Consider the following 144,179-nt stretch of genomic DNA (forward strand, 5'->3'; position numbering starts at 1 on the left):
AGCTAATCCTGAAAAGAATAGTTGTTAAATAAAGCAGAATCAATGGATATTTCTGTAACAACATTGATACAACTACTAGCAACAGAGGAAAAATCATAAGAATCACCTAAAAACTAAACAATTTCTACCTCAAATTTTTGGACACCTGAGATTCTTTAGTATTATTTACTCCGATTCAGTAAAGCTGGAAAATTATTGGAAAGTTCCTAGATTTCTTTTAAAAGGTCCTATGAACATATGAAACACAACAGCTTTTAGGACCTTTTTAAATGAAACTTTGGAAATCTAGTTTGTGTTCACTGAATATATTTTAAAAAAAATGGATCGGATTAGATACGATTTTCATGCATCATTTTTGTTTTAATTATTAGTTGATCAAACTATAAACAAGTAAAGCGGAGACACGTGTGGTACCTCTCCTGATAATAAGACTTTCTGGACAACTTTTCAACCCTTTTAACAGTTTTTTATGCTAAATTTAATCCACCCTTTAAGGTGTGCTTTGGCCACAAGTAATCAATATATGTTTAATAAAAGTTAAATTCGAAAAGATATCTTCCAAGCACGAATGGTCACAATGACACAGCGAAACGAAAATTACCCAAGTTTCAAAAATTGTAGCCCAAAATGTCTCCCACATGCGCTGTGCTTAGGGTGCGGCGGAACGGTCGGCAGAAGCGGCGCGGCGCCGCCGCCATTCGCCACTCCGCCATTACTAGGGTTAGTGAAATTTCACGATTTCGCGGACAGCGTGAAATCCGCGAAATTTGGCTTTTTCCGTGAAATCCCGTGAAATTTTATGTTTTGTGAAAATGTAAGGATTTTTCTCAAAATAATTTATCAAACTCAAAAAGGAATAAAAATAATCTTATGAACTACTGTAGATTTAAGGGAGTGAATAACCTGGTTGAATTACTAATATAGGATAAGTGATTTTTGACGATTTCGTGGACGGCGTGAAATTTGTGAAATTTATCAATTTTTGAAATATTTTTTTTTATATCAACACCAAGAATATTTCGTGCATAAAGACTATTTAAGTAAATTTTATTTTATTTAAAGACTATTTAAGTAAATTTTATTTTATTTAAAGACTATTTAAGTAAATTTTATTAGTTTTCAATCGAAAAGCTTGATATGAACCATTTGAAAAATAGTTAAGATTTTTCAGGTTTTATTAGGAACTAACTAAATTTAGTAATATTTTCATTCGCTGTTATATAAATTTTACTGCTATTTTATTTGAAAGGTATAGTTTCAAGAGAACTTAAAATAATCAAGCTTTGTTTTATTCAAAATAAAATGAAGAGTATTTTTTGTCTTTGAAATCACCTTCTAAAAACACTTAAATTTTTTTCTGAGTCCTGTTTAAACTTGATTATTTGTGTGAATGATTCCCGTGAAAATAAAAAAAAACTTTTTTTTGTTTTATGTTCACATTTTGAATACAAATTTCGATTTCACTACAAATTAGATTACTTTTGTCTATTGATTTTACATTTAGTTTTTGAAATTTGTGATGAAAACCTTGAAAATTATTTCAAATGGGCTTTTTTCGCAGAAAGTTCAAATTATTTTACTTATTTTGGCTTTACAAGATTGTTAAATTTTGTTCTGATATGAAATTCAATAAAGTGTAAAATGATGTAACAGAAGCAAATCAGCGAAAACTTTTAAGGTTTATTAGTCGAATATTAAAAAAGCAGTTCAGTAAATGAGGAAACGTATGCCCTACATTTTGTTTCAATATTTATATTTATATAGCCCATCCATAAAACAGGTGGAAACTTTTTTGAAAACTAGAAATCTAGTAAAGATTTTTTTAGTTTATTGAAGAATAATAGAAGATGAAGCATGAAAAGTAGTTTCTGTTATTTAAACACAAGATTTTCATAGTTATTTTAACAGTTTTCACGTTCCGCGAAATTTGCGTGAAATTTAGTGTTTTGAAATAGAGGTCCCCGTGAAATTTGCAATTTTCGAGCGTGAAAAATCACTAAGCCTAGCCATTACTATTTGTACTAACCTTGACCATCAGGCAATCATCACGCCTTGCTCCAGCAGCAGCAGCAATTTTAGTAATCCGATTTATTTCGCCACGAGTGTCCCCAAAATTCCAAAAGTTACACACACTCAGATTTGTTGGGCAGGCGATTTTCTGTTTCTATTTCTTTTGTTTTCCTTTCTTCACCTGTTCAGTTTTCGCAATGAATGGCACAGAACTTCACTTGTTTTGAATTTCGCAACTTACTTTTGAACAGTCCTTTTATTTGTTATTTTTTCTTCAATCTATTCTCTTTATTTCACGAATATTGCTTAACTTTTATTCTTTTATTTTATTACTACAACATATGGAGTACACTTTTATTGCAATCTTATTTTCCTCTTTTCAGAGGTGGCAGTAATATTCTTCACTTTTTCCCCTTTTCAGATTTTCCTTCACCGACGACACAGCTCAGCAGTAGGCTGTGCGGTCACCCCACCACGGTGGGGTTCCTTCACTCCAAATTCTTATCATGGTGCTGGCCGGAACCATCCAAGTTGGGGCCACCACAGGGATAAAACGGTTCTGGAACAATCCCGACTTCTCCTCGCGACTGCAGAAATACTTGAACACGGAACACGGCCGAAAAAAGAGCGAAAATTTACAGCAGGTGAGGCCCGAACAACTCCCCTTAGGGAACCGGTGACCGATGGCCGGGAACCGACGACGACGACGAGGCGCAACCCGCGGACCAGACGCGTATGACAGCACGGACAGAACCGACGACGACTTTTCCGGCGACGATAAACATTAGAAGTTAAAGTCGAGTGCTTGAGGGAAGTCGAGGACTATGAAAAAGTTGCGACCGTTTGATCAACTATGATGAGAGAAATGACTGTACGATATATGGAAGACCCCGCGGGGTGAACGACCGTTCGCGAGCGCGTGTGTTTTGAGCCCTGTGTATTACGACGAGCGCACCAATACCATCGCAGCAGGCGGCACGGGTTCTTTGCACGCACACTTCTTTCCCCTTCCGACGAGAGCGTCGCGACGTCGACCAACGAGTAGCGGTACTGGGAGTGTGTGTTGCATGGGTGTGTGTACGCGCTAGTCGTAGTAGCCATTGATTTCTCGACCGCACTCTCTCGCTCTCCTGTTCAATCATGTTTTAGTACAAACATCGTCGTTGTTTCATTGTGGTGGAAGCCGGCACTCTGGAATACAAACGCGAGCGGTCCAAATGTCAGTCAGGGCTAACGATGCACGCGCAGTGAACTTGAAGTGAGAATGCAACGCGCTCCGATTCAGTTTGTTGCGGCTCTCTCTCCCTCTCTCTCTCTTTATGTTGCACTTGCACAATCGCTGGTAAGAGAGGAAGAGAGCGAGATAGGTGATGTGAGTTTTGGGAGACGAAGAGTGTGTGAGAGAGAAAATGAAATAAATTTTGGCGCGTAGTTATGTTTAATTGAAATTTTGAAAAATCAAAAATCATTGTTTCCATAGACTTTAAAAAACTATCATTTGTGATTGTGACATTAAATTTCAAATTCAATTTTTATAACACTTTTCATAAATTCCAAAAAGTGCTGCGAGAAAACGAGCGAAAGAGACAGCGCGAGTTCTAAACCTAAGCCAATATTAAACATAATGCAACCTAGATGTGAAATTGGGAACCTACCTACGATGCACCCAAAATCAAAATGTGACTAACAAGCGAAATTTTTGTCATTTAATGCATTTTTTTTAAAATATTTTAATATATTGGGTTTTGCGGAAATCTGGGTTGAAGACGTCACCTTCTAGGGTAGCGTTTTGCCTTCCTCACCTTACTGAGGAAAGGCTATAAAATCACTCGGAAAATGAACTTTTTAATTAGACCTCCTAGAGCTACCTAAATTATTTTTTTTTTTTTGTACATATCGACTCAGAATCACCAGCTGAACAAATGTCTGTGTGTTTGGCTGTATGTAGAGTACCAAATCAATGTCACTGGAATATCTCGTCACAGGCTCAATTGGTTTGGCCGGAAAGGTTTTAATCGATCCGTCTTAACGTCCCCTAAGTTGCTATTTCAATTCATGCAGTTTTATCATGTATTTAAAAAGTTATGTTAAAAAAACTGTTTCATATTAAATTAAAATTATGGTAAAAAGGGTGGTTTTTTCATGAAACTCTAACATGTTATATATTTTTAGAAAGCATATGAGAAAACTTTTTAGGTGGAGTAAGAATTTTCAAGATCTGACTTACCTATCTTAAATTACAAGCGGTTTAAAAAATGGTCTGAATTCACATAACCTCAACTGGTCCGGTCTGATCGCCACGAAAAAGCCGTGTAGAGGGATGCCATTTTCCTCAAAGGCCGTGTCTGTAAAACCTTGACAAAAAGTCTGTAAGTAGTATGTTTTTTTTACTCATCACTTATTTTTATTAGGACTTCCTAGGTGCTGCGAACGTTAGAGGAGATCCATAAACATGTGGACACTTTAGGGGGATTGAAATCACTAAAATGAGAGGAAGGCACCAACCACCTAAAGGTGGATTAAGTAACGTTTTTTTATTACTTAACGCAGTTGGGGTGGGGGGTGCTGATGGCTGTGTTACGCTCCATACAGAATGTATGAAAATTTAGTACATAGGGAGGGCGGGGGTCAAAAATCCAAAATGCTCCTTCGTTGATGAGAAGGGCACAGTTCATTATTAGCTGTCATTAGATTTCAGGCTGTCTTGACAATCTTGTTATAACAGAGGATTTGACTATCCTTGTTTGGGTGTATGATTTGGTTGCAAGGTTTGAGTCTTAACTGTTTTTAGCACAAGCTAGACGAGCTAGGCGACATCTGTTAACTCTTTTTTGAAAAGTTTATTACGCATCATGCACGTGGCCATTTTGCGTATTGGCACTTATTGGACATTAACACCAAGGTGATTGAAAAACGAATTTTCATTTTATTTATAATTTATTCTCAAAACCACGGATGGTTTTACACTAATTGTTGACACCTATTTTACACGACGCTAAAGCCTATTCTACAACGCGAAACTGCTGCGATCCTGCGCTGCGCCGAATCTACAATAAGCTGCGTTGGTTGGTGTGATTTCTATTTGGAACTGGGGTCTGAGATTTCAAAAAAGTGTCCACGTGGCTTATGAATAGTATGTAAACCTATCACTTTTGCTCTAGTGACAGTTAACGATACGAACCATAATATTGCCGATCTTTTAATCAAAAAAGTATACGTAAACGTAATATGAGCCTAGAAAAACGTACTATCAACTGGGGTAAATCGGGACTACAGTCTAAATTGGGACAGCAGTTTTAAGTAGATTGTGTCTGTTCTATTCGAAACCAATCAAAAATATCAAAATTTTGTGCATTAACAAAGCTGAGACAGCTGACCCAATTTGACCCGATAGACGATACCTGAAATATATCTGTTTTAAACTGAATATTGTAGAATATTTTTCGAGTTTAAAATTCTATATTAAATTTACAATAAAGATATTAGTCAAGCAATTATTTCATTATTTTGCAAGCAAACGAGTTTTTGTCTTTAATCACAGACACAGTGTCTGTGCTTGAATTATAATTTTAAAATTGTTTTCCATGCAATTTTTTTGTGTGTTTGAAATGAAATTTATGAACATCAGCCTCGCACACCGTCATTCGTCTCATCGCAACTTTCGAGTTCGTCATAAATTGTCGTCTTGGAGAATATCAACCAACGGCCTTCTTATCATGGCGGCATTCCAGGAACCACCTTGTTTTGATTCGCGTGGACCACTTCAGGAGGCTTGCCAAAACAATCGTCGTTAGTAATCAATTTTTGTGCTTCCCGATGAAACGAAAATACGACTGATGCGATTGCCTACATCTTTACGTGTTGCTTTCCTCGATTTTTCTTAAAAAGACATCATACAATTATCTTGATTTCGTTTTCAAATGGTCTTGTTTGCGTTGGAGCACGAAATAGTACTCAAGATATTATGTTCTCATTTTTTTTTTTCAATTAAAAAATTTGAGTGCTGAACAAAACTCAATTTTCTAATAAAAGAATTTTGATTTGCACAAGCGATTTGTCTTCTTCAAACGAGGTCTCCTTGTAGAGTACTGACATGCTTAAAAGATTCATCATCGAATTGTGACTTCTGTTTACTCGGGTTTGCATCGGGTGTGTACTTGAAGTGAAGAAGAATCTGTATGCATAATCGTATTATTTTTTACTGCACTCGGAAAGCTATTTTAGAATTCAAATCAATCGTCAATCCATTCATAAGCTAAAAATACGCTGCTGGATGCTGGATTTACTTGACGAGGTTCCCACCATTCATCATTCACTCGCAAGTGACCAAGCGTCGGGTATAGTTGTGGCTCCAGCGAAATTTCCTTTACACCATTTGCTAGAAAGGCAAATTTTATGGGCCCCTGTAGCAATGATTAAGATTAAGCTTGATGTAAGTGTATTTTACAAACCAATTTTCGTTGTTATACTATATCTTATTTGTGTTTTTTAAATCAGTTAGTTCAAAGGGAACCTCGCTGCCGTTCTAGTTAAACTTGAATAGTTGCAGGTGAACAACTAAAATTTTCTCCACAACTGGACAACACATCTAAAACTCAATGACATATTAATGTGAGTATCCAATGACTAAAAATATTTTCATGTGATAGAAATAGTAGTTTATAAAAAATCAAACAAAAAGGAAATAAACAAAAACTCCTAAACAATTCCTTAGAAAGAAAGCTAAAAGACATATAAACCAGAACACAAATTAAGCCAAATCACAAATAAACCATAAAACCAATATACTAATAAACCAACTAACCAATAAAACAATAAACCAATTTACTAATATGGCCGTTGCAAGTATTTGTCAATGTTTATGTCGCCCTCCTTTACGGGCTAAATAGTCAGGGAGTAAGAAAATTTAAAAAATACTTCAAAATTTTAATGAAAATTAAAGTCAACTCAAATAAACTAAATACCAGTAAAATGCATTTTCCTTGGTTTATAATCATATTTAAACTCCATTGAAAACATTTTAAATTTGCATTAAATACCAATGTACAGTCCGGTGAAAAGTTTTTTTTTCGTGAAAAAAAATATTTCGTCAATATATCGATATGTTGAATATCCAAATGTTGCCTTGTTATTTCAATGTTTACCCCTGCCGACGGTGATAAACAAACATTGAGTAGGATTGAAACGAAAGATTTTTTCGGATTTTGTAATCGTTCAACTATTTCATTAGGTACAGCAGGAAACATTCGCAAATAAAGTTATGAATTCTCTCTTTTCAGCACGCTGGATTGTTTGTTTAACATTTGCTCGTTGGATTGGAAACTTTTCTTCCCGCTCAATGACCATGCGGCTCCACTGAATCATGAAGACTAAGCCAAATGGGGCCCAGCGCCCTTTTGGGAAACACTTATCTAACACTTTACAGCTTTGAAAGAAAACAACTTTTTTCGTTCTCCCTTAATTTATTTTTGAAGCTGTCAACCAGGCAGTTAAAATTAGGTTGACTTTCGGTATTGACATGTCACTCATGTTAACACCTGAACTTCCAAGCTTGAGGGGGAATTTATATAGAAATTTCGCCTATATCTCGAGCTTGTGAGTTTCGGTGTTAATCATCGTAAGTCAAAATATCACCCTGTCTTACTACTTACTTGCAAACTTTCTTGAATATTGTAATGGATACATAATCATCTTTGGTATTTATAGTGTGCAACCAATAGATCAGGATTGGATTTCAGTGTTAACACGCATCGGAGTCATCGTATCTAAACAGCTTTGGCAAGCTTCTGGAACGTTCCGTGTCAGTCTTGAACTGTAAAAGATAGCTATCTCTACGATACCAATCACTTTGAATTTCTATTAGATCACTCTATTACGTCGTAATAATGGACCCCGTTCCTACACAATACGTCTTAATCATCGTATTCTAACAGTTTTGGAATACTTCTCCAACAAAGAAATAAAAGTGATGAATAATAATAATACAAATAAACAATTGTAATTTTGACGATCAAAAATGTGAAAATTGAGCCGAAAAGGTTAGGCAGGCCTGGTTTAATGGTTCAGAAGCAGAATTTGTTTTCATCAAACTTGAGTTTTTCGTATGAAGCAACTAGATTTTTTTTTCTAATGTGGATATTTGTACGAGGATGTGAATTAAAAAATGGGTCTACGATTTAGTCTTTTTGAGTTAAATTTTGTATGTTGTCAATATAAACTAAATTTTTGAAAATATTTGCTTCATCATTTTAGTACAAATTGTTATAGTTTAATGGTCATGATCGTCTCAAACATCTTAAATAAGTGATTGTAGTTTTTTTTAAAATATACATAGTTATTAGGGTGTTTCATCCAAAACCAAAAGTTCTCAGAATCAGGTAAACCGAGGTTCCCCTAGTAGAGGATACCCATAGGGACTCTCATGCCAAATATCAGCCCATTTGGTTGAGAATTGGCCTGTCCCCAGCGGTTTAAAGTTTACATGGAAATTACTATGGGATTTTTGTGCTTTTCGTTCAATCGTTCCTACAGGTCTGGAGACAACATGGATTCACTCGGAATAAAGACAGGTGTGTAGGGGATGATCCAATGAACACATTCCAGAAGGAATTAGGCTTGTCCATTCTGTCCCCAAGGTGCGCATTGGATCGACGTCCGGTGTCTCCAAAACCAACGATTCATCCTTCAAAAGTATCGCATTTCCTTAGTATGCTACACACCTTTCTTTATTCCGAGTGAATCCATGTTGTCCCCAGACCTGTAGGAACGATTGAACGAAAAGCATAAAAATCCCATAGTAATTTACATGTGAACTTTGAACCGCTGGGGACAGGCCAATTCTCAACCAAATGGGCTGATATTTGGCATGAGAGTCCCTATGGGTATCCTCTACTAGGGGAACCTCGGTTTGTCTGATTCTGAGAACTTTTTTGTTTGGCTGAAACACTCTAATATTTATTTCCAGGTTTTATATCTGTTTCATTTTGTCTTCATAAGTCAAAAAGACATCGTTTGGAAACCAAATAAACAATTTCGTCAGTTATGGATTTCGCTAGGTTTTTTACCACCCTTTTCCTAGATTTGAAGATCTGAAACAAACAATTTCTATGCTACCAAGTCAGTATCTGAAACATTTATAGTTGTAAGGAAAATCCAAATCTCTATCATAGAATAGAAGTATAACTGAGAGCAAAAACAAGATGGCGACGTGTATCAGAAGTGCTGCATGGATTTTGCCACTTCTCACTATTCTGGCTTCACAGTGTACACCGAACCGGTATAACTGTCAAATCCAGCTGGTCTAATCCAATGTAAACAAACTGTAACAGTAGGACACTGCTAGTTCGGAAATATAATATCAAAACGGACGAAAATTGATTTATTTGTAGTATTCAGGATCAATACGAAAGACGGTGACTGAGCAGGCTCTAGATCAGTGGTCACCAAAGTGCGGGTCGCGGGCAGCACATAAGCGCCGTGTTCTGTGTGTGTTTTTTTATATACTAATATCTCAGTCCTTAAGAAAATTCCCGAATATCATGATATGAATTATAAACTTTTGGTGAAAGACCTGAAAGTGCCGTAAGGACTAAAGTTCTAGACTAGATGATGTTGTTTATTGAACTAACCGAAGTGTGGTAATTCGTCACCTCGTTCGTCACCGAGGTTTCATGCTAGTTTTTTTTCACAAAACTCGAAGTTTAAAACTGACCCACCAGTTATTTTTTAACACTGAAGGTTTTGTTACATTGGGACCTATTGCCTGAGAATTTGAAAAAATACAGCTGTCAAAAATCTTGTGCGTTTATTTCAAATGTTGCTTAAAATTTTTGGTGTTGTCCTTTGTAATGGCTACACCCAGAACTGGGCATCGGCATACGAGAGGATAAAGAGCACGATTCGGTAGTAAAATGGTACTGTGTGCGGGCGGAGAGGATAAATCCCGAAACTACCGAGAGTACTTTACTCATGGTTCATTTTCCAAAAAAGTTCATCTATCAAAAAAAAAAGTGCCGGTACCGAGACTCGAACCCAAGACCTTCGGCATATTAAACCGTGCCTTTGTCGTATGGGCCACCATGGTTCGGTGACTAAGTGGCGGTCGTTTGTCCATATAAGCCACTCAAAGGATGATCTGTTCCAGTGAACGGATGAACACGCGAGAGGACTATACACATATTGTTACACAGAAAAAAATCAATTCCCGTAATCGTGAATTAAGTTTACGAATGTGAGATCCACGAAGGAATTTATTCATGAGTATGGTGCATTTGCACCAAAAACGTGAATATATTCCTTCGTGGTTCTCATAATCGTGAACTGACTTCACGGTTTCGAGAATTGATTTTTTTTCTGTGTAGTCAGGAACTGGAAACTCTTTTGTTCGAGTCTCGATATCGGCACTTTTTTTTGGTTGATGAACTGTTTTGAAAATGAACCTATGAGAATAACGCTTTCGCTAATCTTGAGATTTATCCTCTGTGTCTGTTCACACCTTTATACTACTAGATCGTGTTCTTTATTTTCTGGGATGGCGCTGCCCAACTGTGGGTGTAGCAGTTGGCCACTATTGCTAGTAGCAAACAACTAAATCTTCTTTCAAGCGCAAAGATTTTGACGCCATGGAAACCTAAGTATTTGAAAATATTTCACAAAGTGAAGGCGCAGGATACTCGTATTCACACATAGAATTTCAAGCGCTTGCCTCATGAAGAGATTCGTTTTTTTTTAATATAATTTGATTTTCAACTGCAATGATGTCAATTTTTCGGCAATGTGATGCAAAAATTGTGGTAAAACAAATCATATATGCTGATTAAAAATTAATTTTCAAAACGAAGTTTAAAAGCGCTGTGAAAGTTTAGAACCATAGAAAAATACAGCAGCAGACTTTCCATACTGCCTCTTTGTCTGCGTGTTTCACTCCCGGTTTGTTGATGCTAAGAATAAAACAAATTTTAATTAAATTCTTCCGAATAAAAATCAATAATGGTGTTGTTGTCACCTTCAGCAACACTTTCTTGAAATTATGCCAGAGTAGTGGCATAATAAAGTATACCATCGCCGATACGCGGCGCTACTTGTTCTCGAGAAAAAAGTGATACAACTTGTTTTTGACAGTTGGACTTCTATTCTATGTCTCTATACAAGCACAAAAGAAACAAAATTGTAACATGCTATCTCGAAAAATAAAAAATTTAATTGAAAATTGAATTGAAAATTGAATAAACAATTTCTTATATAAAAAAAAAACAAAATAAAAATCATGTCCCCTCTTTTTCGAAGCTATAGTTCGTTAGTCTGATAACTCCCTTAATCAATGAATACTTTAAAAAATAAAAGGAAATCTCTTGATAAGTAGACTGTTGAACGTACAAAAAAACTAAAAGATTCATATGAGGAACATGATATTGGGAATTATAGGACAGATTCTGCCGTTACGTTACAATGGTTTGACATTTCTGTTTTTTTCAGTTTTTTTGCTGTAACTCAGAAATTTCACCAAAAAAAAACACCTCACACCTTTTTATAGATTCTGAAAGTACGTTAAATTTGGTGGACACAACGGTGGAGAGTTTTGTACCTTCAATATTTTTTTAGAAAAGGCTGTGATTCTGCTCTGATAATTAACATTAACTTAACTTTTTCTATGTTTTTTAACGTAAAATTGACTGTTGAATCGAATGCCATCATTGGTTTTTGAAAAAAAGTTAAGCTATTTTGCTGCAAATCAAAAATCAAATAAAATCAAATTATTCGTTCTACAGCATTGCCTTGGCGTTCTCGATTGCTGGCGAATATTGACGAGCACAGGGTGGGGCAACATGGGGCCCCACCATCCTCAGAAATTTGTTCTAAATTTGGTCCGGGGGTTCCACAAATAAAGTATTTTTAAAACGTCCATATTAGTGCCCCACTTTCCTCAAAGGGCTGGGCACGCTAGTGATGGTGATTGTTCACGATCCATACAAAAAGGTCACGGAAATTCGCAATGTTGGTATTTTTAAGGAAATGATAAACTTTGGATAATTGGTTTCTGAACACCGGTTTTGAGTAGGGTGTCCAATTTTCCCGGGTTTTGAATTTCCCGGGAAACGGGAAAAATATTTTTGGAATCCCGGGAATTCCCGGGATCCCGGGAAATTTTTGAAGCAGTCATAAAATCTATATTTTTATTATATTTGTTATGTTTTTCAAGCCTAAAATTACAGAATTAGCTCAATACTGTTAATTGGTGATAATCTACACTTCAATCTAAACAAAGACAGCAGTTTTCATGATAGTTTAAAATACATTAAAAGATTATTCTTTGATGTGCTCTGGATTTTGAATCTGATGTGATTCAAATTTAATAAGCTTCTTATTTAGATATATCTTTTATTTATTTATTTTTATGACATCATTAAAAAAAGCTTAAACTTTTTTTCTTTCTTTGAAACTGTCAAAAAAACACGAAATTATACCAGAAAATATAACATTTTGTATAAGTCTAGAATTTCTTGTAGTTAATTTAAAACATATTTGAAAAATTATCTTTAAATCACTACCGCCAACTGGAGATAATTTGGACTGCAGTCTGAATAGATACAGGAGATTTTGGAAATCAGTGTACTAATTGTTTTGTTCTATTCATGTTGTAACTAAAATCAATCAAAACAATCAGAACATTTTGCAAAAAAATTGGGAAATTTCTTACTTTTGTCCTGATTTGCTCCAGATGCCGGTTTTTGATGAAAAATAATTAAATATGATTTTTTAAAGTTTAATGTCATAAATATACGAAAATATAATACCAATTATTATTATTTTTTTGCGGATCTGAAAACTAAAATTTCAGCAATTTTCCTAACAAGCCATTTTAATGCTGATATAAGGCTTTCTAGGCCCAGTTATAGAGCTTTATGACGTTTCGCGTACGCACACTAGCGCACCATTTGGTTTTGCTGCCTGACAAAATTTAACCTCACTTTATTTTCGTGTACGTACACGCAATACATACGCACGTAGATTACTCTATAGAAATATAAATTAACCCAAAAATGACGAACTTCTCGTCACATGCAAACAATGATCGAGCTCGAACTGTCACAGCCCTGCGAAGTATGTTGGCTGACATATTGGGCGGTCAGTAAAAAAAAAACAGCTAGAAGTCGTCTGACAATAAACTTATGCTAGAAAGAGATAGGAAATCTGATGCAAACAAACGTCTAGCTGCCATGTAAATATACTTTTGTGTTGGAAAATTTCTGATTACCTTAAATGCCGAATACAAATTTTAATGCTTTTAACTTTTTGTCGAGTATTATGTATTCAAATATTCATCTATTTCCACAACCAAATCTAAATTTCCAAACAAAATTTGATTAGTTTTAAATTTTGGGAATTCCCGGGACAAAATAAAAACATATCCCGGGATTCGGGAATTCCCGGTTTTGGAAGAATTGCACTAGTTTTGAGGAGTTTTTTTGTAATTGAGGTGCCTGAGTACACGATATTCCGGTTTATTGCAGTTTATACTTCATATGCGTCAAAAGTCATGGTTTTAAATCTTTGAATGTTTGTAAAAGTTGGTTTCATAAGCCTTAAACTATACAGAATCCTCTCACAACATCTATTTCGCCATCATATCAAGTTTTAAAAAATCCCCTTATCAACACGACAATCATGCAATACAGCCAACATTGCGTGATCCCAAAACAAACATCCATTCGGCAAAAAGCTTTTGTTTTGAGAAGAAAATGTTTTTTTTTGTTTTTGTTGTTCCCTTTAGCCTAAAAATCTTTGTTTAGGATAGCAAATCTGTGTTTAGTTGCACACCTTTATCAATCTTTCCAGAAAAAAAATACTTTCCAAAATAAATCTTTTCAATTTGACCAGCTATTGTATGTTGTTTTTTTGTCCCATACATAAGGCTACATGTAAACAACAAAACATTGTATTAGGGCCGAAGCCGAAGTGTAAACAAAGGGTATATCCTGCTCGTTCCTAATGTAAACATCAACTGACGTGAGCAGGATAGACTCTTTGTTTACACTTCAGCTTCGGCCCTAATAAAATGTTTTGCTTGGAGTTTTCGCGAAAAAAAAGAATTTCTTCCGGTTTTGTTAAATAAAGTACTGGATATTTTTAGCTTTTCTGAAATAGCACATTATTTTGAACCAACCTGCATCATAACTTCAAAAGTGCTGAAAATATTTATGGGACATTTAAGCGAAGTGAAGGACTGGAGGTAGTAATTGCTATACTCTATTTTCTGGTACTGATTAAATAGATTTCCTAAATTGACTTTCTTTTTAATTTGATTAAAATCACATTCATTTTATCACATTTATTCCAATTTAACTTGGATCAAACATCATTTAAAAGTCTGTGGGTTCCTTCGCAACTGTTTCACCTTTCTCACTAAGCTGCTTCTTTTGTATCTTTTGGTGCTGAAAAAAAGGAACTTTTTTATTTTACACATATAGGATATATGGTGAGTGATTTCCATACCGTTTTTGGAGAAATACGCTCAAGCATCGGCTTTAGCAGCGTCATGCAGGGTACTTCAACGCAGAGGTGCAGCCAAAGTCCGGCAAAGACAGCTACGAATAGGACGGCCGATGTGAAGAGTACCTGTGGAGTAGAAAAAAACTCGATTGAAGGGCAGTTTCAAGGTTAGGTTGAGCTTTCCTACCGTGTTAAATCCACCGTTCATGAGTGGAGTGGTCACGTTCCGGTAGATTCCGTAGACCACGGTGTACTGAACCACGTACACGCAATAGCTGAGCTTGGACGCCACCAGCATGGACGGGTGCTGCAGGAACGATCCGAACAGGCAGCCCGGACTCAGGGCCAGATACAGCATCAAACAGGAGACCAGCAGACCCCAGGAACATTTGAGCAGCGAGCCGAAGACCGCCAACAGGAGAGATCGCTCTGGGAGTTGATCCCGAGGTAGCAGCGCCGTAAGTCCGTTCATGGCGAGGAAGAAGACGGTCGCGCTGAGGAACATAAGCTTGAAGCCTTTCAGATCTTGCATCTTTTTCGCCTTTTCACTCAAGCGATGGTACACGATGCCCACGATCATGCCGAAAAAGTAGTTTCCGGCGTTACTTTCGAACGTTACGTAAACCCGCAGGTAATACTCCAAGGTGCGGATTTCTTCGGTGACGAATCTGTATAGAGTGGTTTAATCAGAGGAAAGTTTGGAAACTTTTTAGTAAACCTACCTAACGATCATCATCACAGTTGCATCCAGATTGTAGATGTAAATAAAAGCAGCTGGTACGATCAACGCGAAAGCTACCATAACTGTAATCAGTTTGTTCAGGAGATGTGGGAATCTAATGTAAAATAAAATCAATTATTTAATATCACTTCAAGAAAACCTAGAATCTTACTTCCAAAGCACCATCATTATCGACGTTCCTACCAGAAACAGCTGAAAGTCAGCGCCTAGGTACCATGTGAATTGCGAGCACTACAAAAGAAACCAGATTAGATCGTTTAGAGCCCCATTGATTTTAATGAGCTTTGAAAAAAGAATAGAAAAATCTTTTTGCATTTTATTTTTTCACTCACCGGCTCACTAGTATTGATGTAGTTGTTCACGAACAACAGATTGGTCCACCAATTTTCCGTACAGTGATCCTTGTATCGATCCGCGATGGGTCCATCCTTCAAGCTTCGATACCAGGAAGCTTGGAAGAGTATCACGAAGGCGTAAACGGGGACAATGCTAAAAATGAGTTGAAAATTGAAGCAATTTCTTCGAAAACGAAACTGAAGGAACTCTCACCGTATCAACCGATTGACGATCCTGTCCAGCAGGTACGTCAGTTGAAACTGCGGATGGGTCTTGATGTGGTCGAGGAAATTAACTGCGAGCACGACTCCACCAATCACGAAGAACAGCTGCACGGTGTACGTGTTGCCGGCCATGGCGATCGGGAACCACCAGCTCTCGAACTGCTGCTCGAACTGTTCGGGATTCTTGAGCGGGATCCGGATCATCGGGATCGACGCATGGCAGAGCAGAATTGCGAGCATGGTCAGCACGCGAGCGCCGTCCAGGAAGAGCAGATCTTGGCGAGATCGGGTGTTGAGGGAGCCCAGCTTCTTAAGGTTTTGGGCCAACGAGAAAGACCGGATGATCAGGGTGTCTTTGAACGGCAGCTGTTTGGCGTCAAAAATCGTGCTCATGATCACCAGGGACACTATTCCGAGTGCGACCCAGCTGAAAACGTCATCAATTGAATCTGAAATGAATGAATCAATACATTTTCTGAGTTAATTTAGATAAATCAAGAATTACCTGATGGTCGATCTAATTTTTCCTCCGAAACACAGTTCAGGATTTGTGCGGTCGAGTTCAGCTGGTACAGGTTCCATATCCGACTCTTGGAACATCTCTTCATCCGCCCTGTACGATCTCCCCGATCTTCCGTGGCGATCGTGTCACATTGATCCAGACAGACGCCAAGCTCGAGGATGTCTCGTCGATAGTGGCGTGGGTCGCTGGAGTAGTGCTGTTCGCAAAGAAATAACACATAATCAGAAGTCAAAGTAAAAAAGTTAAAAGTTAAAAGTTATGTTTCCTTTTTGAGAAATAAGAAGTAAGATCATCATACACTTGAACAGTTCTGACGCAAACAATGATCTTCAGAACCTCTCCGAGTAAGTACTCATTTTGAGTTCAATTGTGCATTAGGATGCAACAAAAATGACTTTTTGGTGGGCATTCAGGGGCTTATTTCGGTGGGCATACTGAGACAAAATTCCAAATATGGGCATGATCGAACGTAACATGAGATTTACCCCGGCTTTTTTTCAAGAAAAATACGATTTTTGACGGTATACCAAAGGGACCATCCACAAACCACGTGAACACTTTTTTAAAGCGTGGACAATCACCAACCCCCCTCCCTCTCCCCCCCCCCCTGAGGTGTCTACGTGGTTTATTGATAGTCCCAAACCAACAACAACTGTCAATTGAAAAAATACAGTACTTGCTCGGTAATTGGGCTGAGAACGTAGCCTAGTCACCGAATGCTGCTCGCTAACTGGACTGAACGAAAAATAACGAGGGAACCTGCGGTGGATAATATTTTCCTTATGAAATATAAAAATAAAAGTTGATTAAATTTATTTACAATGCTTACTTTTCATATTTCTTTAATTGTGTCTTAAAATTAAATAAAAGTTTGGAATTTTTTTTTTATTTATTGAACATGATTATTGCATCCAGTAACCCCTCGGTCATTTCGGTTTGTTTTGGTTTATTGACGTTTGTCTGCTTTTTAACTGGACTACGGCCCAGTTAACGAGTGCCCAGTTAAAAAGCAGACCAGTTAAAAAGCAGCCTAGTTAAACAATGCCTAGTTACCGAACAACTACTGTAATGTTTTTTATTGGTTAATTCCATTCAAATTCAAGTGCTCATGTAACGTCAAATCAAGCATATAATTCGTCGTTGTCGTGCCATCGATTTCAATCCTGCGATATTCAATATGAGCATGATCATGAGCATGAGAGATCACCCATGGTTGTCCTTCTCCGTTGCTGAACAGGACCGTAATATCTTATCACTTCAACCGATCATATGCTTCAACGATCTAATGGTGTTTCCCTTACCAACAGCATGTATGAATGCTCTGAAAAGATAAAACATCAAGATCATCAAAACTAGATCTGAAGCAAATAGGTAACAGTCGATGGTCACCAACGGTGCCCGCCATGTCAGTTTGTAGATCTCGGGGGATTTGGACGGGAATGTTAGTTAGCACAGGTTGCTACCAAGGGTGGGTTCTATACGATATCCACACCCCACGTGTGCCGGAAAAACTACTTCTACTTGGGATTGTGTTAGTGGAAAAGGGTAATGGCCAGGATTCATCATAGAGGATGATGATGTGACCCAATAATCAATAAAGTTGGTTTAGTAGTGTGATGGATTATGAATTCTCAAGGCAAACAATCGGATGATGCGGATGAGACTATTCCCGGTTATTTGGTGTCGAGTGTTTCATAAATGATTCAATCTTAGACAGCGAAAGATGAAAACCAAAATAATATACGAAAACGCGAAACCGCCCGGATAGAAAAACACACACGATCGGAGGGCCAACAAAGACGGAAACAGCAACGAAAATTCTGTGTGATGACCGCGACGCGCACCGTTCAACTTCACGAACGCAACTTACAATAATGAGATATTCAATATAAACCGAAAAAAACTCCGTGCGATGCTGTCACTTTTGATATGAAAGAAGTTTGAATCCTGTCGTGCTATCTTGACACATACAGATAATATGTGCGAAAGAGATTTGAGGTCTGAACGCTTTTGACACACGTACACGCCCAACTACCGTAATTTTTTTTCCAAATTCTACCAAACTTCGGCACAATACACAGAACGTTCAACCAAACAAAATGTGTTTATTATTGTTTTCATTGCGGGCTTTAGTTTTTGTTAATTCATGGTTAAACATGCCCGCCAAAAAGTCGTTTTTGTTACACCCTACTATATATTCACGTGAGTTCGCTAGTTTTGGATGGTACTTGGCATGGCCACTTGGATTTGGTACGCACGATATCACACCTAAAGCACTGTGCCTAAAGGGTGAAACACGTTACAGCGTAGATCCTTTATCCTGGTTGGATCTTAATTTTTGTAACTTTCTATGATTTTTGAAAACAAAAATCCTCAAGGAATTTAAATGCCTTTTTGTGCTCGAAAGTTGCAAAATTCTAACACGTTGAAAATGTACAATTTCCCATGCAATTTATATCCAAGCCCCCGGAAGGCACGCAGAGTTGAAAATATCAACACTTGACGGCCAAGTGACCGGGGTTTTCCTCATGGTCAAAAGGCCATGCTCGCTCATGTGCGTCGATTGACGTCAGTGGCTCTAGAAGAAAGGTAACAATTATGGCTGTCCATACAGATGGTTGAGGAGTAGGTGGAGCAAGATCGCCGGATGGAGTCGTGTAAACCGAGAAGATCATTAGAGTCTTGGTACATCGTTGAATAGTTAACAAGAGTAGCGGAAGGACATTTCCAAACTGGATCATGCTTTTGAACACAAAGTTCAAGTGCTGATTCTTAACTGGGGCTTACTGTTTTGTTTAATTTTTTTTTATTTACGTTCTCAAATAAAAATTTGAAGGCATCTGTCAATGCCAAAATCGGTAGACCATGTCAATCTCGAGCAAACACCTTAACCCAGGGTAGGTTACAAAATGACAAACAGACCGACACAACAAAAGGCATCTCTTGACTAATGTCTTGCGCTCATGCCTATGCCGTGCCACCCGTACCATGCAGGTCAAGGGAAATGTCCACAAAGCTCCACCAAGCGCCCAATTCGGTTGGGTGTCTATGAAAGATCGTTCCATGCTCGTTAAGATTGAGATTATTCATGCAAGGGTTTACTTATTTGAACGCGAATTGTAACTTTTTGAGTGTTTTTGACTTTTTGGAGAAATGCTTAGCAATCATGTGACTTTAGAAACTCAGTAATAGCAGATATCTGGAGTTTTTTTAAATGGTCCAATAAACCAAATTTTAAGTTTTTGCTTTTTGGGTGTTTTTTAATACCCCTGACTCAAGGCGGTTTCAAAAACACCCAAAAGGCAAAAACTGGAAATTTGGTTTATTGGACCTTTTCAAAGAAAAATCCAGATATACAATAACTAAAATTTTAATTAAATAATTTGAAAATACAAAGAAAAATAAAACAATAATAAAAACATTACACAAGAAAGGTTGCTTTAAAAAAAATACTGGAAACGAACTGACAATGACCCGGCGCATTTACTCATGCCTGATAAAGCATTGATTCAGCGTTTGTAATTGGATGAAGGAGTGAAACCATGGCAATCTTTTTTTTTGTAAAAAGAAGAAAAAAATAACAGGTTATAAGCAAGTATGAATATCAAGTAATATGACTTTGCAAGTACAATTTAAACCTCGCTTAAGTTTCACTTAGAATATTCTAACCACGAGATTTTTTCTTGTCATTTATTGAATCGTTGAGCTTAGAGGAGAGTGGGGAGACTTGATCCTCGGGGACAGCCTGCATTTCTTCAGCATGTGGGTAAAAATAGCTTTATTCTAGAAAGTTATGCATAATTGACTCAAACTCAATGTAGAAAACATTTTTCATTTTTCTTTATTTTAATGTATTTATGTATAGAAAACACTTCAAAGTTATTTGAAAAAATATTTTTAATGCATGATTTGTTTGATAAACTTATCAACTACAAAACTTTTACGCATTTAACGTTGAATTTATCGTCATACTATTTTTACAATCAATTGGGTCCTAAAATGAAGCTTAGATGGCTGATATTATTGTTTACAGCGATAAAGCTTATTTTTCTGAGTACAATGACCGTACAAAGCCACTAGAGTGGGTACGGATTTTGAAAAGTTCTCAGATTAAGTTCTGGTGGGGTTCCCCTTGTAGGGCATACTCATAGGGACTCTCACGCCAAATTTCTGCTCATTTGGTTGAAAACTGGCTTGTCTCAAGCGAGTTCAAGTTTACATGGAAATTACTATGGGAAATTTTGAATTTTCGTTCATTCGCTCCTACAGGCCTGGGGTAAACATGTAGAAACTTCTAGGATGGCCAGAAATGAGCGGAATCGTCTGGAGAACAACTTTCCCTAAGAGACCAGGTTGATTCTTTCAACCCCCATCGAGCTCAACGGCAATACATCCGGGGTTTTCGGAACCAACGGTTTTCCCCAGAAAAGCAAAAAAATTTCCTTAGCATGCTATGAATGCTTGATAAACACCGCGACGCCACATGTCAAACAGCTACCACGTGATTGTAAAATTTGCACCATAACAGTTATTTTTCTTATTTGGAGGTTTATAATACAGCTAAATAGTATCAGGATCACCATAAATTTTAATTATATGGTTCAAAAAGTAATAAAAAGTAAATTTTTACAGGCGATGATAGTCCACGTGGTAGCTGTTTGACATGTGGCGTCGCGGTGTTCATCAAGCATTTCCAGACCAATTTCCAGGGGTTACAAAATTCCCGGGAAACGGAAAATTTTCAACGAATTTTCCGGGAAATTCCGGGAATTCCCGGGAAATTTTAAATTTATCGAAAATTGTTCTAATCATGGTTTTGATTAATATTATTAATATTTTGCAAAAAAATGTAAAGACAAGCAACTTAAATGGTAAAAATAAGCGTGAGGATCAATTAATGCCTTGACTGCTTGTTAAAAAACATACAACTTCAAGAGAATATATAATTTGCTTAGCTTTTATTGCTAAGCTGTCTTTCAACTCGTACAAAATATAAAAAAATGATGATTTTTTTTTTGTCAAGAAGTAGGTATTATTTTTTAATCACAGTATTTGGACAGTGAGTAAAATAAATCCATTTTCCAAAACCATAAAATTGCTTTCAAATTTGTCTCTGTGACCAGTTTGAGAGAATATGATAAAACATAATATTGAAAATTTAACTGAATGCAGAAAAAAAATTTCATCCCGGCATATATTTTTTTCCTGGACAAAACGTAGGTACTCCATCAATAAATAGATAAGCACCAGAATCTTCTTTTTCTCATTTTTATGTAATCACAATTCAAAGTTTTCAAATATCAGGAGCGAATTTTTGATGTTTGCATTTTTTGGGACCCTTGATATAATAAAAAGTAGGTTTTTAATGATTTTTTAATGATTCAGACTAATAAATGACTTCGTAATTTTTGTTGTCCAACAAATAACCAAACTCTATTCTCAGTTGTGGATGGTTCAGAAAATAATATCATCTGGAATAAACCTTGACATGCAATTTTTTGACGGTCTGACGAAGTTCAAAAAGAACAGTAAATTGGATTGAATAAAATAAAATTGAATTTCTACATTTTTTTGTAAATAAAAAAATAACTTAATCCACCTATGTGGTTGATGCCTTCCTCACTTTTTACCAAAAATGGGTAATATGAGTGGTTTGGACACACATTTCAGCATTTTTTTAGATCCAGAAAAAAAGAACACAGATATAACTTATGTGGTAATAACTCGAGACAGGGTTGCCAGATCTTCAATGTTTTTGACTCATTGGAAAGCCCTTTCAATTACCTAACCAACGATGGGTCGGATGATGGATCCGGACATAGTTTACATACATTTAAGTGAGATCCGGCTTCAAAAAAGTACATAAATATCACTTATGTGGTAATAACTCGAGGCAGGGTTGCCAGATCTTCAATGTTTTGTACTCATTGGAAAGCCCTTTCAATTGCCTAACCAACGATGGGTCGGATGATGGATCAGGACATCGTTTACATACATTTAAGTGCGATCCGGCTTCAAAAAAGTACATAAATATCACTTATGTGGTAATAACTCGAGCCAGGGTTGCCAGATCATCAATGTTTTGGACTCATTGGAAAGCCCTTTCAATTACCTAACCAACGATGGGTCGGATGATGGATCAGGACATCGTTTACACACATTTAAGTGAGATCCGGCTTCAAAAAAGTACATAAATATCACTTATGTGGTAATAACTCGAGACAGGGTTGCCAGATCTTCAATGTTTTGGACACATTGGAATGCTCTTTCAATTACCTAACCAACGATGGGTCGGATGATGGATCCGGACATCGTTTACATGCATAGAATTGAGATTCGGATATTTATGAAAACACATTTTTATACATAACTTTTGAACTACTTATCGAAACTTCAAACAATTCAATAGCGATGTATGGGACCCTAAACCAAGTCGAATGCAACTGGTTTGGTCAAAATCGGTTCAGCCAGTGCTGAGAAAACTCAGTGAGAATTTTGGTCACATACATACATACACACACATACACACACACATACACACACAGACATTTGTTCAGTTTTCGATTCTGAGTCGATATGTATACATGAAGGTGGGTCTAGGAGCTTTTAATCAAAAGTTCATTTTCAGAGCAGGATTATAGCCTTACCTCAGTGAGGAAGGCAAAAGAGTGTCTAAAAGTTAAGAAAATGTACTTCCGCTTGAATTTCGAAAATTCCCGGGAAACGGGAAATATTATTTTTCGGGAAATCCCGGGAATTCCCGGGATTTTTGTTCCCGGGACGGGAAATTGGACGCTCTAAAATGGATTTTTTAATCAATTTTGAAAAATTAACCTCACGGTCCTTTTGCCTTCCTCACTGAGGTAAGGCTATAATCCTGCTATAAAAATGAACTTTCTATTAAAAGCTCCTAGACCCACCTTCATGTATACAAATCTACTCAGAATCGAAAACTGAACAAATGTTTGTGTGTGTGTATATGTGTGTGTATGTGTGTGTGTATGTGTGTGTGTATGTGTGTGTGTATGTGTGTGTGTATGTATGTATGTGACCAAAATTCTCACTGAGTTTTCTCAGCACTGGCTGAACCGATTCTGATCGAACCAGTTGCATTCGACTTGGTTTAGGGTCCCATACATCGCTATTGAATTGTTTGAAGTTTCGATAAGTAGTTCAAAAGTTATGCATAAAAATGTGGTTTCACAAATACCCGGATCTCAATTATATGAATGTAAACGATGTCCGGATCCATCATCCGACCCATCGTTGATTAGGTAATGGAAAGGCCTTTCCAATGAGTCCAAGACATTGAAGATCTGGCAACCCTGTCTCGAGTTATGACCACTTAAGTGATATTTATGTACTTTTTTGAAACCGGATCTCACTTAAATGTATGTAAACTATGTCTGGATCCATCATCCGACCCATCGTTGGTTAGGTAATTGAAAGGCCTTTCCAATGAGTCCAAGACATTGAAGATCTGGCAACCCTGTCTCGAGTTATGACCACTTAAGTGATATTTATGTACTTTTTTGAAGCCGGATCTCACTTAAATGTATGTAAACTATGTCCGGATCCATCATCCGACCCATCATTGGTAAGGTAATTGAAAGGTCTTTCCAATGAGTCCAAACATTGAAGATCTGGCAACCCTGCCTCGAGTTATGACCACTTAAGTGATATTTATGTACTTTTTTGAAGCCGGATCTCACTTAAATGTATGTAAACTATGTCTGGATCCATCATCCGACCCATCGTTGGTTAGGCAATTGAAAGGCCTTTCCAAAGAGTTCAAAACATTGAAGATCTGGCAACCCTGTCTCGAGTTATGACCACTTAAGTGATATTTATGTACTTTTTTGAAGCCGGATCTCACTTAAATGTATGTAAACTATGTCCGGATCCATCATCCGACCCATCGTTGGTTAGGTAATTGAAAGGCCTTTCCAATGAGTCCAAAACATTGAAGATCTGGAAACCCTGTCTCGAGTTATGACCACTTAAGTGATATTTATGTACTTTTTTGAAGCCGGATCTCACTTAAATGTATGTAAACTATGTCCGGATCCATCATCCGACCCATCGTTGGTTAGGTAATTGAAAGGCCTTTCCAATGAGTCCAAAACATTGAAGATCTGGGAACCCTGTCTCGAGTTATGACCACTTAAGTGATATTTATGTACTTTTTTGAAGCCGGATCTCACTTAAATGTATGTTAACTATGTCCGGATCCATCATCCAACCCATCGTTGGTTAGGAAATTGAAAGGTCTTTCCAAAGAGTCCAAAACATTGAAGATCTGGCAACCCTGTCTCGAGTTATGACCACATAAGTTATACACTGTGTTCTTTTTTTCTGGATCTAAAAAAATTATGAAACCACTCATATACCCATTTTTGGTAAAAAGTGAGGAAGGCATCAACCACATAGGTGGATTAAGTTAGTTTTTGACAGAAAAGTTCCTACTTGACAGCTCGTTCCAAGGGGACCATAGTTAATCCATCGACAAAATGTTGTCTTGTAATTTTTTTTGCTTTAAAATGAAAAAAGTGATCGGAAATGGTTTTTGATGGTGTTTTTCACCGCTGTACATAAAAATTTACATAGGGCTTTAGTAACCAATTTTTTAAAAAAGTGCGTTTAGGGAGACTTGCATCTCTGCATTTTAACAATCACTTGAATCAGCCTTAAGCTTAAATAATTGGTTTGGTTTTTCGTACATGGTTTCATTTAGTATAGTTGTACATGACTTACTGCAGGTTGAACCATTTTTCAAATGTTTTGTAAACAAAAATTAACAGCTTTTGTAAACATGCTGTGTACAACATGAAGTGATCTGGTAATTTGCCTATTTTGAGGTCGCTGAGCTCGAAAAAACATATGCTAAAGGTTAGTTATAATTGCAAAATAGGTCCTAAACGCAATTTATTAAAAAAAAAACTAACTTGTTCAATTTGCGGATTATAACATTCAAAAATGTTTTAAATTGATCATCTTCACGTCCTTGAAATTAAATAAAAGTTAAATTATGATTTTCATAAGAGAAAAAAAAAAATAGAAAATGCCAGAGGTTGTGATGGCTGTTACGACGAATTGCAAACTAACCTGAGATATCAACCCGGAAAGCTGCTTTAAAAATTCTTGTGTTCGTGGGCCAAATTCTTGCAAGTGATGCTAATTACATTTTCGAAATTTATTTAAAAAGACTAGTTCTGGAGCAACATTTGAAAAGGGCGAATAAGCAAATCATGAACGATTTTCCCAATTCCGAGACAACAGGTAAATATTTAACAAAAAACGTTACTTAATCCACCTTTAGGTGGTTGGTGCCTTCCTCTCATTCATAAAGTGATTCCAACCCCCCTAAAGTGTTCACATGGTTTATGGGTCGCCCCTAACGTGATCGCAGCACCAAAGAGGTCCTAATATAAATAAGTGATGAGTTAAAAAAACAGACAACCTACAGACTTTTGTCAAGATTGTACATACCCCCCCCCCCCCCACCCCACCCCTTACCTGGTTTATAGATGGTCCCAAGTTATCAGATTTGACCCCCTACTGCAACATTAGGATGACCAGATCGAGTTGAGTCTTCTTAAGGACCTCGAACTTACCGATGTAGACACCGTGCAATGGGTACATGTCTATGTCCTTGGCCATAGAGTCAAGCAGATGCTGGTAGACAACCTCCGTTAGATTCGTCCGTGCTCGCCGGCAATTTGACCAGCTTGAGGTCGTTGTAGGTAAGCTTGGCGTTGATGGCGGCCGCAGCAGCAGCCTTGCCTGCTCCTCCGCCCACTTTCGTTTCTCGGCTTCCGCTTTTTGCGTTTGATTTCCGCTTCATCCTCCCGCGCCCTTGAGCTTTTCCGCTTCGGCCGCCTCGTTGAGCTTCAGCAGCAGGGCACTCAGTGAACGGTTTATGTTCAAGTTTTATCAGTTTGACGCCGTCGTAGATGTAGGGCTTGCTCTCAAACAGTTGCTTCAGGAAACGTTTGGCGGACCTCAAGTCTTGCAGGTGCTCGATAATCAGTCTGGAATTTTTCACGGTCATCGGGTAGACCGGCAGGTTGCGGATGAATCCTGTGGCACCATACAACTTATTCGAGGGGACCATTGTCATGGAGCCGTCGTCTAGATCGAGGACTTCGACGGCGTTCAGGGCAAAAACTTCCGTTAATCTTCTTGTCCGCCAGAGAAGTCTGTGTTCTGCAGCTCGTTCTTGCGCTCGTCCGTCAGTATCCACAGTACATTGGAAAGCCTTCTCTGGATCGACCTGCTCCTTGGCCGCCGATTTGCCCGACTCGGTGTCCTTCTCGTCAGAGCCTTCTTCTTCCGGCTCTCCGGCCTCCTCATCTTCTTCCTGGCTGACCTTATGCTTCCACTCCTTAACCGGATCAATCTTCTGGTTGTCGTCGTGCTAGTACTCCAGCAGTGGATCTCCCAACGAGTGGAAGATCAACCGGGTCAGCGCGGACATCATCGTGAACATCCGAAACGTTCAACCGTGTCACAGTAAACGTCAGTTCCATCGTGCGTGAGTTCAAGACGAACGTTAGAGGGAAGTTGTACGAGCTGGTCGTGTTGTCACAGAAACAACCCAACGGAATCTTAACGTCCTTGTACGGCACGTCATACAGTCGAAGCTCTTCAACTCGACCATCCGGATCCGCTTCCGACGGTGTACACTTTGCCCGTCCTGTATGACCATCAGACTCAGTCGTACACGTGGCAGAATCTCCGAAAGAAACGTTGAACAGATCGATGCGTACCTGTGTAAATCAACCATTAGTTCTAATCCGCCATCCAAGGTCCAAACACCTTACCCTCTCCCCAACGGATGCCTCAAACCGGTACAAACAAGTTATGTTACTCGCTCCACCCCGCCCATGCAGGAACACATTCCGTGGCGATTGAAACTCTCCCTTACGTTTCCGGAACACCCTTGAACAGAGCAGCGGAACATCCTCACTCTTCTGCCCAATGTACGGCTCACCGCCGAGCTCCGTATCGACAAACTCGTACTTGATGCCGAAGCTGGACGGAAACAGCGAAGTTCCCGTCATCGTGTGGAACTTGATTTTCTGCGAAGAATCCCCAATTAAGTCCGGATTCAAATCCCAACTTTGTAAGAACTTACCAAATCACTCCCAGTGCTGACGATACTTCGGGAAGATTTATCCCTTCGCCCGGAAGACTCTTTGATCATTTCGTTTGCCTTGCCGTGGCGCGATCCGTCCTTGCTTTTCCCAAAGCCACCGGACGAGTACTTGGGCATCTTTTCCTGCAGTCCTATCGATCCTCCAAACACCAGCCCCTTCTCCGAGCCCATGCCACCGGACATCTGATGGGGCTTGGGCGGCGGGTGTGGATGGTTGAAGATGCTGTTGAAGGTTCTTTCCGTGTTGGTTGATCGTGCCGTAGTACGTCCCGACTGTGCGATTCATCAGCGCGGCTGTCGTTATGATCGATGAAGGCGAGGTCGTCTTGATCGGAACGTACGTCCCCGTACTGTCCCATATTCGAAGTCGCGTTTTCCACGGATGGGCGGATTCGGACTATATTAAAAAAAAAAACATTTGTTAGCCAAACACGTACCAAACTGATCTCCCGGGTACAGCAGATTGATGTTGTTGCTGCTGCCAAAGTTGACGATGGTGGAGCAATGCGACTGCTCGCCGTGGTAGTACGTGGACATTTCCTTAATGGAACCAGCCAGCTGAGCGACCTTCACCTCCCGTTTGTCGTTACGCTCGAAACAGGTGAACATGACCCTTCGTTGACCCGGCTTCAAACCATCCAACACGCACGGAATCGAACGAAAGTTGTCCGAGTTGGAAATCAAAACAAACTTCAGGTTGATAAACTCCTCGGGTAGTCTTCGTGTGCAGGTACCGTTCCTGCAGACCAACCTGCTTGCAATGTTGGTTCTCCACCGAGTTCTTCGTACCGGCGTCGTTGGCATCCTGCATCTTGGGAACGCCCTGGATCTTGGACTTTTTCGAACCGGATCACCGGCCAAACGCGTACCAAATCAAAGCTTGTTTATTTTTTTTTGAAAAACACAGGGTAATACTAAAAAAAAATATGTTCAATGACACACGTTGATCGACCAATAGAGCTGTGCCCTGCTACGTCATTCTGTTTCATCCCAGTCGCGGCGTTCTGGTAGGATTCGGGCAAAGTTCTAACCAAGTGAATGATGAACCGTAATACCAGTACAGAGCGGTTTTGTTAATTATCGTTAATTTTGTTTTGTTAATCGAATTAGCGAATCGAAATTAGAACGACTGACAGCTGTCAAAAGCCAAAAACCACGTGCTCAGAAATCGTTGAAAACGGGGTTGAAATATCAACATCACTTTGACAAATGATTTTGACGTTTGAGTGCTTTTTAATAGAGTTATCTACGTGCGCATGTATTGCGTGTAACACGAAAAAAAGTGAGGTTAAATTTTGTACCGTCCAGCAAAACAAATGGCGTGCTAGTGTGCGTGAGAGCGGGCTTAGATAACTCTATTCGATTATGTTTGAATTAGCGAGCATTCGAAATAGCGTACACTCAAAGTGGTGACTTCACGCACACTAGCTTACCATTTGTTTTTGCTGGCGACCACAAATTTTAACCTAAAAATCCATCGTGTACGTACACGCAATACATGCGCACGTAGATAGCTTTATATGGCACTCTTATGGGAAATTGCCTTGAAGGAGATTTAGTGACAAACACTTAAGGCGTCATCCATAAAGTATATCACGCTCTAGGGGGGGAGGGGAGGTCTGGGCAAGTGTGACATTGCGTGTTATAGTATAGGAAAAGCGTGACAAAGGAGGGGAGGGGGGGTAAATTTTGACTGATTTTAGCGTGACGTACTTTATGGATGAAGCCTAAGGAAGCGTTCTTTTATTACGTAACGCAAAAATCGGATTTCTCCTAACAAAATTTCCATACAAATTTTAAAAATTTTGTATGGAGCGTAACATGGCCTCCGTCCCCCCCCCCCCTCTCCCACAACTACGTTACGTAATAATAGAACGCTCCCTAAACACTTAGGGCTAGTATGCAGATCGGAAGGAAAGGGGTCAAGAAACAGCTTTACGAACAGCAGAACAAAGGAGAGGGAGCGTTTTCTTGGGGCTTTTCTTCACCCTCTCTGACTTGCTTGCGCTGCCGCTGCTGCCCATTTTCGTTTTTTCTTGACCGGTTCCTTCCGAAGTGCGTATACCGCTTTAAACGCGTTTTTCTCGGAATACTTGATTTGGCATAATAGCCGAATTTTCAATCATGGGCAGTGTAGCGGGTAATAGATTTTGGCGATTACAGTGAGTCAAATATTTGTCCGTACCCCCCCGTACGGAAAATGTTTGTGATATAAAAGTACATAAAATTCGACTAAAGTGCCATGTTTTATACATCAATCGACGCGGCAGAATATCCTCTTTAAGACACTGTCATTGGATTTGCAAAAAACTTTTTCTTAAAAAATACAAAAATAGTTTACTGAAAAAAGTCAAAAAAAGAGGTCAAATAATTGTCCGTACCCCTAGTAAAAGTACAAAATCAGAACGATTCAAGTGAATTTATTTATGAAATGTTGTTTCTGTGTCAAATACTAGTACCTCTAGCCAGTTTGTGACAACTTTGAACTTCTGATAACTTTGTTTAGTTAGTTTATATTAAAAATTGGTTTAAATTTAGTATTTTTAAGTAAAACTTATCAAAACATAAGTTTATAAACAACTATTTTTATAAAATTGCTATTTTATGTTGTAAGAGTCTCTATTGAACAAGTTTCAACAATATTTGTTCAAAATATACATTGTTTTCATCTTTTTTATTGACATTTTTCGATCAAAAATACTGTTTCGGAACAATACCGTTAAACAATCCGGATTGTCCCGGAACCGGTATAACCCCTCGGGGGGAAATTTTGTGGTGGTCAGATAGAGGACAAAAAAAACCCACCTCTTGCAATTTGAAGCATCCAATTTCGTCCACTACAGCCCGATTACGAGTCCCTAGTCTGAAAATTTAAATTTTCACTTTCCGTGCTGAGAATTTCTGTACCGTCCTGGGTCAGAATGTTTTGCTTGAGGAATTTGAAAATTTCAAATTTCAGACTAGGGACTCGTAATCGGGCTGTAGTGGACGAAATTGGATGCTTCAAATTGCAAGAGGTGGGTTTTTTTTTGTCCTCTATCTGACCACCACAAAATTTCCCACCGAGGGGTTATACCGGTTCCGGGACAATCCGGATTGTTTAACGGTATTGTTCCGAAACAGTATTTTTGATCGAAAAATGTCAATAAAAAAGATGAAAACAATGTATATTTTGAACAAATATTGTTGAAACTTGTTCAATAGAGACTCTTACAACATAAAATAGCAATTTTATAAAAATAGTTGTTTATAAACTTATGTTTTGATAAGTTTTACTTAAAAAAACTAAATTTAAACCAATTTTTAATATAAACTAACTAAACAAAGTTATCAGAAGTTCAAAGTTGTCACAAACTGGCTAGAGGTACTAGTATTTGACACAGAAACAACATTTCATAAATAAATTCACTTGAATCGATCAGATTTTGTACTTTTACTAGGGGTACGGACAATTATTTGACCTCTTTTTTTGACTTTTTTCCAGCCCTCTGTCACGACGGCCATGTTTCTGAAACCTAAATGTTCGACGCGAACATGAAGACAACAAAGAAGATGAAGAACGCATTTGCTGTCAAAATTTGAAATAAACAAACCGCGTGTTAAAAAAAGCATAATTTCATAATGTTGAAATGATTTCCATGAAAAAATAACGACACGGGACGGATTTCCAAACACAAGCGAGTCGACAGCGGGAGTGGGCCAGTCCTCGGAGAAGGTTATCGAAGGATGCTCGGAAAGACCAGCTCCACCACAATCACCGGAATTACGGATGTTTCTGCACTTGGTCGGTTACTCCCTGCCGGAGATTGCAGCGAGTTGTTTGGAAGGATCAACAGCGGGACTTGGCCAGTCTCCGGCCCAGTACTACCCGGCAAATCTTCCCGGTCAATCGGAAGCAGGGCTGCGGAGTCGGGTCATATTTCAAGTGACTCCGACTCCGACTCCGACTCCGGCTTTCTGAGATTAGACGACTCCAACTCCGACTCCGGCTCCGGCTTTCAGTCCCAACCGACTCCGACTCCGACTCCAACTCCGGCCTACCAACTCTAGCCGACTCCGACTCCGACTCCAGTTTTCTACAAATTGTTGGCTCCGACTCCGACTCCGACTCCACATATTTTGAAATGTTTCAAAAGTTTTTTAACTATTATTTTGAAAACATTGATAAATAGCATTATTTAAATTACTCTCTAAGTGCTATGTTTTTCTCAAGGAAGAATTACCGGAAAAAAAGTTTCTAGGTTACAAGTTTTATACGTTGTTGAAACAGAATTCAAAAACTATCTCCAGTTTTGAAGGCATTTTCAGAAGAACAGTTTTGTAATTAAATTGGGTTTTCGTTTTCGTTTTCGTTTTCGTTTTACGGAGCAAGGTGGGGGACGTGGCCTCAAGTCAGTCCAAGTCCGGTTTCTTGTGGAAAAAAGGGTAGTGGCCGAACTAGTATTGCATACCAAATGAACACCACCGGAAGATATAGGGGATCGGGAGGGGGAAGGTGAAAGAAAATTAGTGTAGGTGTGAGTAGTAAGAACTTGGATGACTTGAGCAGTTACGTTAAACTAACTTTAAAACTGAATATAGGAAATCTGGAATTATGATTAAATCAAAAACTCAATTGAGATTTATACAAAGGGAACCTATGATGTATTTCAAATCTAAAGGTAATCAAATAAATTAACTGGAAAATTAAAGATGAAAACTAACTTGTCAAGGGCATTTTTTCTGGACCCCGTCCTGTCGCGTCCGTCAGTAGTCTTGTCGTACACTGCAACTAACTTTAATTTAACTAATCATTTATGTCCAATTATTCATTTCAGAAAAACTAACTAACTTGAAACAACAACCTCAACTAAACTGTCTGAAAGTAACTTGAATCTCAAATCCCCGAAATTTTAATTACAAAGCCAAACATTTCTTTGCCTATTTTTAAAACCTGTCTTGCTGCTTCCAAAAACAATAAACATTAATGAAACGTTCATATTTTACAAGTTGAACACTCGTTGTTAAGACGACTATTTCGTGCCTTCCATTTCATTAAGGCACACAAGCTCTGCAAACAAGAGTGTATCCCTATCATATATCTTATGTAATTTGAGTGAAAGAGACACAATCCTGTTCACACCTGTGTGTCCTTTTGAAATGTTAGGCTCTATTTGATCGTCAAAACTCCAGTAGATCCTCGATTCGCAACAATGATCGATACAACCATAATCCGAAAACCGTTAGTTCAACAGATTAACGAATTTTGTCCGATATCATTTCATTATTGATTGATCGAGACTCTATGGATTTTTTGACAATTCAGAATGGTTAGTATACCACTTCAATTGAAATCAGAAATTCTGATAGCATTACTAAACTGGCTTACACATAACTGAAGTCTGGAATTATTAAACAACCTAGAAAAAGTTACAAAAAAAACTAACTATTCTTCCCCATGTTCTTCCCTGTTTCTAACAGATTTTACGAACAAGAATATTGAGATTCGAATAAAAAATTTCAATATCTTGTAATTTTACATATTATAAAAGCTGTGATTTCTATCAACACAAGTATATAAATATAAAATAAATGTGTGATATATATCAACATCGGAAACCATCTTGGCAAATAGCCCTGAAACGACGGCAACGTGTGGTTCCATCTCCAGGGAGTTTTGTAATTAAATTGGGTTTTATTCACTTAACCTCAAATTAGCTTGTTTGTTTTATTTACATTTAGTTTATTAAAAGCTAATATATTTTAATATTAAATTGCTATTTTTTGAATGAATCATTAAAAGAAAAACCTGGCGATTTAACATATAAATTCAATTTGCACACTTATAAGCTGACATTTATAAGAAGCACATTGACTATCAAAGTCACCTTGTTTTTAAAATAACAATTTTAAACGAAACTGTTTTTTTCAATTCCGCTTTTCCTATCCTTCTGGAGAAACGAAACGGCCTACTTTTCCCTACCAAAAATAACAAAATGGAAAATTTATACCTTTCAACACCAGTGCTGAAAAGTTCCACTTGAAATGATTGCTGAAAAGTTGAACTTTTCAGCACTGTATCGAAGAGTAACATTTTTCAATATTTTTTGTTGAACACACATGAATAATTGACATAAAATTCCATTCAAATAGCGTTTTTCGGAATTGCAAAAAATGTTGTAAGCAACTCGTTGCAAAACTTGTTTTTTTTTGCACCACTCATCATATTTGTTCAACTCGGTAAACCTTGTTGGATAAATGGAACCTAACATTTCAAAGGGGCACATTACTTTTGTAAACAATAGTGTATCCCTTTCACTCAAATGACAGTTTTCATAAGGTGTGAAAGGGACACACTCTTGGTTAAAAAAGTTATGTGCCTTAATGAAATGGCAAGCACGAAATGTACGACTCATGCTTAAAACAACTTCTTTTGCAACTTGTTGCATAAACTACTATTTAAAGCCCCATTAACGCAATGGCTCAAAGAGATTATGATCGCAAATCAAGGTATCGAAAAAATGTCTTCGTGGAAAAGATACTTAAGGGGTCCTTTTCAAATATCCGTGACCTACAAAATATTTTACCTAGGAATTAGTGATTTATTTTAATTTTAAAATTTACAATAGGCGTGCAATACTTCTTGAATCTTCACCTAAAACGAAGCTTTATGAATGATCGTGCACCTCCTTCAAAATATATGAAATATCAAAATATTGGATAAAAACCAAAATCCACAGGTAAAATATTTTCTAGGTCATTTTTAAAGGACCTTTAAGCAATCTTTCCAAACTTACTGAAATCTTGAGATTTGTTCAACGATTGTTTGCAACGATATCAAAATAGTTTGTCAAGGATCAACATTCTCAGATTTTAGTAGAGAAATAGTAAACATTAAGATAATTGATATATTTAACATATTCAATGAATATTTCAAAATAAGTTGCAACTGTATTGATAATTTTTGTCAGTTTCAATCATTTTAAATGCAACACTTTGATTTGTTTGTACTTAGTTATAAACAAAATGCGCATGTTGATTTCTTAGAATTAGATTGTTATAACGATTGAATATTTGTTGGAAGAGTTATACTGTCAGTGACTTTTTCCGATTTTTAAAAACAGCAATTATTATTTTAAATCTTTTTTTGTACCTCGTAATGTTTTTTCTGAAAAATGATTTACTTAATACTTGGGTAAGAGGGAATAAATGGGAATAAACAGGTTATCATTTAGTAAAATAACACAATTAGAGTTTTCCAATCACAATAAAAAGCTTCAAAAACATAATGGCATCTGATAAATCTTTTTTTTTTTAATGGCAATTTAATGCATACGACTTTAAAAAACAGTTGAAAATATAAGAAGTTTTGTAAATTAAGCTGTTTCCTGTCCTTCTGGAGAGTGTTGTAGCAAATACTGAACAACAAGAATTTTTGTTTGCATTTAAGATGACTCCGACTCCGGGTTATCAGAAATGTTCGGCTCCGACTCCGACTCCGACTCCAGCTCATAAAATTTAGCCGACTCCGGCTCCGACTCCGACTCCAGCTGTTCGAGTTTTGACGACTCCGACTCCGACTCCGACTCCAGGTCCCCAAAAAGACCCGACTCCACCGACTCCGGCTCCGACTCCGACTCCGACTCCACAGCCCTGATCGGAAGCAACAATTATCACCTTTTTTCGTAACAGATTTGCACACACAAAAAGTGATGTTTCTTGAAGATTTGGTGTAAACAAACAGACAACACCAATACTGCTATACTCACAGAGCCCACGCAGTAGTATTAGTGAAGAGCCCACGATAAACAACTTGGGCTCTTCACTAATACTACTATGTGGGCTCTTCGAGGTTTTGGTGACTGTCAAACGTTCTAGCCATTTACAGTGGTGCCAGAGGGTTGCTTTTTTCAGTAAACTATTTTTGTATTTTTTAAGAAAAAGTTTTTTGCAAATCCAATAAAAGTGTCTTAAAGAGGACATTCTGCCGCGTCGATTGATGTACAAAACATGGCACTTTAGTCGAATTTTATGTACTTTTATGTCACAAACATTTTCCGTACGGGGGGTACGGACAAATATTTGACTCACTGTATCTTAAAGCCCGAATAATATGAGCGCTTGGCAGCCGCAATGCAAAACGTAAACAAACGCTGGTGTATGTGTGTTTGTATCCGCAAAAAAAACACTACACTCAAAGTAAAAATCATCCTTTTTTCCTATTTCACCCGTCGTCACCCTTTAAAAGGGTATCGAAAATGTACTGATTTTGACATACCCTTTTAAAAGGGTGACGCCGGGTGAACTTAAAAAAGGATTGAAAGTACCCTTTTGAGGGATACTTCTGATTTTGAGTGTACTTTTCGTTACCATAGACATCGTATAAGCTTCCCCGTTAAAAAATCAGACAATTCCCATAATTAAGTCGAGCGGTTTCGGCCGACTCATCGGTCAACGAGTCTGAAGGAATCGGTTATTAAAACAACCGGTTCTTAACCAATTGGGTCTTAAAATTAAGCTTAGATTGCTGATATTATTGTTTACAGCGATAAAGCTTGTTTTTCTGAGTACAATACCCTTTGTACGACAACAAAGAGTTTAAAATGGATTTTTAAATTAATTTTGAAAAATAAACCTAGCGGTCCTTCTTGACAAATAAGGTCCATCGAAAAAAGTTCGAGATTTTAATCGTTGTACATCAACATTTACATAGGGCTTTAGGACTCTATTTAGTCTATGAACAAAAAAAAATCTTACTCAACCCGATTTGATCGGTCCTTTCATAAGGCAACAAAAATCATCCCCCACCCCTCAACAAATTGCACAGCTAAAATTACAGCAGGAAAAAAATATTTGAGACACACACCCTTGTTCTAGTATTTTTGCTTATTAATCCAAAGGACGAGGGATCGAACCCACCTCGAGCGACTTTGATTTTTTGTTCATATTCTTTGTGGGTGCATACTGTGCTTGTTGCCCCTTCACAATGTAACGCTCGCATCCGCGAGCTGTCAAAGCAGCGAGCAGCGCCTGCCCCCTTTCATCGGACAGCCGTCATCGGGTCGAGTTCATCGTCGTGGCTGCGAGGACGTCGGCAAGAAATCAGCGTCCCCACATATTCAAAATTTCAAATTTATATGTTCTTAACTTTCTCGTTGGGAGCAGATGGGAATCGAACCCATAACCATTCGCTAACCAGTCAGCCACGGCCGCTCCCATACTCGACTAAAATCTATTTCTGATCACTTTTTTTCATTTTAATGCAAAAAAAAAATGACAGGACAACATTTTTTTGATTGATCAATTATAGTCCCTTTGGAACGAGCTGTCAAGTAGGACCTTTTCTGTCAAGAAGGGCCGTGATTTTTTTTTAAATTGATTAAAAAATCCATTTAAAATCCTTTGAGTTCGCGGCTTAATTGGGTCCTGAAATGAAACTTAGATTGCTGATATTATTGTTTACAGCGATAAAGCTAATTTTTCTGAGTACAATGACCCTTTGTACGACCACAAAGAGTTTAAAATGGATTTTTAAATCAATTTCGAAAAATTATCCTCGCGGTCCTTCTTGACAGAAAAGCTCCTACTTGACAGCTCGTTCCAAGGGGACCATAGTTGATCCATCGAAAAAATGTTGTCTTGTCAATATTTTTTTTTGCATTAAAATGAAAAAAAGTGATCAGAAATGGTTTTAAATCGTGTTTTTTACCGTTGTACATAAAAATTGACATATGGCTTTAGTACCCAATTTAAGGACATAATTCACTTCGACCAGTCTCCCTGTTTATGGTCTCTAGTCAAAATCAATAATACCGCACAGCTCTATTCGTTGTTCATCGACTGTCATTTCATAAGTGTTTCTTTTGGATCACCCTGTGCATTCGAATTTGAAAACCAAAACAGAATAAGAAAAAAAATCAGTGAGGTTATGAAAATCCATTCGTTTTTTTAAGTGCTCGTAACTTTGGAAAGGTAAGTCTGATTCCAATTTCCTTTAATCCATCCGAAAGGTCTTTTTATATCCTTTCTAAAAATATATAGTATGTGAAGGTTTCTTGAAAAAACCACCCTTTTTACCATAATTTTATGTTTATATGAAACAGTTTTTTTAACATAACTTTTTAAATACTTAATCGAACTTATTGGTTTTAAATAGCAACGTAGGGGACGTTAAGACGGATCTATTAAAACCATTCCGGCCAAAATCGGTTGAGCCTGTGACTAGATATTCCAGTGACATTGATTTGGTACACATGTCTACATACAGCCAAACACACAGACATTTGCTCAGCTCGTGATTCTGAGTCGATATGTATAAATGACGGTAGGTCTAGGAGGTCTAATTAAAAAGTTCATATTTCGAGTGATTTTATAGCCTTTCCTCAGTAAAGTGAGGAAGGCAAAAATACAGTGTTGGGAGATAGCTGGGGAGGCCAAGGTTTAAATATAAGTTGTGCCAATTTTGGTTCTTGAGAAAAGAATTTTTGAGTAAAAGCTTCTTAAAAAATATGATTTACAAAATCGCGACCAAATTATTGTGGTTTTCCTTCTTCGGACCATCCACAAACCACGTGGACACCTTTTTAGAAATCTTTATTGTTTTTTTTTGTGAAAAAAAAAATAAAAATATCGGGGTTTTTTTCCAAGAACCTATTTTTTTAGTTCTAATCAATAATAATGATCATGAAATTCCTCCAAGAGATACAGATTTTCGAATATTTTCGTAACATTTTTGTAAAGACAGCTGCCAACATTGTATGGAGCCTAGTATTTGTGAACCAATGAAAAAATATGGTTTCTTTTATCATAGGAAAAGCCCTCACATAGTTTGAGCCAAAGATATATGCAGTCGATTGAATTCGAAGAGCATTGCTAAAACCGTAAAAAATCACTTTGACACAATCTTATCCACAGACCTAATGTCACCTTAATGACGGTAATAGAAATTTTGTAAATAATATTTTTTGCGCAATGTTCAAAGGTTTAAGCACTTTTTTATTTGAAAATTATTGTATTGCTCAATATACACATTTTCATTGAGAAAATAAAAACATAAACAATCGATTGTGAACTACTTGCCGTACCTTATTTATCGATCATTTTTGCATTTTCAATCAAATTGAGTACTTTAGGCCTAGCCACACATTTTGAATTTTGGAATTGTCGGCTGAAGGACAAACACTTTGGATAAAATTTGCCTTATGAGCAGAAATAAATGGTTTTTGATAATTGCCATAAAAATCGTTGCCACAAATCAAGAAATGCTCCAATTCTAATTTCAGGATTTGTCGCTAACGATAGATGAAAGTTTTCTTTCGCCGTGTTTGGTTAGGATCAAAGATGTTGTTTACTTCACAAAAAAAAAAAATGATAAAAAATAATACTCACACTAATCTTGCGCCACAATTCTGAACTTGCATTCTCGATGATATGTGCTTTTACCACACAGTAGAAATAATCCGGATTCCGGTGTTTACACTCGTCGTAATCATCGTAGTCGTACAGCTTTGGCAAGCTTCTCCACAGCTCCTTCTCGAGTGACGCTTCGAATTGTAATGGAAACAACAAATATTTGTAAGCAACGATACACACTAACAGCAAGGCCACGCCTTTTTTCTTCTCAAAGGAGGCTTTTTCAACGTGTTGTAACCACTTGAGAGGCCAACGAAGCTAATTTCCATGTAAACAATTGAGAAGAAATCAAACATTGACAAGCTGTCTTTTGGGATTCCCCCACCACCCCACACTGCAGTTTGAACTTCAAACTCTTTCATTGCACGTGATCGATCGAGAGTTTTTTTTCGATTTTATATTCTTCTCTTTAAATACTCACTTTGAGCTTCCCGACTGGACACTGCACTTTTCAAGACACTAATTTGTACCACAACTAAAATTATCAGCGTCCATTTTGCACCGGGCGCCATTTTTCTCAATTTAAACACCCCAAAACTGATCAACGATCGCTCGGTACGCGTGCACTCGACCACGCGCTCAGTTCCCACAACGATTGATCAGTTCTTCATGATCTCACGGCAGCAGCGATCGCGAAAGACTAAACGCTAAAGTTCAACTCACAGCCGTTGAACGCGCGCTGATCAGCCCAGGTGAGCGTCGCGACGCTTGGTGAGATGGAGGAGTAGGTGGATTCTGCACTGTTTCATCTTCTGTTTTGCTTTTCCAACATGGGTATGATGCTGATTTTGAACGATTGACGTACGCCCGTGCGACCTTAGGATCGTCGTCATGTGCTCACGCGAGAATCCATGAACGAGAAATTTGGGGGTGATGATGCTGCTATGCGATGTTGTGAGGGGGGTGTAAAACGTGTTCAAATTATGCAGGGTCACCGCTGCTGGCTATGTTGACGCGCCATGTAACGTCGAGGTCTTGCTCGCTTGCCGCAATCTTTAATCATATCGAAATTCTAAACAAATTCTAAACAAATGTATGTGTCTGGGGATTTAGATCAACAATTTGCACCTTGGGTATACGGTGACCTCGGCGAAACATCAATTTGGTGCCCCTCCCAAATTGATGTAATTTTGCATTCCTCTTTAAGCTTTTGGTGCCTATACTGTTTTGTATACCGTAAACCGGGGTGACTTTGATAGGAGTTCAATTTGTTTTTGAAATATTTTCCAACAGGTAAGGTTTTTCTCAAGATTATTATTTTTAAAACATGTACTGGGGTAGGCCACCAAAGTCCATGCACTATTTTGGAAAAAAAAGTTTTTTCAATAGTGTTTGGAAAAATAGTTACGTTAAAAATTCTAAGTTTAAATTCCGGGGTGACTTTGATAGTCATAGTTTTTCTTGTTAAAATCATATTTAAGATGTTCAAACTTTATTTGTACGTTAAATGTACCATCACTAAAGTAGCTGATATAGTTTTCAAGAAAAAAAATCAATGTTTATATTTAGTTAACTAAGTTTTTAAGCTTTTTATCAAAATACTAATAAATTTTACATAAAATTGTTGAAAAAAAGAAATTTTGCCTGAAATTTGTTAAAACTAGTTTTGTTTATAAAATTATCGATTTATATTGCATTATAAACTGAATACAAAGCACGAATCACAAGTTTTCACATTTTACATGAAAATTGTTCAACTGAAATTGCCTATAAATTTGGAGATTTTTTTTAATTGTGTTTCAAGGACACATAATTTTTATTATTTACAAACTTATTCAACATTCTCCTAGTGGAAAATTGTCCAAAGAATCCGAAAATGCATTCAGTTTTCCGATTCAAAATCATGTTCATTGAGAAAATCATGACACTTTGAGAAGTTTAAAATAATGACTTTCATCAACATTTTCTTAATTATAGTTAACTAACTTTTTAAAAATTTTAAAATTTTATGCAATGTTCTTCTTGAGGTACTTTGAACACTTCTCTACCACAGGGATCTGACAGGCATGCACTTTCCCGAAGTCACCGCCAAAGGCGCTGTCAATCTTGTTTACGTGGGGTTTTGGAAAAGGATGTATGAAACAAAATATTTAATTTTTATCATAAAATTAATTAATTTTTAGTTTTACTCATCTTTTGCTTATATATTTAAGTAAATGGCAAGGATTACGTACAGATTTCCTCATTTATCATTTATAGGACCGATAAACAAAGTTGTACTAGAACAACACGTAACATTAAACTAAAAATTAAATATATTCAATTTCCTTGAAATAAAACTAGCTTGGTAAGATTCTTCCTGACCGTTGGTTTCAATTCAATTACACTTTTAGAATACTCAGTTTATTTAACATTTAAACATAATTCAACCACGAGTTCGATCAACATATTTCGATGATTATTCATTGCATCCTGTTCTAAATCTGAGATTAAATTTAAATCTTTTAAAAAAACAACAATTGCTACAAGTTATTTGAATATTAATTAAAGTTCCAATCTGAAACTAAATGTAAATCGCTTGAAAAAAAACTTGGTTATTAAAACAAAAAGTTTTTATTTTTGCAATTCATGTGCATAAAACATTTTTAAAAACCTCGCTGCAAAAACTTGGTTCGATCTTGGTTCGATTTTGACTTCACTCGCTTTGTATGTGGATGACAGTCGTGACGTATCCGTGCTCTACCACGGTCAGTATGATTCTGAACCATTCCGTAGGTATTTTAATAGTACTCTTCATTTTGCAGAAAAATCGCAAACCTATCAAAGTCACCCCGGCTATCAAAGTCACCCCGTTTTACGGTATTCACTAAGAATTTTTTACATTACTTAAGAGCGAGTCCATGAACAGGGCATACCCCTTTGTATGGGACGTCGTTTGGACCTCACGAATCTGTCTGAAATTTTCAGGGATTGTTTGTACATAGAAAACTAGCATCTGGCCAAAATATGAGCACTCTAGGTCAACGGGAAGTGGGGCAAATAGGGACAGAAAATTTTAATGTTCAAAAACGTCAAAAACCTTAAATAACTTACGCAAAATTCAATGTAATTTCAAAATTCAAAATGCATCTGAAAGGGCTTAAAAATGCAACAAAATGCAGGAAGAAGCATCCTAATTGGTTAAATATAAAGGGAGTTATTAGCATTTTAGTGAAAAATAGCATAATTTTCAAGCTCAAATAAAAAAGTGTTCCATCCAGATATCAACTCGATTCGTCCTGTAGCTTGTAGGGGGCATTTGGAACTACCATCTGAGACTGAGAACGCGTTTGGGTAAGGCAGTTTAAACATATCAAAAAGACACTTTTACTTTTAGTGAATTTTTTGTTTGTTAATTTTTGCTTGAGGGACCCCTAAGATCAAATTTTCCGGTGATAATTTCATCATATTCGTGTTTCTGAGACAATGTCACAATAGAAACATGCACAAAAATGTTTATTTTCAGCCATTTTAACCCTTTAAAAAATTAAAGGTAAAAAAAATAAGAAGCTGCTTTTCTCTGGTGTCATTTTCGAGTGATTTTCGGTTTTATTGGTGAATAATCAAGATACAATGAGTTATTTTGAAGTGCATAACAGAGTTTTGGAGTTCTTTACAGCTGTGTGTTGCATCATAATCCATTTAGGAACAATTATTTCTTTAACTAAGGCACTAGCAAGAGTAAGAAAAAATTGCAAAGGAAAGGGGATAGAGGAAGAGAAAGCTTATATCTATATCATAGGTAATTTATCCTTTGTAGATGTGTTTGATCATCAGTTCCCCAAGGGCCAGGAATTGTTCTGCCTTGTTCCGGCAGCTCCGAAACCGCGTCATCATCTCCCCCGCGAGAGCAAAGAACTCCGGCAGGGTGAAGAGATCTTCCCCGGTGACTTCTTGCTGGGCCGTACTGCCGCTACCGGCAGCGACCACGCTGGCGAACGAACGCCCCCAACCAGGAGGGAACGCTGAATTTTCCGCTGGAACCGTACGCTGTCCAGCTGCAGGAACGGCTGCGCTCGTACTTCGCTGAGGAGGGTGGGACGCTTTATTCTTCCTCTTTTCCTGCTCCTCGAGGTAGGCCTTGCGCGCGACGCATCCGCGGTAATTGCCGGTATGGTTGCCGTCACAGTTCGCGCACTTTACGCGCGGCTTGGTTTGTTCTGCCTTGTCCCCCAAGTCCGCCTTTCGTGGCAGTGCGCACGCCTCCGAGAGGTGTGACTCACCGCACTTCACGCAGCGGGGCCGGAGGTTGCAGTTCCGCGAGCCGTGACCGAATTTCTGGCAACGGTGGCATTGCGCTACGTCCATCGGGTTCTTGGTGTAAAACCGCCAGTATACCCAAAAACCGTCCAAAGTTTTAGTCCGCCGCAGGTCTTGGATCTTGACGGTGCCGCGGTCGAAGTACAACAGGTACAGTGTGTGTGTACCTGTTACCGTTGTCTTGCGCGAGAGCACTTTAATCTCCCGCGGTTTTATTCCGGCGTCCGAAAGGTGAACCTTCAGGTCGGAGATCGGACGGTCTTGATAACCCTGTAAGACGACCTTAACAGGAGGCTTCTCGGGGTTGAATGTGTAGAAGTTGAAGTTGCTACGCTTCAATTCTTCAAACACCAGGTCGAAGCTCTTTTTATTCAGTGTGATCACTTGCATTGCTGACTTACCGATTTTCAGACAATATCCGAGGCCTTCCAGCAACTCATCAACATCGTCCGCCAACGTGTCCAAAACAAAAATTGGAGGTGGTCTTCGTTCCGTTGGAGAATTATTCTTTTTTGGCGTCGGCACTTTTTTCCGTGCACGACCATCGTCGTCGTCGGTAGTGGTGCTACCGTCGATGTTGTTGTTGTTTTCTTCGTCGTCGCTCAGCATCTGGAACTCGTTCCTAATGGGAATGTTGGCGGATGTTGATGTGCCACTGGTCGTGGCACCGGAGGTACCCGAACGGGTTCGCACTGGTGATCTTGGAACATATCCGGGGTGTAGTAACTTTTTGTCGATTCCTTCTGCGTTCACGCTCCCCTGCGCGATGGCGGTCGACACGGCGTTGGTTTGTTTACCTTTTTGCACACGGCCGGTAGATGAACTTCGCGGGTTTTTCGAGGCCGCACTCGAACTGCCACGGCCACGGCCGGCCTTTGGCATGCTGGAGAAGCAAACTCGCGGGTAACCACAATCACTAGCTGCATGCTCTCGTGCGTACACGGAGGGGGCTGGTCTGGTGTAATTTACACTGCAAAAAATACACACTTCTGCTTCAAGTGGTTTTCCACATGACTTTGCATTTGCCTCTAACACTTAAAACGAAAGTGGTTCCCATATGCTATGGAAACGTTTTACAATTAAAAAAATATGTTTTGTTATTTTGGAAAAGTCAAACCCCAATTTAAAGTGTTAAGTATCACTTAAATAAAAATGTAAGAACACATGAAAATTTTCCAAATCAGTTCAAGCAAGATGGCCGATGGATTGCAAGCATTGTGCTTTGTTTGATGAAAATTCGGAAAGGTTTCTAGACCAACAATGCAAAACGGTCGTTACCACTCGCCTAGGGTGGCTCCTCAGACCATTCACCTTCCCAAAAATCGTCCAACTCCAAGCGAAACTTACTTGAGGATACCGTGGAGATTTTACCTTATTACTCTTAAAAAAGTGGAGCATCAACACTTCCCGTTATACAAATCCCTTTCCTTGTCCCTGGTGCGCGGTGGAGATGGGAGCGGCCGGCAATGGACGGCCGCCATAGTGGTGAGAATCTAGTTCAGATGGAATTGGTCCTATTCCCAATTAACGATTCCTAGGCAACTTGGGCTTAGCTAATCATCACATCGCATGGCGAAAATCCAGTCTGCAAAAATCACCGTGTCCTATCGAAGCGAAGCGATCAAGGATCTCAATTCAGTTACAGCAACAGCAAAAATCTTGAAAGAACAGCATCTCGAAGAATCCGCGAAACCATGCCGGAACTTGCAGAATCAAACTCAGATCGACCGGCACAGTTTGCTCGGCAATGAAGAACCCTGTAGGAAGGAATCCGGAGCCCGCCATGCAGGAACTCTAACTAAGGAAGCTAAAATCTGGTCCAAAGAACGACTCAGCCAGGATGCTCAAGAAGGATGCTGCCCTTGAACATTCCGTTGAGTGACATATAATGAAGTAAGTGTGAGTTTAGTGTGGAAAGTAATAAATATAGTAATAAAAAACTATTGTTTTTGCAAAAAACAGTAATGCTAATCAAAATAAACATTATGTGTTCAACATATGGAAACTATGATCTACCAAATGAAAGCTAAGTGGAACAGCTATTGAATTTCACATTTGTCAACAAAGTTTTTCCACTTTGTATTTTCAATAGCTATCCACTTAAAATTGAATGTTCAAGCAAATGCGGCGGATTTATGTGTGAATCACATACGTTGCAAGTGAGGATTTTTTGCAGTGTAGGTAGGTGGAGAATGACCCAAATAAAAATAATCAAAGTCTATTGAATGAAAACCGGTGGATTGACTAGAGACACGGATTCCAACATAGCAAGGGGCAGCAAACGTTTTCATGTAAATCCTTCCTATTGTTTTTCGGAATTGCAAAATATAAAATGTGTGTGCTTCATGTTGATAGTCTCGATTTTTCTAGCATTCGTCTTTCGAATCCAACTCTGCAGTGCGTCGTTGGATAAACAAGACTTTTGCTGAAAAAATCATCTTTTTGCAACTTGTTGCAAAATCACCTATTTTTTTTCAATTTATGATTTTACTAAAATGAGAAAGATGAATTCATGATCAAAAGCCAAAAAAATATCATTCAGCACAAAGTTTCACAAAAATCACGAGCCAACCAGCAATTTGAGCCACCAACACTGACTGGTTTTGTGACCTTTTCCGCGAAATACCTAAAGCACCTGATATTGAACTTGACTAAGGCGTCATCCATAAAGTATGTCACGCTAAAATCGGCCAAAATTAACCCCCCCTCCCCCCTATGTCACACTTTGTCACGCTGGCTCCAACCCCCCTTCGAAAAGTACGTCACATTCTGTTGAACCCCCTCCCCCCTTCATATTGATTTTTGAATAATTATTACATGATTTATAAATAGGATTATTTATAAATTCGGAGTTCAATTGAGAAAGTTTTTAATTTTTATAGGTTGTGTTTAGATTTTTTTGTTGAATGTTGTAGAGATAGAAATCACTATCAGCAGTTTTTTTTTTGAAAATCTAATAATTTAAGCATATTAAATCTATCATCGGAAACTCAGTTTCTTAAAGCCTTGTGTCGTGTTTGATTTATGAGTAAATTTTATCTAAAAAAACTTTTTTTAGATATATTCTTTGACTGAATTTTCAGTATTCAGGAAATATTCTGGCGTGACGTCACGATCTCACGGACCCCCCCTCTCCCCCTTGTCACACTTTGTCACGCTTGCGACAACCCCCCCTCCCCCCCTAGAGCGTTACGTACTTTATGGATGACGCCTAAACAAATTCTCCTTGACAGTGATGGTCTTGAGCATACAGCTGAAGCGTCGCAAGCGTTCCCCGGTTACAGAAAGTGTTAACAAGGCGTACACTAGAGGAGAATTTATGCCAGGTCTCTTAGTACACAGCGCTATGAAACTTACTTACAATTGCTGTATCAACAATCAATTAGCACCTATTTTCAGTGAGATCATTGCAAATGTCGGTGGTGCTTACATTTAAATAATTAAATTCAATGTTTTTTTTTGTTTACAAAATCAAAAGAGATAAACAAACCTTTGATTGTCAAGTTTCCCAAAACCAAACCAACGCTGACTTCACTTCATCGAAATTCATTCCAAAGGAAACGAGCCCAAGCACTCAATCTCGCTCACGTTTTCACCCATTCACCGTACGATCCATTGATCAGATTCATCGCCACCGTGCACGTTGCAAGGTGAAGTTTGTTTTGATTGCGGCTTCTTTCGATCTGATATTCGTTTGCGATGCTCGTTGGTGTGTTTGCCACCGGAGATCGCTATTTGAGAAACAGTCAATGATGTAATGAGTGCCTTTTTGGATTCCATTAGATTAACGGTCGCTGATTGTTTGAGCAACAATTAATTGAATAAAGTGAAGTCACTAACTGAAGGCCATGCCCATTCGACTGGAAATGACTAAAAATAAAAAAAAAGTGTCAAAAGACGCCAAATTTACCGAACTTTATGATGCGAGCCATTAAGTTGCCTTTTTTGCCAAAATATCTATTATCACGCTGAAATTGTCATCAATCTGCCAAGTTGCGTGGTTGAGCGTGGCGTGGTACAACCACCTGCTGAGACATGCCAGTAACCGGCTTACCTTCAGAGGTGTGGAATTAGACGTTGGAATAATCAGAATAACATTAGGAACATTACCCATTAGTTGCTCTTCTGGTCCTCTAGATGTTTTTAAATAAATTAATAAAATTACAATTTCAGGCATACCTTTTATCTTCTATCTTCTTCTATCTTCTATATATATAAAAAATTTCGACGGTTTTGTTCGAACGCGAATCAATTTAACACGGAACGTCGGATCGAGTTGCTCTTTGTTGCGTTGGGTTCGTATAAGTCCAAGGAAGGTTCTTACGCCAAAAAGTTACAACTTTGGCCACACTCTGGATTCCGGGAAATCTGCAGATTGTATGGGAAAAGTTATGTAAAATCAAATTTTGATCACAGGAGGCTGAATAAGCAACAAAGTTAAAAACTAACTTAATCCACCTATGTGGTTGATGCCTTCCTCACTTTTTACCAAAAATGGGTATATGAGTGGTTTCATAATTTTTTTAGATCCAGAAAAAAAGAACACAGTGTATAACTTATGTGGTCATAACTCGAGACAGGGTTGCCAGATCTTCAATGTTTTGGACTCTTTGGAAAGACCTTTCAATTTCCTAACCAACGATGGGTTGGATGATGGATCCGGACATAGTTAACATACATTTAAGTGAGATCCGGCTTCAAAAAAGTACATAAATATCACTTAAGTGGTCATAACTCGAGACAGGGTTCCCAGATCTTCAATGTTTTGGACTCATTGGAAAGGCCTTTCAATTACCTAACCAACGATGGGTCGGATGATGGATCCGGACATAGTTTACATACATTTAAGTGAGATCCGGCTTCAAAAAAGTACATAAATATCACTTAAGTGGTCATAACTCGAGACAGGGTTGCCAGATCTTCAATGTTTTGGACTCTTTGGAAAGACCTTTCAATTTCCTAACCAACGATGGGTTGGATGATGGATCCGGACATAGTTAACATACATTTAAGTGAGATCCGGCTTCAAAAAAGTACATAAATATCACTTAAGTGGTCATAACTCGAGACAGGGTTCCCAGATCTTCAATGTTTTGGACTCATTGGAAAGGCCTTTCAATTACCTAACCAACGATGGGTCGGATGATGGATCCGGACATAGTTTACATACATTTAAGTGAGATCCGGCTTCAAAAAAGTACATAAATATCACTTAAGTGGTCATAACTCGAGACAGGGTTGCCAGATCTTCAATGTTTTGGACTCATTGGAAAGGCATTTCAATTACCTAACCAACGATGGGTCGGATGATGGATCCGGACATAGTTTACATACATTTAAGTGAGATCCGGCTTCAAAAAAGTACATAAATATCACTTAAGTGGTCATAACTCGAGACAGGGTAGCCAGATCTTCAATGTTTTGAACTCTTTGGAAAGGCCTTTCAATTGCCTAACCAACGATGGGTCGGATGATGAATCCAGACATAGTTTACATACATTTAAGTGAGATCCGGCTTCAAAAAAGTACATAAATATCACTTAATTGGTCATAACTCGAGACAGGGTTGCCAGATTTTCAATGTCTTGGACTCATTGGAAAGGCCTTTCAATTACCTAACCAACGATGGGTCGGATGATGGATCCAGACATAGTTTACATACATTTAAGTGAGATCCGGTTTCAAAAAAGTACATAAATATCACTTAAGTGGTCATAACTCGAGACAGGGTTGCCAGATCTTCAATGTCTTGGACTCATTGGAAAGGCCTTTCCATTACCTAATCAACGATGGGTCGGATGATGGATCCGGACATCGTTTACATTCATATAATTGAGATCCGGGTATTTGTGAAACCACATTTTTATGCATAACTTTTGAACTACTTATCGAAACTTCAAACAATTCAATAGCGATGTATGGGACCCTAAACCAAGTCGAATGCAACTGGTTCGATCAGAATCGGTTCAGCCAGTGCTGAGAAAACTCAGTGAGAATTTTGGTCACATACATACATACACACACACATACACACACACATACACACACACATACACACACACATACACACACATATACACACACACAGACATTTGTTCAGTTTTCGATTCTGAGTAGATTTGTATACATGAAGGTGGGTCTAGGAGCTTTTAATAGAAAGTTCATTTTTATAGCAGGATTATAGCCTTACCTCAGTGAGGAAGGCAAAACGTCAACAAAGAAAAAAGGCAGAACGAAGTTTGTAGGGTAAGGCTTGTTATTATGTTTATTGTGCACTTTAAGCATCATTCAAAAACATTCCCATTGGTCGACTGTTTTTAATTAACGTAAACTTATTTGAGCAACTCTCTACGAAATCGGCCGATTTCGACCATTTTTATTTTTTGTATTTTTTTATTTGACTTAAACTTTGTGGGGGCCTTCCCTATGACCAAATAAGCTATTTTGCGTCATTGGTTCACCCATACAAGTCTCCATACAATTTTGGCTGCTGTCCATACAAAAATGGTACGTAAATATTCGAATGACTGTAACTTTTGAATGAATTTTCTGATCAATTTGGTGTCTTCGGCTGATGACTATTGAGAAAAATATAGGTACACGGGAAAAAAATTGCCGATTTTTTAATAAACATTTTTTTCACAAAGACTCAATTTTCCAAAATACGTATTTTTTGATTTACGAGATTTTTTGATATGTTTTAGGGGACAAAAACCCGCAACTTTTGAGCCATAGAGAAACATGGTCAAAAAATCTGCCGCAGAGTTATATTTTTTTGAAAAAATAGTGATTTTTAGAAAAAAAACATCGAAGTTTCATGCAAAAACAAATTTGACATTATTTTTTAATGCAAAATTGAATTTGCAATCGAAAAGTACATTACAGATTTTTTGATAAAGGACTCCGTTTTCAAGATATAGCCACCAAAAGTGCGATTTTAGCGAAATATTTGCAGTTTTTGGATTTTTAAAAATAGTGAAAATTTGCTATAAAATTGTCTAAGAGACATTGAAGATTGGACCTCGAGTTGCTGAGATAGAGCCGCTTTAAGAAAAAGAAACACGAAGATTGAAGTTTTCTAAATCTCACCAAAACAACCCAACATTTTCTAATGAAGATATCTCAGATCTTTTAGAAAAAAATATTTTATTTTTTTAAATCAAGACTAATATTTTAAAAGGGCCAAACATTGAATAACATTGAAGTTTTGAAGCTTTGGTGTCTTCAGAAACGTTGTGGCAAATGAAATGGAACAACTTTTGGTTTGGTGAAAATTAGGGCTGCTCACGATTAGGATGATTCTGATAATCTAACTTTTCGGGAATATTTTTGGGAATTCTTGTGCCTTATTGAGCTTGCCAATCCAAGCATCATTGTTGAAAACCCCAAAATTTTACCTCGCAATTTACGCCTTCCAATACCAATTTTAGAGAATCAGTTTTTTGAACGTATACTATACTATAATAATTTTGGGTTAAGTTTTCGAGAAAAGTAATGTTCGAGGCATTGTTAGAGCTCTAAAAACTATTTTTTTTTTCAAGTTAATTTGATCTGAAGGATCAAAAGTTACAGCCATTTTAAGGTAAAAGAATTTCAAATTTAAAACATAAATATCTCAAAAAAGCGCAGGCCAAATTTTAAGCTCAGTTTGCTTGCAAAAGGGATCCAGTTTTCTTTAAATTTGTTATACAGTCATCCCTCATATTCGGAACAGTTTACAGATCGGACAATATTTAACAAATCATATAAAATCTATAATTGAACATATAGATTTGCTTTTACCTTCATGTGAAAGCTTTTCTTGCGATCTTTCGATTGATGTATAGACCGGCTATATATTTTTACGTATTATATCAAGTTTTCAAAGAATAACATTGACCCTTGAAATCCACAAATTCGGAACACTTTTTTCTTACGATGTAAACAAACTTTTTTTCTCTCCAGGAGTACCTATTTTTAAAAAAATAATGACTTTGCACTCTGAAACCAATAAAACTCATGCTTAGTAATGTTTTATGAATGGTCTGATAACTTTTTTATGGAAATATTAGTTAAATTCAGGCGTTACACAATTGTGGGAGACACAATAACATCCCACAATCATGGAACAGGCAATTTGGAGGCAGTGTTTTGGTGCTCTGGATAAAATAGTCTTGAAATGCAGTTTTTGTTTGAAAAGTATTACTTTTACTAGGGAAATAGCAAGAGAATGTTCAAATAAAGGCCCTAAAAATAGCAGGGTCGGCAGAAAAGTTGCATTTTGCATTCTATTGACAAATAACCACAAAAGTGTTCCGAATTTGTGGGTGTTCTGAATATGTGGGATGACTGTATCTACTTTTCAATATGTCTAATTTTCAAGGGAAAGGTGTATGAGTAGAGGGTGACGAGCGGGAATTCCCGGGAAAAATTTCCCGGGAAATCGACCATTTTTGGACCTCTCGATTCCCGGGAAATTCGGTCGAGACTCCCGGGAATTTTTTAACTTATAAATATTGAAGCAAACATAGATAAACTAATAAGAAAAACATTTTGAAAAAATTGTTTTGAACATTTAATGTTCAATGTTCGATGTTCAATTTCGAAAAAACCAATGCTTCTCTAATCTTCTTATCCAGAAAGTTTAAACTTTAACTTGTCAAAAATTCCAAACGCTAGAATTGAGAAAAATTTGGACCCCAAAATTTACCTTTAAAAATATTTACCGGTTACACCCCAGACATGAAATCAAATGTTTTATTTTCAAATATTTTTTTTTAATTATTTCTAAGAGGGAAAAGATTTTTCAAGTTAAGTTTATTTCCATAATCTTCTCTTGAGCATAGCAATCCTCATAATCTAGTTTTTTGTGAACATATGAATTTTCCTGATAACTCTAAATATTTCTTCAATTAAACTTTAGAGTTGACCTCAAAAATAACAAAAAAAGTTGAATTTGTTGTTTTCAGTCGATGTTTATCATATTGCAAAATTCCCGATACTGGAAAATTATATATTAGTTATATTAGTTATTATTTTTTTTACAAAAATCTAATAACAACTTTGTGCAACTTTTGAAAAATGACTCAGTGCGAATTAAGATTTGTAAACATTTTAAACTATAATTTTGAGTCTTAAAAAGCTCAGGAAACGATTTTGTATTTCAGAAAAAAATCAAAAAGTTTCATATAGTTCCTTAAAATTATGAGGCTGCTTAAATTACCGTTTCATAGAATAAGTATGAATCCATTTTAACTGAATTTATAAAAAAAAAACAAAAAAAAATTATTACTTTTCATTTTATTAAATTTTAGCACTATTGGCATAGTAAAAAAAACTCCCGGGTCCCGGGAATTCCCGGGAAATGGCCAAATTCAACTCTCGATTCCCGGGAAATTGAAAATCTCGAGAATCGTCACCCTCTATGTATGAGACTACTCTAATGAAATTTGAAAATTGTCCAATTCCAATTGTCAATTGTTTTTCCAAGTAATTTTGTTTGTTTAATTTTGGATCTGGATCTTCCCTCAGAATGTGTCAAAGTGTCAAAATATCATTTTTTGGTCTTATTTTGGGCTAATATGATAGTTTTACGTAGGAAACCGTTTTTTTGTTTCTCTTAGTTTTTTTTTCGTTCAGGTCTGCTGCAGGTGACCTGGAACGGCCATGATCAACGAAGAAAATTTTTTTTAAACGTTTTTTTTTTGTAAAATCACGCAAACCGATTTTTTTTTAAATGTTTGTAAGTATCTGCTCACAACTTTGTTGAACATTGTTACACTTTAAAAAATAACCCTTAAATTTTTTTTTCAAAAACAAGAATTTTCAAAATGTTAAATATTCCTCTAAATGAAAAAATGCCCTTCCGATTCAAAAATTACATTAAATCTCCAAAAAATTACATGCGGCAATACTGCGTACGATTAAATAACGAAAAAAGGCAGAATTTTCGAAGCTATTTTGCCTTCCTCACTGAGGTAAGGCTATAATCCTGCTCTAAAAATGAACTTTGTATAAAAACGTCGTAGACCCACCTTCACGCATGCATATCGACACAGAAACGAAAACTGAACAAATGTCTGTGTGTATACAGCAATTCCCCACGAAAACAGCATGGAAAAAAACAAAAGTCCTCGGATCGGACTCAAAATTTTTCTGGGGGTTCCCTGGCCGAAATAATTTGACCCGTATTTTTTTGTTTGGCCATTAGGGTGACCTACGCTGTGTTAGGGTGGTCTGAAAAATGGCCATTTTCGTCGATTTTCGCAAAAACCACTTTTTTCGAAAAATCATAACTTCTCGCCATTTTAACCGATTTCAATTGTCTTATACGCAAATGAAAGGTGATAAGTTGACCTTTCAAAGAAAAATAGTATCAAGTTTCAAAAATCTAGCCTAACATACGAAAAGGGCGTATGAAACTTTAAAATGCCGTTTTGACGGTGTCTGGACCAAAGAGCCTATGTCTGGAAATATTTTTATCGGATTCCCCGGACATTTTTACATAACATACTAAAAAATTGGAGGAGTTCATTAACAGGATTCCGAGGTATGATTTTTTGAAAATAAAATCCGTGTTTATTGACGCGCCGCGCGCAAAAACCGGAAAATGACGAAATTTGCAAAAAATCAACTTTTTCCACTAAAACTGCGATAACTTTAAAATTTCAGCGATGACCTATAGATGTTTGGGTGCCAAAATTTTCGTAATTAAGAGACGCAACTTTTGGTACCCAGACATGTATAGGTCATCGATGAAATTTTGAAGTTATAGCAGTTTTAGTGAAAAATGTTGATTTTTTGCCAATTTCGTCATTCTCCGGTTTTTGCGCGCGGCGCTTCAAAAAACACGGATTTTATTATCAAAAAATCATATCTCGGAATCCTGTTAATGAACTCCTCCCATTTTTTAGTATGTTATGTAAAAATGTCCGGGGAATCTGATAAAAATATTTGCAGACATAGGCTCTTTGGTCCAGACACCATCAAAACGGCATTTTAAAGTTTCATACGCTCTTTTCATATGTTAGGCTAGATTTTTGAAACTTCTTACTATTTTTCTTTGAAAGCCCAACTTATCACTTGACCACCTGACAATTGAAATCGGTTAAAATGGCGAGGAGTTATGATTTTTCGAAAAAAGTGGTTTTTGCGAAAATCGACGAAAATGGCCATATTTCAGACCACCCTAACACGGCGTAGGTCACCCTAATGGCCAAACAAAAAAATACGGGTCTAATTATTTCGGCCAGGGAACCCCCAGAAAAATTTTGAGCCCGATTCGAGGACTTTTGTTTTTTTCCATGCTGTTTTCGTGGGGAATTGCTGTATATGTGTGTATGTATGTATATGACCAACAAACTAGCTCATGTTTCTCGGCACTGGCTGAACCGATTTGCATTCTACTTGGCTTAGGGTCCCATAGATCGAGTTTTATACAGATTGAAGTTTCGATAAGTAGTTCAAAAATTGAGTATAAAAATGTGTTTTCACATATATCCAGATCTCACTTAGAATGGCATCATTAATGCGCTGACCACGGGGACGCGTTGTCTTGTTTTTGCATGCTCATTTTCATTTCTTTTGTGTCGCTGTTTGTGTGCTTGGGTGCGTGGTTATTATATATAGGTGAAGGAATTTTATTAAATGATCATTATATTGCATTATTATATTTATTTGATTATATAACCACACTATACTTTACACTTAACACATTTTACAAAACACATATGAAACTGTAAACAGGAGCGTTTGGTACGGTATGTCCACGCATCCTTCCTCCCCTGTAGATTCTGTGAAATGTGATCCGTTCTCAGAATCCTCTCTGCGGTAAACACAACGTAGTAGGGCTGGCCGCTTTAATTTTTGCAACACATTTTCGGGTGTTCTCGGATGTATTGTAATTATTAATAATGACAAGAGAAGTGCTTGGGGCGTAATCTAATCACAAGACTTTCCAGCATGCTTTCATCGGACTGGCTGCGTTTGTGTTAGATTAGATTAGATTAGATTAGATTAGATCTCACTTAAATTTATGTAAACTATGTCCGGGTACATCATCTGACCCTTCGTTGGTTAGATTATCATATATATATATATATATTTTTTTCAATTCAATTCAGTTTATTTCTTTAGTTTATCGAGTACCAGTAGTTTTGTAAGTGCAGTACAGAGCTTTGGGAGATCCTTTCAGTTGTGTATAAGGCATTTATCACAAAAAAGCAAAGCAATCCACTTCAACGACACCCAGATCTTTTGTGGTCTCTGTTGCAAGTTCCAGCACATAAAGAGGCATCCGAAGGTTATGTGTGGTGAGCCACCCAAAATCTCTTTTACGCAAATAGACTGACAATTTTACTTCCCCATCCGATAGAATGCCAGCTGGATAAGGCGGGAATCGAACCCGGGCCCCACAGTAACTTAGGGATCGGCAGCCGAAGCCGCTAACCACCGCGCCACGAGGCATTTATCACAATGGATGCAAATAAAGTTGGTTGTAAAGGAAACAGAAAACAGGAAAACAACTCACAAAAAACCTGTCACTATTGGTTAATATTTTTTGGAAGCCGAATCTCACTTAAATGTATGTAAACTATGTCCGGATTCACCATCCAATCCATCGTTGGTTAGGTTATCAAAAGACCTTTCCAATGAGTCCAAAACATTGAAGATCAGGCAACCCTGTCTCTAGATATGGTCACTTAAGACACACAGAAAAAAAATCATGGTAAAATTTCATCTAAAAAGGGGTACATCTTTAATGTCAGCAAAAATGTGTAATTTTACCTCTGAAAATGTGTAATTTTACCACTATTCTGGTGTAATGTCGCTTTTTCAGTCTAAATTGAGGTAAAATTACATCATAAAAGAGGTAATATTCAACCTTCTAAAAATACACCTTCCAAATTTTTTAAACAATTTTTTGCTGTGTACTTTTTGGAAACCGGATCTAAAAAATAGTTGAAATTTGTGTACAGCCGTTGTTGGTAATGAGTGAGGAAGGCTCCAACCACATGGGTGGATTCAGCTATTTTTTAATTTTTTTGCGATGAAAAATATTTTTTTAATTCTGAGCATGACATCAACATTTCAACATGACATGACATCAACATGACACCACATTTCCAAACCATCACCATTTCAGACTGGAAATTATTGAAAAACACGTCTGCTAATTTGTCACGAGTTATCGAAAAATGGAGCGGATTTGTGATCAGGGAAAATAATTACCCCTAAGGACAAAGTTTCACGCAAGTCGAAGAGGGGTCGAGTCAACTGCCGTGTTTATTGACGGAGAATTACTCACATAGATTAATAATCAATTATTAAACTTTAATCACTGTTCTTGTAACTGTGATATCTTGTAAATTATACACAGTAAAAAATTATGTGAATTTGGAAGCTGTAATTATGGAAGGTTGAACATTACCTCTTTTATGATGTAATCACTTAAGACTGAAAAAGTGGTAAAATAACACATTTCTAGACGTAAGTCACACTTTTTTCTGAAATAAAAGATGTACCCCTTCCCAGGTGTAATATTACCATAATTTTTTTTCTGCACCCAACTGGCAGTCGCATGATTGTGATGCATGGCGGCATGAAAGTATATCAGAATCTGCATGAAAACTGTCCTCATGTATTTTTTGCGATATAGGGGTATGACATTTTTGCCCGTTACCGACAATTATCGACATTACCGACGGCTTTTTGGTTGTATTACACAAAAAAAACCCTTAATAGAACGAGGATTGAACCACCAACTTCTTGGTTACTAATCCGACACGCTACCACCGCGCCATGGACGCTTGATGAAAAGTGAGTGTTATATGTGTTGGTGAGAACTGCAGATCGCTGAAATGTTTACACGCGGGCAAAAATGATCTAGGGGCTTGCTGCAAAAATGTGATAAAATATGACATTTTCTGCAGCAAATCCACTGTTGCAGATTTTGAGATATATTTTTCCTTTGGGTGTGTGTACACTTAATTAATTAATTATTTTAACGCGCACTCCAACTTACGTCTCTCTCTTTATTCGTTCGTCCGTCAACTGAATATCTACTCTCCACACGCGCAGCTCTTCAAGCTTCTCACAGCTTACTCATATACACTGTTATTTAGGGATACCACAGTAAAGTTTAAGTCAATTTCATGAATAGATGGTTCCATGAAAAATCGTCTTTTTTGTGTCTATTGAACTCAGAACAGAAAACACTTTATTGCTGCTCGTGCAGAAGTGATCTTAACGAGGTTGCTATTCTTGAGTCCAAAACAAAAGAGATTCAACAATGACAAGCGAAAATCCGTCGAACCAGCTTTAAATGCTATTCGAGCTTGGTTCAACATGGTCGTAAACAATATTTTAACGCAGGGCTTTGGTGCAACCGAGCACCCAATTTGATCAAAAGGCTTTGGCCAAATTTGGAAGGGTCACACAACATTGTACACGCAAGCTTAGCGAAGCAGTGACTAGAGGTTGCATTCGTGTAGAGTCAACCATCACGATCTAGGCGACACACTTGAGTTGAAGTGCGTCAGAAGCAGCAACAGTAGTAGGTTAGGCTTCTGGTTAAGTTTGGGTGGTAGATTAAAACGCTGTACTTGAGTCAGAAATAATTATTCTCAATTTTGATGTGTTTTATGTTATATCTAATTAGGCTTATTCTAGATGCTTGAAAATGTTCAAAAACTGTCACTGTTATTATTTACTGTTATTAATCACTGCACGCTGCAGTCCACATCCAAGTTAAAGTGTCAAACTGTAGACACACAAACTGTACTTTTCTTTTTTTGCGAAACAAAAGGTTAAGAACCACTGAGCAGCAACTATACCTCACACAAAACTCACAGCCTCTGGCTGAACTTCTCTACATAGAGTAGGCTTTCTACTATGCGCGAGCAGTTCAGCCGTGAGGAGATTCAACTCTGTTCAGGACAGCGGTAGAGTCAGACTCCGTAGTTCATTCGGCAGTGACCACGCGCTCGGTGAAGGTGTGCCTCTTTTCAAATAGTAACGGCTGCCGGTGTTTGCAAAAACAAAGCTTCAAACAATGCCTTCATCTTATACGAAGGTTGTGTTTTGCATCTCTATAACCTTGTGCGTTTTGGCGGTTCAGTGCAGTGTTGTGGATGCAGACTGGAGTGAGTATTTTGGAATCTTTTACCCAAGTATATAAATATAATAAACAGTGCAATCTAAGTGTACAAAAGCAATTCGCTTCCCTCGGAACGATTCTCAACCCGTTTTTCTTCGATTTTCTTTTCCGAAAGATTCCGCCAATGTAAAGCGGAAGCTTCCCAAGCTTTTCGAGTACGATGATTTCGATGAGTGTCGAGCGGCGAACCCGAATTTTCAGTATTGTGTCGTGCAAGCCGTCATCCAGCCGGATGAAAGCTCGGACATTTGGCGGAACATTAGTGTGAGTACCAAAAGTTTAGCTTCAAAATCATCATTTACTTAATGTGTCAACACAATCAGTCATACACAGTGTTCGGTGCGAGGTGATAATTTCATACATCAGTGACAAATAGGGTTGGTGTTTATTTTTGTCATGAACTATAGTGTTATCTTCACTTTATTGTATGCACTCATAAAAAAGAGGGAATGGAACAGCTGAGCCCATGAAAAATCAACAATGATATAACGATACTGTATCGATGCCGCTGTGTTATCTAGCTAGTACAAGAGAGCACAGATGCATCGATATGTTACGTCCGGCCTTGAACTGGAAAGAAATAGCCTTGTACCAAAAACTTAGAAAGAAATGTTGATTTTGCTTGTCAGTTAGGTTGGTTTTTGCCTTCCTCACCTTACTGAGAAAAGGCTATAAAATCACTCGAAAAACGAAATTCTTAATTTGACCTCCTAGACCCACCTTCATATACTTATTGACTCAGAATCACATTCTGAGCAAATGTCTGTGTGTGTGGTGGGATGTTGATCAAAAAAATTTGCACTGGATTATCACGGCACTGGCTGAACCGATCTGGGCCGTATTGGTCTCATTCGATTCGTCGATAAGTCGCTATTGAAAATTATAAAGTTTAGTAAAGTACTTCAAAAGTTATGCTAAAAAAACGATTCTAACCAAAGTCCGGAAGATTGTAAAAAAGGGTGGTTTTTGTAAGAAACCTTCTCATGTTATACATTTTTAGAAAGGTATTCGAAAGACCTTTCCAAGGAGTTCAAAAGTTTGAAAATCTGACAAACCTATCAAAAGTTATGCGCACTTAAGTGTTATTTATGCACTTTTAGAGGCCGGATCTCATATATTTCGATGAAAACCTTATCCGGATCTATCATGCGACCTGTCGATGGATAGTTAATCAAAAGACCTTCCCAACGAGTTCGATAGATTGCAGATCTGACAACCCTATCAAAAGTTATTAGCACATAAGTGCCCTGAATTATGGAGATCTGACTAGCATTACCCTCTGAATGTGAGGAAGGCATCAACCACCTAAGAGTGGATTAAATAACGTTTTTTCTATAAAATGCAAAATTTTTAGCTTTAAAATCGTGCAAAAATTTACATTAGTGTGGTCCAAATTCGAGCTTACTTGGGGCTTGCCGTCTGCGCAAAAATGGTCCTTTTCGGAAGCTAATAACTTTTTAGCAAACAATGCACTATGGGGTATTTCCATATAAGGGTAATTCTCTACCAACTCACACGAAATCGGGAAAAGTTGCCCCGACCCCTCTTCGATTTGCGTGAAACTTTGTCCTAAGGGGTAACTTTTGTCCCTGATCACGAAACCGAGGTCCGTTTTTTGATATCTCGTGACGGAGGGGCGGTACGACCCCTTCCATTTTTGAACATGCGAAAAATGAGGTGTTTTTCAATAATTTGCAGCCTGAAACGGTGATGAGATAGAAATTTGGTGTCAAAGGGACTTTTATGTAAAATTAGACGCCCGATTTGATGGCGTACTCAGAATTCCGAAAAAACGTATTTTTCATCGAAAAAAACACTAAAAAAGTTTTAAAAATTCTCCCATTTTCCGTTACTCGACTGTAAAAAATTTTGGAACAAATTTAATGTACTTTTCGAATCTACATTGTCCCAGAAGGGTCATTTTTTCATTTAGAACAAAATTTTTCATTTTAAAATTTCGTGTTTTTTCTAACTTTGCAGGGTTATTTTTTAGAGTGTAACAATGTTTTACAAAGTTGTAGAGCAGACAATTACAAAAATTTTGATATATAGACATAAGGGGTTTGCTAATAAACATCACGAGTTATCGCGATTTTACGAAAAAAAGTTTTGAAAAAGTTACTTTTTGCGTTTCTCTTTGTTTCGTCGTCCGTGTCTGTCGCGGGTGACCATGAACGGCCATGATCGATGACGACCAACTTTTTCAAAACTTTTTTTCGTAGAATCGCGATAACTCGTGATGTTTATTAGCAAACCCCTTATGTCTATATATCAAAATTTTTGTAATTGTCTGCTCTACAACTTTGTAGAACATTGTTACACTCTAAAAAATAACCCTGCAAAGTTAGAAAAAACACGAAATTTTAAAATGAAAAATTTTGTTCTAGATGAAAAAATGACCCTTCTGGGACAATGTAGATTCGAAAAGTACATTAAATTTCCCATAAAATGACATGTTCCAAAATTTTTTACAGTCGAGTAACGGAAAATGGGAGAATTTTTAAAACTTTTTTAGTGTTTTTTTCGATGAAAAATACGTTTTTTCGGAATTCGGAGTACGCCATCAAATCGGGCGTCTAATTTTACATAAAAGTCCCTTTGACACCAAATTTCTATCTCATCACCGTTTCAGGCTGCAAATTATTGAAAAACACCTCTTTTTTCACATGTTCAAAAATGGAAGGGGTCGTACCGCCCCTCCGTCACGAGATATCAAAAAACGGACCTCGGATTCGTGATCAGGGACAAAAGTTACCCCTTAGGACAAAGTTTCACGCAAATCGAAGAGGGGTCGGGGCAACTGCTGTGTGAGTTGGCGGAGAATTACCCATAAGCGAGCGGCCAAAAATATTTTTTTGCTTTTTTGTGACTTTTTTGTGTTGTTTGTACTTAGTATAATGAAAACAAATAAAATTTGATATTTTTCAAAAAAAAAGTTCAATTATCGATTTTTTCATATATTTGAGGCCACATGCATTAAAGTGGTGAATTTTAATATTCTTGCTCTGTCTATTTGATGCACGGAATGGCGGTTTATGCTATGTTAAAGTTTCTGATTTACGTTCAATCTCCCTCCCCTTTTTCTTGAGTTGAAATCCACCTCTCTTTGAAGACACCCCCTCCCCCCCCTCCCCCTCCAATTAAAATTTGATTTTTGCGGTGTTTTACAATTTTAGACGGTTTATTTTATGGAACATTGTATGGATTCTCGTCCACGTTTTTGGTTGATCCATTTGCAAAATTCACGTTTTCCACGATAAATTCTTCTAAATTAAAATCACTATGTAACCGATTGTCGTTAGATTACTTAAAATATGAACTTCTTCTATGGGCTTTTGTATACCTCGTTTTGAAGCTACAGAACAACGTGCGTAGTTTTTCCTCTGTGGGTTTTTCCTGAGTTGATCATGTGATGGTTCTGCAATGTTGTAATTCTTACAAATATACTCGAAAGCAGTTCTCACGTTTTCAGAATAGTGCTTCGTTATATCGTACAGGGACACTACGGTATTATTATCCATACTTTCAAAAGAACACAACAACGAACTGATATGAATATTCGACGAATCGTTTCTGTAAAATACTTAGAATAGGAATTTCTAATTTTATTAAACGTACCTGAGTACCAACAAAGTCATGAATATGAAATCAATTTCAAAACATACATAGCAGGTACGTCATTTCTGCCTCCGCAGGTAAATAATGTGATTTTAACCAAGCGTATACGCGAAATCATTAATTTCCTTGCATGAATCAAAATGTTCAAAATGGCATAACTCAAAAAGTGCACATAAGTGCACTTTAAAATTTGGAGACAAGTTAGGACATGGTTCAAATTTTAAGCTGCAAAATTTTCAGATCGCACAAATGCAGTACTCCATTAACAAAGTTGAAAAAAACTAAATTTTGAATAAAAATCCATCTTTTTTGATTTTTATCAATTTTTTTAACCTGTAAAAGTGTGTTTTGTGAAATGTTATTGAATAGTTGAATCAATTACCTTTCTGAATATATATAATGATGCAGGAAAAATACATAAACAACTACACAGTACAACTATGAAAAATAATCATTTTTTGTCAAAAAACATGTTTTTTCTTACCATTTTCGCCTTTGAAGGTCTGCAATTCAGTGAATTTTGAACCTACAACTTTCAAACTCCGGATTTTTCTTAGTTAGAATGTTTATTTTCGAAAAAAAATACCAAAAAAATAATAAGAGTATGTCGGGTTTTCGATTTATGGCCGCCTGAAACCACATAGTGCAATGGTGCCTTCGCGAAAGTTGTTCTTAATTTGATGAAGGAATTGATAAAGATTGGACGACTTTTGCGCCCTCCACAGGTAAAAAACTGTAACAGTTGCTTTTCTCCATACATTTTGACGATTGTCGCATGCAAACTTCAAGCGATTAGAGGGAGGTGTTCCCGTGGTCAGAATGAACTCAAATTTGGAATTGAGCTTAGTGATGGGCCAATCTTTCAGATCAGGGTGTAGCCCCGAGAAAGCCCGGATTTGGACCACCCCAATGTACATATGTGTTCAAAATCTCTGAAAAAAAAATCTATTTGCTGGGAAAACTCTGCACAAGTTTTCTTTTAGATCAACGGACGAATCGGACATGATAAATAGCAGGGCTGTGGAGTCGGAGTCGGAGTCGGAGCCGGAGTCGGTGGAGTTGGGTCTTTTTGGGGACCTGGAGTCGGAGTCGGAGTCGGAGTCGTCAAAACTCGAACAGCTGGAGTCGGAGTCGGAGCCGGAGTCGGCTAAATTTTATGAGCTGGAGTCGGAGTCGGAGTCGGAGCCGAAGATTTCTGATAACCCGGAGTCGGAGTCGGAGCCGGAGTTATCTTTAATTCAAGAAAAAATATGTTTTTTTTATTGTTAAGTATTTCCTACATAACAGCTTAATTTACAAAACAACTTATGTTTTTAGTTGATTTATCAGATGCCATTATGTATTTAAAGCTTTTTATTGTGATTGAAAAGCTCTAATTGGGTTAATGCACTATAATCACTAAATGATAACCACTTACCGAAATATGTAGTATCATAATTAAAAAAAAAATTAAAAAAATATTGGTTATGTAGTCAGACTACATTTATGTGCCCTTTCAACTCAAATTTGACCAAATTTCATCCAGTTATTTCTGAAAAAAGTACACACAAAGTCATCTTTTACCCCGATAGCGAATGTCTTAGAGGTTTTAAGTTAAATCATTTTTTAGGAAAAAAATACGATGTACATAAAAAGATTATAAATAGTAATCACTGTTTTTGCAGATCGAAAAAGAGTCACTGACAGTTTAACTTTTGTAACAAATAATCAACGATAATAACAATCTCTTACTTGGAACTCAACATGCGCATTTTGTTTATAACTGAGTACAAGAAAATCAAAGTGTTGCATTTAAAATAATTTAAACTAACAAAAAATGTCAAAAGAAGTTGCAACAAATTTGAAATAATCATTGATTGTTGATGTTGATGTTGATTTTAGGTAAACTATTTTGATATCGTTGCAAATTATCGTTGAACAAATCTCAAGAATTCATAACAAAAATGAACTAATAAAAAAATGTATAGAACAAAATATAGGAATTAAATTTATTTTTCAAATATTATAAATAAATAAACAGAATTAAAATATTATCAACTGGTACGAATTTTCTCATACTGTATGTCTTACGCCAATATGACGGAAGGTGATAATCATTGCAAATCAATGTACCTTAAAAAAATAAAATATTTGTGACCCAGAAAATATTTTACTTGCGGATATTTGTTTTTTATTATATTTTAAGTTTTTTCATATATTTTGATGGAGGCGCAAGATCATCCAAAAAGCTTCGTTTTAGGTGAAGATTCACGAAGTATCGTGCACCTCCTTTTTAAAGTTTATAAAATTTTAAAATTAAAATAAATTAAAAATTTCCATGTTAAAATATTTTCCATGTCACAGATATTTGAAAAGGACATCTTAAGCGTTCTTTCCACGAAGAAATTGTTTAGATACATTGATTTGCAATAATAATCTCTTTCAGCCATGGCGTGATGTCCATGTACGTCTTTAAAAAACAACAAAAAATAGTTTCGTTTAAAATTGTCATTTAAAAAACAAGGTGCCTGTCACTGTGCTTCTTACAAATGTCAGCCTGAAAGTGAGCAAATTGAATTTTAATGTTCAATAGATCATTAAGGCCAGACAGTTATTCATTCAAAAATAAAAATTTAATATTTAAATTTACTAGCTTTAAAAAAAATATTTTCAAATTTGAGGTTAAGCAAGTACATCCAAATTTACTTACAAAATTGTTCTTCTCAAAATGCCTCTGAACTGAAACTGAATATATTTTATGATTTCTGTTTCCAGAACGTATAAAACTTGTAACCTAAAAACTTTTTTCCGTTTATTTACTTTACTTTACTTTTACTTAACTTATTTTTCTTGAGAAAAACATGACGCTTAGAGAGTATTTAAATAATCCTATTTTTCAATGTTTTAAAAATAATTAACTAATAACAGTTAACTAACTTTTGAAACATTTAAAAACATGTGGAGTCAGAGTCGGAGTCAGAGCCAACCATTTGTTGAAAGCTGGAGTCGGAGTCGGAGTCGGAGTTGGCTAGAGTTGGTAGGCCGGAGTTGGAGTCGGAGTCGGAGCCAACCATTTGTTCAAAGCCGGAGCTGGAGTCGGAGTCGGAGTCAGCTTATCTGAGAAAGCCGGAGTCGGAGTCAGAGTCGGAGTCGTTTGAAATATGAACCGACTCCGCAGCCCTGATAAATAGCATTACAAAGTCGTCGCTCGTGAGCTAAACAAACGCTCCAAGTGTCAACTATTTGGTTACACGTCGTTACACCAGCTAAATGAGCATGAGCATGGTTGACTGCCAATGAGCTGCTACTCCGTTATTGACAGATCAGCTGAAGTTAAACAATGAATCAAAAATGATCAGTGGGAGCCAACCATCCGTTAACTGTTTAACCTCTGAAGATCCCTACTTTATTAGTCAATACCGGCGCCCTCCGAAGAAGCCTGCAGTTCAATGAAAGGGAGGAATGTTAGTCTGATAGTTGAAGTTGCAGACTCATCAAGCACATAGTTTTTCGCTATATACTTGTTGATACCGCTTGAGACCGTTGAATCCACAGCATCTCCTTCAAGCATCACGTGATGAATATTTTTTTGGGTTAGTAGGATAAGGTATTGGCTTTTCGATGCCTCCTGAGCTACGACGCTTTGGGGAGGACTTTCATAACAGACCCGTCGGCGAGCCTTCCGAGCAACGATGCTATGGGAAGGTCTTTCTGGTTAACACACAAAATCACTCACACACAGTTATTTTGCTCCACTATTAACTCGACGATCCAAATTGTCAGTGCGTCTTTCGATCATTATATAGAAATGGCTTTTTCGCCGCAAAAAAAATAAAACCTTATTCGAAAAATTTATACACAATCCACCCGACGCCGTGCCTTCCGATCAACGATTTTAAATTTTTCGAATAAGGTTTAATTTTTTTTGCGGTGAAAAAACCATTTCTATATAATGATCGAAAGACGCACTGGCTCCCAATGATCATTTTTGATTCATTGTTTAACTTCAGCTGATCTGTCAATAACGGAGTAGCAGCTCATTGGCAGTCAACCATGCTCATGCTCATGCTCAAAACCAGCAAGTTAAAGTTGTCGTTCCAACTGTTTTTGGGAGGCTTGGGCGTCCATGTAAGTTGGACATGCGTTGGGCGTTCCAGTGTTAATGATTTTCCATGGTTCCATTAATGATTTGTTTTTAAATATATGGTTATATGGCCCAATACATTAATAGGATAAAAGTTATTTTCATAGTGTAAAAGTGGTTGAAATTAAACGATATTTTTTTCATATTCAACCCTTTTACGCTCTTGGTAGCTCACGTGCTTACGGGCCAGATAAACTAAATAATTTTAATATAAAAGATTGGAAAAAACATCTATAAGTTAAATTTTTTTTTATTTTTTGAACATTTTCGGTAATTACAAATAATAGTTTTGTATTTATATTTCAAAGTGGTAACATGTAAACTAATCAATTTATGTAACGGGGTAATTTTATCTTTAAATTGAGTGTGACTAATGAAAAATCTTTTAAAGCTAGAATTTAAATGATAGAAAATGTTTTAAGCAACCATAAAGTTAAACTGCAATTATTACTTTCAAAAAAAAAGAAGATTTGACGAAAAAATTTTTTTGCGAAAAAACATTGATTTATCGAAAATTTACAAAAATAAGATTTTTTTTAATAAACCCGAACATGCTCAAATGATTCTGAACGAAGAGGAATTAATTTTCAATTGATTTCAGCTAATCGTACCTAACTTTCCATTGATTTTTCGATTTTTTATAAATATTTTTGCTCCTTGTTTTTTGAGCCAATTTTTAATAATTGGGGAGGGGAGGGTTGGTCGACAAAAGCTTTGTTAAATATTTGCAATAGCCTTGATCCTCCGATTTCCACATCGTGTCTACTTGAATCAGATGGTAGTCAATCAGATTTGTTATCTAACTGTCATGAGTTCGAATCCCGATTTCTAAGTGTAAAGTTAGTTCGAGGGTCAGTTCATAAAAGGGTCATAATGACTTTCAAATTAATCTAGAATACTTATATTTTCAGAACAATTACAGGTTTCCACCTAAAAAAAAATTGAACGTTTTTTTTTAATATTTTCAAAAATGTTTGATGAAAGCTTTCACGATATTTATTAGTTTTACTCACATTGAACCGTGTGAAATTGTTTTAATTAAAAGGATTTTTTGACAAAATATGTGTGTCCTAAAACAGGGATCAAAATACTAATTAGTCATCAGCTTTTTATTTACAAAAAAAAAAAAAAAGCATAAAAATGTTTAGAATAAACCTTTATTTTTTAAAAATGCATAAAATCACTTTACAAGTGATCAACGGGCCATTTTACTTGATCATTCAAAATGGGTCCACGGGCCACAAAAAATCACCTCGTGAGCCTCGTTTGGCCCGCGGGCCATACTTTGGTCACCCCTGTTTAAAAAAAATTCTTATCAAACAAACCTTTTTTTTTAAATTAAATTGTATCAATTCAATTTTCATCCAATATGCTAAACAAAAATGTTAAACAAATCTCAATTTTGATCTTGGCCGGAAGAGGGGAATATCTTATTTTTATAAGATATATCAAAATATTTCGTTAAAGTAGGTTGTCGAAAATAAAATAGTTTATATTCATTCCATAATAGCGTAATTTTTGTTGCCCAACATATAAGCAAACAATATTCCTAGTTGTGAATGCTTCAGAAATAAATATTATCTGAATTAAACCTTGACATGAAATTTACGGACAAGCCTATACGTTCAATATAAATCTACTGAATAAAATTAAATCAGGTTCTCTAATTGTTGTTTTTTTGTATAATTTAAAAACTTTGTAAATCGGGAATTCCCGGGAAATTTACAAATTTCCCGGGAAACGGGAATTATTTTTTCCGTGAAATCCCGCGAATTCCCGGGATTTTTTTATCCCGGGAGGGGAAATTGAAAGTATTGAAGCGAAAAATGTATTATTTATAGTTTGAATTCAAAATCTAACTGTTATAAAAGTTTTTCAAAAGTACAATAGTAATATTTGTGTTAATCCTTTAGTCATTCCGTTAATTGAGTAAGGGCTCGAACTTCACTTGCTTCGGAAAAAGGTTAAGATTCAAAACAATGAACAGTGAAGGAAATATACTATGTAAAGAATAAATAGTAAAGAAAGATAGTGATTTATGTAGCAGATGTAGAATTAAACAATACATAGTTAATAAATAGAGGTAACAATCAAGCTTAGATTGTATTAAGGACAACTTATAGGGCAGATGAAATTATTCAAATAGATATATAAAGAAAAGGCAAATGTTAAACAGAATTGACATTGCTACCAAATTAAGGGAAAACTTACAGTTTGTTACAGCAGTATTAGTTAGTCAAATATAGTGGAAAAGCGTTGAGAGTTAAGTGTTCGGACGCCAACGGAAAAAAACGTAAGTAAGTTTGAATCTGTTGAGCAAAATAAAAACAGAAGATAGATGGTAGATAAAAATGGAAAGAATAAAAACAGGTACATCCTCAGCAGTTGACTCAACATACTGCGAATCAAAACAATACCGTCTACAATCACAAATTACTTCCCTTTCCCACATTGTCGCGCCCCTTTCTTCTAGCCGTCTCGACTCTGACCCGCGGTGTTCAAAGGTTTACGAGCCGTTTCCACCAGCTCGGTTACACTTTGTCATCATGATGACTAAACCAAGCCAAAGTGACGTAGTCAGTTACGCTCCTTCCAGGATGTTCCATACCTTGATGTCAACCGAAGAGTACGCAACAAGGTCAGTGCCATTGCATTCTCTTAGGTATCAATCCTTGGCCTGCATCAGTCCTGTGTGAAAGAGAGTTAAAACACAAGTGTTTGCCTTTTTTCAGAAATTCAGAGTTGGATAAGTACTATGAGTTCTGAAAAGATCGAGTTTGCCAATCAATGAATATATTTTTTAGCAATTCCTAAAAGCACAATTGGAATGGAATTATAAGTCAAATGTCCATGTGCTTAGTGCCTTAAAATTAAAACAAAATTGAAATGTATTACTTTTCGAAAAAAAAACGAAACTATTGGCACTACGCCCCCCGGGGCATGGCCTTCCTCTAACGTGGGATTTCTGCTCCCGCGCCTCTGACGAGACAGGAGAAACCGGGACCGACGTTTTACTTCACCATCCGATAGAAGCTCAGTGGATAAGGCGGGAATCGAACCCGCGTCTCATAGCATCATCGGGATCGGCAGCCGAAGCCGCTACCCCTGCGCCACGAGACCCACAATTACCCACAATTATTACTTTTCGAAACAAGGACAAAAAACTTTATACTTGGTACAACTTTTCAGTACTTGTATCGAAACATATTACTCTTTGATTCTTGTATTTTTAGAAGAGAAAAGTTGTCCATTTAAGTTTTTTTACGACGGAATTGCAAAAACTACCTTCATAATATTAGCGTTAACTAAATTGTGAAGTTAAATAATTTTCGCATATAAAATATTTTTAAAGGGATCGATCAAGTGAATGTTGTGCTTCGTGCGTCATGATCGGCAGAGTCAGTAGTCGACAGTGGAACTGAGCAAAAGCCTATGGGGTGTGACCCCGTTCGTCAGCAGCCACGGTCACTGCTTTCGATGTGCTGTGATTGTCTCGTCGTAAGGGTTAGCTAATCTATTGAGATTGTGGGTATTTAAATGGACAGCAAAAAATTATCGACTGAAAGATTCAAGACTTTAGACTAGCACTGTTGAAATTTATAACTCAAAAATATTTGGCTGCATATTTTTACTCGTAGTTTATTTTTCTTCAAATAAAAAAAACACAATTTCTTTTTAGTTTTTACCTTTGCAAACGCATATCGTATACGTTTTTTTTATAGCCGATTCATAGAAAAAATCATAAATCGCATTATAATTTGCTTGTTTGCTTCATATCAAATTCCATGACAAAAAACGTGTTCAAACTGACCAACTTACTCCATAAAAGAAAAAAAAATAAAACTAATCGATCATTCATAAGCTTGGCTTACATTGTCGTTATAAATTTAACACATAATTGCTTAACGAATCAACTTGCAGATAATTTCGTCCGACAGCCGAAACTTCCCGCGCGATCACCTCGAACGTGGTATTTGCCTTCACGAGTGCCTGCTGCCGGCCGGAGAAGACCTCCTACTCGGGCCGAACATCTCACGGGATGATCAACGGCTCGCTCACCAGTTGGATCGGTGTGTCAACAAGGCGCTACGCCGGTCGCACGATCTGTACGCCTCGACGTCTATTTTGCACTGCCTGTCGGAAGAAGACTTTGGAAGGCCTTTGAGTATGTTTACTTTTTTCGTGGCTATTGATATTTAAATTGTATCCTTGTGATATTCAACAGGTACAGGCGAACTGGCTTTCCTAGCGTTAGTCACAGTTCTCGTGCTTGTGATTGGAAGGGCCACTCTTTGGGAAGTGCCTGAAACTGGAACCGTGTGTAAGGAAAACATTCGTATTCAGTATTATGCATGGGTTTTCTATCTTCAACTTTTCCTTCCCCCGAAGATCACTCACTGATAGCGCCGTTCTGCCTGTCACGTAACGTGAACCAACTGTTGACCGTCGTCAGCACGCCGAATGACTCCGCCACCACCGGTGGCAGCCTCGAATGTCTGGAAGGTCTGCGAGCGATCTTCATGTTGATCATTCTGGTGGTTCACTCGTCACTCCCGATCATCCGAATGCCGCTGAAAAACCCCGACGAGATGGAGCTGGTGAGTTGATTGAGTTGATTGATGAGGGTTTGTTTTCGTGTATTATTTTTCTGACTTAATTTTCAGCAAACGAACAGCTTCATCTTTCCATTCGCCAACTCGGGCAACACGCACATGATCACGTTTTTCTTCGCCATCGGAGGCATGGTCCAGGTGGTCAGCTTTCTCAGCAGCATGCAGAGGTCACCCGAGCAAGCAGGCGTTGGATTTTTCCGCCGGAAAGTTCTGCACCGGTTGGCGCGCTTGCTGCCCGCCTACTTGTTCATGATCTTCTACCAGGCGACGCTTTTTCCGCGCACCAAGCCGACGCCGATCGCGCACAAGTTCACGGACTACTGCGATCGGCACTGGTGGTCGAACGTGGCGTTCATCAACAACTTCGTGCACCTCGATGAACCGGTGAGTGCTCGTGAAGCTTTCTGTTCATGATGAATAGCTTTTCTCTATTTCTCTCTCTCGATTTGTAGTGCCTCAAGTTTGGATGGTATTTGGGAGCGGATTTTCAGCTGTTCCTTATCGGTTTGGCGATCATGATGTTCATGTGGAGGTTTCCGCGTGCGAAAAGCCTTTGCGTTGGATTGATGGTTTCGGTGGCACTTGTAGTGCCAGCCTATGTCATATACACAGAGAAGCTTGATGCTACTATGGGATTTCATATGAGGTGAGATTTAGGGATATTTCTGCATAGCTCAGTTTAATATTTGATTATTTTCATTCTTTCACAGACACGCCCTCACCGAACTTCGAACTTACAACGAATTCCTCAAGTACTACACCCTCACCTCAGTTAATGCTGGAACGTACTTCTTCGGAATGATCGCCGGACTGCTGTACCATCACATCTCCAAGCACAATCTACAGCAGTCAGCGCGGCACTACACACCCAAGCTGTTCCGCCTAGTTCTGGTGGCATTTCTCTCCCTCAACGGGTTCCTAACCCTTTTGCCATCCCTCCCCCTGACGAAACCCTCCCTATTTCTTGCCATCTTCGGAAGTGCCCTACGAGCGATCTGGGGAATCACTCACGCAACACTGTTTCTGCTGTTTGTCTTCAAAGCCAAATCGATTGCGGTGGGCTTTTTGGAACACCCGATTCTTCGCGTACTGGCAAGGCTAAGCTACAGCGTCTACGTCGTTCAGTACAGTGTCATCTACATGATCTACAGCAATCTCAGTGTTCCGTTTACGTACGGTGCATTCAATTCGGTAATTCAAATTTAACCTGTACCTACGCTTAACGCAACTTAACGCAACTTTGTTCTCCTAGGCTTTCGTGACGTCCGCGATCATGTTTATCACCTTCATCAGTGGGTTGCTGCTGCACGTGGCGGTTGAACTACCCTGTGGTTCCATTCTGAAGCAGATCATCGATGGAAAGCTGAGCTTTTCGATTCCAAATAGTTTAAGGCCTAAGCGGTCTTGATTGTGAACGTTGTGCAATTGTTGTGATGAACAGTAGGGTTCATATTTGTTCATTTCCACCTGACTTGTGATACTGTTTTTAAGTGTTTTTAAATCGAAATAAAATTTAATTGTCCTTATGTTACATCAAAATATTCTCAACATTTCATGCGTTTCTTAGTTCATTGTTCATTATTTCAAACTTCCTCAAATCACAATTCAAACCAGTTCAACTTGGTAAATAAAAAAGTTCAATTTTCCCAACTTTTAAATAACATTTGGAAAAAATGAAAACAAAACTTTCTAATGTTGCAGGCCTGATGATCATGCAATAGGGATCAAGGTAGGTACAAAATTTGTTACCTTGATTTATGATTAATGCATAAATTTTATGCAACACAATTTGTTGGCGTGTCCCTTTTATGCACATTAGTGGGTTTTTAGAACAGGGGCGCTATGTTGTTGTTGCTCTGCATTTCGATTTTTTAATTCAGTTGTTGAACTCAAAACACTTATTTTGGTGAAAAGGACAATTCAATATCAGTCAACATTGATTTAAATGATGCTGAAGATGCCAAATAAAAAAATTGTAGACAACAACACAATTCATGTATAAAACATTTTTTTGAATTATTTTTAGTGGTTTCTATACTTATCAAAACAAAAAAAAAAGATCTCTTGGAAGTTTTTTGCAGCACTTTTTAGAAAAATCTGTGTAACTCAATCCAAACATTTTTTAATATTTTTCTTTGTTTTCTACAATGAGTTTTACTCAATTTCGCACAACTTTCTAGAACAAAGCTAATTGTTTTACCCACATGCTGACGAGATACCGGCTTGGGATCAAGTGTCCCCGGGGATCAAGTCTCCCCACTCTCCCCTACCCTACTTAGAAAATTTGGAAATCAATGATTCCCCCCTTCCCCTCGAATTTGATAAGAATCGAGGGACATAAAATTTTTCCTTTTCAGGAAATTCAAGAAAAGATTGTGTTGTTTGGAAATGAAAGAATGTGTTTTTTTGGAAATTAATTTTTATTGACAAAATTAATTTCAATGATCAATATTTTTTCCGTCTGTTTTTTCTTGTCGGCCAAAGCAAATCGATCAAACAATTCCTTCAAATGACAAAGATTTTTTAATTTTCACATATCATTTTTGTATAGACAGCTACCAAATTCATGAGGAAAATGATGTGGACCAACTGATGAAGCAAAATGGCATAGTTTTAGTCAGTTTAACCCTCTCCCGCCCATGGTTACTCCAGAGCACTCAAATATCTCGGAACTGGCACAACTTTTCATGGTGCTTCAAGGTGTTCATTTAGAATAACATCTCCTCAAATGTCATAAAAATTAGTTGAGCACAAGCAAAGTTACAGTGCAAAATATAAACAAAAAGAGTAATTTTTTGGCAATAGATAAGAATTGTTTTCAAAAGCCCGTACCAATTACCAAAGGTTAAATTTTATGAAACAAAAAATAAGTTGCTATCATTTGAACCTAGGACAAGAGCCCCAGTGAATAACATTGTGAGTCGGAACCAATTTTGCATTTTTTTTTTTTGGACCTTTTTCATTTGGTGCACCAGAGCACCACCTGAGCATATGAGCAACTAAATATTCAGAAGCATATTTTTATTCAAAAAAAAAAGCCAAAACATTATTACTGGATTGTTGGTTATATTATTTTCCTTATTATTTATGATAGGCGTCATCCATAAAGTAAAGTAACGCTAAAATCGGCCAAAATTACCCCCCCCCCTCCCCCCTATGTCACACTTTGTCACGCTGGCTCCAACCCCCCTTCAAAAAGTACGTTACATTCTGTTGAACCTCCTCCCCCCTTCATATTGATTTTTGAATAATTATTACCTGATTTATAAATAGGATTATTTATAAATTCGGAGTTCAATCGAGAAAGTTTTTAATTTTTACAGGTTGTGTTTAGATTTTTATTTTTTTGTTGAATGTTGTAGTGATAGAAATCACCATCAACAGTTTTTTTTTGAAAATCTAATAATTTAAGCATATTAAATCTTTCATCGGAAACTCAGTTTCTTAAAGCCTTGTGTCTTGTTTGATTTATGAGTAAATTTTATTAAAAAAAAACTTTTTTAGATATATTCTTTGACTGAATTTTCAGTATTCAGGAAATATTCTAGCGTGACGTCACGGTCTCACGGACCCCCCCTCTCCCTCTTGTCACACTTTGTCACGCTTGCGACAACCACCCCTCCCCCCCTAGAGCGTGACGTACTTTATGGATGACGCCTAATGGGTTTTTGTGAGTTTTGAATTAACCAATCAGAGATGTGAAGAAAACGAGTTTTTGTGTTTGAAAAATCATGCCTATTCCTGGTTGTGCTCTGGAGCACCACTTCAAATTTAAATTTTTTGCACCGAGCCGATGTTTGTGAGTCAAAGTAAAGTATTTCCTTCAATATTGTACCAAAATTTAACCATTTACTATTTTTACGCTATGCAAACACGTCTGGACGTTACAGGGTTAAAATAATGCAGAAAAATCGGATGACCAGAGAATAGTTCAAAATGCAAATAAACTTCCAAGTCAAAACCTCAACATTCGGTTTTCTCTTAAAGTTTCAACCAAAATTTAAGGCTAAGCAGCTTCTCAGTGAGAAATTGACTGGAGTTTCGCTCGAAAGAAGTAAGAAAGTTGGCTTGAAACCCAATCCAGTTACTCACCGGGTTGCAACCACTAAGCAACATAGTTATCTGTATAATGCTAATCAATACCTTAAATTATGTTAAAGCATCATTTCGATCAGAAAAATCGTGTTCAAGATACCTTCAACTGCGGTGAATTTAGACTACTGTTTGAGTAGGGACAGCAGTTGTGTAATTCAATGCTTCAAACGACAAATTTGTGTACTTTTTTTGTTGTTTTGTGTCGTTTCTAACCGAAAAATATCAAAGTAAATTTTAATCCAATTTTTTAATGCTTCGATAGCATTTTGTTATAAATCTGCTAATAGATTTTATCACGTTTTTTCAGAAAACCATCCAGGTCAGGTGATTTTTGTGATCATGTAGAATGGTCATTTGACCCATCTTTGAATGGGTTTTGCATAATAATCTAAAATTGTGGCGTCGATTAGTCTTTTTACAATTTTATATTATGTAGGACACATAAATATAAGAGTTATAATTCATCCATGTAGGGGAAATATGCCCATTCTAATCACTCTAAGCCAGGGGTGCTCAAAGTTTTTGGAGGTCGGGCCAAATTTGATGCTTAAATGAGCTTGCGGGCCAAATTTACAAAAAAAAAATATTGAGAGAATTAAATTACGTTATTTTAATTTAAAAGATTTAATTTCTGTTATTTAAAAAATCAATTCAAAATAATAGAAACCACAAAATAACGGTTTTCTATCGGTTTTGCTTTGTTTTTATATTTCGAAAATGGTGGCATTACATGTTGAATTATTCATCTTAAGGCGTAATTTTATCTATAAGTTAAGTCTGGCTAAAGAAAAATCGTTGAGAGCCAGAATTTCAACATTTCAACGAAAAAAAAAGTTTTAAAATGTTTGAAGCTTCCGTATAGTCAAAACTGCAATCATTATTTTCAAAAAAAAAAAGATTCGACAAAAAAAAACATTTTAGCGGAAAACATTTATTTCCATCCAAAATTCGCTAAAATTCAAATTATTTTTAATAAATCCAAACATGCTCAAATGATTCTAAATGCAAAAGAATTCATATTTAAATAATTTCATCTCATTGCACTTGAATTTATTTTTTTTAAAGTTTTAAAGTTTTTTGAAGTTATATATTTTTGCTCCTGGTTTTCGAGCCAATCAATCAGATTCGTTATCTATCTGTAATGAGTTCGAATCTCGGAGGAAGTGGAATGTAAGTTTGAGAGTCAGTTCATAAAAGGGTCATTATGACTTGCAAATTAATAAAGAAAACTTTTATTTTTGCAACTATTACAGAATTCTACCTAAGTCAAACTTGAACATTTTTTTAAATATTTCTAGAAATGTGAAAGTTTTAACGATATTTACTAGTTTCATTCACATTGAAACGTGTAAAATTGTTTTATTTATAAAAGATTTTGAACAAATTATTTGTATCCTAAAGTGGGAATCAAAATATTGTTAAATCATATGTTTTTTTTATTTACACAAATTAAAAAAGGTTCGAATAAAAAAGTTTTAAATAAACCTTATTTTTTGAAAAAAGGATAAAACTACAAATGGTCAACGGGCAATTTTACATGATCATTCAAAATGGGTCCGCGGGCCACAAAATATCACCTCGCGGGCCACGTTTGGCCCGCGGGCCATACTTTGGTCACCCCTGCTCTAAGCCGTACGACCAATTCTGATCACTTTTCCGTTTTCCGTTATTAAATCAACATTCTCAGATGTTTCAACAATGGAGAGTTGCTTGCTCACTTTTATTTGAGCTATTCATTACTTCGGAACAGTCAAAAACACTTTATGCAAGCTGTAATTCATGATCAAAGTGCTGATAGGCCGATAATAGAAATAGGCTGAGAAAGGGTATAGTTCCCCTATTAATCCTTTTACGACCCCCGGACGACATCCGCAGGGTGGTCGAGTTGCAGGTCGTGGGGGTGTAACAATAAACAAATTAAAAGGACCCTTCGTCCAACAAATAAAAACACGAGTTGTTCTTCTGACTGCAAAACAAGAATAACATTTATTTACAACAACAATGACAACTCTCATTTCCCTTGACGCGCTGTGTTGACAGTCGCAAGGTGGAAGCTCAAAGCTGCCAAATGCGAGTCCAGCGGCGTAGACCCAGAAAGGGGCCGCAATTCCAGTCGCCACAACAATCCCGATTATCAACACTAACATTTTGTTCAAAAATCTCATCGAACAAAAATGTGAGTGAATGAAAAAATATATAATTTTTTGCCGAATTTTCATTTGTTTTTTTTTTTTTGATTTACCATCAAAGGTTAAAATGTGATGAAAGTTAAAAACTATTAAATATACAAAAATAAAACAGCTATAACGTCGGACTGAAAATCTTTTGCACTTAAAAAACTTCCACCTCGGGAGTCGTACAGATGTTATTTGGATTACGAACCTGAGTGAATAATACAAGTGCATTCAACTAATAATCTGTTTTTCATATACATGAAATTTGTGGAAATACAACTGTCTTTAACCGCAAAAACTTAAATCAATCCTCGAACTGACTAGACATAGGGATTTTCAATGCAATTCAATTTGTGTTTTTATTAGAATTTAGCAGTTCTGTTCCAGGATGTCACATTTGCAATTCAGAGATTTGGAGAACCTTTCAACTGAGATCAATTCATAAGCCTTTGCAGGGAGGGTACATATTGCTGCGTTTATATTTTGCTAGCTGAGTGCTCTTTTAGGGAAAATAATGTCGATACATAGGGATTGAAATTTCATACAAACTACTTTTGCAGTTAAAAGAACAGATTTTTTTTTTGGTTTTGTTGATTTACAAATTAATTGGTTGGAGCATACCAGCTTTTAGATTAAAAGATAATTTTCTTTTCTCTAATATTTGGAAGACGAAAATGTTCAGCAAATACTTGAAATTTTATAAAATACAACGAAGGTTTTAAAGGAACTTCAGATAGTTGAATCACATTTTTATCGTTTTTCCAGTTCCTTTTATTAACATCACATTTTAATTCAGCGATTTTTGGAATTTTGGCAAGGTCTAGGAATAACCGAGTCTGTACAAAAAATTAGTATTCGTAAACCAAATTTAACATGACTGAAAAAATAAAGTAAAATCTCCAAGAAAAATTAAACGAGTTATAGGTCAACTTCTCATTTTTTTTTTTTTTTAAGAATTCTGGAAGATTCCTGAAAGCGATTCCCAAAGCGGTTGTCTAGTCCAGGCCTGTCCGGTAGGAACCAGCGGACACTACCAGTTACAGTTTGTCCTGTTGCTTATTCTATATTTTCTAGAATGTTTTCAAAATAATACTGTTTTTTTTTTAAATTCCTGTTATTTTTCGCGAAGGAAGCTTTTCACGAGAACAAGACACAATCCTGCCAGTATTATATAAAATTTGTATGGAGATTATAAAGAATGTGCTCTCAAAGTTGCGACGGCTTTAAACAGTAAATGCATGAGTTCATTGAATGTTGTAGCATGGATATCGGATATGTTACCAAATCACAAAAGCAAGGTTCAATTTTTCAAGGTTTTCAATATATTTCATGATTACGTGATAAGTTTTTCTTGTTTTCTCTTCTCTACAAAATAGCAAGGTGGTGTGTGTGTGATAGATGTGATACTCTTAATTTTCATTACACAAACAAACGATCAAACGCGCGGACACGTGCGTAAGCTTTACAGCCCGGCAAATATATAAATGTAACTCGCTCTAATCATAATATGTTTTTTTGGGGACGCGCAAAAAAGGTTGTTTTTATTTTTCGATTAATGAAATGTGTTCTTTGGTTATGTTTGATTAATTATTGATTTTCTTTTCTTCAGTACTCTACTTGAACGAATAAACGCGTAAGTTTAGGGTGTGTAAAATTGTTGATTTATAGATACATTATGTGTGTGCGGGAGGGTAGTTAGGGTAGGTTGGTAGAGATATGTTCTACACTGTGTAAGGCCCCTTTCTAGGTTGGGTCGTTTAGTTTTCCACAAAGAAAAGGTGCTCGCAAACACAAAAAAATACTGGTTTTGAACGAAGAAGTTGTTGGTTCGAGGCAGTTTCAACAGCAGGTCGACAGGTTTTCCTCAGTGGGATTTGGATTTTCTTCTTTTTTTGTTTTTCTCTTACGTAAGTACGTTACATTTTTGCGTGTTTCGGAAATTTTGTGCTGTTCCATCAACCAAAAAACTAAATAAAATGTTCAATTGTGATTATCATCTATATGTAAAAGTATAATTTTTCACTGTTCAACCTCGTTTACAAGTGTGCACAATTTTTATACAATAAATAATTTAAAAATCATAAAATTTAACATATATCAAAACTGTTTTTCTTTAAACGTAGACTTGTATTTACAATTGATAAGGAGTTTTTTTGTTCAGCTTAGCAGGTAAAACAGAGAGAGCTGATTCAGAGTGTTCCATCCTCTCCTCTAGCAGGACGACGCGCTCGCGTTCGGCGCCGGCGAGCTCGTGTCGCTTTGGTTCGAGGACTGGTTCTCGTAGCGGTTGCGCAGACTGGACAGCGCCGTCAGCAGCCGGTTGTTGGCCGCGTCCAGCGCCGCAATCTGCTGACCCTGGGCCTCGATCACGCGCTGCTTGTGCGTCAACACCAGCGACATCTTGTACTGCTCGCGCCGGAGCTCCTCCTCCATCGCCAGGAGCCTGAAAAGAGTGCGAATTTCGGGTTAAAATTCAGTTAGCCAAGACACCAACCCAAACACTCACCGTCCAATGATGCTGCGAATTTTGCTGTCGCTGTGGTGCGAGATCGCCTCCAGATCCTCGGCGACCTCCTTCAGTTCGGATTCTTCCAGCTTCTGGCGCAGCTCGTCCACCGAAGCCTGAAGTCGTTGGATTTCGCGTTCGCACTGCTCGACCGATTTGCTCGTGCTGGTGCGATGGTGGCGCCTCTTGCTCTCACTCCCGCCACCTCCGCCGGAACCGCCCAACACCAGGTGACCACCGACGCCCAACCCGATGGCAGATGGGTACTGCTTGGGAACGCCGACGCTCTCGGTGTCGGTCGAGCTATCGGACAGCGTTCGGCCCGAGTCGATGCTCATGCGGCGCTGGTAGCGGCCACCGGTGCCGTTGCCATTGCTGCTGCCGTAGTGGTGGTGGTCGCGACCGGAGCCGTTGAGGGCGCCACCACCCGAGGAGTAGTTGCTGCTGAGGGGTTGCGGTTCGATGGGGTCTTCGCGTTTGTACTGGAAGGGAGAGGAAAACATCCATTAGTTTGTTTAAAGGACAAATGCTACACAAAACACTCACCTGCATCAACGGATTAGTCCGCGGCATCCGGCTACTTCCCAACCTCCGTCCGTGCAGTCCTCCAAACGGCTCGAACCCATTCCCGCCGTTCCCGCCACCACCCTCAACCCTTCCACTGTTCAGCGAGTCCAGCTCCCGATAGTTATCGTTTGTCGTACTCAACCGCTCGTCACTGCTCGAAGTGTGCAAATTCCCACTTCCACTTCCGATCGTACTGAGATGACTCTTGTACGGCGCCAGCTTCCCATTTCCCGCCCCATTACTTCCGATGATCAGGTTGTTGTTGTACGCGTTCAACGCGGCATTCGTGTTGTTGTTGTTGTTCGTGGCGTTGCTTCCGTGGTGGTAGAGTGGGTTCTTGTACGCGAGCGGGGCGTACTGGCCGTCCTGATCGACGTTGTTGTTGTTGTTGGCGTTCGTGTAGCGCTGGTTGATGAAGCCGTACTTGGTGCTGCTGAGCTTGCGCGGTGGCGGGACCTTGTTGGTGACGTACTCGATTTGGGGCTGCTGCTGGTTGCTGCCGAGTTCGACCGGGCTGGAGCTTTGGGACTGGGTTGTGATGCTTTGGTAGCCCGAGCTGCAGATGTTGGAGATTTGGCCGATCGAGATGTTGGAGCCCTTGCTGATCAGTTGGTGGTCTTTGTTGCCTTTTTGGTTTTCGAGGTTTTGCTCGTCGGCGTAGTTGAGGAGATCTTCCAGGTCGTCCAGGCTCATGGGCATGTTGGAGGGGTTGGAGGCTGGGGTTGGGGTGGGGGTTGAGCTGGTGGCCATCTCGTTGTGCGGGATTCCCAGGCTGAGTGGGTTCTTGCCGATGTCGGAGAGGAGACTCAGCTGGGATCCGTTCAGGTTGCGACTCCGGCTGCCGTTGATGTGGGTAGAGGACTTGAGGAGCGGGGTTGGGCTCTTCCGGTTGAACGGGTTGCTCGGGTCGAACCCGATCTGGATGAGGTTGTTGGCGTTGGCGTGATCATCGTGCAGGTCGCCGTTGATGTTCCCGTTGCTGACTGTGATGGCGTTGTTCCGCGGCAGTGTGCTGGCCCGCATGCCGCAGTTCAGCACCGGACTCTTTTCCTTCTCCGTCTTTAAGCTGCCGATGTTGGCGGAGTTGGAGTTGGTGGTGTAGTACTGGGACACGGTGCCGTACGTTCGCAGCGATCCCACCGGCATTTGGTACTTGTCGTTCGAGCTGGACGACACGCTGTGGTGCTGAACGACGTGGATGTTCGAGGCCGAGTTAATACTGGAGGTGGAGTGGGAGTGCTGCAGCGAGTTGGTGCTCTGGTTCTGGTTGAGCAGTGGTCGCACGGTAGGGTCGTTGTACCGGAAGATGTTCTTCTCCAGGGAGGTGGGCGTGAGGACGCCTCGGATGATTCCGCGTTCGGCGGGCTTCGGCGCGATGGCCAGGCTTTGGTTCTCTTGGTTGGGATGGGGCTGCGGTTGAGGCATTTGCTGCTGGGTGGTGATGAAGTTGTTGGTTTCCTTAGCGATCGTGATCGACTCCAGGATGCTCGGCAGTGGATGCAGCTCAGCCTGCTTGGCAGACGGGAGCTTCTGGATGCTCTCGGTTAGCAGCGTGTGCAGGATTGAGAGTTGCTTGCCCTGGTCGATGTACCCAGCCCAGTCGAGGATACTTTCCTGCACGGGACCTTCCGATCGCGTCGAGATGTCATGGAGGAATTGCTTCATTCGTGGTGCTTCCTGCTCGAGGAAATCGTTGAGGAATTCCATAAAGTTCTCCTTGCCCTGGAAGCGGGTAAAGTTTGCCAGAGTCTGAAGGGTCTTCGCGACCAGCGTCAGATTCCGGGTAGCTCGCGTTGACGGCAGCTCATTCGTAATGTTGAACAGACTAGGAGACAGGATCGCCGGGCAGAGGAACCGCAGGAAGATCGACGCACTGATCAAGTTGTCGGCCATGTCTTCGCGATCGAGCATCTGCAGCCGCTCGCGGAACGTCGAAAAGCAATCCCGCAGCTGACCGGGGAAGTTCTTGCTGCTGTCAGCGATGCTGTTCCAGGCCGCCTTCACTGCGTTACGGAGGGCTTGCTGCTGTCGAGACAGCGATCCGTTTGCCTTCAACGGGTCGACCTCGCAGTCGCGATCGGACGAGATGATCTCGGAGATCGGGGTTGAAAGCGTGTCCTGGAGGTACTGCTCGCCGGTGAGTTTCAAGAAAGCTTCCATACTCTTGGTCGCGAGTGAGTTTCCACGGAAGGTAAGCCGTTGATCGCCGACCCTCAGCAGATCGAGCGCAACGACGTCGGTGAGGAAGGCCGCGGCCATCCCTTGGGCGTGCATCAGCAGAACCAACGCCTGCCCAATGTCCTCCTTCGCCTTCACCCCGATCATTGGCTCCAAGATCTCGCAAACCTTCTTGTAGTTCTCCTTCAGGTAGTCCAGGAACTCCCCGTAAACCCCAAACGGCAGAATATCTATACTCTGGAACCGGCACTTTATCCGCAGCGTCGGGATCGGCTCCTTAAACGAGTTCTTGCTGATACTGTCGTGCTTCTCGGCGATGATCGGATACCAATCCTCGGAGAACGTCCGCGACGTCACCTCATGAATCGGGATCTTCACCGACCCGACCAACGCGTGCTTGTCGCGCTTCTTCTTCTTCTCACCCTCCCGGTACACGTTCACCGTTATCACGTTGATATCCGGCACGTCCGGGAAGTCAAAGTACTCGCCCCAAAACAACAACTCCGACCGCAGCTTCACCGACGTCCGCCCGTACAGCGTCTTGTCCAGGTTGATCTCGCAAAAGTACTTCTTCTTCGGTGGCAGCGCTTTCGCCTCGTAGATCCACATCTTCAGCGAGTTGTCCGTCCGCCTCGTGTTCTCCGCGTTCGGCGCGATCGACTTCCGCAGGCTGTAGATCCAAAGATCGCGCTCCTGTCGCGACCCGCAGCTATAGTACCGCTCGCCCCGTGGACCTCCCCGCACCTGGAAGCAGTGCCTTCGGCCGAGCACGGACGAGTGCACCGGCACCACGCCGATCGCACCGATGCAGGACAGATCCACGGTGGACATGACGGCGTGGTTGGAGAGCAAGCTCTCGTGCGATCGCGATCCTCGCAGCCCGCCCTGACCGCGCTTCGATCGCTCCAGCTTCGTGACGGACTTTGTGCGCTTCAGCGGGTTCGACCGGAAGGAACTAAAAGAAAGATTGTGATTAGTTGGATGATCGCGATCCTCGCATTGAAGATCACTTACCGTTTGGAGAAGAAGTTGGTGAACCGGGAGGTAGATTCTGACTTTTGACCCAGTACGGGTGTGCTCGGAGCGGATCCTCTTCGACATGCTTTCTCGTATGATGTGTCTGGAAGGAAGAAAGAGATTCATGAGTGTTACGATCACGCAATTGAAGTCACCATCAATCATCATCACGACGAATTTTTACGACCGCAAAGTGAAACGTCGGGTCATTGATATTAATTGTGCCACTGCCACCAGTTCCTGAACAAGTGTGAAAGTCCCCCCTTCGGGATTGATCTCGCGAGATTCGGACCGGCATGTGCATCACATGCACTTTCCAGTGTTTTTATTAGATTTATTCTCGCCGAGAGCGGAACCACATTTGGAAAGCATGTGCTGTGGAATTGTTTTTATTGGACTTCCTGGATTTCACCAACGTCGAGTCCAATTGGTCATTAGGATTACTAACAATGTTTTGAAGAACTAACCTTTAGCCTTTCATCGGCAGACGAGCAGACTCCAAGCGGGTTTAGTGAAGCTTAGAAACTCGAGAAGATGATCAACGAAAGCAACAAAAAAAGCAAAGACATGGAATGTGACCTTTTGCCGCGCTTCGTTCGAATAAAAGAGCCAACATTGAAAGGCGAATGATCACATCTATAACCTTACACACATCGCACACACAGTTTAGTCAGAGTCAGAGAGTCGTAATGAAGATACAATAATACAATCAGCGTCCCTCTACTCTGACTGAGCGCGTCCACAAACTTGAAATATGACCCTGCTCGTGCTCATATTTCCAGCGGACCTTCGTCGTCGTCTTAGAGCTATTAGGTGTCACCTCGTGGAATCGTCGCTCGTGGTAGGGTTTGTGACGACATGTCTTGCACGCACGAATGAAATAACATTCAGATTTGGATTTGAAATGGGGTTTGAAATAGGTTGATCACACATTAGCAGGATTTTATGTTGAGATTTGAAGAACCACAAAAAAGATCTGACGATGAGAAATCAAATTCATCACGATCTGTCAATATTATGACTTGAATTTTGTAATGTTTTGACCACGTTGTAATGTTTGACCTTGAACAAACAAAAACAAGAGCACGCAATATAAACAATAACAAACACGTTTTGTTTGGTTGACCATTTTGTGCATTGTCCTTAAGTTTGGTGGAATTTGGTTGCTGAACTCCCGAGTTATTATTATTGTCGCCGCGGCACTAAACCGAATTGAGCGAGTTTAACTCTCGCGTCGATATTCTGTCGCGAAATATCTGTCAAGCTGTTTTGAATCAGTGTGTTAGCTTATTTTTGTTTTGATTGCTTGGTGTTTCTTGAGTTGTTGAAAAAAAATCGTTCTACGGGGATTTCAGAAGAATTGGGACATTTATGTTTAATTAGTGATTAAAATCTTATGTGCGGGTACATTCAGGGGTTAAAACTAGCATCCGAATTGTTTTTGTTGCGTAATGTAATGATTTTGAGTTTGTTCCCAGCATTAGAAGGAGACACAGAATATCAATAGTTTTGGTCACAATCTTGGGCTGGGCTCATGAAAATATAAAATTTGGATTGACATTTTGACCTTTTTGGTGCTAGTCTCTTCGCAACTTCACACGCGTCATTTCAGTTTGATGCCGCGGCAATTTTGTGTTTTTTTTTAATGTGACATTTTTGATACATTCAGAAAAGACCCAAAATTGCTTCGCGAGATGAAACGGATGAAACACACACGCTGTTATTTCGATTTATTTCCGAAATCACAATACAAATGTTTACGTAGTCGGGCATGTACGTGTGTCAAACTCGTTCAGACCTGAAATCCCTTTGGCCAGTTGTCGCATTTACATCAATTTTCAGTGTGTGCCAAAATAGCATGACAAGATTGAAACTTCTTTCATAAAAAGTGAATTCAACGGAGTTTTTGATTTTTTTTATTGATTATCGCAGGATTGAAATCGAATTATGGGGATCTGTGAAGGTCAAAAGGTGAGGTATTGCGAGTTGCACAAAATGGCGTTCATAACTTAATTTGGCCCAAACTGAACGTGCGAGAAGTTAGCGCGACAGCGACGAAATGATGTAGGTTTTAAATGATTAAATCGACTTTTAATGCGTTGATAATCCATTATCCACTATTGATAAAGTCAATTGATGTCACTTATTTGGATAAAGTTCAATTCGACAATTAAATTCAATTCGACGTCGTCGAGCTATCTTGTCGCACCCGCCATGTCGACGTTCCGAGAAAAATGCGTTTTAATGTTTGACCTTGAATAAACAAAAACAGAAGCACGCAATGTAAACAATAAGAAAAACGTTTTGGAGGCCCGAGTTATAATAACAAATGTTTATGGTAGTCTAACTTGTACGTGCGACAAACGCGTTCTGACTTGAAATCCCTTTGGCCAGTTGTCGCACTTACATCAATTTTGAGAGAGTGACAAGATAGCACGGCAAGATTTAAACTACTTTCATATGAAAAATGACAAAAATGCACGGAGTTTTTTTCGGGTTTCGTTGAATATCTCAGGATTGAAATCGAATTTTGGGGATATGTGAAGGTCAAAAGGTGAGGCAATGGGTGCTGCACAAAATGGCGTTCTTAACTTAATTTGGCCCAAAATGCACGTACGACAAGTAAGCACGACGGCGGCGAATTTAGATTGTGTCAATTTGTTTAAGTTATTCTTATTTCAAAAAAAATAATTTATAACGGATGCAAGAAGAACAATAACTCAGTTTTATTTCTGTGCAATAACAATTTACCAATTGGAGTCGATGATTTTAGCGGATTGCAGACTGGATTACGCCACTATGACAGTCCAGGGACAAGGAAAGGGATTCAGATGACGAGAAGTGTTATTGGTCCACTTTTTAAAGGGATGTGGGAAAATGTCCAAACATGTTTATTTCGTTTAGATTAAAAAAAAAAGATTCTTTGAATTTGACATAAAGACAATAATTTATGTGGTGTGGAACTGGATTTTCAAAGAAGTTTGTAAAAACACAAACAAAATCCAGCCTGCTAAAAGTCAGCAATAAGGATTAAAAAAATTAACAGTTCGGAACCTCAAACATATTCAAGACCTGCTACAAATTCTAACCCTAGGCCAACGCACTTCCGTTACCTACTTCTTGCAGGGTGGTCCCCTCACCATGTCACCATGTTAAGTCTCACAACGGCGGAGGAAATCCGGCCAAGAAAGCGCAACAGACGACAACCGACTGCAAATGCGAAGCAAATTGACGCTCGAAAATCTTGTTAAGGGCGAAACACGACACGCACACACACTTTTCTAAGGTTTCCACCACAGTGCGTGTGTCACAATTGGCGGGCAATTACCGGATTTAACGTTTGTGAACCGTGAAGCCCTGCGCGACTTGCATCGTCCCGTCCCGTGTAAGATTCGGAAAGGTCGACGATGCTGCCGAACTTTGATCGCCCGAGGGCCGTAAAACCACAAAATATGTGCAACTATGCTGTTTTTTTTTCTTTCTTTACTCGGTCCTATCAAGATGAAAAGTACAATTTATTTCCTCTTCCGAAAAAGGTCGAACCTCCCGAAATCTCCGAGTTCAAATCTCTGGGAAGACATTGAACAACGAAAAAAACGAACTGAACATTGGTGAAGGGTCGGCCATAAAAGCGTCAACAACAAAAAAAATCCGGCAGCATCCACTTTTACTCGATTCTATTGGAAGCTTCGTCCAGGTCAAACAATGCCACACGATCACGGCGAGATGTCCAAAAAGGAACGGAAAAAGGTGCTACAACTCTATCGGACTGGCCACCGGCTCGTGTTGATTCAACGAGAAAATTTCTGAAAAATAAAAATAATCTGACTCGTAAAAGCCTTCCTCGGTGATTGCTGCAGCCGCAGTATTTTATTGTTGTTTGAACGACGATCGTAAGACTTCCTCGTTAGAGTTGCTGCTGGCTGCGTTTTGGTTCATCGTCAATCGTTGTTGACGCGGGTTGGACCGCCATTAGAGATTTTCGAGTTTCGGAAATGGGACAAAACGTGGAACAACATCAGACTGAAATTGGTAGTGATGAGTACACAGTTGCTTTTTTTTTGGGAAACAGTTGAACAAACAGCGAAGTTAAATTGTATTTTTAAACTTCTGTTTAGAAGAAATTACAAGAATAGAAACAGATGAACAAATTAATTTAACCAAAATTATTAGATTACGAAGCTTCAACTATTTATTACCATTGACATTATTACTCAACTATGGCATAGAATTTTTGAACTCAATTGCCTCGACACAAGAAGATGATTAACAATTTGAGTGTTTCATGATATTTTTTTTAGTTGGATAAAACAATGTCCACCCATTAATCCATATGTTACAAGGCGATTTGTAACCAGATTTTTTCAACACGATTTTGCGTTTTGGTCATTAAAAAAGAGTGTAATAATATATTATCATAAATACATCCTGTGAATGAATTTAGAGATCGTTGTAAAAGTTGTACATATACACTTACTTGTTTTATTTTTTGAATAAAGAGAGTTTAGATTTGTAAAGTACATCGTTTTTAAAGCATAAATCGATGTAAGAGAATGGCATGTATTTCCACCGGGCACATAGTGTTGGAGGATAAGAAAAGATCAAAAAAACTAGAAATAAAATTGTCGATGGACTAATTGAGAAAGAAAAGTTTCATCTTTTCAGTATCCGTAAATTTATAAGGCTGGTACAAATATTTTTAAAAGTTTTTGTCACCCCCCCCCCCCTTCAAAATTGGCCCGAAAAATCAGGGGGCAAAAAAAATATTTTTACAATAAACTTCAAAATTTCAATGAAAATTCAAGTGCAACCAGCTGAAATCAAATTAAAATACATTCTTCTGCGTTTAAAATCATTTTTAGCATGTTTGGGTTTATTAAAAAATCTTAAGATTTTTTGAAAATTTTCGATGCAAAATCTTTTTTTTCGATACAATTTTTGTTTTTGTCAGATCTTAGATTTTTTGAAAACTAATGATTGCAAAACAACTGAACTAGTGTAAAATGCCTTTTAAAACACTTTTTTCATTTAAATGTGAAGACTATGGCTTGTTATTTAAATTTTTATATTTTTTTTGCCCCCCCCCCCCTTGACCTCGGCCAGGGCCGAGGGACAAAAACTTTTTTAAATATTTGCATCGGCCTAATATGATAATAAAATACTTCCAAATTATGAACATTGGAAGGATTCCAAATGATTTTTATTTAAGTTTTTGACGCCCCACACTCAAAATTATCCCAAAAAATCAGAAAATGATCTCAACGACCAACATCTAAGGTCGTTTATTTTCCATTACCAAAAAAGAAAACTTTAGGTTTTTAAAAATTTTATTAAAAGATTGCTATTTAAAATCAAGATATTTTTAGCTGTTCATTTTTTGTTTTGAACTGTTGAATCTTCCTTTTCTTTGACCTCAACATGGCTTGGGATGATAAAGAATCTACTTACTTTAAACAACAAAAAAATAAAATTAAAAATGATCAAACAAATTGAACTTCAGTAGTACCTCGGATGCTTCCTACAGCTCAAATTTGTTTTTTTTCTATTAAGAGTGATTTAAAACAAATAAAAAACATCCAAAATAAGAAATTGTCTCATTCTATTATAATTTATACAAAAATCAGGGGACAAACAATCAATATTACATGAAATAAATAATCTATTTTATTGGAAACAATGTACTGTACAACCAAATTAATCGCTTGAAGCTTTGAAAAACAGTACAGTACTAATTATCCGAAGGTTTGTATGGGACTTCGGTACCATTGCTCAGTAACACTTAAAGCTCTTAGATTTTTTTAAAGTCATAATATATTTGACAGTAGCATCTGTAATCTGTGTTTTAGGCAACTTGTGACAATTTTTCAACAAAATCTAGTAAAAGAAGAATTTGGGGTTTTTAATGTCAACCCCTCGAATTTAATTAGGCATTCGCAAAACTATTGGCTAGTACATACAATTTGATTTAAAGTTTGTTTCCCTACAAGATCGATAGGAGTCTAACAATTTTATTTTTATTTTCAGGCCTTGTTTTCAAAATGTTGAAACTAAAAGAGTTTCAAAAATTTTCATACGTTATTACAGTTATGTTCCTGACACAAATTAGCAAAATATCGATGAATTATTGAAAATATATACTTTTAAATGTTTTACGTTTTCTTTCGATAGTTGGTCCTAATACAGTCGACTCTCTGGCTGTCGATCTTCTCGATATCAATAATTCTCCATCTATCGATGAATTCTTCAGTCCCTTCAAACTGGATCTCTTCCTCGACGGTCCCTTGGATTCTGTTTGCTTTAAAAATCTCTTCCTGTTGTCAATAATTTCACTTTCTCATGGCTTGCATATAACATTTTTCTTGGCGAAACGAAGCTTTAAAGGGTGTTTGACATTAGTTTGTTTTTGTTTGATGGACGTTGCCATGATTCTCTCCCATAGCTGGGTATCAAGAAAAAAATATTTTTGCAATTCCGTCGTGAAACTACTTACTTTTCCTGTCATTCATGAACGACGAAATAGCCTACTTTTCTGTACCAAAAATAACAGAATCGAATAGCAACGCTTTTCAAAATAAATGCTGAAAAGTTCTACTTTTCAGCACTCAAATGGGTGCTGAAAAGTTGAACTTTTCAGCTATTGTTTCGAAAAGTAACACTTTTCAACATTTTTTTGATTTAAACGATTTAATGACAAAATACATGAAAATTTGACATAAAATTTCACTCAGTGTGTGTTTTTTGGAATTGCAAAAAATGTTGTATGGAACTCGATTCAAAACTTGATTTTTTCAGCACTCTTCGTATTTATCCAACTCGGTGAACCTCGTTGGATAAATGTACGACTCATGCTGAAAAAATCCTCTTTTTGCAACTTGTTGCATAAACTACTATTTCAATCGAAGTAGTCGCAAGACGAAACCAAGGAAGGTTCCGCAAGGTGCAAGCTCAAACAAAAAGCTCCAACCACCTGGTTCTAGCAAAAACAAACAGAGCAATCTGCAAGGTGTTGGTCGTGGTCCCGTAACTGGCCGCATTCAGCCACTGGAATCTGCCATCGCGGGAGCATCCAAGAAACACGGCTCTACAGCTGCGGGTAACTGCCGCCCAAAACCCGGGTCACTAGCGGGTCCGGCAACTGGCAGTTCCTCATCCCAACAATGAGCAGCATTCGCTGCTTGCAAGTGAATCTCCATCACGCGAAGGGCGCCTCCAGTGTCCTAAGCCGGAGATTCACGAAAGAGCAAATAACTATTGCTCTACTACAAGAACCGTGGGTAAACAACACGAAGATTCTTGGATTACCAACACAAAACAGTAAGTTAATCTACTGCAACACTCAGTCTAAGCCCAGGACTGCCATTCTGTTGCGCTGTGGTATTAAATATACTCCCATTACAGAATTCATCCAGCGAGACATCGTTGCAATCACGGTAGAAGTCCCCACAGCCACGGGAAAACAGGAGCTGATAATTGCGTCGGCTTACTTCCCAGGTGACCAGGACGACGTACCGCCACTTGAAACCACAGCTTTCGTGAGATACTGCAGAGACGTCAACAAACCATTTCTAATTGGATGCGACGCCAACGCACATCACACGATCTGGAGCAGCACGGACATAAATAAAAGAGGTGAGTGCCTTCTTGAATACCTTTCGTCAAACGATGTCAATGTATGCAACGAGGGAGACAAACCTACTTTTATCAACGCTATTCGACAAGAGGTACTGGATCTCACCTTGTGTAGTTCCTCAATCTCCGAAAAAGTTAAAAACTGGCACGTTTCGGACGAGCCCAGCCTATCTGACCACAGGCACATTGTCTTCAACATCGAAGCCAGGGCGCTGGAAACTGAGGAATATAGAATTCCCGCTAAAACGGACTGGAATGCCTTCAAGGAACACCTGCAAGGTACGCGAATGCCGATTAATCCAAAAATTCGGACTCCTATGGAACTGGAAACTGAAGCGGAAAATCTTCAGGGAAGGATCATAGAGGCGTTTAACGCAAGCTGTCCGTTGAAAAAAAGGAGGGTGTGCCGTGACGTTCCCTGGTGGAGCGAAAAGCTGGCAGATCTTCGCAAAGAAGCAAGACGCTTGTTCAACAGGGCTAAACTCTCGGGAAACTGGGATGCCCATAGAGCAGCTCTCACCAAATACAACGCTGAGTTGCGGAATGCAAAGAAAGAATCGAAAAAAAGATTCTGTGAAAGCATTGCGACAATGCCCGTAGCTACCCGACTACAAAAGGCGCTGTCCAAAGATCACACTAATGGTCTTGGGCAATTAAGAACGGAAGACGGTAGTCTCACGAAAACAAATAAGGATACTCCGGACGTGCTTATGTCCACTCATTTTCCTGGATCATCAACTAAGGATGAAGCAGTTACCAACAGACCAGCGGACTTCAACGTGCGAAGAAGCGTTCCGGTAGAGGCAATCCATCTTGCTCGACGTATGTTCACAAGTACGTCGATCAAGTGGGCTCTCCATGCTTTTGAGCCCCTGAAATCTCCTGGACCCGACGGTATACTTCCCATCTTCTTACAAAAAGCGGGCGACATCATCTTGCCCGAAATGATCACAATATTTCGCTCTAGCTATATTCTAGGATACATCCCGGAAAGCTGGTGCAAGGTTAAGGTGATCTTCTTACCAAAGGCTGGCAAACCTGACAAGACTTTGCCTAAAGCCTTCAGACCCATAAGTCTGACATCCACGCTGTTAAAACTTATGGAAAAAATCACGGATAATTATATCCGCGCGGAGTTCCTGAAAAACTCTCCGCTGCACAGGCATCAACACGCTTACCAATCGGGTAAATCTACGGAATCCGCGTTACATCATCTGGTGACGCTTGTTGAAAAATCACTCAGGCATCAAGAAATCTAGGGGCGTTTCTGGACATTGAGGGAGCTTTCGACAACACATCATACGGATCAATCAAAACGGCACTTCTCAACAGAGGAATAGACGCTACAACCACGAACTGGATAGAAACCATGCTTATAAGCAGGGAAATTTCTGCATCGCTAGGAGATACAACTGTAGTCGTGAAAGCGGCCAAAGGATGTCCGCAAGGAGGGGTACTCTCACCCTTGCTTTGGTCGCTAGTTGTAGATACACTTCTACAAAATCTCTCCGAACTAGGGTACGAAGTCATAGGATATGCTGACGATGTTACCCTCATCATCAGGGGCAAATGTGACGCGACGATCTCGTGCAGGTTGCAGTCAGGTCTCAACTACATCATTCACTGGTGCACACAAGAGGGACTATCCATCAACCCCAACAAAACCGTTTTAATTCCTTTCACTAGGCGGAGAAAACATAACATTTCTCCGCCGGTGATTAAAGGTGTTCGGCTCGACTTCAGTTCTGAAGTCAAGTATCTAGGAGTTTTCCTGGATCGCAAAATGAACTGGAACTCACATCTGGATTACGCCGTTAAAAAAGCAATATCGGCCATCTGGACCTGCAGTAAACTGTTCGGAAAGACCTGGGGCCTCTCGCCTCAACTGGCTCTCTGGTCTTACACCACCATAGCACGACCGAGGCTAACATACGCGTCTCTCGTATGGTGGCCAAAAGTGAACGAGAGGACGGCGCAAGCAAAGTTGAACAAGGTTCAGCGGTTGGCCTGCCTCTCCATCACAAGTGCTATGAAAACAACACCGACCGCTGCAATGGAGGCACTGCTCCACATTCTACCACTACATCTTTACGTCAAGAAGGAAGCGGAGAATGGAGCACTACGACAGCGAAGGCATAACATCAACTACGAAGGTGATCTAACAGGTCACCTGCGCATCATGAAGGAGTTCGACATAACTCCTCTAGTAACAACAGTTACAGACTGCATGGAAGCGAGACCCAACATAGACACTCCATTCGATACAGTTGAAACAACTCGTAGACTCTGGTGTGCTGGGGGGCCAGAACTTCCACCAGGAACTATCTGCTTCTATACAGATGGCTCCAAAATAGGTGATCTCACTGGAGCTGGGATCTTCGGACCAGGGATCAAACTATCCATCTCGATGGGTAGATGGCCCACCGTTTTTCAAGCAGAAGTCTATGCTATATACTCCTGCGCTGTGCATTGCCTTAAAAAGAACTATAGGCATGCGAAAATCGGTATATTCTCGGACAGTCAGGCAGCACTGCTAGCTCTGAAAGCCGCAAGGGTGGAGTCCAAACTCGTTTGGGACTGCATCGACGTACTACGGGAGCTGTCCCGCCGGAACAAAGTATCTTTGTTCTGGGTACCTGGGCACTGTGGGATCATGGGGAACGAGTTTGCCGATCAGCTCGCTAGGCAGGGGTCATCGGCTAAATTTGTTGGTCCTGAACCATTTCTGGGTACATCAAAATGTGCTGTAAAGTACGAGTTAAAAAAATGGGAGGATAACCAAATTTCTTCCACATGGTTTGCAACACAGGGGTGTAGACAAGCCAAAAACTTCATTACACCAAAACCTGCAATTACCAATAAGCTTATTGGTCTAAAACGTAGTGAACTGCGCACTGTAACGGGGCTGCTTACAGGGCACTGTCCTGCAAAGTATCACCTCAAAAAACTCGGTATAGTTGACAACGACATATGCCGCTTCTGCAACACAGAGCTGGAAAGCTCTGCGCATTTGCTCTGCACCTGTGGAGCAATTGCTACTCGAAGGCTGAATTCCCTAGGAAGTCACCTTCTCTCGCCATACGCCGTATGGCGCACTCATCCCAAAAAGATGATCAGTTTCATGAACTGTATCATACCAGAATGGGATAAAAGCACAGGTCAGCCAACAACCAACTCGCTACCCCCATCAATGGGTACGAGTAACCGGCTAACTGTGTAGAGTAAACAGGGATACATCACAAAAGTTAGTCTCAAGGACGGACGAGGTGATATCAAACCCAAAAGCCCAATTTGGGCACAAACAAAAAAAAAAAAAAAAATTTCAATCGAGTCTTCATTTTGCATCGTTCTGTAAACTGATGATTCCCTTCCTCGACGGTCCCTTGGATATTGACAACCAGAGAGTCGACAGTAGTCAAATTTTGTTAAAGGATAAAAAGTTTTAAAAATGTGAAAACCAGAATAAAAAGCTTTTTGTATACACTGAGAATGCAAAAATAAAAATCATACATTGTATTCAAAATTATTAACAATTCATTTTACGATTTTTTCAATCAAAATTAAAACATTTTTCTAAAGAGGAGGGACAGAAAAATTGAATTAAAATTCGCATTGGTATTATTACATTTTATTCCAGGCCTGCCCAACGTCCGGCCCGCGGGTCGGATCCGACCCTTGAAGCCATTTCGTCCGGCCCGCGACGGCTTTTCAAAATAATTCTATGACCGGCCCTTAAGGCTGTTCATAAAATAATAAATAAATAAATTGATTGTCTGAATTAAAAAAATAATCTTAAGATCAAATTTTATAATATTATAACAACATTCTTCATGTTTGAATTTAATTCTTGTAATTTCTACATCGATATTTCCAAACTGAAAAATTTTGCAAGAAAACAAAATGATCCATTTCGTAAAATTGTGAAATTTATGAAAAAAAACTTGGATTGTTGTCCAAAAATGTACAAAAAAGCACTAAATTTAAATTTCTTTCGGTTTTTACTGTGTTTACTTCAAATCGAAGTTTTTTTCTATTTTCTATTTTTTTAAATAAATAAGTAAGCAAAAGCTAATGAATTTTTCCAGAACAACTTTTCAGTGATAAAGTTTTTTTTAATGAAGCTTAAAAAGGCATACTGAGAATAGATCGCGACCAATATTTCAAAAATATAAAAATAATGTCTCAATGGGGTATGAAATAAGAGAGCAAAAATTTTTTTTTTTCATAAACCTTGAATTTGGAATATAACGAATTAAAAATGATTTAATACATATTCTTTACACTTTTTAAATTTAGCTTGTGTTTAAAATCATTTTAAAATATTTTTTAAAATATTTGAAGTAAGTAAGTAAGCAAAAAAAGTTTGTTTTTAAAAAGGGAAAAGGGAATCCAAATTTCGTTGGAATAAATTTTATCATGTCTCAATGATTTTTTATATCGTAGTGTTGAGGAAATTAAATTAAAAAAATTGCAACGACCATTGAAATTTGAATAACTATACAATTTTAAACAAACAAAAATTAAAATAACTCAAATAAACTCATTTTTTAATGTTATCCTTGTTTTTCATTCTTAAAATCATGATTTAGGAATCTTATTTGCAACACTAGTTTTTTTTTATTTATTTTCTTTAAAAGAACCCAATAATAAAAATTGAACAACTATTATCAAATATTAGTTCCGGCCCGCTACTGCTTCAGAAACATCAGATCTACCCCGCAGGGCCATTGTATTGCCATCGATTGTAAAATTTCTTTATTTGGTATAAATCATTGAAAGTACCTGAAAGACGAAATCAAAAGTTATAAAACCAACATTGTCACAAACCAAACTGGTTATAATTCGCACTAAACGAACCCCCATACACTGTTGCAATTTTTTATTCGATTCACGCATTTTATGGCAGCTAGGTAGAGCTAATAGTTCGCAACAATCACGCTGAAAAGGGGTTTACAATGTTGCAAACAAACCCGATTCGTCACGGCGTGAAACAAAATACTGCCCGTCGTCAGCCACCAACTGTTTTCCCCTGTCAAAAAATTAACACCTTTTGCTTCCATCCATCCATCCAGCTGAACAGAAGTACAATTGAGTTCGTCTGAACTCCCTTCAAAGATTCGTCAGCATAAACATTTTTGGTATGCTGGTCCCAATCAAAAGGGAGAGATTTTTACGACCTTACGAACAAATTCCATCTGGCGAACGATTCTGAGTCTGGGTTGGAATGCGTAAACCTTCAGTTGATTTCAGCTGAGAGAGGGCAATTCAGCTCAATTAACATAGATATTAAGCACATTTGACGCGTCGTCCACGCACAAATTCCAAACCCCTAACGAATTGAACGCACGGTTAAGTCGATCTTTAAGCCGTGAACCGGCAGGAAATTGAAATTTTAAGCCATAGTTATTATTCACGGTATCGAATCTCATCCGCGCGAGCGCGCACGCTCTGTGGAGCTTTTAATCAAAAGGTCAACCCCCGAAAAGCAACCGGAGTGCACGAACCGGTAGACCTCCAGTTTGTCAACTTTAAGACCGGGTCATATCCGTCAGTAGACTCACGAGACACGCCGGAGTACAACATGTTAATTAAACTTTCACATCGATCAGACGTCTCACGGTTGAGAGCTAAACTAGTCGAGCAGTAGCCCATAATTGAATTCCGAATATGGAAAACGCTCAGCGCCGTGGTTCAGCAGTGTCACTTAACCCTGGAGCAGCACTTAGCGACCCAAGTGCACCGACGACGTCCTCCAGCTGCCCAACCTGCTCTCGATCTGATCCTATTAGCAGATTAGTCCGAGCGGCCGCTAATTAAGTTTGGATTAATTTTAAACACTGAATATTTCATAAACTCATCGATCGCGGCGGTGCCAATGAACGATACTGGTTTGAAACGCGGAGCCAACTTGGATCGTTGCGGACGGAAGTGAGAGTGAACCACAAACCACACCACACAGCCTAATTAGGCTGTGGTGCGGTTAACCCTTGGTGCACCAAGGGTTAACAGTGTTTTTGCCTGGGGCACCGGTTAATGATCTAATCTGATCGGTTATGCATAGTTATGGGGACATCCACCTATATGTGTCTCCCGGTGGCGTTGGCTGCTGCCAAAGAGTAATCTATTCGTGTGAGAGATTGTAGGGGTAAAAAGTGACGAGAGAAAACGTTGTTTTCTTGGTGCTTTTTAAACTGCAATTATGTCCCACTGGTAGGAGCAACAGTCAGCTAGTCAGCTTTGTTGGTCATAAAATATGCGAATAGGCGCCACTTGTTGGCTGAGTTTTATAGATTTTGTGAGAGTGATCGTCGAACTGATTTTAAATTATATTTTGTGAAAATCAGCAAAGTTTTTGGTCAGTTTTCGCACTGAGCCTTTGATTTTTGAATTTTTCTTAGCCAATCTTTTCATAAATTCACAAAATTTTATAACATGAATTGTTTATTCAGTGGCACTTACAGTGAATTACTTCTCAATGGAATCCGAAAAACTACTTCCGTTTATTGACAACCGTCTACCACTTGTCATTGTTTTGCCATTCAGAAACAAAAAAAAAGTATAATGAATAAACACTTTTTTCAGTTCCTTACTTTCTGCCCAGCCAGCTTGGCTCGCCTTGGTGTCCCCCCACAGCCTAATGAAGCCATTTCCGGCCAATGTTTTGAGCCCATTTGAAATGCGCTTAACTTCTTTTCACTGACTGCCGGTGGACTTATGCAATGTTTATGCCTTCATGCGACTTTTTTTTTAACTCAACACACAAAGTGCTGGCTGGTCAACACTACTGTATTTTGTGTACTTTTTTCACTCTTTCAGTTTTTGGTTACGATAAGAAAACAACGTGCTTTCGTGGACGACGTTGGTTCAACAAACACGTGTTTTGTTTGTTTGTTGTTTTTTTTTTCTTCAAATGCATCACTGGCAGCAGCAGCAGCTGGTGATCCGGGGGTTGTTGTCGTGCCAAAACCGGCGGCGTCGTCCAAAACTGGGCTAATGCTTCACATTGTGAACCGCCCAGAGACGCGGGTTCGTCCCCCTTAACGATTTTTTTTTGTTCACGTATGTGAGTGTGTTTGAGTTTGGTGCCCCGAGACCACGACATGAACATATATGGGACAAACAACATGGTTTTGGACACGCCGTCGTTTGTTGGGTTGGCAGTCTGCACGGTATCGAGTGCTGGCTGACCTTTGGGCCAAGTGTGAAATGTGAGATTATCTAACGGAATTATCGAGCCCGGGCACGACACGCACTTGGAAGTGGCAGGATGCGGGTTTGATGATGGGTGTTTGAACGGGGTGTTGTTAAAGTAGTATGCAAAGAGTAGTAGTTTTTTGAAAATCGTGTTAGTTGAATTAATTTGAAAAATATGACATTTTAAAATGACACCATGTATTGGGAAAGCAATCTCATAAGAATTACTTTCGAAGTAAGGCTTAAGCTCTACTGAGGATGCCAAGTAATTGTATTAATTAATTGATAAAAACTTACCCAAATGTTATTTCAAGTCATTGAGCAATCTACGATTAACTGACTTCCTCTGCTTTCGGATTTCATCAGAAATTTTGAAAATTATTTTAAATAAACTCGTTAAAAAAAATGTTTTAATTATTCCATACGGTCCATTCTGGAGTTTTTTTTTAAAAGATCCAATAAACCAAATTTTCAGTATATGCTTTTTGGATGTTTTTTAATACCTCTGACTTAGAGCGTCCAATTTCCCGTCCCGGGAAAAAAATTCCCGGAAAAAAATATTTCCCGTTTCCCGGGAAATTTGTAAATTTCCCGGGAATTCCCGAAATACAAGCGAAAGTATACATTTTCCTAATTTTTTGGCACCAATGTTTTGAAATCATACAAAAAATAATAATTAGAGAACCTTGATTGTTTTTATTCATTTCAACTAATCAGCTTGTCTGTAAATTTCATGGCAAGGTTTAATTCAGATAATATTTATTCCTGAAGCATTCACAACTAGGAATATTGTTTGCTTATATGTTGGGCAACAAAAATTACGCTATTATGGAATGAATATTTTATTACCTATTTTATTTTTTGTTATATCATTTGAAATAAAGATATTTACTATTTTTGTTTACCTAGACCAAATTGGATGAAAATTGAATTGATATAATAAACATTTTCAAAAGGGTTGTTCAAGAAGATTTTTTTTCGAGAAATAACTGTTTGAAGTGATACATTTTAAATATAAAAAAAATAATATAATTAAATATGAACCACTTTTACATTATAAAAATTATTTTCATCTTATTAATTTAATTAGATCTAATCTAATATAACTAAAATCATACCATAAATGGGACCATAAAAAATCATTAAAAAACAACTTCGTATCATATGAAATTTACCCAGAGAATGCCACCATATTTCAAAAACTCGCTTCAAATATTGTAAAACTTTGAGTTTTGATTTCATGAAATAGTGTTTCAAGTTAAATAGCGCTAGAAATTATATTTTTAAGGCAAATTCAATGATTATCCATTTATTCACAAGTTGAAAATACTTGTTCTAAAATAAGTAGTTTGCCATGAAAAACATTATTTTCATCATTTATTTTTTTTTCATTTCAACGTTATGGATACTGAGACAAATTTAAAAGTAATTTTATTGCCGTAGAGCATAGATTTTCACTATCCAAACACTTTGATTTAAAAATACTTCTCAACAAAAAATACTAATTATATTTTTTTTATTTGGTACGAAAAAATTAGAAAATTTATAATATTTTCTCAAAGTTGTATGATTTTAAACAAGCATTCAAGCCATTAATTGATCCTCACACTCATTTTGGATATTAAAGTTGCTGTTCTATACAATTCTGTTGCAAAATATTAATCAGAAATAGGATCAGAATAATTTTGTCAAATTTCAAATTTCCCGGGAAATTTGTTGAAAATTTCCCGTTTCCCGGGAATTTTGTAACCTCGGGAAATTGGACGCTCTACTCTGACTCAAGGCGGTTTCAAAAACACCCAAAAAGCAAACACTGGAAATTTGATTTATTGGACCTTTAAAAAAACTCCAAAACTGAAGTTATAGAAAAAATCACTGTTTATATTATTGATGAGTCAAATAAATATTGTTTTAAGTAAAAAAAACTGTTTCATCACCTATCACCTATGCGAACAAAATCTTGTAATATTGTATGAGAAAACATGTTTGATCATGGCTATATTTTCAGCTGTTTAAATTGAAGAAAACACCTTTTGTGAATATAAACTGAGGGTTGTTTGTTGAGAAACGCGGCCCAAAATAATAATTATTTTTGAATCTTTAGGATAAAGCAAGTCCAAGAATATTTTTTTTAAAGAAAGCAAATTTTAACATAATTCGTCCACAAAAATATCAACAAAAAATGTTATTGAAATTATGATTCTTGATAAAATTCCTTAATTGCGTACCCCATAGAATTGAATGGATTCTAGGTGATTCTGATTTTGAAGTACCCTTCTTTATAATTTTGTGCACAGTTTTCTAACTGTATAAATGCATTTTGGATTTTTTATATAATTGATAAAAAAGATATTTGAAAATTATCACTTGTAGCACCAACGGGGTCAAAATTTACGCGAATCACACTCTTTACTAACTTCAAGCGATTAGATGGAGGGGTTCCCGTGGTCAAAATGAGCTCAATTTGGAATTTAGCCTAGTGATGGGTCAATCTTTGATTTCAAGGGGTAGCCCCGAGAAAGCCCGAATTTGGACCACCCTAGTGTGTATGTGTGTACGTATTCCCCTTGGTGCACAAAATTCTTGGTTTCTCGGCACTGGCTGATCCGAATTGAGTCAAATAAGTTGCATTCGATTCGATTTGGTGTCTTATACTACGCTATTAATTTTTTGAAGATCCAATAAGTATTTCAAAAGATACGTATAAAAAAGTGTCAAAGTTGCGAATCGGATTCTGTGATTTTGATGCCCTGATCCTACCCATCGCTGGATAAGTGATCAAAATACCTTTTAAAAGAGTCTTAAATGTTGATGATCTGGCGTCCCTGTCTTTAGTAATGATCACTTAAGTGAATTGATTAAAACAGAGTTCTGCAGGTTCTTATTACTAATTTAATGAAGTTTGCTCAAATTATTTCAAGTTGTTGCAATATTACCCTTTGTTGAATAGGGCTTCACAATTTTATGAGTTTTTTTGTGATCTAATGAATCAAAATTAAACCTCCACGTCAATTTCATGTAAATCTACATTTGATGGGTCTCTAAATGACCAATTACCCTTATTCATGGCCTAGTCATCCGGTTCTAAAACCCAAAACATAACCACGCTTGTCCCTCCTTCTTTTCCAGGCAAACCTACGACGTCGAAAGTCGTCGGTCGTGCGCGCAGTTAATAAAATTACGGCCATCGCGATGGATCTACTTCCCCTTGAAACTACTCAGCCGCGTATAACAATCAGAAACCGTTTAATGGACTCCCGAAATGGTTAATCAGCGCTTGGCAACTTTGTGGTCTCCGAAGAAATCCCGTTTTCTAACCCGCGCAAAACAAAACGAACCACAAAGTTGGTATTCTTTGCGGCCGAAGAGTCGCAATTAATTATGAATATTATGGGGGAAGCGTTTTTAATTTAATTAACTGTAAACGATAACCAAATCGGACATGGGCCGGGTGCAAAACAGAGCGTAGCGGAAAATAAACACTGCCATTATGCTCTCTCTCTCTCTCTCTCTCTCTCTCTCTCTCTCTCTCTCTCTCTCTCTCTCTCTCTCTCTCTCTCTCTCTCTCTCTCTCTCTCTCTCTCTCTCTCTCTCTCTCTCTCTCTCTCTCTCTCTCTCTCTCTCTCTCTCTCTCTCTCTCTCTCTCGCGCAACAATGGTGGCGGTGGCGGCGATCCCCCGGGTAGGTTGTCCAAATTCGGCCTACTTGGACCCCCGATAAGATATTTGTCGTTTGACGAACACGCGACGATCATATTTGGGAGCCTGTGAGGCGTGTAGATTTACAGTTAGCACGTCCGAGGCCCAAAACTGGAAACATTAACCCGCGCCGGGTCTCCGAAGTTGGCGGGGGGTGGGAGGGTAATAAATGACCCGCGGGTAGCCTCCGGGGGCCATCACAACATTGATGATCGGAACTTTGGCGTGTGGTCACCTGGGAAGGGGAGGAAAGAAGATCGCCGATCGTAGTAAGCTGGGAGGGGGATCGTCAATACTATACGCAATACTATACGCAATACTATACGCTTGAGCGATGCCGTTGGGTTTTGGGGGAGAATTTTCGACCCAAGTAGGTCTTGGAGTGACTCACGGGACAGGTTGGCGTCGCCAACTGGGATCTCGCCGGTGATGATGTTTTGATTGCGTGTTTTGGTTGATGACTTTTTGGGAGGGGACGCGTTGATACTTTGTTGAAACTTACCTGGAAAGAGAGAGAAGAAAAAGATTATGAGTTTGGACGTTCTATACTTGACATGGCCTTCAGTTTATTATAAATTCTACAGAAATTTTGAAATTTTCAAATTAATCAAAGAATCAGAATCATCCATCTTGAGATTCTCAATGCCCAATCTAATGAGTATTTGCAAACGAATATTTTTATTCCACCATTTTGAAGACATCAAATCTTCAGATCTCAAATGTTTCTTTAAAAACCCAGAAACAAAAAAAGAGATCATTTTCAACCCGGTGTACCTTTCACCGCGCTCCACTAAATTTGCCTAATTTCCCATTATAGGTCAACTAGAGCACGTGCACAGACAATAAGACAGCTCATTCCCACAGCCAAAAACCGGCTCGTTTTAAGAGCAAATCGCCGGCCTTGACCAACCTATCTTGCGTTGTACATTTCCCCGGAGACCCGTAAAAAACGTTCCAAATTTTACAACTCGTCGTCGTTTTTTGTTCCTTCTCCGTGCACTATAAAAATGCGAAGGCTGACTTTCCCAGGTCAGCAGTTATTCATTTTTTGTTGTTGTTGGTTAGTCTGCCATGCCTGATCTGAATAAACGCAAAACGATTGGAGTGTGTTTTAAGAGGTCGATTTCCCCCCGAGGAACGTCAGCCCACGCTTGGAAAGGTCAGCTCTTAAAAGTATCCAAAAAAGAGCCGTTCACGGTCACGTGTAAGTGAAAAGTTAAGTCTGACGGCGTTTGTTTTTTGAAAAGATCAATGCAAATTGTATGTTCTGAAGCAATTTGGGTGTAGAAATATCTGACGAATTATCGCAGAAAGATTGACAAGTACAAATATCCGAGAAACTGCCCCCTTTTTAGCTGAATCACAGACAAACATACATCAAAATTGATAAACAAGTTGAAATCTTTACTATCTCTATCTACAATGCTTGTAGTTGACAAGAGAAACGTGAATTGAATAACAGTGAACTCTCTCATTGTCGATATTGAAGCGACCAAAGCATGCTATTTGAAAGGACTGAACAATGTTTTTACAGCTGGAGCAATATTGATATCGAGAAGATCGAAAGCCAGAGAGTCGAGAGTAATCTGTTTTGACATCATTGTTTGTTTATTTTTATGAAGAGCAAAAGAACTGATAAACGTCGGATTTCCTAACCTCTTCAATTGCTTACAAACTTGATTTTCTAGTCAATACACAACAATTTGCTACCGATAAGACATCGAAGCAACGTGCGCCAGGATGATCACATCCGCTGAACTGAAGTTGTTTTGCATCAATAGAAACAAGAACAAATTGTTTACAAAACAAAAGCCCCTGGAACGGTAATCATAGCCTACTAGAAGAGTGCGCGCCAAGCATTTCACAGGACGTGGACGAGTCACTCCCATCGCGTATCAAGCTGTCATAACTCACTCACTCTGTAGCTTGGAATCGGGAGTCTGCACCCAGAGGATTCGCGGAATGTGCACCAGACATGCGGTCTACATCGGGAGCACATTACAGTAGAAGCCTGATGGTTTGACATGTTTACGTCTGCCATTCTGGTAGCATTGAATCACGTCAAAGTGTCGAACGATCGCGGCTTCACCGTACCGCCATCAAGCTGACTCAAAACCACGGACTTTTTACGCCGTAACTTGCTACAAACCGGAGCATACAGAACGGTTATCGCAATAAATTCTTTATCTCAAAACTTGTACCGATCGGCCGGTTTGAGCTAGCTCTCTTCGCTTGCAAGATCTTGTAGAGAGAGCGCGATCTTTAATTTATGATCGGTTCAGCAAAATGTGCTCCCCATCTGTTGGGAATTTGCTTCATTAAACTTTTTTGTGGACGATTTCTGATCATTCTTGATTTGAAGATGATTCAGGAGATTTTGCTTGTAATATTTTAAATGAAACAAACAAAACTGATTAAAAAACTTCATCGAGGAAAGAATTGACGCGACGTGACAAAAACTATGCATGTATTGGTGCAATTGCTGCACATTTTGACAGCTTCAGCGCTGTTTGTTTCCAAACATCACGTGACATTCATTGTTAGACATTTCTCGTTTGGGTGTACCATTTGTTGGGTTTCTTTCTTGTTAAAAACCGCATGATTTATTACTATGATGATTATTAGGACAAAAACAGAGACTCCAGTTCTTTTCCACCACATTCCTGCCCAGTTATGATCAAAAAAGACTTCGCACAACTATTCAACCAGGGTTATGACTTGCCTACAAATCCATTATAGTTTTCCCTGGGTACAAACCAAAAAAGAAACCACACCGCGCGCGAGTTCACAGTGGCAGTTGCCCTGAATTCATGCCTCCGGGTTTTATGCTCGAAGGTGATTTATGAACGTTTTGTACCCTGGAACAGCTTCCAAGATCGGAGGGCTTTTTTTTTCCTTCTGTGGACCAAAATAATTGCGGTCCTGCGGTGGAATGCACACACGCGAGCTCTTGCGTTCACCGCGGTCGGTTCTATGTTTTGCATAATGTGGTCACCTCGAACCGGTTCCCCAATGGTCGGCGCGCGGTGTCCCGTTCAAGGCTGCGGGGTCTCCGGCTGTCTCTGCTGTACGCGGAGTTGGGAGTCTTCTAAGGGAGCAGATAACAAGAAGTTTACTCACATATCGTCGCCGTCGTGCATTTTGGGCCAAATTGAGTTAAGAACGCCATTTCGTCCAGCTCTCAATGCCTCACCTTTTGACCTTCACAGATTCCCAAAATTCGATTTAAATCCTGAAATATTCAATAAAAACCGAGAAAACTCACTTTTCAATTGAAAGAAATTTCAATCTTATCGCAATTCAATAGCAATCTTGACACAGTCTGAAAATTAATGTAAGTGCGACAATTGGCCAAAGGGATTTTAGGTCAGAACGCGTTTGACACAAGTACGAGCTCGACTACCGTAAACGTTGTCAATTATAACTCGGGACTCCAGCAACCAAATTAAAAATAAACTTCGAGGCAATGGTCAACCAAACAAAACGGATTTGTTATTGTTTACATTGCTTGCACTCGTTTTTGTTTATTCAAGGTCAAACATTGAAACACGTTTTTCTCGGAACGTCAAAAAGCGACGTACGACTGCGTCGATACGAGGAAAGTCAAATTGATTGAAAATCCTCAAAAATTGTTTGGAAATCCTGAAAAAATAATGAAAAGTGCAGAGATTGGCTACGACGATTTGGTGAGGTTTGATGTATCTTATAGGCAGATAATGTAAACAAGACAAAAGGTGTCATAAATCTTTTATTTGGGTGTATCCTATCATCAAACAATGCATTTTAGCTTATCACCATATCTCCAACGACGTCTGACGTGTAATCCACTGGAGAGTCTTGCCCCTCCTTTATCAATGAACTAGACCAATGCGCCATTTCGACCGAATCAAGCCTCTGACTCACGCTGATAAAAATCACCTTTTACGAGCCACTTGATCTAAAAGTAGCTGCTTCGTACTGTTGTTTGGGCTTGCCCGATTTCGCAGAAGTTCGCAAATACCCAAGAAATACGCCGACTCACGCGCTTTTATAGAGTTTCAATCTTAGACCAAACCTCCAATTAAGAACCTAACCTATGAGAAATTAATTAAGGCTTGATCACCTTCCAGCCGTCATCCTCAAAGTTCTCACTGTATAATTTGGCCATATGACTTGTAGCCGAATTCTTCCACAAACCGGATGCTGGCACCGAGTTCCGGTCCAGGTCCCCTAACATTCAGAGGGAGGAAGTTGCGGCAAGTCTCTAAGCGGGTCGTCGCACAGAGCAAGGGACTTTGAAAGAATTCCCTTTCCTGTCATTTACACTTCCGAAGTTCTCCGGCGGACTGCGGGGAACAATGAAAGAGAACAAACCATTGAGATTCTTGCTTGGTCATGGTTTCGGGTTTTTTTCCCTGTATAGGTCACTCTCGACTCAATTGAAGGAGGGAATTACGGCTGCGTTGCACGAATTCCACATAAAAAAAAGGTTGGTTTGTATGCGAGTGATGAGATTTACGATCATCATCGACCAACGAAATGATTCAAACACATCATAATGGTCATGCCAGTGATGAAAGTGCGGTTATTAGTGATGTTTCAGCGTTTCAAGTCACACGTTCGGTGTGGTACCTCCACGTGACTAATCGAACACCAGCAACCAATCATAAACTATGGGGTAGAGACGGTATGAGCTGACCAAGCGTTTTCGGTTGAGCAGTAGGTCCGGCGGTTATGAGATAATCGACGTATGACGAAGAATTAATTACGACTAAAGCGGATTTTCTCACGCGGCTTCGGTAGGTTACCCATTGGTTGACCCCGCGATCGTGTGTGATGTCAGAACGGATCATTCAGTGAAGGCCTTGAAGTTTGTTCTGTACCACTAAGCCTAGGGAACTCTTAGATCACTATAGCAGCTATTTGTAGAGAGATAAATGCAGAGAAAACCATTTAAAACATAGTTTTTTAAGGTTCTCGTTTATGCGGGATAAGTGTTTGCGAATAATTCAATAATGGAAGCCGGCTACGAAACTATGAGAAAGTTTAATTGCAAGTAGCAAGGCTGTTGAGCTGGGTTCAGAGACGGAGTCGATGAATTCAGGTTGATTTAACATTCTGGATTCGGGGTCGGAGTTGGAGTCGTCAAATTCTGTGAACCCGGCGTTCTAAGTTGGAGTCAGAGTCGCGTTCACGACCACCCAGTATCAAAATGGTACTTTTTCCATCTCAACAAACCTCAAACAAAAAGCCCCAGCTCCATTTCCCAACCCACAAACAGCAGTTACATAAACAGTTACAACCTAATCCAGCTAAATTACAAGCCAGAGCAAGCAATCAGTCTGACTCCAGCCGTCAACGACAGGTTCATTTGGCTCAATTTCATGCAAAGTGGCTGTGGTAAATCGCTCGCGACGCTCTTGCAAGCCCGCGGAATCGCTCCGAAATCAATTACCTCTTCAAAACGAACCCAAATGACAACTCCAGCTCCCAATCCACGAGCAGACCTTCGAACGGGGTGTGTTGTTTTCACGCGGAATTCGAAATGGATTGATCGCGGATAGATTGGATTAGTTTCGTTTCCAGCAGCGAAAAGTGCTGAACACAGATCACATTGCGAACGTGGTCGGTGGTCAGTTCTGGCGGTGGACATTGTAGAATGGGACAAAGAATCCGTTCAACTCGACATGTCGAGTCGATCATTGAAATTGCTGGCATTCCAGCGTCCACAATGGAGTTGAGTCATTATAAGCGATTGATTTAAATTTTCAAACCCCCGTCGAAGCGACGACCAATTTGCTCGACATTCCGGTCGCCACCAGCTTGGGACACTGAAACTTTCTTATTCAATCAAATGCATTCGCGTTCCCTCCTCCCTCAATCAATCAATGTCCAGAGCGTGCAGCAAATCGAAAGGGAACGAGTTGTGCTGTAATTGTGCAACCCGCGGTCTCCTCAATCACCTGTTTGAAACGGGTCGTCTCAGCGCTCAAGTCTCGGTCGGAAACCGGTTCAATTCGAAACAAGACCTGAAACACGGCTTTTCTAGTTGGTGCTTGCAGTGATAACTGGAGTGAAATATCATGACTTCTTGGAGTTATGTAAGAAAATACACCAAATTTAAATATAAAACATAGCGTTATTTTGTCCTTTTCACAACATCGCAGCAGGGAAGGCACGTCGATGAATTAGTAAAAAAAAGTCTTGAAAAGACAATTAAATTTTTACTAGTACATTCAAACCTTGATGATTTGACGCCAACTGTTGTCCAACGAACGGTGTCACTTTTTAGTTTGACAACCCTTTTACATGGGGTTCACACACACTACCAAACGTCTGTTTTGATAGTGTGCGTGAGCACCGTGTAAAAAGTGACAGTTCGTCACGTTTTGGGCTATTGCATATTCTGAAAGTACCCCTAATAAGCTACCTCTCCGCTTGTCTGCCTGTGTGGATCAATCGGACCGCGCACTGGACTCACAATCCAGAGGTCGCTGGTTCGAATCCCGAGGCGGACGCAAAAAAATTCTAAGTGTAAATATAGGTTTTCGGTGCTCCCCGTGCCATACCTTCACACTTAGGAGACCCGGGAGGCGGAGTCTTGTCGCAAAAAGAACGATACACACCTGTGGAACCGTTGACGAAACCGCAAGGTTTAAAGGCCACATTATAAGGTGTTACGTCGATTCCGTTTTTTCGTCACGTTTGACTTTGACAAACCAACGGGGTCCAAACTAAAAAAGTGTCAAACGAAAAAGTGACCAACCACCGGGGGTTGAGAGTATTTGTAAAGGGTCACTGTCTACAAAGCTTGGCATTCTTGACCCACTCTCAACTGTCGTAATATTGCTAATATAATTGATAATTGAGAACATAAAAAACTCAATGTGCGAGAAAACAAACAAAAATCTTGTGCTCATTCGATTCACAACAAATCATGAGTGAATCAAGCCATCAGCTTGCTTTGATCGATTGTTGATTGTGGAACGAGCAAACAGTGAGCGCTCTCACGTGAGTTTATCAAATGAGAGTCTTTCAAAACAAAGCTAATCTGATCCGAATCGTAGCTAATTGTTGCTCACTCGTGAAAAAGGAGAACTCGACGGCAACATTTCAAAAGACATCATGTACATTTTGATAATTTTTGGGCTATTGCATATTCTGAAAGTACCCCTAATAAGCTACCTCTCCGCTAAAAATTAGCAAAAGTTACTTCAGTAAAGTCTGTTTAATAATGATTTTAAATAAAGTAAAATAAACAAAATATCTGGCATCAGCAGTGCTTGTTTACAAAGCCCTGTCAATCTGTCAAATAAAAGACTACATGAACCCCGTGACGAAAAAAAAGCATCATGAAAAAGAAGCCATGTACATTCAACGAAGAAAAACGAATCATAACAAAGCTTCCCTTCCAATGACATCAGGGTGATATGGACGTTTGTGATTTAAAAAGAAGTTATGTTTGTTTTTCTTAAATATATTTAATGACGGAAATAATGTTTTATTGAATATGGATGATCAAGTATCAATAAAAGCAACGTTTTTCATCGTTTGTTATCATTAGAACATCTTCTTTTGCTTTTATATTAAAATGGGAATTGAAAAATGATGCTCAACATTCAAATGCGTTTTTCTCAAAACGCACGGTTTGTACATGATGCTTTTTGAAATGTTGGCGTCGAACTGAGGGTTTCCAACGTGCTTGCCGTGACCACCGTGACGTGAAATTTTCAACTTTTACCGTGAAATATCACAATCTGTGATAACAATCACTCTGCGATGGCGCTCCAGTTGATTTGACCAGACAGTAATCACTAGCAAGATAAAAGTTTTGTTGAATTTGAGTCTGGTTATTTCGTTTTACTTCATCAACCAGCTGCTGTGTCTTTGACTATTAATTTACTAGCTTTAAAAAACTATAAATCGTGGACAATCGCCATCGCCAAACTATGAGAAAAACTGCGATTGGCCAAAAAGTTAATCCAGATTTTTATGCGAAGATGGCGTTCGAATTGTGAACGCCCGAAATGTCAAAATCACGTAGTGGTACCAACATTACGAAAAAGTGTGCCATGGCATGACAGCCATACTTTTTTTCTAATGTTGGTGCTACTGCGTGATTTTGACAATTCGGGCGTTCACAATTCGAACGCCATCTTCGCTTAAAAACCTGGATACAGTACACTGAAAGCCCGACCATGGTAGTTTTGAGAAAATTTGCTAAAAATGCTGCTTATTAAATTAACTGTGGCTTTTTGGTGAAAGTAAACGCAAATATGGTAAAATGTACCATGCTTCCACAAAATTGCATGGTAGCTAATACGAAATCATTATCATTCTCTCCATAATCGAGGGTTAAAATTACCATACCGCTCTCGACATAGTAAAACTGACTGCGTTAATCAGTCAATCCAAGCACGGAATGTTTTTAGCAAAAATACGTCGGTGCGTGTTCTCAATTTAACCCTACAATATGGTAGCAACTACCATGGTTGGGTTTTCAGTGTAGGCTTATAGTCCTTGAAATTACCTGACCTACGGGAGTATGGGTGTTGGAGGCTGTTGCAAAAAGATATTAAGGTTTTAAAAAAATCAATTTTTAACAATAATTTGCAAAAGCTATGAGAAAAATTCATGCCGATCCTGGATGTCTATGGCCCATTTTGAAGTGCTTCAAAAGACCTTTCAAATGCATCTACGAGAGTTGGAATTGATGAAGTTTTACGGAAATGCGAGCAATTTTAAGATTTTTTAGGTTTTTTGGACCTTAAACTTTGAAGCCCGTTTTACCCCACTTCCCTTTGTCGTAGAGGGCTCATATTTGGCATGAGTTCATCTCATGTATAGACAAACAAACGCTGAAATTTTCATCCAAATCGGAGCACCTCGATACGACCTATTACACATTGATGAAAAACTCGCTCTTAAGCCCTATCTAATGTGTAACTTAGCCCAAAGAGGAAATGCGAGTACAGTTAGAAAGAGTTTTACGGCCCAAACTAAAAACAAAGCCCAATAAACTTCCAAGCACTCGAACCTAATCATCCGGACGCGTGCTTCCAACACCTGGCTCGAAAATTATCGTTAAAACATTTATCGAAAAGCCACTCAACTTGTATACCAAATCAACGTGACGTGACTTTATACCGCCACGCCGTGCCTACTACCTGTAACGAACAACAAAGCCAATTTTCCACTCGACAGAGCCGATCATCGTATAGTTGGCGCTTCTGGTGTTGTCGTGTGATGTCTGGTCGCCATGCTCGGATGAGCAATGGCGGCCAACCATATCCCATGTCCTGCGAGTCGACGGTTGTGTTTTTTATTCGCACGCTTGCAAACTCTCAACACGCGAACGCCGGGCGTCAATAAAATTTATGACTTTCCGAGCGGAGAGAGAGCCTACTTCGATTAGGTCGAACACGGCACCCCGGTTCAACGACACACCTTTCTCGGGTGAGGAGCCTTCCGTTGGAAGGAGGTGCAATGTTGATGCATCTTGGTTACCTCAATGTTTATTGACATTGATCTGCTTTGATTCAAAAAGCATCCAAGGTCAATCAACATAAAGGTAACGTGAAATATCGAAGACTTAACATGTTGCAGAGTTGTCCGTTCAACTAGTGAAATGACCCTCCTGGTTGGAGGTTCCCCACGTAAAACGACACAAACGCGCGATAGCGCGTGAAAGTCAAGGCCTACTCACCGGAATGGACCGCACTGTCCTCGTCCTTGTCGGAGTCCTTGCAGCGCAGGAACAGGTCGCGCACCATTTCGTCGGCCTTTTCGCGCTCGGCGCGAACGAACTTTTCCAGCCGGCCAAAGTCCAGCTCTTTGACGAGGATTTTCAGGTGTTCGGCGCTTTGGTCGACGCACTTGGAGGTGAGGGACTTGAGCAGGGAGTTGCTGCGGGACAGTTTGGTGGAGTGTGTCCGCCGGATGAAGGAGAGGGATTTCTTGGGGGACAGGGCGGAGTGGGGGGAGGGGGTACAGGTTGGATCTCCGGAGTGGGAGGAGCTGTTGAGGACGCCGAGATCGGACGAGTAGTTGAGGGAGATCTTGGGGGTTGACTTGAGCAGGAAGGAACTTTTGGGCGGGAACGTGTTGGCGGGGGACATGTTCTGGGGCAGGGTTTTGGACTTTTCCTTGGCGGCGGGGGAAGGCACGAGGGATGGCTTCTCCGGCAGGTTGAGGATGTTGTTCCGACTGCGGGACTTCATGAGCCGGATCGGCGTCGAGGTGTTGCTTTGCTTCTGCTGATGGCACGCGGTTTCGTCGTCGTCGATGTTGACGCTGGCATTTAGAACAATGCCGTATCGTTTGAGTTTGTTTTCCCGCTCGCTGCTGACGAGCAGGTTGTTCGAGGAGTTGAGCGAATCGTCCAAGCTCCACTCGAAACTGCAGGCACTGAGATCGGGGTTGTAGATGCGCTCCAGCGAGCGCTTGGTGTAGTCCGGTTCTACCCGGACTGGGGTGGCCGGTGGACCATCCTCTTCGCCCTCGAGGGCGGCTTCGTGGCAGGAGTTGTTCAGCGGCACGTAGAACGTGGACCTCCGTCGCGAGGACTCGGTCGACGCAAAAGATGTGTCAGCGGCTTGCAGCATGTTGCACACTTAATCCACTAGGTGGCACTCTTTCTTTGTTGGCGTAAATGTCGATAAACAAACAAGGTTTACGAACTGATAACACTTGGCGAACTCTTGGTCAGCTTATCTGACCTCCATTGTCGGCTACTGGCTCACTCACTTCAGGCAACAGCTATGGAGAAAGATTCCGTTGATCAGCGCGCGTGCAAAGTATCAAACGATCCCTAGGTCTAAAATTAGCGTCACGCGATCGTAAACGCATAAATCTCACTTTACAATTTAACAACTTTTAAGGTTTCCCTGGTACCAATCAACCCGAAAATAAACGATCCAGCGAGAAAGACAATACACACATCTTTCTCGAATGGTAAACAAAGGCAAGGAGGGGACCACACGATCCTAATGAGGGACATTCCCTGATTTTGGGAATCCAGATGTTTTCCATACTGTGTCAGTTACGTCGGTTGGGCAATCATCCTCACGTTTTGTATTGTTTGTGAAAAGTAAACAAACACGGAACCGCTTGGGAACGCCTCGTAGAAACGATCATTACTGGCACGATCGCGTTAACGATCAGTCACAGCGACACACGGTTAAGGTTCGACCAGCTGGCATGCGTGCCTGCGGGATTTGGGGCCAATGTCTTCACACGAGCACAACATTGCTGTTCCACTAATTACGAGCTGTGACCTTATGGCGATCGACTGTCAAACGATTCGTTTGTTTTGGAAAGATTCTACCTTGAAGAAGTAATTTCAGGCGACTTTTCATTAAATTTTCCAGAAATACAGACAAAATCGATGAAATTAATTTAAGTTTCGTCGTTCAAACCACATCTACTCGCCTCGTGGACATCTCCCGATGTAACTGAACCTATACCAAGGGAGATGACAAAGTGACGTCACTCCCGGTGGAATGCACGCCACGAATTCCACCTGAAGATCGTGACCTACGTGAGATGATTCATCACGTGGCGTTGGTACAACATGATCTTCAGGGAATTCAACCAAGTCGCCAGCATCGACTGGACTCACACTTCTTTTCCAGCAGAAAAAAACGGGATGAGTAATAAAGTGGTAGCCGACCAAAAACCCATGACGAGTCCGCTTTTTATGATCCAACGCCGCGCCGCAGTGTAAACAAATCTTTCGACCACATGTTGGGATGCAGTTGGGAAGAAACTTGGCAAAACACACAAGTGGAAACATTTTGGGCAACCCAGTGATAATGGAACGAGCTGGCGCCAACTGCATTACGCAAGGTTCTTTTAAGGCTGGTGTTGGTTTTCGGGGTGCGTTCCTACTGATCAGATAAGCGCCGGTTGTGGAACTTTCTTCCCTTTTTAAGGTTTGGATTCTTGTTCCTGAGTGATGGTCTTCACACTGAAGAGGATTCCTCGAAAGGATCTATTGGTACATTTCCGTGCTTGAAGGCTTCAACGAGAAGGAATTTTGATTTGTTGTGCAAAAAAACTGGTGATTCGAGAGTAATATCCTCTTGATGACACCATCAACCTCCCAATTTAAATTGAGATCATTTTACTCTCACTGATGTGGGTGAACCAGACGAAAGGGAAAAGTGTCTTTGTCATTCAGTAGCAAAAATATTTTTGGAGTCAATACTTTTTGATCTTGAAATTAAAATTCTAGATCTTAAAACTTCAAAAGTTCTACAAAAACTCCAGGGTCGTAAAAGTCGTCCCCTATTCCACATTTATAATTACGTCCCACTAGGGCACAAGCTATTGCGTTTCACAAACAAAACTCATCACGTTTAGCTGTGCGCGGCGCGATAAGATCTTTGAAACATTAAACGAACCAAAAAAAAAGCTGGTGCCCGACCTCTCGGCGAGGGGCAACACTCAATCTCAATTAGAAGGGGCCCGTCCCCGGTTCTTAAAAAACCCGAAACGGAAACGAGTGCTTAACTTGCGCGCAAAATAATCGCAGTTTGGGTACTGTTTCAAACTGTGTCCGTCCTCCCGCTAGCTTCCCCGAAATCCGCACAGAGAAGATCGCGATAGCATTCAGCTGGCAGTAGGCTGATCCTTTGAGCAATGCGTGCTGGCTGGCAACAATGGCGTCCCTCGCCTACTGCGATTAGGTTGTGTCGCGTGCAAGCTGAACGCACACATGCCGTTGACGTTGTGCTCTTTTGACGTAAGCGCCCTTGCGTTGACGTTTCGAGAGGCGTTGACCTTGAAAACAACAATGGGGAATCTCTGATCAATGTGTCACATTTTGTCTAGGGCTACAGAATCGAATCTTTGGAGATGGAGATACCAGATTCTAAATAAGAATTGACTTGTTTCCAAAAACTTTGTGTAAAGGCCACGTTTGGAGTCAGCGTCTGTAGATCCAGGTTCTTTTGAGGAGCTGAAGTCCAAAAATACTCAAGATCTGAAGATAATGAATAAGTTAAAATCAACCTAGCAGCCCAAAATGTAAACAATAACAAGGCTACTGTGACAAGTTGAAAATCTTTTAGTTTTCAAGACTTCAAAAACACTTGTGACAATATTGCACAGCCGCAACATGTAGGTAATCCGCAAATTACCGGGCACACTACGACCTGACACATGCGCTCGGGGGGAAGCAGACGTCACCACGTCGACGTCGTCGCCAACTCCCGGCATTCTGCGATGAGGAATGAGTTTAATTTAGATGCAGATGCGCTGATAAGCTGACAACTAAACAAACAGTGAAGCTAGTCGTCGTCGTCGCCGTTTCCTGAACCGCGTCGCGTCTCAATAGCGAACTATGTTTTGTTATCCAGCAAAATTTCGTTGATCCAAGCAGCCACTTCTGAATGCGCAGCGGCGCACACTTGGATGTGCCTCTCTTGGGCGACCCCCGTCGTCGATTACCCACTTTGCCAAGTGAATGCACATTCTTCCATTAGCCTACTACGACGACGGCTACGACTACAACAACAGCAGCGGGGAACAGTGATTGTCGATGCGATGACGACGACGACGTTGAAGACGTGGAAGAAGAGGCCAGCCAAGAAAAAGGTCTTTCAAGTGCCGTAATTGTGCGCAATAACGTAAACGACATAAAGGTCTGACCGACTCAGCGTGTTTGATTGTGTTTTATTTTTTCGAGGGAGAATGCCACATCCCGGGAGTCTTCAAGTTGAGTACGCGTACGTTTAATGTGCTCTAAAAAGCACTACTAGGCGCTGAACTGCGCGATGATCTGTTCCAGGAATCGGCAAAGGGAGCGGCCGTCAACTCAAGGGACACCAAACTGAGATAGCTTAGCACAGTTCTTCTCTGTTTCCACTCTGTGTCATGTTCTGTGGATTCTTCTTGAACTACACAGCAGAGAGGACATCAACGCGATCGTTTATGCCTCCTCTTCTCCCTTAGCTCTGGCCTCGACAGATCAGGTCAGGCCTGGCACATGAGACCAAACGACTAAGTCAGCTTGGAAAGAAGGAGAACACTCTGAGCTGATCAACGCACGACGCAGCAGAACCACCACCGTCGAGTCTCGGGAGAAGAGAAGTTGTTGGTGTTGTTGTTGTTGCTTCTCGTTAGTTGATAGAGTTGATTGGTACGAAAAAACCGGATCCACGACGAGCTGTTGCTTGGAATTCCTTTGATACTTTGCTTCGCGCGGATATTCTTGTGTTCTGTGTTCACTATCTTGGCGTATTTGCTTCTCGTACACTCTTTGTACAGCATTAAAGGCACTTCTTTTCATTAACACGTTCGATTTTCTTCCATTAATGGCTTTTCCTCTTTTGTACTAGATGGCTGTATTCTCTTCCACTAATTAAATTCTTTACACTTCTCTGCTTACTCACTGAGCTCAATCACAGCTAACTCACACAAACCTCTAGAACCGGTAACCCTCCGATATATTTTCCGCCGTTTTCCCCCCGAAACAAACCAAAAACACACTTCCAAAAAGTGATAATTGATAATGATCGTACCGTACCGTAGTAGAAAGGGGGAGTAAAACGCACAATACCGAAAAGCACGAAAACAGCTTAAAACATCCGTCAGTAATTTTACACAAATAAAAAAAAGAAAAGAAAAAAAATATACGCGCAATTCGAAAAACCGAAAAACTGAACGACGGACGGTGACGACGATGTGCCTCTCTAGCGCATTCTCCAGCTCGACTGGCACAACATTCTCCGCTCTCCGGTGCCGAGACCGACCGACCTGTTTGCTTCTGCTGCTTTTGATATGGTGTGCAGGGTACAATACCATTACACGTGGGTTTGGCATGGTTTGCGTGTGAGATTGGGATGTCGATGATCAGGGAAAAGGGGTGCGTCGATGGAAAGGTTTGTAACAGTAATCTTAAGATCGAAATTTATTCTTAAATTATGAAGCAGGCAAATATACTTATAAGAGTAAAGTTTTGAAAAGCATGTGTTTAACAATTTTGCGGTAAAACGCGACTCCCTATATTAATCCAACTTGTCAAACCTCGTTTTACGAATTCGTTGAATGTTGCAAATCAAACACAAATTGTAATTTGAAAGGTAGTTTAGTTGATCAAACAAAAATCAAATGAATACTAGTCTGAATAGGGACAATTGTGTTTAATGCACATAAACGCTTGAAATGTATGTCTGTGTCTGTTATATCCGAAACTAATAAAAAATGTCTAAACATTGCGCAATAACACGGCTTAATTTTTTTATTCTAAATCACTTCAAAAGATAGTTCTAGTCAAGTCAAACAACTGTTCTGAAGGCACCATTTGGTAAGGACGTCAAATAAAGGAGGAAACCAAATGTGGACAAAGTATGGCCCACGGGCCAAATGTGGGCAGCGGGCAGATTTTGTGTGGCCCACTGTCTTATTTTAAATATTTGAATGAAATGAGTTTTTTTTTTAAATTTTATTCATTATTGTTATTGCTCGTTTTTTCTAATATATTTTTTTTTATAAAAAAAAACCATTGGGAATTATAAAAAAAACTTTTGTTAAGTTCTGAACATTTGAAAAATTGAAATTATTTTGGAAGTTTTTATTAACTTTGAATTTGCCGTTATTTTGGGAAAATAAAAATGTAATGTTAGAATAGAAATTGTTAAACATATTTTGACAGGTTCTCTCTTTTCACCCATTTTCCATTCTAGATTTATTTTTGAACTTTAATCACACAGACAGTTTTATAAAAAATAAGCCAATATGTCATGAAATACACAAAATTGTAATGAATCTTATTGCAAATTGATCAGGATTGCATATCTAAAAGTAAATTGCCTAAAAATTATCAAATTTAAATAAATGAACAAAAAATTTGGAAAACGCCTAAAATCCTATCATGTTATGAATCGTTGGATAAGTAATTGAATGACAAAAATATTTGTAAACTTTTAAAGACCAGATCTAAGTTAGACTAATTTGCTTTATAAAAATCTAGATTTCCACACATTTTTCGGATCTTTGATGAGACTTTGGAAGACTCGTCTATTTATTTGAACTCACTGAATAAACAGTAATTCCATTTGAAAAGAGCATAAACTGAAAATTTTTCGGAAAAACCACCAAGGGCGTAAGAGGTCTAAATATTACCTACTAAAATACTTGTTTTGCTATGAAATTTTTTTTTGACAGAGGTCATTTATAAGGTCGAATCATTAAAAATTCATTAAAAAACTACTTCGTATTATATAAAAAAGTGCCCACAAAATGCAAATATATTTCAAATACTCGCTTCAAACATTTAAAAACTTTGAGCTATGATTACATAAAAGTGGTATTTCAAGGGAATAGCAGATATTTAAGGTGAAATCAATGCTTATCTATTAATTTATGAGCTCAAACCAGTAAGATTTGTTCTGAATAAAATATTTGCCATGAAAAACATATTTTCTTTATATATATATATTTTTTTTTTTCATTTAAGAGGCAGTATTTGTAAATTCTGCTCGGTTTGTTCTAGAGGTCGTATCGAGGTGCTCCGATTTGGATGAAACTTTCAGCGTTTGTTTTTCTATACATGAGATGAACTCATGCCAAATATGAGCCCTCTGCGACAAAGGGAAGTGGGGTAAAACGGGCTTCGAAGTTTAAGGTCCAAAAAACCAAAAAAATCTTAAAATTGCTCGCATTTCCGTAAAACTTCATCAATTCCAACTTTCGTAGATGCATTTGAAAGGTCTTTCGAAGCACTTCAAAATGGGCCATAGACATCCAGGATCGGTTTGACTTTTTCTCATAGCTTTTGCAAATTACTGATAAAAATTGATTTTTTAAAACCTCAATATCTTTTTGCAACAGCCTCCAACACCCATACTCCTATGGGTCAAAAGATAGGTAATTTCATGGACTATAAGCCTACGGTAATAACTTTTTGGCCAATTGCAGTTTTTCTCATAGTTTTTCGATTTTTCTATAACAAACATTTTACAACGTTAGTTTTTGCCCTGTAGGCCGCCAAAGCGGCACTTTTTGGTCTCAATTTAGTCATATTCGGAATACTCGGAGTTAGAAGTATTGGAGTTGTAAATTTGATTGGAAAAATTTCCATTGAGAATGAATTAAAATATTTTTTAAGCAATTTGTTGGATTAGGGGTGAAACAGGTTTTCGCCTACTTGATACAGCATTTGACGCATTGATCACAATGTAAATAAAATCAATTTCTTTTTTCAAAAATGTTTTATTTAATTATTTTTTAAATCAAATTTACCACTCCAATACTTCAAAATAACGTGAAATTTTCCAAGGATTCCGAATATGACAAAATTGAGACCAAAAAGTGCCGCTATGGAGGCCTACAGGGCAAAAACTAACGTTGTAAAATGAAAAATCGAAAAACTATGAGAAAAACTGCGATTGGCCAAAAAGTAAATAACGTAGGCTTATAGTTCATGAAATTATTTTGACCTATAGGAATATGGGTGTTGGAGGCTGTTGCAAAAAGATATTGAGGTTTTAAAAACATCAACTTTTAACAGTAATTTGCAAAAGCTATGAGAAAAAGTCAAACCGATCCTGGATGTCTATGGACCATTTTGAAGTGCTTCGAAAGACCTTTCAAATGCATCTACGAAAGTTGTAATTGATGAAGTTTTACGGAAATGCGAGCAATTTTAAGATTTTTTAGGTTTTTTGGACCTCAAACTTCGAAAAACGTTTTGCCCCACTTCCCTTTGTCGTAGAGGGCTCGCTCTTAAATGCTTTGTCATGAAAAACATACTTCGATGACTCTATGCTCTTTTATGCTAACTAGATAGAAAAACCAGCAAGCTTAGTACAATTGAGCACGGAGTCATCGAATTGTTGCCAGTTTTTGTTTTTTTTTAAATTTCAACTAAATTCTCAATATTATTATCACATTCGCACAAACTGATCACATTGTCGTTTATCGTTTTACCGTTTTGGAGCATGGATTCATTTTACTTATTTTCTAAACACTGTGACAATTCCTAGCTACAATAGTTCATAGGACCTTTTTTTTTTAAAAAAAAACTCTAGACATTTTCTTGAAGTTGTATGTTTTTACAAGCAGCCAAGGCATTAATTGAACCTAACAATTTTTTTACCATTATCAGAACAATTTTCGATAAATTTCAAATTTTCCGGGAATTTTATAATCTTATTTATTGGAATGGAATTCACTAAAATTCAATTTTGTTCATTGAAGCGTGTTCTGAGAGCCCAAATCTAGTATACCTTAAAGAAACTTAAGTGTTTACTGACAAGTTGTGTAAACAAAAAAAAACTTAAGAAACAGGCTAAAATAATATGAAATCAAAAAAGATTTATCAAGAAAAAACATAGTCATTGTCCAAAAAAATACATTACTTCAACAGCATTCCAACTAATCGCACCACCCCTCGCCGCGTAACACGGTGGCCAAAGCAAAACGATCTCCGGCTCTAAACACGACACCACGGTCGAGAGAGCCGCAGGGGCCAGGGCAAACTCGGTTCCACATTGGCATAGTCTCCGCGAGCACATACGGTCAGCATGACAACATACAACAGCCAAAACAGACCAGACGAAAGTTATGCGATCACCACTACAGACACGATTTGGTGAGCAAGTCGTCGTCGCCTACTTTGCGTGATTCCATGCTTATGTTGGTTGGAAAGCAACAGCTGTAAACGAATCGGGAGAGAAGAAGTATGCTGCGATCACACGCACACCTAACACACACCCGAAGTAAGGGGCCGCAAAACATATAATTACAGTAGAGGCCGTTTCCGTCTCGAGTACTTGGCTTATTTGAGCAGAGAGAAAGATCGTTGATCACTTGGTTGTTGTTGGTCTGAGTTGGTTTGAGTTTGTGCAGTTTTCGTTCGTATTTTGTTTTGTCATGTTCGATGCAAGCGCAGCTTTTTTGTTGTGGTGTTTCTTTCGACTGAAACATGAATAAATTAATGCAGCCACGCACACTCCCACAACTTTACAGGAAAAAAAGTAGGGACAAAAATGTAGCGAAAGGAAATCGTTCAAAAAACGTTCCGTGGGGTTCTAATTTATTCCACACAGGGTATCAACATTTGAAATAGTTTGCCCAGCACGAAAAGGTGTGCGTATAAGTAGCTTGTGTTTTGATGAGCGCGATTTGTATGCAAAGCTCGTCAAAGTGGACAGGTTAATTTCTAAAATATGTTTATGGCAAACGTGTTTTTATAATTTATAGGGCAGCTGGTCAGAATCAATTAAATTTTACGAAATAAAATAACCTGTTTCAACCATAAACATGTTTCTTATTTCATGATTGATTCAGAAAAAATTTAAGAAAAAAAATAAAAATTCAAATAGCAAGCCAAAGTTTCAACATTTGAATGAAAAAAGTGTTTAAAAATGCAATTTACACTAGTTCAGTTGTTTTGCAATCATTAATTTACAAAAAATGTAAGATTTGACGAAAAAAAAAATTCTAGCTAAAAAAACTGTTTGCGGTACTTTACATCGAAAATTTACAAAAATTCAAAAGATTTTTGAATAAACCCAAATGTTTTAAAAATTATCTAAATGTATTTTGAATTGATTTTAGCTGATTGCACTGGAAATTCCATAAAATTTTGAAGTTTCTTGGAAGCATATTTTTTGCCCCCCTGATTTTCCGGCCAACTTTTAAAGGGGGGTAGCAAAAACTTTGTAAAAAGTTTGTAAAATATTTGTTTCAAATGCTGGAAAATTGACCAAATCAATGCATTACAATGTTTCTCGGTGGGTTTCAAACATTTCACATAAAGCTAGTACGCCTAAGTAACATTTTTTCCAGGAGTTCTACAAGAGCTCTTCAAGATAGCTACAGCATAGCAGTTTGGACCGCGGTAGGAAATTTAAAACAATTTGAAGTATGATTTCAAAAGCTAAAAATGTATGTTCAAAAAAAAACTTCTTCTGAATTTGCTTTAATATCAAACTTGAATCCTTTTTTATTTATAACTTATTTTTATTAGGTCCTTTTAGGTGCGCTACTTGAATCTTTGATTGTAATAAAAAATGTGAAAAAAAACTTAACTTACTTGCTATGGTATTGGCTTTCCAATGAAAAAGTATTTTAACATGCATTTCACGCCTGCCCAGTTGTTTTGTAATCATTAGATATCAAAATATCTATGTAAATATTGAAACTTTTTGCGGTACTGCAAAATGGAATTTCAAATAAACTTTGAGAAATAGTTTTAACAGCTTAAGTACACAGATAATATTTCTATTTCACCTTTAAATCTGAAATTCAGATTTGGACAAGCTATGCTACTTATTCCAGTCAATGCATTGCAATGTATGTAGTTGGTTTAGAAACGTAAGCATTTGACAACGTGTTTAGAGTAGCTGACAGTAAACTGCTCAAGTTTTGCAATGAAATTTTATATTTTTATGAATAATTGGTTTTCCCCTTTTTGGTAACAAATGACTTAAATTTGACAAAATTGTAATGAGAAATACAAACTAACTGAATTGAACATGGGTTTTAAAAGTTCAAACCAGGAGTTCAGATTCTACAATACGATTAGGTAGAAATACCTGAAAAAATCATTGTCCATCTGAAACGTTTTTATTTCAAGTGTGAAGAAAGTGCGTAACCAAGCAATGCATAAACTTTTATAGTAAAAGCTGTTTAAACGAGGTTTATTCTCAGAAACGACATTATTTTTATTAATCTAGCGAATCATTAACCCTCTACTGCCTAATTTTTTCGATTTTTTCCCCGTGTTCAGAAGGACATTTTGAGCAACTTTTGATCTACAAAAAACTTGACTTCTCTTGTTTTATGTTTTTCTTGTTTTATTTTCAGTATTTTAATTTGCACCAATCTTGCTTAGTTTATCTTTTTTTTTTTAATTTATATTTATTCAAATTTCTTTTCCATGTACATTCATTCAGTTAAAATATTATTGAGTGTCCAATCACAAACGATGACTTTTCACCTCAATTTTAAATACTAGCAACTTTCATTTATTCATGAAATATTGTAGCTTTCGCTATTCAGTGATTTCAAATGTAGGAGGTCCTACATGTACAAAAGGGAAAAGGGATACCTTAAAACTAACTTATAAACTATATAAAGAGCGGATCAATGCAGCTGAAGACTGCAATGATTTTTGTCGAAATGAATCAATTATCTTATTGGACATAACATCCAAAGTGTCAACTTCGGCTAATTGATGAAGTTCACTGGTGCTGAACCAGGGAGGAAGTTTCAGAATCATTTTCAGAATTTTGTTCTGAATCCTCTGAAGTTTTTTCTTCCTGGTTAGGCAACAGCTTGTCCAGATCGGCACAGCATAAAGCATGGCAGGTCTGAAAATTTGTTTATAAATTAACAGTTTATTCTTGAGACAAAGTCTAGAATTCCTGTTTATAAGTGGATACAAACATTTAATATATTTGTTACATTTAACCTGGATACTTTCAATGTGATCCTTGTAAGTAAGGTTTTTGTCAAAAGCAAGTCCAAGATATTTCACTTGATCCTCCCACTTTAAATTTACCTCATTCATCTTTATAATGTGATGACTTTTTGGTTTAAGAAAATCAGCCCTTGGTTTGTGAGGGAAAATAATAAGTTGAGTTTTTGCAGCATTTGGAGTAATTTTCCATTCTTTCAAATAAGAATTGAAAATATCCAAGCTTTTTTGCAATCTTCTTGTGATGACACGAAGGCTTCTGCCTTTGGCGGAGATGCTTGTGTCATCAGCAAAAAGTGATTTCTGACATCCTGGGGGCAAATCAGGCAAGTCAGAAGTAAAAATATTGTATAAAATTGGACCCAAAATGCTTCCTTGAGGGACGCCAGCACGTACAGGTAGTTGATCAGATTTGCTATTCTGATAACATACCTGCAGAGTACGATCCGTCAAATAATTTTGAATAATTTTCACGATATAAATCGGAAAATTAAACCTTTTCAATTTCGCAATCAATCCTTTATGCCAAACACTGTCAAATGCTTTTTCTATGTCTAGAAGAGCAGCGCCAGTAGAATAGCCCTCAGATTTGTTGCTTCGAATTAAATTTGAAACTCTCAACAACTGATGAGTAGTTGAATGCCCAAGGCGAAAACCAAACTGCTCATCATCGAAAATTGAATTTTCATTAATGTGCGTCATCATTCTATTAAGAATTATTCTTTCGAATAATTTACTAATAGATGAAAGCAAACTTATGGGCCGATAGCTTGAGGCTTCAGCAGGATTTTTATCCGGTTTCAAAATCGGAATTACTTTGGCATTTTTCCAACTACTGGGAAAATATGCCAAATCAAAACATTTGTTGAAAATTTTGACCAAGCTACTTAAAGTTGCTTCTGGTATTTTTTTAATTAAAATGTAAAAAATGCCATCCTCACCAGGGGCTTTCATATTTTTAAATTTTTTGATAATAGATTTTATTTCATTCAGATCCGTATTAAAAACTTCATCTGAAGAAAATTCTTGTTCAACAATATTCTGAAATTCTATTGAAATTTGATTTTCAATAGGACTCAAAACATTCAAGTTGAAATTATGAGCACTCTCAAACTGCTGAGCAAGTTTTTGAGCTTTTTCCCCATTAGTTAATAGAATATTATCACCATCTTTTAAAGAAGGGATGGGTTTTTGAGGTTTCTTAAGAACCTTTGAAAGTTTCCAAAAAGGTTTGGAATAAGGTTTAATTTGTTCGACATCTCTTGCGAACTTTTCATTTCGCAGGAGAGTGAATCTGTGGTCAATAACCTTTTGCAAATCTTTTTGAATTCGCTTCAGTGCAGGATCACGAGAACGTTGATACTGTCTTCGGCGAACATTTTTTAGACGAATCAAAAGCTGAAGATCGTCATCAATAATGGGAGAATCAAATTTGACTTGGACTTTAGGAATAGCAATATTCCTAGCATCCAAAATTGCATTAGTTAAAGATTCCAAGGCTGAATCAATATCAGCTTTGGTTTCTAAAACAAAATCATGATTTAAATTATTCTCAATATGATGCTGATACCTGTCCCAATTAGCTTTATGGTAATTAAACACAGAACTATTGGGTCTGGTAACTGCTTCATGAGAAAGTGAAAAAGTTACTGGGAGGTGATCAGAATCAAAATCAGCATGAGTCACTAAAGGACCACAATACTGACTTTGATTTGTCAAAACCAAATCAATTGTTGATGGATTTCTAACAGAAGAAAAGCAAGTTGGTCCATTCGGGTATAAAACCGAATAAAGACCAGAAGTGCAATCTCTGAATAGAATTTTACCGTTGGAATTTACTTTTGAATTATTCCAAGATTGGTGTTTGGCATTAAAATCACCGATGATCAAAAATCGAGATCTATGCCGAGTAAGTTTATTCAAATCCCCTTTGAAATAATTTTTATTTTCCCCAGTGCATTGGAATGGCAAATATGCAGCTGCAATCATAATTTTCCCAAAAGAAGTTTCAAGTTCAATGCCCAAACTTTCAATAACTTTTAACTTAAAGTCACATAACGTGCTATAAGTCATACTACGGTGGATAACTATTGCAACTCCACCGCCATTTCGATTCATTCGGTTATTAGTTATAACTTTATAATCTGGATCACTTTTCAAATAAGTGCCAGTTTTTAAAAATGTTTCGGTTATAACAGCAACATGCACGTTATGAACTCGTAAAAAGTTGAAAAATTCATTTTCTTTCGCTTTTAAAGAGCGAGCATGATGGAATTACTTAGATCCATGATTAAACTTCAGGGTAAGAACAACATCATTCGCAAATTTTAATCCAATCTGGATGGCTTCCATCATGGATGTAGCATTACTCATTGTTTGAATCAAACCAAACAGTGAGTTTTGCAAAAAAGTCATTTTTTCAAACGTAACATCGCCGAGATCAGAAGAACCCAAAGCGTTGCCAGCAGAAAAATTTTCAAATGAGATTTGAGGTACCTGCCCAATTTCAGAAAGATTGGTAGAGGATTTAAAATTCGTGGATGAACCCGAACCCGAAACGACGTTAGCATAAGAAATGCCATTGTTGTTACCTAACTTTTCCAAGGTAGGGGTATTACTAGCATTGTTCGAGTGAGACAGCACGAACGTTTGATTTAAAGATGCAGGTACAACCTGACTTTGAGAAAATTTCGGTTTGGATTTCGGCTGATGCTTGGCACGAGAATCCAAAACCTTTTTTCTGATGGGGCAATCCCAGAAATTTGATTTGTGATTTCCACCACAATTTGCACATTTAAATTGGGTGACTTCTTTCACGGGACAATTGTCCTTGTCGTGAGAAGAATCCCCGCAAACCATGCATTTTGGAACCATGGCGCAATGATCAGTACCGTGACCGAATGCCTGGCAACGCCGGCACTGGGTCAGATTCTGGCCATTACCGCCATGTTTCTTAAAATGCTCCCACTTTACCCGTACATGGAACAAAAACTGAACTTTGTCCAAAAGTTTCAAATTGTTGATTTCATTTCTGTTGAAATGAATCAGATAAAATTGTGAAGTCAAACCAAAGCGAGAAATATTCCCGTTTGATTTTTTCTTCATTGGTATTACTTGGGATGGGGCAAAGCCAAGCAACACCTTAAGTTCGCTTTTGATCTCATCCACCGACAAGTCGTTGGAGAGACCTTTCAGGACCGCCTTGAATGGACGAGCATTCTTGGTCTCATACGTGTAGAAATTGTGTTTGTGGTTTTTCAAATAACCAACAAAAGTTTGGTGATCTTGTAAAGATTCCGTCAACAAGCGACATTCTCCTCTTCGACCAAGCTGGAACGAAACTTTCAAATTGCAAGTCTCCTTGCAATTCTTCAGTTGCGTTCGAAAGCTGGCCAAATCGGAGACGGAAGTCACTACAATTGGCGGAGCCTTTACTCGTTTCTCGACGGCAGAAGGCTCAGTACGAGGAGAAGGTTCCTTGTCATCAGTTTCGGATAAAACACCGAAACTGTTTGCCAATGGAATTGGAGGATTGACCTCACATTCAGAATCAGAATCAGACCTCAGAAGAGGCTGTTTTCTTTTTCTGTTTCCGTTAGCCGGTTTAGCGTTCAAACGCTTCACCGACGTAACGACCAAATCTTCAGAAGATTTGCGTTTACCTTTGTTTTGACGCATTTTGCAAGCAAAGTTCTCTTAAAAAGATGGCTTCGTTTGTAAAATACAACAAAATTTCAGGTGGTGTTAGTCTTGAAAAGACTGTTTAGAATTTTGGAAAATAACTCAAAAGACTGTGAATTTTGTTTTGAAATAACTCTGAGCTTAGGTAGTAAAAAATACCGCAGCTCTAGTGTCCGTTCACCACGAAGGTTCGCAAGACACTGAGCTTAGTTTATCTTTGTTTTTGGTTGTATTTGGCCTATTCTACCACCAAAAATAATTACATTTTCTTACAAAATAAATAAATATTTTTTTAAAAAGATCGGAAAATTTTAAGAATGTTTCATGTTTTAACATTGAAAATCGTACCATTAGTTGATGAGATATCGACATTAGAAAATTGTGGGCTATTTTGGTGATCCTTAGAAAACTTAAATTTTCGTGTGTCTTTTTTTTTAAGCGGCTGTATCTCAGCAACACTAGGTCCTATCTTCCAATGCTGTTAATCGTTGAATCAACGTCATCGATGTCGTTGATCGTTGATTTAAACGTAATCGTAATCGAAGCCATCGTTGATTTAATCGTCAACGTCAACGGAGTCGTTGATTTAAACGGCGGTGATCAACGCGTTGATTATCGATAACACAGCGTAACAAAAAATTTTTTTTTGTTATTAGCAGGACGATTCAAAAAACTCCCCGAGGGATCGGCTTCCTGAACACAATGCAACCTGGCCCATGTCTTAATTGTTACCCTAGCTCGAGATATTCAATGCAGAAGTTTTGCATATGAATCACCCCCCGTCGAAAAAATATTTTTTATTTTGTTTTCACTGTAACTTAAGTTTTATAAGGTCTTTTTAGATGCTTCTGGTGTCATTGGACGGTAAATTGTTATTAAAACCCAAAATATGGTCCCGTTGGTCGGTTCCCGTGACCGGTTCCGGTGGAAATCCGGATTATTGGCCAAAATTGTGCGAAATCTTCAAAATTTTGAAATTTGTTGCTCTTTATGCGAAAAAAAACATACTATTGCTTCAAACAATCAATAAAAACTCAAAAAATGGTTTGTCCAAGCATATCTGAAGGTGTTTTATCGAAAATGTGGCCATTGAGAACCGGTTCTGGCCTATCCGGATCCGGAAACTAGAAAACATTTAAGCAGTTTTTTTTTTCAAATTTCCTATGTGTCAGACAATTTAGAAAATCAAATGTGGTGTTGAAGCATTTTTTGCTACTCTATATTTTCAGAATCTCAAAATATGGCCAAGGGGCCAATGGGAACCTGTTCTGACTGTCCCGGATCCGGGAAACAGTGGTCACATGACATTTTTATTGAATTTATTAAAAAGTTGTTTTAGTTACCAGAATTTCAAAATTCCTTGAAGAAAAAATCTGATTTTATTTATAGCCAGAATCAGAAATGTGGCCATCGGGAATCTATTCTAAATGTTCCGGATCATGGAACCAGTGGACACTTGACAGTTTTATTTAAAATAAAAAAAAATAAGTTTATTTTTTTTTAATTAATCTAAATTTCATCAAAATCAGATTCAGAGATGTAGCCAAATGGCTAACCGGACCGTGTTTATATATTCCGGATCAGGGAACCAGTGGACAAAATTCAAGATTCCTGGAAAACAAATTAGATCAGAAATTTGGTCAAGTGGCCAACCGGAACCTGTTTTAAATGTTGTTAAAATAATGTCAAATATTTTAGTTAAGAAATTTTCAGGATTCCTTAAATAAATCTGAATTTATTTAAAATCAGATTTATAAATTTGGCAAATGGGAACCTGTTCTAAATTATCCGGTTAAGGAAACCAGATGACACTTGACATTTTAATTGAATTTATTTAAAAAAAAAATACTGGATTTATAAGATTCCTGTTTTAAAATCAGAATTTATTTATGATTTCTTTGACATTATAATTAAATTTGTTTTAAAACATAGTTACTGGATTTATAAGATTCCTGTAAAACATATGAATTTATTTAATATCAGATTCCGAAATGTTGTCAAATGGCTAATGAGAACCTGTTCTAAATAATTTGGATCAGGAAACCAGTGGACACTTGACATTTTAATTAAATTTATTTAAAAATACATATTCACCGGATTTATAAAATTCCTTGCAAAATTCTGAAATAATTAAAAATTATTTTAACAATTTAATTTCATTTATTTTAATAACATAGTAACTGGATTAACAAGATTCTTCGAAAAATCAGAATTTATTTAAAATCATTTTGAAATTTTAATTAAATTTATTTCTAAAAATAGTTACTGGACTTAACAGATTCCTGGAAAAAATCAGAATTTATTTAAAATCAGAATCTGTCGTGTGGCCAAATGGCCAATTGGAACCTGTTCTAAATAATCCGGATCAGGAAACCAGTAGACACTTGACATTTTAATTAAATTTATTTAAAAAAGTTACTGGAATAATGAGATTCGTGTTAAAAAAAAAACAGATTTTATTTAAAATTATTTTGAAATTTCTATAACATTTATCTAAAATAATAGTAGCTGTACTTGACAGATTCCTAGAAAAAAATCTGAATTTATTTAAAATCAGAATCAGAGATGTGGCCGAATTGCTAATTGGAACCTGTTCTAAATAATCCGGATCATTAAACCAGTTGACACTTGACATTTTAATTAAATTTATTTAAAAAAATTACTGAATTTATAAGATTCCTGTTAAAAAATCAGAATTTATTTAAAATTATTTTGACTTTTTTGTTAAATTTATTTAAAAACATAGTTACTTGATTTATAAGAGTTCCTGAAAATTCTGACTTTACTTAAAATTATTTTGACAAACTAATCAAATTTATTTTAAAAAACATAGTTACTGGATTTATAAGATTCTTCGAAAAATCTGAATTTATTTAAAATCATTTTGAAAATTTAATAATTTTTTTTTTTAGAATATTCATTGGACTTAACAAATTCCTGAAAAAAAATCAGAATTTATTTAAAATCAGAATCAGAATTTAATTAAATTCATTTAAAATCAGAATCAGAAATAAGTCAAATGGCTAATGGGAACCTGTTCTAAATAATTCGGATCTGGAAACCAGTGGACACTTGACATTTTATTTAAATTTATTTAAAAAAGTTACTGGAATAATAAGATTCCTGTTAAAATAAAACAGATTTTACTTAAAATTATTTTGAAATTTTAATTGAATTTATTTAAATAAATAGAGCAGTTCTCTAGGATTTCGGTCATTCGATTTTTTTTTGTATTTTTTAATCCGACTGAAACTTTTTTGGTGCCTTCGGTATGCCCAAAGAAGCTATTTTGCATCATTAGTTTGTCCATATAATTTTCCATACAAATTTGGCAGCTGTCCATACAAAAATGATGTATGAAAATTCAAAAATCTGTATCTTTTGAAGGAATTTTTTGATCGATTTGGTGTCTTTGGCAAAGTTGTAGGTATGGATACGGACTACACTGGAAAAAAATGATACACGGTAAAAAAAATTTGGTGATTTTTTTATTTAACTTTTTATCACTAAAATTTGATTTGCAAAAAAACACTATTTTTAATTTTTTTTATTTTTTGATATGTTTTAGAGGACATAAAATGCCAACTTTTCAGAAATTTCCTGGTTGTGCAAAAAATCATTGTCCGAGTTATGAATTTTTTAATCAATACTGATTTTAAAAAAAAATTGAAATATTGGTCGCAAAATTTGTTAAACTTCATTTTTCGTTGTAAAATCAAATTTGCAATCAAAAAGTACTTTAGTAAAATTTTGATAAAGTGCACCGTTTTCAAGTTAAATCCATATTTAGGTGACTTTTTTGAAAATTGTGGCAGTTTTTCATTTTTTTAAATTAGTGCACATGTTTGCACACTTTTGGAAAAAATATTTTTGAAAAGCTGAGAAAATTCTCTATATTTTGCTTATTCGGACTTTGTTGATACGACCTTTAGTTGCTGAGATATTGCAATGCAAAGGTTTAAAAACAGGAAAATTGATGTTTTCTAAGTCTCACTCAAACAGCCCACCATTTTTTAATGTCGATATCTCAGCAACTAATGGTCCGATTTTCAATGTTAATATATGAAACATTTGTGAAATTTTTCGATCTTTTCGAAAACATTATTTTCAAAATTTTCAAATCAAGACTAACATTTCAAAAGGGCCAAACATTCAATATTACGCCCTTTTAAAATGTTAGTCTTGATTTGAAAATTTTGAAAATATTGTTTTCGAAAAGATCGGAAAATTTCACAAATGTTTCATATATTAACATTGAAAATCGGACCATTAGTTGCTGAGATATCGACATTAAAAAATGGTGGGCTGTTTGAGTGAGACTTAGAAAACATCAATTTTCCTGTTTTTAAACCTTTGCATTGCAATATCTCAGCAACTAAAGGTCGTATCAACAAAGTCCGAAGAAGCAAAATATAGAGAATTTTCTCAGCTTTTCAAAAATATTTTTTCCAAAAGTGTGCAAACATGTGCACTAATTTAAAAAAATGAAAAACTGCCACAATTTTCAAAAAAGTCACCTAAATATGGATTTAACTTGAAAACGGTGCACTTTATCAAAATTTTACTAAAGTACTTTTTGATTGCAAATTTGATTTTACATCGAAAAATGAAGTTGAAAAAATTTTGCGACCAATATTTCGATTTTTTGAAAAAATCAGTATTGATTAAAAAATTCATAACTCGGTCAATGATTTTTTGCACAACCTGGAAATTTCTGAAAAGTTGGCATTTTATGTCCTCTAAAACATATCAAAAAATAAAAAAAATTAAAAATAGTGTTTTTTTGCAAATCAAATTTTAGTGATAAAAAGTTAAATAAAAAAATCACCAATTTTTTTTTACCGTGTATCATTTTTTTCCAGTGTAGTCCGTATCCATACCTACAACTTTGCCGAAGACATCAAATCGATCAAAAAATTCCTTCAAAAGATACAGATTTTTGAATTTTCATACATCATTTTTGTATGGACAGCTGCCAAATTTGTATGAAAAATTATATGGACAAACTAATGATGCAAAATGGCTTCTTTGGGCATACCAAAGGCACCAAAAAAGTTTCAGTCGGATTAAAAAATACAAAAATTAAAATTGAAGAAAAAAGACCGATTTCGTAGAGAATTGCTCAATAGTAACTGGACTTAACAGATTCCTGGAGAAAAACTGAATTTATTTTAAATCAGAATAAGAAATATGACCAAATGGCCAATTGGAACTTTTTCTAAATAATCCGGATCATGAAACCAGTTGACACTTGAAATTTTTATTAAATTTATTTAAAAAAAAATACTGGATTTATAAGATTCCTGTTAAAAAACAGAATTTATTTAAAATTATTTTGAAATTTCAGTTAAATTTATTTAAAGACCTAGTAACTGGATTTATAAGAGTCCCTGAAAAATTCTGACTTTACTTAAAATTATTTTGACAAATTAATCAAATTTATTTAAAAAAAAAAAAACATAGTTACTGGATTTATAAGATTCTTCGAAATATCTGAATTTATTTAAAATCATTTTGAAATTTTAAATAAATTGATTTTTAAAAATAGTAACTGGACTTAACAGATTCCTGGAAAAAAACTGAATTTATTTAAGATCAGAATCTGATGTGTGGCCAGATGGACAATTGGAACCTGTTCTAAATAATCCGGATCATGAACCCGGTTGACACTTGACATTTTAATTAAATTTATTTAAAAAAAATACTGGATTTATAAGATTCCTGTTAAAAATTCAGAATTTATTTAAAATTATTTTGACATTTAAGTTAAATTTATTTAAAAACATAGTTAATTAATAAGAGTCCCTGAAAAATTCTGACTTTACCTTAAATTATTTTGACAAATTAATCAAATTTATTTCAAAAAAACATAGTAACTGGATTTATAAGATTTTTCGAAAAATCAGAATTTATTTAAAATCATTTTGAAATTTTAATTAAATGTATTTCTAAAAATAGTTACTGGACTTAACAGATTCCTGGAAAAAATCAGAATTTATTTAAAATCAGAATCTGTCGTGTGGCCAAATGGCCAATTGGAACCTGTTCTAAATAATCCGGATCAGGAACCAGTGGACACTTGACATTTTAATTAAATTTATTTAAAAAAGTTACTGGAATAATAAGATTCCTGTTAAAATAAAACAGATTTTATTTAAAATTATTTTGAAATTTTAATTGATTTTTTTTTTTAAATAAATAGTAACTGGACTTAACAGATTCCTGGAGAAAAACTGAATTTATTTAAAATCAGAATAAGAAAAAACGAAACTATTGGCACTACGCCCCCCGGGGCATGGCCTTCCTCTAACGTGGGATTTCTGCTCCAGCGCCTCTGACGAGACAGGAGAAACCGGGACCGACGTTTTACTTCACCATCCGATAGAAGCTCAGTGGATAAGGCGGGAATCGAACCCGCGTCTCATAGCATCATCGGGATCGGCAGCCGAAGCCGCTACCCCTGCGCCACGAGACCCACTCAGAATAAGAAATATGTCTAAATGGCCAATTGGAACCTGTTCTAAATAATCTGGATCATGAAACCAGTTGACACTTAAAATTTTAATTAAATTTATTTAAAAAAAATACTGGATTTATAAGATTCCTGTTAAAAAAAAACAGAATTTATTTAAAATTATTTTGAATTTTTAGTTAAATTTATTTAAAGACATAGTAACTGGATTTATAAGAGTCCCTGAAAAATTCTGACTTTACTTAAAATTATTTTGACAAATTAATCAAATTTATTTAAAAAAAACATGGATTGATAAGATTCTTCGAAAAATCAGAATTTATTTAAAATCATTTTGAAATTTTAATTAAATTTATTTAAAAAAATAGTTACTGGACTTAACAGATTCCTGGAAAAAATCAGAATTTATTTAAAATCAGAATCTGTCGTGTGGCCAAATGGCCAATTGGAACCTGTTCCAAATAATCCGGATCAGGAAACTAGTGGTCACTTGACATTTTAATTAAATTTATTTAAAAAAGTTACTGGAATAATAAGATTCCTGTTAAAATAAAACAGATTTTATTTAAATTTATTTTTGAAATTTCAACTGAATTTATTTAAATAAATAGTAACTGGACTTAACAGATTCCTGGAAAAAAACTGAATTAATTTAAAATCAGAATAAGAAATGTGACCAAACAGCCAATTGGAACCTATTCTAAATAATCAAGATCATGAAACCAGTTGTTACTTTACATTTTAATTAAATTTATTTTAAAAAAACTGGATTTATAAGATTCCTGTTGAAAAAGAGAATTTATTTAAAATTATTTTGACATCTTAGTTAAATTTATTTAAAAACATAGTTACTTGATTTATAAGAGACCCAAAAAAATCTGACTTCTCTTTAAATTATTTTGACAAATTAATTAAATTCATTTAAAAAAACATAGTTACTGGATTTATAAGATTCTTCGAAAAATCAGAATTTATTTAGAATCATTTTGAAATTGTAATTAAATTTATTTCTAAAAATAGTTACTGGACTTAACAGATTCCTGGAAAAAATCAGAATTTATTTAAAATCAGAATCTGATGTGTGTCCAGATGGCCAATTGGAACCTGTTCTAAATAATCCGGATCATGAAACCTGTTGACACTTGATACTTTAATTAATTTTATTTAAAAGAAAAAAATACTGGATATATAAGATTCCTGTTAAAAAATCAAAATTTATTAAAAGTTATTTTGACATTTAATTAAATTTATTTAAAACATAGTTTCTGGATTTATAAGAGTCCCGGAGAAATTATTTTGACAAATTTATTAAATTTATTTCAAAAACATAGTTACTGGATTTATAAAAAAGCAAAGCTCATTTCTAGGCGTCCGAAGGTTATATGTGGTGAGTCACTCAAAAACTCTTTTACGCAAATGGACCGACGCTTTACTTCCCCATCCGATAGAAGGCGTGATCAGGCAAATCTCGTCTCGAAAAATGCCACCGGGTCCGTCTGGGATTGAACCCAGGCCATACTGTGGTGAGAGGCAACTACGCTAACCACCAGGCCTGCAAAATGTTTCCAACCCAGCGTACACATGAAGCAAACCAAAATGTCAGTTCACTGCTAGCATCTGACTGTAAGCCTACTGTGTCCGTTCAACCACTGTCGCCTGACTCGTGCCGGTCGGCTGCTGGAGAATGAGAGACGTGAAAAAATGAGCTACACTCACTCAATTCGTGTCGTATGACTGACTCGTAAAATCCTCTCTAAACACTATTTTGACCATTTTTAAACAATTGAATGGTTCTAGACTGTGCAAAACACTTAAAACAACCATAACTTATATTCAAAATTACATTTCCACGCATAAATACCAACTTTTTGTGTAAAAACTTGTTTCTTTATGTGTGTGCGTGCAACGTCGAATGAGCGTTGGTCGACTACTGCCTCGCATTGCAGCTGCTCAGTGAGCTAGGGCACTCACGACTGCGCCGGGTTTGTTTATGTCACGGTTTTGCGGTTTTGTGAATGGATCTCAAAAATTCGAGTCAGCGTCACCGATTTTCGAGTCAGGACCCCTGACATTTTCAGCTCTGCTAACCACTGCCTCACCGGACCTGGCCCGGATTTATAAGATTCTTCGAAAAATCTGAATTTATTTAAAATCATTTTGAAATTTGAATTAAATTTATTTTTAAAAATAGTTACTGGACTTAACAGATTCCTGAAAAAATCGCAATTTATTCAAAATCAGAATCTCAAGTGTGGCCAAATGGCCAATGGGAACTTGTTCTAAATAATCCGGATCAGGAAACTGGTTGACACTTGACATTTTAATTAAATTTATTAAAAAAAAGTTACTGGATTTATGAGATTCTAATCTAATCTAATCTAATCAAATCAGACCCTAGCGCAGCCAATCTTTCGAAAGGATCCTGGAGAGTGCCTTAGGTTAGATGACGCCTAGCACCCTTCTTGTCATTTATTAACATTTGTAGTGCGCCATTGCATTAGAAATGCATTGAAACATCACAAGCGTTAAACCGGCCAGGCCTACTGCGTAAAGCCGTATCGCAGAGATGACTCGTAATTGGGTTGAGTTTGAGCACTGAGTGTTCGAACAACAACACAATTCTGAATCGACAGGGGAAGAAGAAGCGTGGGGACACACCATCATACGCTCCAAGATTTGGTTGTATTCGTTGGGAGCACCATGCTAAGAAGGTTTGGTACTCTGGGACCCTCTGGGATGGGACATTGTATTTCCACGAATGCCCTGGACACTATTTGCCGTGGTTATAGCGCCACAACTCGCTCTCTGTAACAGTATTCCTAATTCCAGTCCACGCTCACCAAGTCATCATGGCCTTGTGGTTAGCATTTTTGCTTACCAATCCAAAGGACGGAGGATCGAACCCCGCCTCGAGCGACTTTGATTTTTCGTTCATATTCATCATTTCAAATTTATGCGTTCTTAAACTTTCTCGTTGGGAGCAGATGGGAATCGAACCCAGAACCATTCGCTTACAAAGCGAACACCGTAACCATTCAGCCACAGCCGCTCCCCGCAGTTACTGGATTTATGAGATTCCTGTTAAAAAATCAGAATTTATTAAAAAATTATTTTATTCAAAAAAAAAATTATTTGACTTAATAAATTTCTGCAAAAATTCTGAATTTTCTTTAAATCAAAATCAGAAATCTGGCCAAGTGGCCAACCGGAACCTGTTTTAAATGTTGTTAAAATGTTGTCGAATATATTAGTTAGGATAATTTCAAACCTCACTAAAATGAAACTGAATTTACTTAAAATCAGATACTTTCTGATTTTTATTTTAGATAAATCAAGATTTTCTGCAGAATTTTTGTAAGTAGTGTAGTTATTTTTAAAATAAATTTAATTGAAATTTCAAAATGATTTCAAAAAAAATTAGATTTTTACAGGAATCTTATAAATCCAGTAACTATGTTTTTAAAATAAATTAAATGAAAATGTAAAAATAAATTTAAATGAATTCTGTTTTTTTAAACAGGAATCTTATAAATTCGATAGCTCTTTTTTTAAATAAACTTAATTAAGATGTCAAGTGTCATCTGGTTTCCTAATCCGGATTATTTAGAACAGGTTCCCATTGGCCACATTTATAAATCTGATTTTAATTAAATTCAGATGCATTTTAAGGAATCCTGAAAATTTCTTAATAAAATTATTTTACAATATTTTAACAACATTTAAAACAGGTTCCGGTAGGCCACTCGGCCAACTTTCTGATCTGATTTGTTTTCCAGGAATCTTGAATTTTGTCCACTGGTTCCCTGTCCGGAATATATAAACATGGTCCGGTTAGCCATTTGGCTACATCTCTGATTCTGATTTTGATGAAATTTAGATTAATTAAAAAAAATAAACTTATTTTTTTAATTTTAAATAAAACTGTCAAGTGTCCACTGGTTCCATGATCCGGAACATTTAGAATAGATTCCCGATGGCCACATTTCTGATTCTGGCTATAAATAAAATCAGATTTTTTTTTCAAGGAATTTTGAAATTCTGGTAACTAAAACAACTTTTTAATAAATTCAATAAAAATGTCATGTGACCACTGTTTCCCGGATCCGGGACAGTCAGAACAGGTTCCCATTGGCCCCTTGGCCATATTTTGAGATTCTGAAAATATAGAGTAGCAAAAAATGCTTCAACACCACATTTGATTTTCTAAATTGTCTGACACATAGGAAATTTGAAAAAAAAAAACTGCTTAAATGTTTTCTAGTTTCCGGATCCGGATAGGCCAGAACCGGTTCTCAATGGCCACATTTTCGATAAAACACCTTCAGATATGCTTGGACAAACCATTTTTTGAGTTTTTATTGATTGTTTGAAGCAATAGTATGTTTTTTTTCGCATAAAGAGCAACAAATTTCAAAATTTTGAAGATTTCGCACAATTTTGGCCAATAATCCGGATTTCCACCGGAACCGGTCACGGGAACCGACCAACGGGACCATATTTTGGGTTTTAATAACAATTTACCGTCCAATGACACTAGAAGCATCTAAAAAGACCTTATAAAACTTAAGTTACAGTGAAAACAAAATAAAAAATATTTTTTCGACGGGGGGTGATTCATATGCAAAACTTCTGCATTGAATATCTCGAGCTAGGGTAACAATTAAGACATGGGCCAGGTTGCATTGTGTTCAGGAAGCCGATCCCTCGGGGAGTTTTTTGAATCGTCCTGCTAATAACAAAAAAAAATTTTTTGTTACGCTGTGTTATCGATAATCAACGCGTTGATCACCGCCGTTTAAATCAACGACTTCGTTGACGTTGACGATTAAATCAACGATGGCTTCGATTACGATTACGTTTAAATCAACGATCAACGACATCAATGATGTAAACGCCGTTGAATTCAACGATTAACAGCATTGCTATCTTCATTGTCTCTTAAACAATTTTATAGCAAATTTTCTGAACTTCCCAAAATAAATTTGAAATGGTCACTCATGGTCACTATTTATAAAAATCGAAAAAATGCAAATATTTCGCTAAAATCAAAATTCAGGTGGCTATATCTTGAAAACAGAGCCCTTTATCAAAAAAAAAATCTGTGAAGTACTTTTCGATTGGAAATTCAAGCCAAAATTGTATGGAGACTTGTATGGGTGAACCAATGACGCAAATAGCTTCTTTGGTCATAGAGAAGGCCCTCACAAAGTTTGGACCAAATCAAAAAATACAAAAAATAAAAATGGTCGAAATCGGCCGATTTCGTAAACAGTTGCTCAAATTTAAAGAGTTCTTCTTTCCAATGCTTTTTAAAGATCAAAAATTTTTAGATTGAAGCCCGTTCAAAGGCGGGGTAAGGTTGTAGAGGGTTAATTTTAACATTAAACTAAGAATCTTTAAATATTTCATGACGATTCATAAATAAAATTATAAATTTAAATATAGAACACAGAAGTTTGGCAAATTTCACTTTTAATTTTCAGCGTTCTTGGCTGTAACGGTTATTTCATTTCTCATCTTCAAAGAATATTTGAAATAGAAAAAAATCATTAACCCGGGCATGGTCTTCGGGTCTATAGGACCCAGTAGCACTATAAAAGTAATTGTAACTTTTGACCAAAAACACCTAGAGATCTGAAATTTTGTGACTTTGTGTATCTTACTAAGACACACATTCTGGCCAAAAATGAACTTCCGGTGGCCACCGGAAGTGCCCACCAAAAAAAAACTGACACCAATGGTATTCCGGGTCTATAGGACCCAGAAATGTTTTCAGCTGCCAAAATTCGAGATTGTAACCGATTTTGGATGTCTTGACCGCAAATGAAAGGCTAGGATGTCTACTTTCTGAATTCGACCGGCAGAACCGGGTTTGGACACCGTGGCCACCGGGAACCTGCTATAACCGAAAAAAGTCCTTTTTGAGGCCCCTACTTTGAGGACCTGTATCTCCGAAACGATTGCACATAGCAGGTTGCTTCCGGTTGCATTCGACAGATAATAACCTGAATTTTAAGCTCCAGAAAAAATAATTGGTCCATAGTGGCCACCGGTTCCGGTAACCCGGAACTTCCGGAAAACTTGATTTTTACAGTTTTTGACATAAAACCGACACACAGACCAGTATTTTGAAACCGATTATTTTGTAAATCATTGCAGAAGGATACTATATACCACCCCTGACTGTTTGGTATCGGTTCTGGCCAACTCTGGCCAATCCGGAACCGGTTCCAGGGTACCACTAAAACGGTTCCAATAATTGTCACGCTAGAAACCCGTCATGTTGCATATCAAACTTCATGAAATTGCATGTTATGACCATTTGAGGTCATGCCGATGTCCTCTGACCCATCCTGGTCACTCCGGAACCGGTTACCGGTGGCCACTGGGGGACACTATCGGAATATGCAATGAACCCTATCATCCGACGTATCAAACTTCACGAAATTGAAAGTTATGACCATCTGAGGTCATGCCGATGTCCTCTGACCCATCCTGGTCACTCCGGAACCGGTTACCGGTGGCCACTGGGGGACACTATCGGAATATGCAATGAACCCTATCATCCGACGTATCAAACTTCATGAAATTGAAAGTTATGACCATCTGAGGTCATGCCGATGTCCTCTGACCCATCCTGGTCACTCCGGAACCGGTTACCGGTGGCCACTGGGGGACACTATCGGAATATGTAATGAACCCTATCATCCGACGTATCAAACTTCATGAAATTGAAAGTTATGACCATCTGTGGTCATGCCGATGTCCTCTGACCCATCCTGGTCATTCCGGAACCGGTTACCGGTGGCCACTGGGGGACACTATCGGAATATGCAATGAACCCTATCATCCGACATATCAAACTTCATGAAATTGAAAGTTATGACCATCTGAGGTCATGCCGATGTCCTCTGACCCATCCTGGTCACTCCGGAACCGGTTACCGGTGGCCACTGTGGGACACTATCGGAATATGCAATGAACCCTATCATCCGACGTATCAAACTTCATGAAATTGAAAGTTATGACCATCTGAGGTCATGCCGATGCCCTCGGACCCATCCTGGTCACTCCGGAACCGGTTACCGGTGGCCACTGGGGGACACTATCGGAATATGCAATGAACCCTATCATCCGACGTATCAAACTTCATGAAATTGAAAGTTATGACCATCTGAGGTCATGCCGATGTCCTCGGACCCATCCTGGTCACTCCGGAACCGGTTACCGGTGACCAATGGGGGACACTATCGGAATATGCAATGAACCCTATCATCCGACGTATCAAACTTCACGAAATTGAAAGTTATGACCATCTGTGGTCATGCCGATGTCCTCTGACCCATCTTGGTCACTCCAGAACCGGTTACCGGTGGCCACCGGGGGACACTATCGGAATATGCAATGAACCCTATCATCCGACGTATCAAACTTCATGAAATTGAACATTCTTACCATCTGAGGTCATGCTAACGTCCTTTGAACTTATCTGGTCACTCCAGAATCGGTTACCGTTGGCCACTTGGTGACACTCTCTGAGTATGTAGTAAACCCTATCATCCGACATATCAAACTTCATGAAATTGAAAGTTATGACCATTTGAGGTCATGCCGATGTCCTCTGACACATCCTGGTCACTCCGGAACCGGTTACCGGTGGCCACTGGGGGACACTTGTGGAATATGCTAGAACCCTAACATCCGACATATCAAACTTCATAGAATTGAAAATTATTACTATCCCAGGTTATGCCAACATCTGTATCCTTCTATATCGCACAGCAAAAAATATGTGAATTTTGGAATGTTGAAAATTTGGATAACCACTTTTTTGAGTAATTTTACCTAAAAAATGTGTAAAAATGTGAACCTAATGAAAATTCACCAGAAACTGATGGAAAATCACCAATTCCTGATGTAATATTACACATATTTTTGACACGAAATCTTTCACTATTTTCTCATTACTATAGTTTTTAATCTGTCTATCAATATCAAACTTTTTTTTTCACATTGGGCATTTGTGCGACCACCTAAGAAGGCTATCTTTTGTAATGTACCCTGGTTACAGTCCATACTACAAATTACTCGTATTCATGGGATCGGTAGACGAGGGGATATTTTGCAGCCATTGTTTATCCATTTATCCGGCAGAGTACATGTGCCGAGCATTCTAGCTCAGTTAAACAAAAACGACAGAGGGTGTTAGGCCCCATGCCGATTTTGTGCAGGTGATATCAATCAGGACAATGTCCTGTTAGAAGCCCTGCGAGTATTCGTAGTTCCCTACGGTTTAAGCCAAGAAGTTTCTTGGTGATTGAAGGACTTGGAGTGATAAAAGTTTACGCTTGTCTCAATCCACGCATCTCGCCCCAGATTGAAGCAATTTGCGATTGTCCTCAATTCGTCACTTGTGCTATCTTGTAACACGTCTGCTGTAAAAAGATAGGAGATAGATAGCACACAAGCGACGAATTAGTTATTTCTTGCTTCACGGCACTTTTTGAGATTCCAAGGAACGGCTCGGGATCCACGAATATGCTTGATAAGCCTAGTCTGGCAAGTTCATCAGCCATTTCAATGCCTTCAATGCCGCAGTATCCTGGTACCCAAAACAACATGCCGAGTAGCAAGTTCCAAACATGTTTGGATTCGCATTTAGAGGATTTTAACGCCAATAGTGCAGCTTAGCTATCCGAGAAAATACCGATTTTTGCGTGTCTATAATTTCTAAAATATCAAAATCAAAGGTTAGATGAAAGAGTTTCTGCACCCAAATCTCGGCAACACTCGGTTTGAGAGAAAGACGGCCTCATGAAGTTTGATATGTCGGACGATAGGGTTTCTATTCCGCATATTCCACAAGTGTACACCAGTTGCCATCGGTAACCGATTCCAAAAGCCTGATAGAGTTAGGGGATGTTAGCGTAATTACCTTAGATGTAATATTGTTCAATTTCATGTTGTTCGATATGCCGTAATTGCATATTACGATAATGTTCCCCAAAAGCCACTGGTAACCGGTCCCGGAGTGGCCCTCAGTGGCCATAGGTAACCGGTTCCAGATTGATCAGGTAAGGTTAGTTGAAGTCGGCATAACCTTGGATAGTAATAATTTTCAATTCTATGAAGTTTGATACGTCGGATGATAGGGTTTCTCGCATATTCCACAAGTGTCCCCAAGTGGCCATCGGAAACCGATTCCGAAGTGACCAGAAAAGTTCAAAGAACGTTAGCATGACCTCAGATGGTCATAACATTCAATTTCATGAAGTTTGATACGTCGGATGATAGGGTTTACTACATACTCAGAGAGTGTCACCAAGTGGCCAACGGTAACCGATTCTGGAGTGACCAGATAAGTTCAAAGGACGTTAGCATGACCTCAGATGGTAAGAATGTTCAATTTCATGAAGTTTGATACGTCGGATGACAGGGTTCATTGCATATTCCACAAGTGTCCCCCAGTGGCCACCGGTAACCGGTTCCGGAGTGACCAGGATGTGTCAGAGGACATCGGCATGACCTCAAATGGTCATAACTTTCAATTTCATGAAGTTTGATATGTCGGATGATAGGGTTCATTGCATATTCCGATAGTGTCCCCCAGTGGCCACCGGTAACTGGTTCCGGAGTGACCAGGTTGGGTCAGAGGACATCGGCATGACCTCAAATGGTCATAACTTTCAATTTCATGAAGTTTGATACGTCGGATGATAGGGTTCATTGCATATTCCGATAGTGTCCCCCAGTGGCCACCGGTAACCGGTTCCGGAGTGACCAGGATGGGTCAGAGGACATCGGCATGACCTCAGATGGTCATAACATTCAATTTCGTGAAGTTTGATACGTCGGATGATAGGGTTCATTGCATATTACGATAGTGTCCCCCAGTGGCCACCGGTAACCGGTTCCGGAGTGACCAGGATGGGTCAGAGGACATCGGCATGACCTCAGATGGTCATAACTTTCAATTTCATGAAGTTTGATATGTCGGATGATAGGGTTCATTGCATATTCCGATAGTGTCCCCCAGTGGCCACCGGTAACCGGTTCTGGAGTGACCAGGATGGGTCAGAGGACATCGGCATGACCTCAGATGGTCATAACTTTCAATTTCATGAAGTTTGATATGTCGGATGATAGGGTTCATTGCATATTCCGATAGTGTCCCCCAGTGGCCACCGGTAACCGGTTCCGGAGTGACCAGGATGGGTCAGAGGACATCGGCATGACCTCAAATGGTCATAACATGCAATTTCATGAAGTTTGATAAGCAACATGACGGGTTTCTAGCGTGACAATTAATGGAACCGTTTTAGTGGTACCCTGGAACCGGTTCCGGATTGGCCAGAGTTGGCCAGAACCGATACCAAACAGTCAGGGGTGGTATATAGTATCCTTCTGCAATGATTTACAAAATAATCGGTTTCAAAATACTGGTCTGTGTGACGGTTTTATGTCAAAAACTGTAAAAATCAAGTTTTCAGGAAGTTCCGGGTTACCGGAACCGGTGGCCACTATGGACCAATTATTTTTTCTGGGGCTTAAAATTCAGGTTATTATCTGTCGAATGCAACCGGAAGCAACCTACTATGTGCAATCGTTTCGGAGATACAGGTCCTCAAAGTAGGGGCCTCAAAAAGGACTTTTTTCGGTTATAGCAGGTTCCCGGTGGCCACGGTGTCCAAACCCGGTTCTGCCGGTCGGATTCAGAAAGTAGACATCCTAGCCTTTCATTTGCGGTCAAGACATCCAAAATCGGTTACAATCTCGAATTTTGGCAGCTGAAAACATTTCTGGGTCCTATAGACCCGGAATACCATTCGTGTATGTAGAAAACGAAGACCATGGCCAGGTTAACCACGCTGCATCAATAAACGAAACGAATCAATCACCATCAAAACACTTTCGTCTCAAGAGGACCCACATATTTCCCAGTTTATTTATGCTCATT

At 38.1% G+C, this 144,179-nt stretch overlaps 4 protein-coding genes and 1 long non-coding RNA gene across 9 annotated transcripts in view; 1 reads left to right on the top strand and 4 right to left on the bottom strand.

The window, feature by feature from the left end:
* LOC128093166 (uncharacterized) overlaps nucleotides 1–3,303 on the bottom strand; it is a 196,409-nt gene extending 193,106 nt beyond the window's left edge. Inside the window, exon 1 of the long non-coding RNA XR_008212289.1 lies at nucleotides 2,027–3,303. This is a non-coding gene — a long non-coding RNA (uncharacterized LOC128093166). The remainder of the gene's footprint in view (nucleotides 1–2,026) is intronic.
* An 11,024-nt stretch (nucleotides 3,304–14,327) lies between these two features.
* Nucleotides 14,328–57,270, bottom strand: LOC120415015 (O-acyltransferase like protein-like). 2 transcript variants are annotated; one of them, XM_039576378.2, is made up of 10 exons: nucleotides 39,295–39,505; nucleotides 38,850–39,004; nucleotides 16,307–16,520; nucleotides 15,791–16,250; nucleotides 15,574–15,730; nucleotides 15,393–15,472; nucleotides 15,222–15,335; nucleotides 14,687–15,167; nucleotides 14,503–14,625; nucleotides 14,328–14,441 (listed from the first exon to the last, which is right to left on the bottom strand). In XM_039576378.2, the coding sequence occupies exons 1-10, from the start codon at nucleotides 39,383–39,385 to the stop codon at nucleotides 14,370–14,372; spliced, it is 1,947 nt and encodes a 648-aa protein (XP_039432312.1). In that variant the 5' UTR covers nucleotides 39,386–39,505; the 3' UTR covers nucleotides 14,328–14,369. The 2 variants fall into 2 exon arrangements, with proteins under 2 accessions (XP_039432312.1, XP_039432313.1); XM_039576379.2 differs by lacking the exons at nucleotides 38,850–39,004; nucleotides 39,295–39,505 and adding an exon at nucleotides 57,115–57,270.
* Nucleotides 26,533–27,446, bottom strand: LOC120415016 (uncharacterized). Its single transcript, XM_039576380.2, has 2 exons — nucleotides 27,148–27,446; nucleotides 26,533–27,093 (listed from the first exon to the last, which is right to left on the bottom strand). The coding sequence occupies exons 1-2, from the start codon at nucleotides 27,385–27,387 to the stop codon at nucleotides 26,719–26,721; spliced, it is 615 nt and encodes a 204-aa protein (XP_039432314.1). The 5' UTR covers nucleotides 27,388–27,446; the 3' UTR covers nucleotides 26,533–26,718.
* Nucleotides 57,271–58,016: 746 nt separating the features above from the next.
* LOC120415021 (O-acyltransferase like protein-like) lies at nucleotides 58,017–72,097 on the top strand. The gene is made up of 9 exons (XM_039576386.2): nucleotides 58,017–58,234; nucleotides 58,364–58,512; nucleotides 69,911–70,154; nucleotides 70,215–70,310; nucleotides 70,379–70,587; nucleotides 70,654–70,986; nucleotides 71,055–71,248; nucleotides 71,313–71,793; nucleotides 71,855–72,097. The coding sequence occupies exons 1-9, from the start codon at nucleotides 58,144–58,146 to the stop codon at nucleotides 72,008–72,010; spliced, it is 1,953 nt and encodes a 650-aa protein (XP_039432320.1). The 5' UTR covers nucleotides 58,017–58,143; the 3' UTR covers nucleotides 72,011–72,097.
* Nucleotides 72,098–78,170: 6,073 nt separating this feature from the next.
* Nucleotides 78,171–116,300, bottom strand: LOC120415003 (ras GTPase-activating protein raskol). 4 transcript variants are annotated; one of them, XM_039576362.2, is made up of 6 exons: nucleotides 116,170–116,300; nucleotides 111,346–112,397; nucleotides 83,137–83,242; nucleotides 79,924–83,077; nucleotides 79,378–79,859; nucleotides 78,171–79,314 (listed from the first exon to the last, which is right to left on the bottom strand). In XM_039576362.2, exons 2-6 carry the CDS (start codon nucleotides 112,241–112,243, stop codon nucleotides 79,083–79,085), a joined length of 4,872 nt encoding a protein of 1,623 aa, XP_039432296.1. In that variant the 5' UTR covers nucleotides 112,244–112,397; nucleotides 116,170–116,300; the 3' UTR covers nucleotides 78,171–79,082. The 4 variants fall into 4 exon arrangements, with proteins under 4 accessions (XP_039432296.1, XP_039432297.1, XP_039432294.1 ...); XM_039576363.2 differs by having other exon boundaries at nucleotides 116,165–116,299; XM_039576360.2 differs by having other exon boundaries at nucleotides 116,066–116,234.
* Nucleotides 116,301–144,179: the final 27,879 nt, after the last annotated feature.

This window comes from Culex pipiens, chromosome 2 (assembly GCF_016801865.2).
Source record: "Culex pipiens pallens isolate TS chromosome 2, TS_CPP_V2, whole genome shotgun sequence".
In the NCBI taxonomy this organism is placed as follows: domain Eukaryota; kingdom Metazoa; phylum Arthropoda; class Insecta; order Diptera; family Culicidae; genus Culex; species Culex pipiens.

What these genes read in the sequence shown, in the direction of transcription:
- LOC120415016 (XM_039576380.2), bottom strand. Translation starts at nt 27,387, where the DNA reads ATGACGGGAACTTCGCTGTTTCCGTCCAGCTTCGGCATCAAGTACGAG. An exon ending in AGGCATCCGTTGGGGAGAGG is followed by an intron (nt 27,094 to 27,147) that starts GTAAGGTGTTTG and finishes TGATTTACACAG; the next exon opens with GTACGCATCGATCTGTTCAA.
- LOC120415021 (XM_039576386.2), top strand. Translation starts at nt 58,144, where the DNA reads ATGCCTTCATCTTATACGAAGGTTGTGTTTTGCATCTCTATAACCTTG. An exon ending in ACTATGGGATTTCATATGAG is followed by an intron (nt 71,249 to 71,312) that starts GTGAGATTTAGG and finishes ATTCTTTCACAG; the next exon opens with ACACGCCCTCACCGAACTTC. An exon ending in CGTACGGTGCATTCAATTCG is followed by an intron (nt 71,794 to 71,854) that starts GTAATTCAAATT and finishes TTGTTCTCCTAG; the next exon opens with GCTTTCGTGACGTCCGCGAT.
- LOC120415003 (XM_039576362.2), bottom strand. Translation starts at nt 112,243, where the DNA reads ATGCTGCAAGCCGCTGACACATCTTTTGCGTCGACCGAGTCCTCGCGA. An exon ending in ACCAACTTCTTCTCCAAACG is followed by an intron (nt 83,078 to 83,136) that starts GTAAGTGATCTT and finishes TCTTTCTTTTAG; the next exon opens with TTCCTTCCGGTCGAACCCGC. An exon ending in ATTCGCAGCATCATTGGACG is followed by an intron (nt 79,315 to 79,377) that starts GTGAGTGTTTGG and finishes CACTCTTTTCAG; the next exon opens with GCTCCTGGCGATGGAGGAGG.
- LOC120415015 (XM_039576378.2), bottom strand. Translation starts at nt 39,385, where the DNA reads ATGGCGCCCGGTGCAAAATGGACGCTGATAATTTTAGTTGTGGTACAA. An exon ending in TGAACGGTGGATTTAACACG is followed by an intron (nt 14,626 to 14,686) that starts GTAGGAAAGCTC and finishes TCTACTCCACAG; the next exon opens with GTACTCTTCACATCGGCCGT. An exon ending in AGCGTATTTCTCCAAAAACG is followed by an intron (nt 14,442 to 14,502) that starts GTATGGAAATCA and finishes CCTTTTTTTCAG; the next exon opens with CACCAAAAGATACAAAAGAA.